Source organism: Aquarana catesbeiana, linkage group LG12 (genome assembly GCF_042186555.1).
Source record: "Aquarana catesbeiana isolate 2022-GZ linkage group LG12, ASM4218655v1, whole genome shotgun sequence".
Lineage (NCBI taxonomy): Eukaryota > Metazoa > Chordata > Amphibia > Anura > Ranidae > Aquarana > Aquarana catesbeiana.
This window is the reverse complement of record NC_133335.1, coordinates 141586731-141730909: the sequence shown is the minus strand read 5'-3', so window position 1 is coordinate 141730909 and position 144179 is coordinate 141586731.

The following is a 144179-nucleotide window of genomic DNA, read 5'->3' as shown; positions in this document are numbered from 1 at the left end:
AAGGCGCCGCTGTGTTAACTGCTCAAGCCCCTCACTCCTCCTGTCAGAAAAGGAGAACAGCCAGCTGGCCCAGAGATGAGAATGGAGGCAGAGCGGCTGGTCTCTGTGTGGAGAGAGACCAGCCGCGCAGTGATGTCGCGCGGGGGGGCGGTCCGTGCCTGACACATTCTCCTCCTCTCTGTGTCTCTCACTCCTGCCTGCTGTGAACTGCTCTGTTCTCCACCCGGGCGGCATGGCTGCACACTGTCCTCTCCTCTCCTGCTGCCGCCCGGGTGTTTTTAAGTACCATACCCTAATAGAGGGGGGGTCTGTACTAATGGAGGAGGGGGGTCTGTCCTGGGGGGTCTGCACTAATGGAGGGGGGTCTGTCTTGGGGGGTCTGTACTAATGGAGGGGGGTCTGTCCTGGGGGTCTGTACTAATGGAGGGGGGTCTGTCTTGGGGGGTCATTACTAATGGAGGGAGGGTCTGTCCTGGGGGGTCTGTACTAATGGAGGGGGGTCTGTCCTGGGGGTCTACACTAATGGAGGGGGGTCTGTGCTAATGGAGGAGGGGGGTCTGTCCTGGGGGGTCTGTACTAATGGAGGGGGGTCTTTCTTGGGGGGTCTGTACTAATGGAGGGGGGTCTGTCCTGGGGTCTGTACTAATGGAGGGGGGTCTGTCTTGGGGGTCTGTACTAATGGAGGGGGGTCTGTACTAATGAAAGGGGGTCTGTCCTGGGGGTCTGTACTAATGGAGGGGGGTCTGTCCTGGGGGGGTCTGTACTAATGGAGGGGGATCTGTCCTGGGGGGTCTGTACTAATGGAGGGGGGTCTGTCCTGGGGGGTCGTTACTAATGGAGGGGGGTCTGTCCTGGGGGGGTCTGTTCTAATGGAGGGGGGGTCTGTCCTGGAGGGTCTATACTAATGGAAGGGGGTCTGTCCTAGGGCGGTCTGTACTAATGGAGGGGGGTCTGTCCTGGGGGGTCTGTACTAATGGGGGGTCTTTCCTGGGGGGTCTGTACTAATGGAGGGGGGTCTGTCCTGGGGGGTCGTTACTATTGGAGGGGGGTCTGTCCTGGGGGTCTATACTAATGGAGGGGGGGTCTGTCCTGGGGTGATCTGTACTAATGGAAGGGGGGTCTGTCCTGGGGGGTCTAGTACTAATGTACTAATGGAGGGGGGTCTGTACTAATGGAGGGGGGACGTTTTTTCCTGGGGGGGTCTGTACTAATGGAGGGGGGGTCTGTCCTGGGGGGTCTGTACTAATGGAGGGGGGTCTGTACTAATGGAGGGGGGTCTGTACAAATGGAGGGGGGGTCTGTACTAATGGGGGGGTCTGTACTAATGGAGGGGGGTCTGTACTAATGGGGGGGGTTTGTCCTAATGGGGGGGTCTGTCCTGGGGGTCTGTACTAATGGGGGGTCTGTACTAATGGAGGGTGGTTTTCCTGGGGGGGTCTTATCTGAGTAAGGTCTGTACTGAGGGGGGGTCTATACTTAGTGGAGGGGCTTCTGTACTGAGGGGGGACTATAGTTGGTGGAAGGGGGGTGACCCCAACCCTAGTGACGCCAATGCAGCTGCGGGCTCTTCTTTCCCCCCTCCCTCACCCCCCTCCCTCTCCCTCTCCCCCCTCTCTCTCCCTCTCGCGCGCGCTGCTGTACTAGTGAGCGATGCTTGCCAGCACAGCTGCCCACTATGTATCTTCCCCCGCCTTCATATGCCCAGGGAAGAAACAGAATAGAAAAAGGAGCAGAGAAGAGGATTGTGGGACATATAGTCCCGAGGACTGGCAGCCCCACTGTAACACGGAAACTGCAGCCCACACAGCATGCTCAGCTGAATGGGAGAGAGAGCCAGGAGCCCGAGAAAGCTTTCAGGGAAGTACACCCAGGACTCCAGAGGGAGAGGACAGAGCTGAGAGAACACCATCAGAGAGAGAACCCCGCTGCCCTGCGCCACCAGAGGGAAAGCCACACAGCCTAGCGCCATCCCTGGCGGAGAAAGGAATGGAGTCATTGCAGGAATACAGATCTGGGTGCTACCCAGCGGAGTCACCATGGGCAATTCAGAGTGAGCTGACTCCTGATCAGAGGAACCGTTGCTGTATCGCTGGGTCAGGTGAGAGGGCCGATCGGCCATTATCTACTAACATCCATAGGAACTGCAGTCTCTGACCATCTCCTGTACTATGTCTGCAGTCTCTGACCATCTCCTGTATTATATCTGCAGTCTCTGACCATCTACTGTACTATGTCTGCAGTCTCTGATCATCTTCTGTACTATGTCTGCAATCTCTGGCCATCTCCTCTACTATGTCTGCAGTCTCTGACCATCTCCTGTACTATGTCTGCAGTCTCTGGGCATCTCCTGTACTATGATTGCAGTCTCTGACCATCTACTGTACTATGTCTGCAGTCTCCGACCATCTCCTGTACTATGTCGGCAGTCTCTGATCATCTCCTGTACTATGTCCGCAGTCTCTGATCATCTCTTATATCCTGTCTGCAGTCTCTGATCATCTCTTATATCCTGTCTGCAGTCTCTGATCATCTCCTGTACTATGTCTGCAGTCTCTGACCATCTCCTGTACCATGATTGCAGTCTCTGACCATCTCCTGTAATAGGTCTGGGGGCTCTTTCTAACAGACTCTCTAACAGAAGCCATCTCTGTGTGCATCAGAAAGACTCCCTCCAGGTCTCATTAGTGTACTCTCTTCCTGTATTTTTTTTATTGTTAAAAGATCATGGGAGGATCCCAGGGTAACAAAGACTTCTTAGGGGAGCATCTCTGTGTTTGAGTCGTTGCCATAGAAACATTTGGAAAGGGGAGGAGTTGGTAAGATGACCACGCCCATGTGGGGGCGCCAGAAATATTTCTGCACCTAGGCGCCGGTGACCCTAGGATCGGCCCTGGTGTTGTGTCTTGCAGAGAAAATGGATCTAGTGAATGATCAGGACTTTATCCTCATATTCATTGATAAGTACAGGGAGCTGCCCTGTCTGTGGCAGGTAAACCACCTCTTTTATACCAATAAAAGAAAGAGGCAGGCAGCGCTGGATTAATTGCTGGAATTTGTGAAGCCGCAGATCCCCACGGCAACCATCAACTATTTGCAGGCCACAATTGGTGGCATGAGGAGCACTTATAATATGGAGCGCAAGAAGGTCCAGGATTCCATATGATCAGGAGCTGCAGCAGATGACATTTATGTACCCAGGTTGTGGTACTATGACAGACTGCATTTTCTGACAGACCAGAAGGAACCAAGGCCAGCACTCTCCAGTCTTCCTTCAACAATTCCTTCCACCCCAGCTGAGGCTTCCGAAGTCCAACCTGGGCCTTCCACCCAAGAAGATGTGGAGGATCCCAGCTTGAGCCAGATATAGCATTGTTTAACATATTTATTGTCAAAAAATTAATGATAACTAGATGTTAGTATTGATCACTAATTTCTGATTTAACAAAGTGTTTTACATATCAATATACAGTAGTGAAAAATGAAAAATGCTGGGGTCAGAATGATAGTCATTTCTATTTATTAATATTCAATTTGCAACAGTCATGAGCTGAAAATTGTGTGTGATTGATGAACCAAAAACTAAAACTATGTCCCTTTTTCATACACAGGAAAACCTCAGCAAGGAGGAAGCTGTGGTAAGTGGCAGCCAGGAGGTGGTGGGGGTAAGTGGCAGCCAGGAGGTGGCCGGGCCCAGTAAACTGACCAAATCCCAGGTCCCTCCCCTCCACCTTAAAAAAAAAAGGCCCAGGAATGGGAGTAACCTGGAGGAGGCAGTACTTGGGCTATTTCGGCAGGCTACTGCGGCCCTCAGAACCCCCCCAGTCTTCAAGAGGACTATGCCTGCATGCCAGCCTGCAAAATGCAGAAAATGGAGGAGGGACAATGCCTCTTCTGTGAGGAAGTTATCTTACAAGCCATAAATAGGGGGTTGAGGGGTGAATTCACAAGCCAAAGCCAGGTTTGTGAGTTAGACCATCGTCCCCCTCCTCCTCCTCCTCCACTTCCTGCCACACCAGAGCCACAGCCTGGAAGCAAGCCTGGAAGCAAGCGTGGAAGGAAGACAAGAGAGTGATGGCCTGGGTTTGGTCTGGTCTGACAAAAGACGCAGCCTGGGAACATATATGTCATCTGCTGCTGTTCATGATCTCTCAGAGTCCTGGACCAGATTGTGCTCACTATTATATGGACTCCTCATGCTACCAATTTTGGCTGTAAAATAGTTGATGTGTACCCTGGGGTACAAAGGCTTTGCCAATTTCACCAGTTTAGCCAGCATTGCCTTCCTCTTTATTTGGTTATTATCCATAATAAATGGCAATTTTTTTTTCACAAATACTTGCCTATGTGTTTTACTTCAAAAAGGACAGTTTTGTTTGTGAGTAGGCAGGTACATTTTAAAAATACAATGTCAAATTAACAAGGGACACCAACACCAAACAACCTCTTTGAGGTTAAAAAATACAAGTTAATAAAGGTGTTGTGGTAACTTGACACACAAAATAAAAAAAAAATATTATGGAGATCAGTAGGAAAAAAATGTAAAAAAAACAGAAGATCTTAATGTTGCTGGAACATGTATTAGCAGATAATTTAGGCCTAATGGATTTGGGGATATGTTCGGCTCTACAGAGCGCTAGGGCCAAGAAGGTGTCAGGTTTGTTCGCCTTTATATAGAAGGTGTGCCTAGATTTTCGTAGGGTTTTTTCTACCTCCTCTGTCAAAAAAGTTTTAGTTCTAGGCACCCTTTTTCGAGAAAGCTCTGATAGACAGAACTGCAAAGTTGCTGAAGCTTTAAAGAAGGTATCTTCCAAATGTTTGTGATAGAGGTGTTTCTCTTTGCCTAGGTGGGAAGCTTGACTGATACAAACCCCTCTAGTGACTGGTTTATGGGCTTCCCATAGGGTTAGCGGAGATACATCAGTGGATGTGTTATTTGCTATGTAATCTTTGATTGCTGTTTCAATGCCCATCCTGTGGGCAGAGTTAGCCAGAGTAGTATGAGACAATGGTAACTTTGTTATCGAGTAGGTGACTGGTCAGGATAAGGTAGCGTCCTTCCAGGTCCCCGATCGCCTCCAGGAGAGGGAAAGGGGTAGTGCAATGGAATGCAATGAGCACCCCTCTCTTTTTAGAGGAAGCTGAAGCTGTAAATGCTTGAGGGTATTGGTGGCCGAAAAATATAGGTGTGGCTTGGGTAGTAAAGTGCGTCTCCTGTAAACAAACCATGCGTGCCTTTGTGGAGGCAAATGTACAAAAAGCATTGGTGAATTTGTTGGGGGTGTTGAGACCCTAGACATTGAGTGTGAGTATATTCAGTGGGGCCATGCCCCTATTAGAGAGGGTCTAAAGACCAGGTAATGTAGGAAGCCTAAAGGTCTGACAACACGCCCCTAGAAGGGAGGGATAGGGAGGAGGTGCAGGGTTAGGAGAAGGGTGGGAGTGAAAAGGGGGGAGAGGAGAGTACTAGATAAGGAGAAAAAAAAGACCTGAGTGTCACATTACGGGAAGGGAAAGATGTCCTCCGGTTAGTCGGGAAAAGTGACTACCAAGGACAAAAATGGGTCCGTAAGAAAACCAAGCAGGGTACTTGTGGACTTAGTGTGGGCAGCAGTGAATAGTCTCCGAGGTATCTACAACCCTTATAATGGATGATGGCATGTTGTAGGAGACCCAGAAAATTGTAGTGGGTCCCCTAGAACATAGCTGAAAATGGGTCAACAGCAAAGAAGTGAGATGCCGTATATGGCATCCTGCCATATTCCGTGAAACAAATTAGCAGCCTCAAAGGGCAGGGTAATTCTTACTGTTCAGGCCAGGGATAAATAACCCTCAACCCAGCCCAGGCAGTAAACATGGTAGGAGGTAAAAGAAACTGTAAAAGAGGCCAAAAACAATGATTAACTAGCAGAAACCATATAAACTAAGTGGTGCAAGGACTGGGAGTGAGGCACCTTGCTCACAATTGAACACGGTGACTCAATTGAGCAATGTGATATTAAGAACAATAAACGTGTAACTGAGTAAGGTGGTGAGTCCTGTGGTTTCAGGGTGTAGTTATGTTAGGGTGGAAGTCCCATGTGGATTCTCCAGGAGAGCGAAGTGGGAAGTGGCATCTGTTTGCGGATAGGTGGTCAGTCCATGGAGTCTTCATGGTCAGGAACAGGCGAGGCAAATAGTCCACGTTTGAGGATGCATTCGGGCCAGAGGAGGCTTGGGGTTTCTTGGGGGAGTGGGAGACAGATCTGTGATGGGATCCCATAACAACGGGGTCTTGAGGTATCAGGTGAAGTTCTTGGAGTGTTGATTTGAGATCTTCAGCCGACTTGCACTGATAGGATGAATTCTTGTATGAGAAGCAAATGGAGAATGGAAAAACCCCAACGGTAGTGTTAAGTTGAACCTTGAAATAAAGGACATCAACGCCAATAGAGCTGCATTCGTCTCATACATGTTTACTTCAGAATATACACTGAACAGCGGTCCAGTCCTCCAAGTCAGGAGTGATCCCGATTACAAGTGATTTCAGACTTTTATGTAAACTTCTAGCATTACATTCTATGGCGGGCAAAAGCCCAAAGTTACACATCACAAGTACGCATTTCACTAAGTATTTCAACACAGTTCTTGGCCCAGTGTTCTGAGTTTTCTGGGTTACTTTGACCTGGCTAATTTTATCTGTCAAGTTATTTTGACAGAAAGAAAGAATAATTATTTGGAAGAAGTTAATTTGGCTTTTAAACAGGGACTTTCTATGTCAACATCTTTCCTATCACATCTTTTCTGAGAATTGTGTCATATCATTGGCAGAACATTTTAATGTCAACTGGTCAGCCACATGTGTTGCAATACCAAAAGAATTCAGAAACATTTCTACAGAAAAACAAGTATGATATGAACTATCAAAAATACAAAAGAAAGTTGAAGAGGAACTCTGGATACATAGAAAGATATGGTTCCTATATCTCATATCTTCACAGCCCCTCCTGTGTTTAGAATTCTTTCGGTATCCCTTTTAAGCTTCTTCTGTGTCTTTAGGTTGATCTCCAGGTATACGGACCACCATCTCATGAGCAGTTCTGACTCGAGACCTTAAGGGCTCTGAAGAACCAATATTAGTACCAGCACGTGTGATTATCTTCAAACAACATTTGTATAACATAGGTGCGCATTTAACGATTAGGATTATGAGGACTATAATTCCTACAATATATAGTATACCATGTAAAATTCCAGAAAACCATCCTGCAATACCAGAAAACCAGTTGAGAGGATTGAGCCAGGAAAGCCAGCTTTCCCAGTTACCTTCAACCCAAGTAGTTTCGGTATGTTCTTTGCGAAATTTAACCTTCATTTGTTGTACCTTTTCTACATGCGAAATGATGGCATCTTCAGTCTTCGTATCATTTCCAATGTAGTTACAAGTAGTTCCCACTATGGTGCATATTCCTCTTTGACTGGCCGTGAGATAATCCAGCACCAGCCGGGGCTGCAAAACCTCTTTTTTGATCATCTTTAATTCTATAGCAAGGGCTATAAAGTTTCTATCATACAAGGCAGTAATGTTATCCATCAGGGCTGCCAAATCAATGATGAAACTGAAAGCCTTTTTAATACAACATCTATTTACCCAAGGAATAGAAAACAATGGTTTAATCTCTCTGTCATGTGATTCAACATTTATGAAGTTATCATCTGACTTAGGATAAAATGTAGGCCTAACAGGAGAATCATCATCTTTCTCGTTAATCTCGGAGTCTTCTTCTTCCTCTTTTCCTCCTGGGATTTCATCTTCTCCTGGAGCTGACTGGTCAGTGAGATCCTATTTAATAAGGTGCACTAAGTCTTTTTTAAGAAAGTGTATAGGTATTTTGTGGAGCTGTGTTTCTTGAAAGTCATTGTCCTCCATATACCAAGTAGCAGGTATGACTCTACCAAAGTAACAAACCCCATTAGAATTCAAAGGAACCCAAGTATATGCTTTCTTTCCACATATGAAGTAATAACCTAGTGGGGCAGCACAAGCTTTATTGAAATTATATCCTTGTAGGCACATCAATAGCTTCATATTATTCTGCCGGGAATGTTGACGATGTGTTCAATCATGTAACTCCTGATATCTGTCAGTACTCCATGCAACATCCTTACCATCAAACCAATACTTGATATCGGCATTATCCATGCAGTTGGAGTTCCCAATCAGTCGGGTAGTACTCTGGTAACCCTGGGAAAGTAACTCAGGTGTATAGGTTCGAGTAAAGTTAATGCAGACTTTTCTCAATGGAGGATTTTCTCAATGGAGCATTTGTGAACAGTAAAAGTGAAATAGCTCTGTCAATCATTGTTCTACTGACATCAACAAAATGTGCACTGTCCTCTATTTCAGCTAAAGTGCTAGGTATTCCTAACAAAGGTATAGTCTTATGAGGAATAGGTGCATGTGTGCATATCCAGCAATTAGTGATATTCAGTTTTGTGGCAGCTTGCATCTGAAACCGGTTCAAGTTGTGACATTTCTTCCATTCCAGTAGCATTAAGAAGAAAAGTGTCTTGTATCTTACCCTTTTCTTTCTTGTATGTCCATTCATATGCCATGACTGTAATCCATACTACCACTCCACCGCAGAGTATAACACTCCAGAGCTTCACATTCATCTTAGGCCCTAGGAGATTCATTCTGCAGTCTTCTTGCTCGCACACGAGTCATTGGAGGAGACCTGGAAGGTAAAGGTACAGAACAATTCTTGCCAGCAGCAGACCGGCTTATATTCTCTTTTGGAATCACAGACTTCTTACAGTGTGAACCATGCACCCAATACTCATAGTCTTACATCTTCACTGCAGTAGGAGACACAAGAATGACCTGAAATGGTCCTTTCCACTTAGGGGACAAAGTAGCCCGGGGTGTGTGATTCTTGATATACACCCAATCTCCTGACTTTAGTCCATGAGTTCCTTCACTTGTGTCCACAGGTTGTCCTGCTTTGGCTCTGGAAAAAGTATCAGAAAACACATTTGCCAATTTGCAATGTCCATTCATTAAAGTCACTGACTCTGGCTGCACAAGAGATGAATGTAGTCTCCTGGGCGGTCGCCCAAACAATATGTCAAAAGGTGACAGTCCATGTTTCTCTTTAGGGGTAGTGCTAATGGTTGCCAAGGCTATAGGTAACGCTTCTACCCATGTGCTTTGTCCATTAGCAGTTATTTTGGCCAAATACCTCTTCAGGGTTTGATTGCTGCATTCCACCAGGCCACTAGCCTGAGGTCTGTAAGGAGTATGCAATTGCTGTTTCATACCCAAAATATTCACTACTTCTGCCATAAGTTTATTATCAAAATGTGTACCTCTATCTGAGGAAATTATTGACCCTATACCAAACCTTGGGATCAATTCCCTCGACATTTTACCACAGTTCTGGCATCATTTTTGGACGTGGGCCAAGCCTCTGGCCAGTTCAAAAATTGATCAATGCAAACCAAAAGATACTTAAAACGACCACAAGGGGGCATATCCGAGAAGTCAATTTGCACAATTTGAAATGGCTCCTCAGTATGTGGAATATGCTTCATGGGAGTGGGCACTGACTTTCCAATGTTATGCATTTGACATATAGAACATTCAGTAACTTTTTTAGCAGCATATGCAGAAAAACCTGGAGCCCACCAATCTCTGGCTACCACCCGACTCATCCCTCCTGTTGAGACATGGCAAGGCCATGGCTCAAAACAAACAAAGAAGGAAACAAAGTCGGAGGAGCAACCAGTCTGTTTTTTAATCTCCATATATCATCTGTCCCACAAACAGCTCCCTTTGTGGTCCAAAAGGACGTATGAGGCGAGCTTGCCTGCAGGGCTGATAAAATATCCAGATCCACTTGAAGATCCGTGAGCAGGAATGTTGGAAGCGCTGTAGTTGGCTCATAAGAATGTATAACATCTTTAGCATACCTATCAGCCAAAGCATTCCCAAGTGATATACTATCATCTGCTCTGGTATGTGCTTTACATTTAATTACTGCAACTTTAAGAGGCAGTTGGATCGCTGCCAATAATCTAACAATTAACTCTTTATGTTGTATAGGAGTTCCTGCTGCTGTCAGATAACCCCTCTCTTGCTAGAGTTGTGCAAAACTATGCATTATGCCTACAGCAAAGGCTGAGTCACTATAAATATTTACAATAGCCCCTTTTGCTTGGGGTTAATAAATTGCTGGCATAAGGAGCAAATCCAAAGTCTCCCTTTACTTCAAGTATGTTTTACGCCCATTCCTTCAGTAGTTAAAATTATAGTTACTCCTATATTTATTACTATACCTCTGTCTAGCAGACTGTCAGGGGAGTATGGCGATAAAACAAAAGAACATTTATGACACTGACATCCCATTCTTACTTATAGAGGTTCAGTAACTTTGGCAGTAATTACATCATCACTTACCCCGACCAAAATTACCTGCTGATTCGAAGTGGAAAAATTGGCATCACATATATTTAACAAAATCTTTGAATTGCCTTTATCTATTAAACACAGGATAGATAAACCATTAACTGACACATCAATCATTGGTTCTATATTTTGTCCCAAATTCAAGACAGCAAGTTCAGGGAAGGAATGAAATTTTCATTAATCAAATCACCACACTCCACTATCTGCTGAACCAGAGCCCCCATTCTTGGGGCATTTCTAACATACATCTTAGTTCTGCTAGACTTAGCTCATCTTTCCCTTCTAATTTTAACAGCTAAAACCTATAATTGTAAAATATTGAGGTAAAAACTGCCTACAATATCCCACTAATCCAAGGAATGCTCTCAACTGTTTTAGAGTTGTGGGCATTCGTTGCTTTGCAATTACCTTTTTTCCTTTTATCTGTCAAATATTTGATACCTTGGGAGACATAGTGGCCCAGGTATTGTACTTTTAATTTAACCCATTGCACTTTTGCAGCATCTACTCTTTGTCCTATACTGGCCAGAAAATTCATTAAAGAGATAGAATCCTCAGTACAAGCCTGTTCATCAGAGGATGCTAGCAAGAGATCATCCACATATTGCACTAATATTGATCCCATGAGTGGCTGCCACTCATCTAATTTATCCTTGAGCACCTGAGAAAAGCAACTGGGGGAATCATGATACCCCATTGGCAATCTGGTCCAGGTAAGTTGCTTTTTCTCAAACGTGAAGGCTAGCAACCATTGATCATCTGGATGAACAGGAACACTAAAGAAGGCTGAGGCAAGGTCAATTACAGTAAAGTGAGTTGCTGAAGGAGGTATTGTTGCCAGTATAGTAGAGGGGTTGGGTACCACAGGTACTGATGGTATAATTACCATGTTGACTGCACGCAAATTATGCACCAATCTCTATCGACGGTTATCCTCTCCTGCTTTTATAGGTTTGGGAACTGGATAAATAGGAGTGTTAGCTGAACTCCTACAAGGAGTAAGAACACCCTCCTGTAGTAACTCCTCTATTACTGGTTTAATACCTTCAACTGATTCAGGAGATAAGGGGTATTGAGGTAGTCTAGGTACTGGCAATGTAGGGTCTCTATTTAACCAGACAGGAGCAACTTTCTTAAGGCCAGGAGTGTTTGCTCCTGTTACCCATATGGAGGGGTTAATTTTTTGTTTGGCTTCTTCTGAAATTGCTCCCTCCATATCAGTTGCTTCTTCTTTTAACCTATGCGGTATGTCAATGACAGTTTTACCCGGAGATAAAGCAATGGTTACCCCCATATTAGAAAGTAAATCTCTTCCTAATAAATTTCAGGGGGTATGCGGAGACAATACAAATTAGTGTTCTGTTGAATGCTCTCCCAATGTCACCGGTATAGATTGTGTAACCCTTGCAGAAATTATATTATTACTTACTGCAACCAAAGAAAGTCTTTCATTGGAAAGTGGTAAGTTAGGGTCAAAGACATTCAAAAGGAACCGTGAAGCCCTGTGTCTATGAGACCACACAAATCAATACCGTTTACATTTATTTCAACCATTGGTTCATCAACAGAATCAACTTCAATCACAGCTAAAGCTTAATAAAATGGGTCATCTATATTGTCACCACATCCCACCTTATCCTAGCGCCCCCTACAGTCCCTTGCTATATGTCCACTCAATCCACCCTTGAAGAAAGTGGAGAGGGCACGAGGCTGCAGGGTTGGGAGCCTTACTCTATTTGGGATGATTTGTTGATATTGAGACTGAATTCTAGGGTTTATATGTTGTCCCTGCTTTTGTCTCCAATTGCCACGCTTTTGCCGTGGCGCCCCATAATTAGAGATATTTACTACTCCCGAAGGTGGGTAAGGGGGGGCCGCTACTGGTACACCCTGAGGTGTTACCTGCACTGTAGATACTGGTACCCCCTTGGGCTCTGGGACTTTTTATTTAACCTCTGTTAGTTGTATATTCATTATTTTTGTTTTTTCCTTCTTTTCTACCTTGTCTTTCCTTTTCTATAACACTTCGTAAGCTATTTGAGCAATCTCAACTAACTCAGGGGCAGGTTTCTTTCTCCATCCCACTGTACGAAGCTCTATTTCTTCCCTAATCTCAGGCAACATTCCATCCACCAATACATTCACCAACTCTGGTCGCTTCATATCACTTTCATCATCTGGAATCCAATCAGTATGCTTCTGAATAGCATCTTTGAATCTATTCCAGTAATCTAACACATCCTCACCTTTCTTTTGAACAACATCCATCAATGCTCGCATATTTTGCAAATACATTCCATACATCCACATACTTCTCTGACACAGCACAATCAATCAAAATCCACATATCCATATATGTAGCTTGTTACGTTTTCTCTATCCACATCACATAACTTTTTATACCATTTTACATGATTTTTCAGGGCATCTGGGTCTCCACTCACCATCATTCTGATGATAGGAGCACTTGGTTGTAATTTAGCAATACTTAGCCCTGTTGCTTTTGCTATTTTCAATAACTGTTTTTTTCTTTTGTTAACCCAAATGTATTCATGACAGGCAAATCATTTTTTTTTTCATGCAAATTTCCCATATTTATCACAATTTCTCATTAATCTCTTCAGAAATGACAATAATTTGGAACTCCGGGATCGAGAGCTCCACCGCTTATCTTTATGGCTGTGTACCAGCAGCCCAGTACATAAGTTGAGATATCTCACTCGTTCTACTCTCAGAAGGACGTCTCCTTCTGAGTGGCAATAGACTAGTCCCTATCTAGACTCCCTATTCCGGAGAACATACAGCAGGTCATTCACCCATTTGTGGATATCCGCTGAAGGCAATACCTATCCGCCTTAGGACCACAAACGTTCAAAAAACACCATTCACCCATTTGTGGATATCCGCTGAAGGCAATACCTATCTGCCTTAGGACCACAAACGTTTATACAAAAAAAAATTCAACACCACCACCAACTTCTATTCACTACTCGGAAATTGTGGTACCTGCACTTATACATCCCTTCACAAAATATATATATACATTGTCATTTCTGGAGACAAGGAGAAAAAGGCAAGCGCTTAAAATGATCATTCTTTAGCATGCTTTAAATTATAGTAGGTACCTTCAACATGCTCAGTAATCATATAGAGACAAAAATGCAGGCAAAATCAAAAAGGAAACATGTTACCTTCTGTGGTTGCACTCCCCCAACCGATGCATTCGTCTCATACATGTTTACTTCAGAATATACACTGAACAGCGGTCCACTCCTCTAAGTCAGGAGTGATCCCGATTACAAGTGATTTCAGACTTTTATGTAAACTTCTAGCATTACATTCTATGGCGGGCAAAAGCCCAAAGTTACACGTCACAAGTACGCATTTCACTAAGTATTTCAACACAGTTCTTGGCCAGTGTTCTGAGTTTTCTGGGTTACTTTGACCTGGCTAATTTTATCTGTCAAGTTATTTTGACAGAAAGAAAGAATAATTATTTGGAAGAAGTTAATTTGGCTTTTAAACAGGGACTTTCTATGTCAACATCTTTCCTATCACATCTTTTCCGAGAATTGTGTCATATCATTGGCAGAACATTTTAATGTCAACTGATCAGCCACATGTGTTGCAATACCAAAAGAATTCAGAAACATTTCTACAGAAAAACAAGTATGATATGAACTATCAAAAATACAAAAGAAAGTTGAAGAGGAACTCTGGATACATAGAAAGATATGGTTCCTATATCTCATATCTTCACAGTAGGCAATGAGTTGCTGATGGAGAATCTGAAGGAGAGGTTTCATGGCTTTCCATTTCGCCAGCGTTACCTGGGAAAGGACATGGAAGATCTGGTAATGATGGCCCTGGAACTCCAGTGATTCTCTGTGATGTGATGGTGTCAGCAATTGATCCTTGGTACAGAAAAAATGGAGCTTCACCACTATGTTGCGAGGGGGGCTGTTTTCAGGACGCGGTGCCAGAGTGCGATGGATCGCTCTATAGGAATCGGGGGGAACCAGTTCCTGGAATAATGTAGTAATAGTGGACTGTAAATCTGTGACTGTCTCAGGGATGCCACGTATGCGCAAGTTGGAATGCCTGGCCCTATTTTCAAAATCTTCCAGATAGGACTGTAGGGAGAGGTTTTCCTCATGCAGGGTTTCCAATTCCTTGGAGTGGTTGTGTGTGATGATTTCTAGTTCTTCTGCTTTATGTTCTAGCCCTGTGGTGTGGCACCCTAGATCTCTGATCTCAAGTGTCAGCCGTTCTGTAATAGTGTTAGAAGTGTGTTGCAGGGTTTTTGTGAGCATCCTTTCAAACTGCTTAATAAGATTAGGTTGCGGGCTGTCAAACTGTAGTGCTAAGGGGGTAGACCTTAATTCATTATCCCACTTACCCTCATGTGGAGTCCCAGGCCAGGATTGCAGAGAGGTGTGCGGCGCCTGTGGTGTCTCTGAACAGGAGGCGGAACGTCCCCGATAGATTTAGCTTTCGTTTTCTGATTGGTACACCATCACGGTCACTTCCGGGTGTTCACAGGAGCTTACCACGCTAGTTTTTGACCCAGCAGTGGGATGGGTAGCTTCTCTAATAGGGATGAGCCGATAACCCCCCCCCGGTTTGGTTCGTGGCAGAACATGCAGAACGGCAGAAAATTCATGCAAATACGCGAACCCTGTTAAAGTCTATGGGACTTGAACGTGTAAAATCAAAAGTGCTCATTTTAAAGGCTAATATGCAAGTTATGCCACGTACACACGAGCGGACTTTTCGGCAACAAAAGTCCGACTGCCATTCCGGAATTTTGATGGACTTCCGACGGACTTTAGAATGAATGGACTTGCACACACATGGTCACACAAACGTCCGACCGTCTAGTACGCGGTGACGTACACCAGGTCCGACGAGACTATAAAACGGAAGTTCAATATCTCGTGCGCCACCGTTGGGCCCCTTCTGCTACTCTCGTGTTTATCTCGTGTTAGTAGAAGTTTGGTGAGAGACAATTCGCGCTTGTGAGACTCATATTTTTCAGATCGTTTAACTGTTGTTCAGTTTGTGCTTGTGAGGTTTGTATCTGCTTTTCAGTGCGTGTAGTCAGTTCGCATTGATTTATTCAGTGTGTTATTGTCCGCTCGTTGCTGATTTTCAGCTCGCTATTCACAGGCCTTGAGAAAACAGAAAAAAGGCAGCGCTGCTCTAAGGGTAGTAGATTAGTAAAAACAAGACTTTAATAATGTAAATTATGCACTCACATTTGAATAATAAAAACAGGCATGAGTAAGTTCTCCTAGGCATCGCAGAGTCTCATCTGGTTCCAGCTGGGCTGTGGTGGGGCCGGCCTCGGCCGCTTCTGGTGGTGTCCGTAGCTCTGAGGCATGGGATTCCCTCAGGCAGCGCATCAGCAGGTACATAGGATGATGACATCAAGTGAAGGAGAGCGGGGGGTGTTGCCGTAGCGCTCGCGTTCGAGGCATACATGCTCCTTCGTCAGGCATGCTCCTTCACCACGCCTGACAAAGGAGCACGCATGCTCCGAACGCCTAGCAGAACTTACTCATGCCTGGTTTTTATTATTCAAATGTGAGTGCATAATTTACATTATTAAAGTTTTGTTTTTACTAATCTACTACCCTTAGAGCGGCGTTGCCTTTTTTCTGTTTTCTCATACCACAGAGTCCCTTCTACTCTGAGAAGCTGGCTGCCGCTCAATATATATGCCTAGATTTTTAAACTGTTTTTAACTGTTTGTTACCCCCTGGATATACCTGATTTCCCACACCACTGCCCCATACCTGTCTGACAGCAGCACCTGTCAGCGCTCCATTCCCCCTCTGTTTCTTCACAGGCCTTGCTGTTCTTCAGTGCGTTCTGTTAAGTTCGTTCTGACCAGCCGACCGTTTTGAAGCCATGTTGTGTGTACGTACTCGTCGTAGAGCTCATGCATTGTATGTGCTTGGTGCTGTAGTTCATTCTTCAGCCCAAGCCCAGTCCATGAACAGGGCAAGGAGGAGTTCATGGACGAAGAATTGGTTGCTCCAGCGTGACCAATTCTCTCACATGCCTTTGCTCCGTGAGATCCATGAGAATAACCCTGAGGATTTCAGGAATTTTCTCTGGATGACGGACCCCATTTTTGACTGTTTGTTGGCTTTGCTGACCCCTTATATCAGCAGGCAGGATACCTGCATGAGGCGAGCAGAGGCTAGTCACCACGTTGCGGTACTTGGTGACGGGGAAAAGCCTGCAGGACCTTAAGTTCTCGACAGGCATCTCCCCCCAGGCTCTGGGGATCATTATCCCAGAGTCCTCTTCTGCCATCATCCAGGTCCTGCAGAAGGACTATATTAAGGTAAGAATTTTATCCTTTAACATCACATTTTATTGTATTTAATGTTTGCTAATGTAATGTATTTCTTTACTCAAACACTAATTACCATGATTGCAATATAGTGTGAATGTCCCCTTTGTCCTCATGCATGCTGTAATTTTTTAATGCTATTTTTTGTACTGCATGCATATTAGCATTTACTAACCTCCCCAGCATGCTATGCTGGGCCCATATCCACCTAGTCTAGTCACCTAACAATGTATTTTGTCAGCTCCATTGTATTGCTTTACCCTAAAATGTCTCCAAATGGTCTGTGTGTCCTTAAATTGCTTTAGAATCCCCCCCTAAAATGTCTCCAAATGGTCTGTGTGTCCTTAAATTGATTTAAAAATCCCCCCTCCCCCTAAAATGTCTGCAAATGGTCTGTGTGTCCTTAAATTGCTTTAGAATCCCCCCAAAATGTCTGCAAATGGTCTGTGTGTCCTTAAATTGCTTTAGAACCCCCCTAAAATGTCTCCAAATGGTCTGTGCGTCCTTAAATTGATTTAGAATCCCCCTCCCCCCCTAAAATGTCTGCAAATGGTCTGTGTGTCCTTAAATTGATTTAGAATCCCCCCTAAAATTTATCAATGGGCCATCAGAGGGGGTGATGAATCTGATAAGTGGGCCTTATATTTTCGTCTTTAAATAATACTTATTACAATTAATGTTATACTGATGCTGGGCAATAATGCTTTTTGTGTAATGTGCTTGCAATGTTATGTTCAAAAGTATTTTTTTTTTCTTGTTTGACTCCCCAGTTTCCTTCAACTCCACAGGAATGGCAGACTGTGGCATCCCATTTTACAACCCATTGGGACTTTCCCAACTGTGGAGGGGCTATAGATGGGAAACACGTCCATATCATGCCACCACCCCATTCAGGGTCATGCTATTTTAATTATAAGGGGTTTCATAGTATTGTCTTAATGGCGGTGGTGTTGGCACAATATGAATTTCTGTATGTGGACATGGGGAAAAATGGCCGGATGTTAGATGGAGGTGCCTTCGGGATCATGGCCAGCTGGTTCCGCCTGTTTCAGACAGCTATCCACATGGTGGAATACAAACTAAATCACCTTGTCCTAGCGTGCTGCATCCTGCACAATTATTTAAACAAACATTCAAGCAATTATATTGCATTACTTGGGCCCGAGGCCGGACTTATAGAGAATCCTCTGATGGCCTGGATACTGGCCACACTGGCTTGGCCCCCCCAAAGCGCCTGTCAAGTTCGGCATCAATATGTTGATTTCTTTACAGGTAGGGGGGCCATTGCAATGCCAGATAATCTATAATTTGTTTTAATAAAAAATAATGATCAGATAAAATCTCGAATTGTATTTATTGCTTGCCTTTCTTTTTGGCTGTCTCCTAGGTTATCCTAGTACACTTGTAGCGCCAAGTGTATTTTCCTTTAGTAAATAAGCCCCATTGTCACTGTAAACACCAAATAACTTCCAAAACTGGTATTGAGCATTGAAAGAAGAAGCCACACATCTTGTTGTTTAATAACAGATTTTTTAATCTGTGCACATTCACATGTGCGTTTGTTAAAATTTTAGGATTTAAAATACATATAATTTTTTGTTCAAACAATAGAATTTTTTTTATTTAAAAAATTATTTTTTATTTTTTAATTTTTTTTTTTTACAAACAGGCCTCTATTTTTTTTCTTTAAATAAACAGGCCTCTATTTTTTTTTTAAACAAACAGGCCTCTATTTTTTTTTTTTTAACAAACAGGCCTCTATTTTTTTTATATATATTTTTTTAAACAAAGAGGCCTCTATTTTTTTTCTTTAAATAAACAGGCCTCTATTTTTTTTTTAAACAAACAGGCCTCTATTTTTTTTTTTTAACAAACAGGCCTCTATTTTTTTTATATATATTTTTTTAAACAAAGAGGCCTCTATTTTTTTTTATTTTTTTTTTATTTTTTTTAAACAAACAGGCCTCTATATATTTTTTTTCCCTTTTTTTTAAACAAACAGGCCTCTATTTTTTTTTTGTTTTGTTTTTTATAAATTTTTTTACAAACAGGCGTAAAATGTTTAAAAGTCAAAGCCCAGAATGGGGTCAGCAAAAAAGGAAATGAAGAACATGATCAATGTTTTTTTTGTGAAAAAGGGATTTAGATTCCCCCAAAACATCGATCATGTTCTTCATTTCCTGCTGCATATTGTCCAGCCAATTATGCATTAGGTCAAGGCTAGTTCGCATGCCATCAATATCCCCATTCCAGGCCATGATCTGCCCAATTAATCGTTGTGCACTGTCGGTGGTAAATGGTTCCCCTTCCACATCACCTAAAATTAATGAAAAAAAGATGTATTTAGAAATATGCAGGCATACATAGAATACCATAGGCTAGGGTGTCAGACACTCACCTGGTGGGGTGCACATGTCGCCCACTTCCTCCACCTCTCCTTCGTCCACATCCTTGGGGGGGGGGGGGCGCTGGCACTTGGACATGCTTCCACCACTTCTTCCCCTTTCACAACCAGATCACCTAAAATTAATGAAAAAAAGATGTATTTATAAATATGCAGGCATACATAGATTACCATAAGCTGGGGTGTCAGACACTCACCTGGTGGGGTGCACATGTCGTCCACCTCTCCCTCCTCCACATCCTCCGTGGGGCTTGAGCTGATTTGCCAAACGGGCTGATGAGGTTGGGGGTCCCTGGGTTCAGGTTGTCTGAGTCTTTTCTCCCCTATGAGAATGAAACAAAAGGTATACTTAGCACACAGATATTTGAGTACATGAATAGGAATATGAAACATTGCATTGAAGTGGTGTACAATTGTCTGTTTGGGCAGAGATCCACATTGAAGACATAATTCCCTTGGAAACAAGCTGGAATACTTACCTTTTTTGGCCACGTTTCACAGATAGAGACACCCCAACGAGTATTCACAGGTTAACCAAAAAAATGTATTCTGGTGTCCCACACTCATTGCTCCTGAGTCCAGATGTGTAAACAGCTGCTGTGTGTCCTCTCCTTACATTCCACTGAATGAAGTTTGCTATTCATTCTAGTTTCAAAAGACATCTAGACAACAATGTCCTAAACTTCTTTTAATAAGACAAACTACCAAGACCAAAATGTTGTTTAAACCCTGTATCAACTAAATACATTGTATATATTTTTTAAATGATGTTTACTACGAACAATGTTTCCTATGAACATTTAACGAGTTAAACTTGTACAGTAAAGAAAAGCACATGGAGCAGCATGCAAGGTAATAATCAGAATATGAACACACGACAAGTACTTACTTTTTTTCAGCACTTTCTGGATTAGTCTGTACTGATCCGGCTCCCTGAATTTGAGGTCGGACCATCGTTTCCTCAGCTGATCTTTAGAGCGCCGTACCCCAAAATGAGATGAGATGAGGAATCTATGGGAAGTCAAACACCCTGCATATTATATTAAAACAATAAGGAAGTCAACGCTGGAGAAACTTGCACTTGTGCAGACTTTCATCCCAGAAGCAACCTTTAAGTTTGTGGAAAATAAAATTGGGATCTTGCAAAATATGTATATGAGGGAGCATAACAAGTTCCAGATTTCCCTGAGATCAGGAGCATCAGCAGATGATGTATACAGTATGTACCCAGGCTGTGGTACTAAGATAAACTATGTTTTCTTGATGACCAGATTGAAGCCAGGGCATCACTTTCAACCCTTCCCTCCACCCTTCCCTCCACCCTCCCCTCCACCCCAGCAGAGGCTGTTGAGGACCAAGCTAGGCCTTCCATCCTGGAATAACAGGATGTGACCATCTGGAGCCAGGTGTATTATTTTTAGACATATTTAGTAGACATGTGCATTCGTTTTCGTCCGAATGCATTTTCGTCCGAATTTCAGGTAGTTTCATTATCGTTTTAACAAACAATAACGAAAGCGCAGATTCCGAAAAACGAAAGATCTGACATAAACAAATGCTTTATTTTCGTTTCCGTTGCGACAACAGTTCGATATAGATAGGAGATTCGACATGATGCTAACAATAACAATTTGTGTCTATCGAACCTGTGGTCGAATGTGCCTAACCTTAACTCTATAGTCTATCCACCATAGTAGTCCAAGATTATTCGAAAAGATTCAACATAGAGATAAAAGATTCGACATAGAGAGAGAAGATTCAACATAGAGAGAAAAGATTTGACATAGAGAGAAAAATTAAGTAAAATAAAAATAATGATGATGATGGTTATTGGCCAATTGTAACCAAAGAGGAGGGGCAGTAAAATAGCTAGAACCGCATGTACAGCCAACTTAGTTTCACTTACTTGCACTACACTACACTAATTTGCTAGCAGAGAGAGACAGACACGCTGATTCATTTCAGAACAGTCAATCTTAGCTGGTCTGTTTGAATTCATTGTCACTTTGTCAGAGAACCTGAACTATTTCATTTGAGCATAAGCTAAGCACAGCAGCAGAACAGTAGTGAAGCAAGCTACATCTGTGTTGTGAACTTGATAGATAGACTAGTTATACTAGTGTTGCTGCTAGTGTTGTGATAGCCTCAGAGGCTGCCTGTGTTGTGGTGGGGGGTGATTTATAGATTGAGATTCTATATACCCTATCTCCACTCCAGTCCATTTTCTGACTTGCAGTTGCTGTAAAGTTCAGAAATGTACCGTTCTAATGTAAAAGTGAAGGCTGGTAGAGGTAGTGGTCGTGGTCGCGGTGGACGCCTTGCTAAAAAAAGTGGCAAGGTCTCTGCTACTAGTGCCTCTGACACTTCTGCCGCCACCAACATGCCATCCACAGCAGTGGGTGTCACCGCCAGTGCCACCAGCAAAGCTAGTTCCACCACCCCCAGTTCTTCTAATATTACTTTTGCTGCCAGACCACCAACATCTGCTGCCACTTCCACTGCCAGTGCAGTGCCTCCTTCCACTTCTACAGGTGTCATGGCTGCATATTTTTATGGAATAGGCAAGAAACCTAGTAAAGTGGAGTTGCCTTTACAGTCACCACCACCAATCACACTACCAGTGCCACTGCCCAGCTCCCCAAAGAAGCAATTGAGGGAGACAGCAGCAGAGACAGAGTGTGAGACTTTTTCTTCATTGGCCCAAGAAGATGATTTAGAATGTGATGCTCCTCTTTCCCCAAACACTGTGGATGTTTTATACAATCTTAGCCCACAGGACTTACAGCTTGACCTGGAGAAAGTGCAAGAGGGATATTCTGAGAGGAGTAGGACAGGTAGCAGTCCACTTTTTTCATCTGCTGCTAACTCCCCTTCTCCCTCTGTTATTATGGAAGAATCCTGTGATGATGATATCACTGACCTCCCAGTCCCCAGTACCTCTGCCATTAGCAGCACTAGTTCTAGTTCACCAAGTGTAAGTGTAGTGGCAACAGCTTCCACCACTGGTGTGCTACCTGCTGCAGCTATATCAGCCCTAAATAGATATCAACAGGGTCAAGGGGCTGCATCCCGCCGCAGCAACGTTTGGAAATACTTTCAAACATTGGAAGGCGGGTTCTTTGCCAAGTGTAAATTGTGTGGGAAGCAAGTAAGTAGGGGTAAAAAGTTAGGTCATTTAACCAATTCTGGTATGATCCTACACCTTAAAAATTACTACCACTCTACTTTACTGCGGGCAGAGGCCGAAAAAGAAGATGGTAGCTCAGGAAGCAGCATAACGGACTCTGACTGTACTGGTGGTACCTCCTCAAGCACACCACTTACTCAGAGCACAGGAGGCAATAGAGAGGGTTCAATTAATACAACCCGTCCACGTGCAGTAGTTCCACTGCAGAGTCAGACCCAATCAGGCTCCTCATCCTCCCAAGGACATCATCAGCCTACCCTCGATAGTTTTGTTGGCTTTAGTTCCAAGGGCATGTCAAAACAGTAGGCCAACAAGATCACCCGCCTCATTGGCCAATTCATTGCTGTTGGAGGAGCCTCCTTTCGCATGATTGAAGGGGAGCCGTTTAAACAGCTCATGCATGCCCTTGCTCCACGATACGTTGTTCCTGCACAAACAACTTTCAGCAGAAATATTATTCCAGCACTATACCACTCGTGCGTTGGATTATTGAAGGAAAAAATGGCCAAAGCCGAGGGTCAGACAATTCTTTTGACAACTGATTTGTGGACAGCTCCCAGCAGTCAACACGCTTTCCTGTCTTTGACTGCACACTGGTGGCAGGCCACTGTGCCTGTTGGTGGTGGCACTGGTGTAATGCCCCGTACACACGGTCGGATTTTCCGATGGAAAATGTCCGATCGGAGCGTGTTGTCGGAAATTCCGACCGTGTGTGGGCTCCATCGGACATTTTCCATCGGATTTTCTGACACACAAAGTTGGACAGCAGGAGATAAAATTTTCCGACAACAAAATCCGATCGCGTCAATTCCGACCGTGTGTGGCCTGTTCCGACGCACAAAGTGCCACGCATGCTCAGAAGAAATTCCGAGACGGGACAGCTCATTCTGGTAAACTTAGCGTTCGCAATGGATACAGCACTTTCGTCACGCTGCAATGTTAAAAATGGTTTAATACAGCGCACTCTCTTCTTCTTTATAATGTGACAAGAATTAAGTAGTTTTGCTGCTCATATTCACACACACTTCTCACAAAGTTTTATTTGTGTTTTTTTAGTGGGATTCCCTGAATATATTGTTATTAGTTGTCACATCTGACAGTTTTATATTATTTTATTTTTATTTTTTTTTGGATTTTCAGCCTTTTTTTTTCTTTAATGTTAGTATTTTTTCCAAGGCTGATCTTTGTTCAATGTTATTTTTATTTTTACTCCAGAATATTTTTGTGTGTGTTTTGTGTGTCAAGTTACCCCAACACCATTGATATCTTGTATTATTTAATCTCCAAAAGAATCCTATAGCAGCCTCCTCTAGGGCACTCCTCCTACTGCCACTTTCTCTTTTCGGGGGGGTGGAGGGACCTGCAGATCAGCCAGCCGGCTTGGCCTGGCCACCTCCTGGCTGAGACTTCCCTGTGTATGAAAAAGGGACATGGTTGTAATGTTTTGCATCATCAATCCCAATCCTAAATTAGTACTCCCAACTAACATCTAGTTAACATCATTGATTGGACAAGCAGAAATATTTAGAGAAATGCTATACCTGGCTCAATCTGGGCTCCTCCACATGTGGCCTGGAAGGCCCAGGTTGGGCCTCAGAAGCCTCAGCCGGGGGGGGAAGGAAGCATGGAAGGAAGACTGGAGAGGGATGACCTGGGTTCAGTCTGGCCTGCCAGAAAATGTAGCCTGTCGTAGTACAACATCCTGGGGACATAGATGTCATCTGCTGCTCCGGATCTCTGTGAATCCTGGACCTTCTTGCGCTCCCTTAGATATGTGCTCCTCAGGCAACCAATTAATATCTTTAAATAGGTGATGTCTGCCATGGGGATCACCTGCTTCACAATTTCACACAATTGCTCCAGTGCTGCCTTCCTCTTTGCTTGGTTCTTGAAATGGGGGTGTTTAATCTCCCACAGACAGGGCAGCTCCCTTAGTATCTCTAGGAATACTGACATGAAGTCATTATCTTTGAGTAGCATATCCATGTTCACTGCAAGACACAACACAAGACAACACAACACAAGACAAAGCCTAATGTCAGACAAAACTCTCCTAATCTTGTTACAATATAGGCCTCAATCTAGAAGCAGTATAGGCACAAGTTTGTCTCTTACCTTCATTCTTACGATCGGCGCGTCCAATGCTCCTTCCTCCGCTCACAGATCGTACGTAATACGCACGCGTGTTACGCTTTATACACACTGCGCATGCGTGTAACTCCGCCCGCCCCTGACGTTCTTTCTAGTCTATTCCCCGCCCCTTTTCGTTCGGCGCAGTGGGTGAAGAGCACATGGCGGAGTTACAGCAGGTGCATGCTAATTCTAGCAACGAGGAGGAGGAAAGCCCGGATCCGGACACGTCCTGATCCAGAAGGAGACGTTTTAAGGCCACAAATATGTCCTTTGGGGAGATGTTGGAGATGGTCGACATCATAAAGAAGTCCGACTATGACGGAAAGTATGGGCCTTACCCCAACCCCAACATCAGAAAGGCAAAGATCATGGCGAAAGTGGTCAAAAGCCTTCACAGGAATTTCGGGGTACGAAGATCGAAAGATCAGCTCAGGAAGCGGTGGTCAGACCTGAAGTTAAGAGAGCCAGAGCAGTACCGAAAGATCCGGAGAGTGCTGCAAAAAAGTAAGTAGTTGTGCTGTGTTCCTATTCTTTCTGTCTTTATTACATTCGTGCTGCTCCATGTGCTTTTATTAATTGTAACGTTTAAAAGGGCAACTTTAATGTTCATGGGCCCATTATTCGTTCGTATCAAACATTTTTCTTTCGGCCTCTAAAACACCATTGTTCAGGCCATATGCATTTTCCCACTTTTTTTGGGGGCCTACTTGGATGCCAAATATTTGTTTGTGTAGATGGGTTTGTTACTAGAATGAAATGCCAACTAGATTGTGTGTAAGGAGAAGACACTGAGCAGTTGTTTTCACATCTGGACACTGGAGCACTAGTGTGGGACCCCAGAACACCATTTTTATTAGGGGGCCACACAGGTGCTCCAGTGTATACTATAGGGGGGTCTCCCTCTGTGAAGCTTGTACTAAACAGGTAAAGTATTGCAGCTTGACAAAGGGCAATAAAAAAAAGACATCTTTGAACTCGGCTAAAATAGACAATTGTACCCCACTTCCAAGCAATGTTTCCTATTTCTAGTTCGGCCATCAAATATCTGTGTGCTAATTATACCATTTTTGTTTTACATAGGGGAGAAAAGACTCGGAGGACACCCCTCATCTGAGGAGACCAGAGACCCTCCACCTCTGGAAGAAGGTGAAATACCCCAAACCCAAGCTGAGCAGGAGGAAGAAGAAGATGTGGTGGAGATTGGCACCACAACAGGTGAGTGTCTGCGACCACAGGCTCAGGTAAAAGAGATGGATGGTGGCAGATTTTTGAGACCTGTTTTTTTTTTCTTTCTCTCTTTTTAGGTGATCATGATGTGAGGGATAGAGAATGCTTTACTTCAGAAAGTGCCCAGATCCTGATCGGGGAGATCATGGGGTGTAATGCCGAACTGCAAAACATCCAGCAAAAAATCAATGATGTTATTAAAAAAAATAATAACATCATTGATGTTTTGGGGTGAATTTAAAACCCCACAAAATCACTTTTTGGATTGTGGTCCAATCTTTTAAATTTTTTTGCAATGTTTTGAAAAGCCAAATTTGGAGGATGCACACAGTGTGCCAACATGTGCTATCTGCCATCACGGGAGATCAATGGACGCGTTTTGGGGGTGCAACCCCTTCCTCAATTATAAAGTCACGTTGAGGAAGGGCTTGCTCCCCCAAAACACGTCCCTTGATCCCCCCTGATGGCAGATAGGACATGTTGACATTCGTAAATTGGTGTGCATCTTCCAAATTTGGCTTTTCCAGGGGTGATTTCCCCCCATCTGAACGCTATATCAAACCCAGTTCCTAAATACTGTTGTCTGATATAGCCTTCAGGTTTTACCTAATGTGAACTTTGTAAGTTCAAGTTTTTTGTCTTTCTTGTTGGTTTTACACAGGCCTGTTTTATCTGAAATGGACATTTCGAATTTTGCTAATGCTACTGCAAAAATTGTTATACAACAAACATGTTGGTTTGTTTTAAAAACCTTTGGTAAATGCACATGTGATTGTGCAGGTATAAAAAAGTGGCTTACTCAAGAATGCGTGGATTATTGTCTCAACACTACAACACTTTTGGGGTGATGTAATAGCTGTTTTATGCAAAAATGGGGGTTATTTCCTAAGGGCAAATCCTCTTTGCACTACAAGTGCAGTTTCAGTGCAGTTGCAAGTGCACTTGTAGTGAAATGTGTTTTTGCATTTAGGAAATACCAGCCAACAGTGCTTTGTATAAGGTTACCCAATCACAACATTTTCTGCACTCAAAACATTTATGTCAGGGTCAGCTAAAACAAACACAAGCAGTAAATGTCCACAAAGAATTTCTTTTTTTTTTATTATAAAAAGGCTTCACATATTGTCTGGCATATTGATAGCCCCCCTACCCGCAAAGAACTCCAGGTAGCGTAACCGGACATCACGGGCACTCAGGGAGGGCTAGCCAGGACGGCCACTTTCAAGCGCCGTCAGTGTGGTTTGATGTAGGATTCCGGCCTCAGGCCCAACTGAGCCAGCATAGTTGGCCGAATGTTTCCGTAAAAAGTTATGGAGAACACAGCACGCAAGTATTATATGGTTCAGTTTATACTCCGCCATATAGATAGGTGTCAGAAATAGGCGGAACCGGCTGGCCAGGATTCCAAATGTGTTCTCCACCACTCTTTGGGCTCTGGCCAGCCGGTAATTAAAAACCCTCTGTTCCGTGGTGAGGGTCCTCATTGGGAATGGCCGCATCAGGTGGTCCCCCAGCGCAAATGCTTCATCAGCAACGAACACAAATGGGAGTCCTTCCACATTGTCCTCTGGAGCTGGCAAGTCCAAGCTGCCATTCTGGAGACGCCTGTATAACTCCGTCTGGGCGATGACTCCACCATCGGACATCCGGCCATTCTTCCCCACGTCCACATACAAGAAGTCGTAATTAGCCGACACCACCGCCAACATCACTATACTATTAAACCCCTTGTAATTATAATAGTACGACCCCGAGTTGGGTGGTGGGATGATGTGGACGTGTTTCCCATCAATTGCCCCTCCGCAGTTAGGAAAGTGCCACCGCTCGGCAAAGTGGGAGGCCACAGTCTGCCATTCCTGTGGCGTGGAAGGAAACTGTTGAGGAAAAAACAATAAACATTACTATTTTTACTCTGAAACATGGCAAGCAGATTAGACACAAACATTATGGGGCAACCTCCAGATAGCATTTATTAAGGGGAATTTAACAACACTAAAGTATAAGGTACACCTATCATATCCCCCCCCTCTCATGGGCCATTTCTAACATTATACGGGGTGTGTGTAAATCTTGGACAGGTAACCCTCTTCACTTCATTGAGAGATGAATGCCTAAATAATGGGAATTACTTGGAACAGCCCCTCCTTAGTTACACTATTGGCAGACCACTGGACAGGTAAGAAGTGTCTGAATACAAAGATATAAATACACACTGTACACATTTGAGGACATTTGGACATTCTGCTATTACCTATCAAGATAATAATAGGATACAAAACTTTAAACAGTACCATTGGAAAGTATACAGGCAGGTCCTTGCACTACATGCTTTGGGGAATTCTTCCATAAATCTGACCAGTAAAGAGGTGGGTATAGTGTGTATGGGTTTGGCAAAGTCAGCAGATAGATGATTGAGGATAGATAGAGAATTGGGATCAGCTGACTTAGCAGTTGGGGGAGGGAGGGTTACTAAAAATTATTTGGGGACACCACAAAAAAAAAGCCTCTGGCACTCTGCCTGAATTTAAAGAAAAAATAACATTTCCAAACATTTTAGGGGGTGTTTGGGGTAAAGCACTACTATGGAGCTGATAAAATACATTGTTAAGTGACTAATAGATAAAATAGTGTAGCGCTGGACTAAAAATACGCATATAATGATATATGCGAGTGGACGGGGCCCATAAATGTGTAAATAAAGTGACTAGTAGATAAAGACCATATAACATTTAGTCTAAAATAATCAAGTGCATGTATAGTGACACTAGAAATTAATCAAGTGCACCTGCATATATTTAAAAAACAAAAAGTGATATGAGAGTGGGTGTAAAAATGGCAAACTTCAGGTGAATGAAAATGAACCAATGTGACAGCAAAATGAATAAAAATATATATTATGTCAACACAAAACATCTAATCACTAATAGTGCTGATTAATCCTAATGCTTAGTGATCGCAAATGAAAAGGAAATTAAAATAAATAAATAAACAGTCCCAAAAAAAATTTAAAGAACAGGTCCCAAAGCGTAGTGACACTCCAACACAGAATCTGGTTCAGTGTTCCACCGCAGCTGTTGCCCACCACCAAGGGATAAAAGTTGGAGGCTTACCGGACAGCCTGCGACCACCCTTATTCAGGGGGGTCAAAACAGGCTCAGTAGAAATATGTGAGTCCAGATGATATCCTCACCAATATTCTCCAGGTGTTCTCCAGGTATCTTTTATGGCAAGCCAAGAGGGGCTTCCAAACGGGGTGCAGCTAGGACTTGACCACAGAATGCAGCAAAGAATTGGCCACAAATAACCCCAGAAAAAGAAAAAGATACTCCAATAGTGCAGAACGATCTGGCCAGTTTATTAAAAGTTTATACAAACAACTAGATTTAAAAGGCAAAGTTCTGACGGGGAGAAATAAAAGACAACGGCGGTGGAGCTTGTCTTTTATTTCTCCCCGTCAGAACTTTGCCTTTTAAATCTAGTTGTTTGTATAAACTTTTAATAAACTGGCCAGATCGTTCTGCACTATTGGAGTATCTTTTTCTTTTTCTGGGGTTATTTGTGGCCAATTCTTTGCTGCATTCTGTGGTCAAGTCCTAGCTGCACCCCGTTTGGAAGCCCCTCTTGGCTTGCCATAAAAGATACCTGGAGAACACCTGGAGAATATTGGTGAGGATATCATCTGGACTCACATATTTCTACTGAGCCTGTTTTGACCCCCCTGAATAAGGGTGGTCGCAGGCTGTCCGGTAAGCCTCCAACTTTTATTATATTATAATATTAAAGGATAAAAATCTTACCTTCATATACTCCTTCTGCAGGACCTGTATGATGGCAGAACAGGTCTCTGGGATGATGATACCCAGAGCCTGGGGGGAGATGCCTGTCGAGAACTTTAAGTCCTGCAGGCTTCTCCCTGTGGCCAAATACCGCAAGGTAGCGACCAACCTCTGCTCCGGAGTGATGGCTTGCCTCATGCAGGTATCCTGCCTGCTGATATAGGGGGTCAGCGAAGCCAACAAACGGTGAAACACGGGGTCCGTCATCCTGAGAAAGTTCCTGAAATCATCAGGATTATTCTCACGGATCTCACGGAGCAAAGGCATATGAGAGAACTGGTCACGCTGAAGCAACCAATTCTTGGTCCATGAACTCCTCCCCACCCTGTTCATGGACTGGACTTGTGTCAAGGTCAAGACCCCAACACCAAGCCCCCACACAGCACGAACTCTACGAGGAGTACGCATACGAAACATGGCTAGAAAATGGTCGGCTGCTCAGAACGAAGTAACAGAACGCACTGAAGAACAGCAAGACCTGTGAAGAGCGACCTGAAAACAGTAACGAACGAACAAGAATACAATGACTACCTAAAGTCATGCGGAACTTGCTGCACGCACTGAAGAGCAGATACAAACCCACAAGCACAAACTGAACGGCAGAAAACGATCTAAAAGCCACGAGTCTGAAAAAGCGCGAATCGTCTCTCACCAAACTTTTACTAACACGAGATTAGCAAAAGGAGCCCAAAGGGTGCCGCGCTTGGTTCTGAACCGGCCTTTTCTAGTCTCTTCGTACGTGGTGTACGTGACCGCGTGGTTGGCGATCGGAAATTCCGACAACTTTGTGCGACCGTGTGTAGGCAAAACAAGTTTGAGCCAACATCCGTCGGAAAAAATCCTAGGATTTTGTTGTCGGAATGTCCGAGCAAAGTCCGACCATGTGTACGCCCTATAAGAGTTCAAACTCCATCAGGAAGCAGGTCTGCAGCGCAAGACCAGCAGGGTTATCAAGCTTTCCTGCTCCACACAGAAGTCCGTGATGACCAACACAGCTCTGCCAACATATTGCGGGCAATTAGATCAATGTTGGCCAATTGGTTTGGAGAGCGGGCAGTCACCAATGTCTCTGTTGGGTTCATTGTGACAGACGGAAGTTCAAACATGGTTAAAGCTCTCCAAGATGGATCTTTTGTCGTGTGTGCTGTTCTGCACACATACTGCATTTAGTGGTCAAGAGTGCAATCCCAGTGGAGAAAAACAATAAGATTGCTCAAATCTTGGACCTTTGCAGAAAGATTGCAGGGCATTTCCACCGCAGTGTAGGGGCTAGTCAACTGTTGAGGGAGGAGCAAGAACAATCAGGGCTCCCCATACATCACCTGAAACAAGATGTCAGCACCCGGTGGAACTATACCCTGGAAATGCTGGAATGCATTTTGGAGCAAAAGACAGCCATCCACAATCTATCATCCCGCCACAGCATCGGGATTGATTCCACACTGGGACGTGATGACTGATGTATAATTGGGCAGCTTGTTTATGTCTTAAAACCCTTTCAGAATGTGACGGAAAACTTGAGTCAGAGCAATGCCAGCCTAGGACAGGTCATACCCTTGTTTACCTCATAGATAAGATGGGATCGTTCCTAGAAAACAGTGAGCCTGTTTGTGGCAGCCCACTTCATGCCGATGTAAATGACCATGTCCGCAAAAGCCCTGAACTCATGCTGGCTTCTCTGTGTGATCCCAGGATCAAAGGTAAACTGGCACTCAGAGACAACAGCCTCTCCTACTGGAAACAAAAATTGATTGAAAGGGTCCGGAATTTGCAGCAACAGAGATGTACGACGGATGAGGCCGGTTTGGAAGATTCACCTGCCATGTCTGCTATTCCAAGGCCTGGCACCATCACTCAAAAACAACAGAGTGGAGCATGTGCATGTTGGGTAGAGGCACTTGACAATCTGGTGGATGCAGGTCAAGCAGCAGGTAATCGAGAGGAGAGCAGTGCCTCTGAAATGGTCAGGGCCTACCTATATGAAGCACCTTTGCTTCCTACAGAGGACCCTTTGACCTATTGGGATGGTAAGAAAAGTTTGTGGCCTGGTCTTTGCCTGGTTGCCCAGCAACTACTATCCTGTCCTCCAACCACTGTGCAAAGTGAGAGAGTTTTCTCTATTACTGGGAATATCCTTAATCCACACCGTTCACAACTAACACCCCATTTGATGGAACAAATAACTTTCCTCAATTTAACCTCCCCAAGCTGGGTTACCCTACCCTTAACTTGTGAGACCTGAATCATTGTTACCATGTGAAGATAGATGGGACTAGAGTGACTTGAGTGTGCGTGATTGCATGAATGAATGTTGTGTGAATGGACAGTAGCAAGGGTTGAAGCCTTGACGTGGCGCTACTGCTCATGTGTTGCTGTCTTTGTAAATACAAATAGCAACATGTGCTAATTTAACCATTTTTGTTTGATGGTCTGGAAATAAGAGAGCCCTCCCATTTACCATCTCTGACCCTGGGGACACCAGGGCCCTCTCTGATCCTCCGCCTGTTTCATGACCATCTGCAATTGTCCAAAGTCACCAGTGTGAGTGAGTAATCTACCCTGCTGCCATGTTACTCAAGCCCTGGAAATGATGAGGGTGTAAATTTTTGATTTCACTCTTCACTGCCTATCACAGTTTCGGAGGCCATGGAATGCCCAGGTGTCACAAACCCCCCCCCCCCAAATGACCCCATTTTGGAAAGTAGACACCCCAAGCTATTTGCTGAGAGGCATGGTGAGTATTTTGCTGCTCTCATTTGTTTTTGAAAATGAAGAAAGACAAGAAAAAACATTTTTTTTTTCTTTTTTCAATTTTCAAAACTTTGTGACAAAAAGTGAGGTCTGCAAAATACTCACTATACCTCTCAGCAAATAGCTTGGGGTGTCTACTTTCCAAAATGGGGTCATTTGGGGGGGGGAGGTTTGTGCCACCTGGCCATTCCATGGCCTCCGAAACTGTGATAGGCAGTAAAGAGTGAAATCAAAAATTTACGCCCTTAGAAAGCCTGAAGGCGGTGCTTGGTTTTCGGGGTCCCGTACGCGGCTAGGCTCCCAAAAAGGCTCACACATGTGGTATACCCGTACTCATTCTCACACATGTGGTATCCCCGTACTCAGGAGAAGCAACAGAATTTATTTTGGGGTGTAATTTCACATATTCCCATGGCATGTTTGAGCAATATATCATTTAGTGACAACTTTGTGCAAAAAAAAAAAAAAAAAAATGTGTCTCTTTCACGCAACTTATGTTACAATATAAAATATTCCATGGACTCGACATGCCTCTCAGCAAATAGCTTGGGGTGTCTACTTTCCAAAATGGGGTCATTTGGGGGGGGGGGGTTTGAACTGTCCTGGCATTTTATGCACAACATTTAGAAGCTTATGTCACACATCACCCACTCTTCTAACCACTTGAAGACAAAGCCCTTTCTGACACTTTTTGTTTACATGAAAAAATTATTTTTTTTTGCAAGAAAATTACTTTGAACCCCCAAACATTATATCTTTTTTTAAAGCAAATGCCCTACAGATTAAAATGGTGGGTGTTTCATTTTTTTTTTTCACACAGTATTTGCGCAGCGATTTTTCAAAGGTATTTTTTGGGGAAAAAACAAACTTTTTTAAATTTTAATGCACTAAAACACACTATATTGCCCAAATGTTTGATGAAATAAAAAAGATGATCTTAGGCCGAGTACATGGATACCAAACATGACATGCTTTAAAATTGCGCACAAACGTGCAGTGGCAACAAAATAAATACATTTTTGAAAGCCTTTAAAAGCCTTTACAGGTTACCACTTTAGATTTACAGAGGAGGTCAACTGCTAAAATTACTGCCCTCGATCTGACCTTCTCGGTGATACCTCACATGCATGGTGCAATTGCTGTTTACATTTGATGCCAGACCGACGCGTGAGTTCGCCTTAGCGCGAGAGCAGGGGGGGACAGAGGTGCTTTTTTTTTTCTTTTTTTTTCTTTATTATTTTTTTGCTTTTTTTATCTTATTTTTAAACTGTTCCTTTCATTTTTTTTTTTTTAAATCATTTTTATTGTTATCTCAGGGAATGTAAATATCCCCTATGATAGCAATAGGTAGTGACAGGTACTCTTTTTTGAAAAAATTGGGGTCTATTAGACCCTAGATTTCTCCTATGCCCTCAAAGCATCTGACCACACCAAGATCGGTGTGATAAAATGCTTTCCCAATTTCCCAATGGCGCTGTTTACATCTGGCGAAATCTAAGTCATAAAATGCTCGTAGATCCGGTTTCTTAGGCCATAGAGATGTTTGGAGCCACTCTGGTCTCTGATCAGCTCTATGGTCAGCTGGCTGAATCACCGGCTGCATTCTCAGGTTCCCTGTTGAGACAGGAGAGCCAGAGAAAAACACGGAAGACGGTGGGGGGGCATTCCCTCCCACTGCTTGTAAAAGCCTAGTCTAGAGGCTAGAGGCTAATTAGCCACTAGAATTGCTTTTACATGAAAGCCGACCGCTCGCTGAAAAGAATGATACCAAGATGATACCTAAACCTGCAGGCATCATTCTGGTATAACCATTCAAAGTCGTGAATGGCATACCTGAAGACAAAAAAAATGGTTAACAATAAAGCACAGTAAACAGTAAAGTATAAAAAATTGCATACCTGAAAAGCAAACACGATAAAACATAATAACAATAAAACATTGCAGAATAGACTACAGTAAATTAGAGCAGAACAATAGAGAGAGAATAGAGAGAGAGAGAGAGAACAATAAAACGACAACTATTTTTTCTTATTTCATATATTTTTTTGTTTTTGTTTTTTTTTTTACACTTTTTTTGTAACTATTTTTTATAACTGTAACCGGTTCCAGGTTCGGGTCTCTCAAAATGCGATGGCATCTTGGGAGACCCTGTGAAAGTGTGCCTAGTCTGTGCAATGCTGTACCCTACGCTAATACTCAACTAGTGCATGGTAGCGTTCAAAACATTCACCAATGCAAAGACCAGGATTGTCAGGACAGGGGGGAAAATAATAGCGGGTGTCACGCCTATATCCACGCTTGCTGCAGACACAACATCTTTTTTGGGGGGTTTCTTCGGGTAGGGGTACTTGGGAGGACATAAAGAAAATGCCTCTCATGCAGCCGACTGCATTTGGTTGGGGATGTGAATGGGGGAAATACGGGTGCTGCAGAAGTGGGGGGGTTCCCAATTAGGATTGGCAAATGCAGCAGGAAGGGCACTATGGGCACGACGGGCCTGTGTTTGTCTTCTTCTTGGTGGCAGCGGGACACTGATAGATCGATACTGCACTTGGTGGGCTGGGCTGGGCTGGGCCGGGCGGAGGGGCAAAACGCAGGTGCTAGCAGGTATCTGGGCTGATCCCGCTAACACTGAGTTTTTGGGAACCCTAAACTGCTGGGGACGCTAGTATAGATCTGATCGGATCAGATATTGATCCGTTCAGATACTATACCACTAAGGGAGGTGTACGGTGCGTGCGTGGGTGTTAGCGGTACTGGCGCTAACCTGACGCTGCTTGGGGCTAGTGTTTGCCAGTTCACCAAAATGCTACCAAAAAAACTGTTAGCGATCACAGGGATCAGGCCTGGCTCTGCGAACGCTGCAGTTATGCATTTAGTGTTTGGTAAGTGACAGTGATCGATCGATACTGCACTTGGGTGGGCTGGGCCGGGCGGAGGGGCAAAATGCAGGTGCTAGCAGGTATCTGGGCTGATCCCGCTAACACTGCGTTTTTGGGAACCCTAAACTGCTGGGGACGCTAGTATAGATCTGATCAGATCAGATATTGATCCGTTTAGATACTATACCACTAAGGGAGGCGTATGCTGCGGGCGTGGGTGTTAGCGGTACTGGCGCTAATCTGACGCTGCCTGGGGCGACCCATATCACCGCCGGGCGATCAGGGGGCTAAACCTTTATGAGGTAATAAACAGCGGGTGCCCTGACACTGTAAAAAATAAACGAACTAACCCGTGTCACCTGTAACGGTTATACGGTGATCAGTGGTGAAAGGGTTAACTAGGGGGCAATCAAGGGGTTAAAACATTTATTAGATAGTATATGGGGGTCCCTGTCGCTATAAAACACTGACGGCGAACCTAAATATTTAGGTCCCTAACTAGCGTCACCAGCGACACTAATACAGCGATCAGAAAAACAATCGCTTAGTGACACTGGCGACGGGGGGTGATCAAGGGGTTAAAACTTTATTAGGGGGGGTTAGGGGGGGTACCCTAGACCTAAAGGGGGCTAATACTAATTGCACTACCATACTAACTGTCACAAACTGACACCATGCAGTAATCAGAAAAAAAAACAGCTTGGTGTCAGTGTGACGGGGGGAGGGGTGATCAGGGGTGATCGGGGGGTAAAGGGGCGGTGTAAAGTGTGCCTGGCATGTTCTACTGTGATGTGTGTGTGTTGTGCACTCACATTACAGTCTTCTCTCCTCGGCGCTGGAACGGAAACTGCTGAGCCGAGGAGAGATAACATCATTTCCTCTGCCTCTGTGTACTACACAGAGGCAGGGGAAGATTCCGATTGGCTGGGAGCGATCGCGAGGGGGGGCCACGAATGGATGGCCTCCCCCTCATCTCTGATCACTGCCAGACCAAAGCTGACTGACTCGGGCTCCGGGTGGGGGTCCGATCGGACCCCCCTCCCGCGGGAAGGCAATCACGTACCAGGTACGTGATTTTGCCTGCCCGTGCCATTCTGCCGACATATATCGTCGTTAGGCGGTCGGCAAGTGGTTAAAATGTAAAAAAAAAAAAAATAATCAGACACGTTACTTACCGTTTTATGTCGCTGAATTTTTTGCGACAGGCAGTCGGGTCATGCCGATGGCGATAGGTCTCCTCGACCTTCCGTGAGATCTCCTCCCACTTCTCCCGCTTCCACTCCGCAGTGGTTTCCCTGGAGCGGGGGCCACACAGCTGCATCCAGCAAGGAAGCGTTTCCCTTACAAGGACCTGGGACTCAATGTGAGTCCACATAAGCTTACGCTTCCTGCTGGTTGCAGCTTGTGTCCCCCTCCTGTGCCCATTTTTGGATGCTGCCTTAGAAGGCCCAGGAACGTCCTCCTCCATGCTTTCATGGGTTGCTGGTGCTGCCATTGCCATTATCTCTAAGCCAGACACAGCGTCGGATTTTGCGGCCGCACTTCCGCACTTCCGATTGGGAAACGAATGGGAAAGTTTGGTTGGCTGACTGCTGGGGCAGAGTAGTCCAATGAGCATGAATGATGAAGATTCGACACAGAAACGAAAACATGCAAACGTAAATCTTTGGCTTATGGTGTCTGTCGAAAGTTAGAAGATTCGACGGAGCAGCTAAACAAGCTGTACGATGCTGCTATCGTACATTTCTGGTCAAATGCATCCGGAACCGGAATGTACGATTGCGACATCGTACAGTTTAGCTGCTCCGTCGAATCTACTTTGAACATGCGACAGACACCATAAGCCTTTAATGACAGATTCGACCTTAATTCATTTCGATTTTCGGACGAATGCAAGTTTTTAACGAAAAGCGAAATAAAGAAAAACGAATTTCGGGAGTAACTAAATAATATTTTTCGGGCGAAAACGAAATTCCGAAACAAAATATTTCAGTGTGCACATGTCTAATATTTAGTGTCCTAATATTAATGATGTTAACTAGATGTTATAATTGATTACCTATTAAAGGATTTTTTCCAAAAAATGATGTATACATATCAATTGACAGTAGTGGCCAAAAATGTTTGTCACCAGCTTTAAAAAATGCTGGTGTCAGATTTATACTCTTTTATATATATTAACATTAAATTTGCAAGTCATGAGCTGAAAATTGTGTGTGATTGATGAACCAAAAACTAAAACCAAGTGCCTTTTTTATACACAGGATGACGTCAGCCAGGAGGAAGGTGTGGAAAGTGGCAGGCAGGAGGAGGCCAGGCCCAGTGTCATCCAGGAGGAGGCCGGGCCCAGTGTCATCCAGGAGGAGGCTGGGCCCAGTGTCATCCAGGAGGAGGCAGGGGTTAGTGGCAGCCAGGAGGTGGCCGGGCCCAGTAGGAGCCTCACACAATCGCAGGTTCCTCCCCTCCGCCTTCATACAAAAAGACCCAGAAAGGGGACGATGACAGAGGAGGCATCACTGCGCCTCATGAGAGAAGTTACAAATTTCCTCAAGAGCCCCCCCGAAGCTGAAGAGGCCTATGGCTCCTATATAGCCAGCAGGTTGCTCGAAATAGAGAAGGGCCAATGCCTCTTGTGTGAAAAACTTTTTTCTGATGTCCTTCACAAGGGGCTGAAGGGCGAGTTAACTGTCAACACCCAAATAAATGAGCAAGCCCCTCCTCCTCCTCCTGCAACAAGTCAACCACCAGAGCCACAGCCTACAAAGAAGGCTGCAGGGAAGGCTGCAGGGCAGCATGGAGGGAAGGCTGGAATGAAGAGAAGAAAGTGATGACATGGGTTCAGTCTGGTCTGACAGAAGACGCAGGCTGGTGTAGTACCACAACCTGGGGACATATATGTCATCTGCTGCTGCTCTTGATCTCTGGGATTCCTGGACCAGATTGTGCTCCCTATTATATGGACTCCCCAAGATCCCAATTTTCTTTTCCACAGACTTGATGTGTGCCCTGGGGCCAAAAGTCTTCACAAATTCGAAAAGTTTCTCCAGCATTGACTTCATCTTTATTTTGTTAACCATAATAAATGGATATTTTATTTTATGAAAATACTTGCCTATGTGTTTTTATTAACATCAATTTTTTAGAGACAATGGGGCTGATTTCTGAAGCATTTGCGACATGAGTTGCAGCGCACACAGATGCGCAAATGACATTTTCGTATTTATAAAAACATATGCGCCGGTAACGCAGCGCAATCTCCCATTTACTATTCTTTTCCCGGCGCACGGGAGGAGGTGATCGGTACGCCACTATAGACATGGCGCACGGCATCTTTAACTTAAAATTTAAACAAGCTGGAAGTGCCAATATTATGGGGGTGATGTGGGGTGATGTGAGGAAGTATAGTACTAACTGCCCAAGTCACAAACATACCCAAAATAGAATGAGAAAGTAACTTTCTCCGAACAAGCCTGCAGCTCCGACAAATACATTTAGAACTGCGGGAGGTCAATTTATGCACTACGTATGCTCAAACGTCATTTGCGCTTGTTCAAATACATTGGTTCAGTGCACAAAATCTTAGTAAATGTCAAGCAACGTAAATGCATTTGCATAGGTTTTTTTTTTTTAACGCTGGTTCACTTCGCGGCTATAATGAAATGTCAGTGCGGCAATACACATAAAAGTTCATTCATAAAAACAGCATTAAGAAAAAAAACAAAATTAAGAAAAAAAGATGCGTGGGGTCCCCCTGAAATTCCATACCAGGCCCTTCAGGTCTGGTATGAATTTTAAGGGGAACCCTGCGCCAAAATAAAAAAAAATGGTGTGGGTCCCCCTAAAAATCCATACCAGACCCTTATCCAAACACGCAACCTGGCAGGCCACAGAAAAAGAGGGGGGACGAGAGAGCGCCCCCCCTCCTGAACCATACCAGGCCACATGCCCTCAATATTGGGAGGGTGCTTTGGGGTCCACTCCAAAGCACCTTGTCCCCATGTTGATGAGGACAACGGCCTCATCCCCACAACCCTTGCCCGGTGGTTGTGGGGGTCTGTGGGCGGGGGGCTTATCAGAATCTGGAAGCCCCTTTTAACAAGGGGACCCCCAGACCCAGGCCCCCCTTCTGTTTGAAATGGTAACGGTTATATTGTTTACGTAAACGGGTGGCCCCACCCCCCTCTGACACCCTGGGAAAGCCATGGGGAAGTCCCCATGCGTCAGAGGGGGCCTCCCCTGTGTGAAATGGTAATGGGGTACAAAAGTACCCCTACCATTTCACAAAAAAGTGTCAAAGATGTGAAAAATGACAAGAGACAGTTTTTGACAATTCCTTTATTTAAATGCTTCTTCTTTCCATCTTCTTCAGGTCTTCTTCCTTCTTCCTTCGGTTTCTTCCTCCATCTTCTTCTTCCTCTGGTTCTTCCTCCGATCCTCTGCTTCTTGCTCCGGTGTTCTAGTCCGGTATCTTCTTCCACGGCGTCTTCTTCCCCGCTTTGTTCTCGGGCCGCTCCGCATCCATAATAGAAGGCTCCCGCTGTGTGACGCTTCTCTTCTTCTGACACTTCTTATATAATGGAGGGTGGGGCCACCCGGTGACCCCACCCCCTCTGAAGCATGGTTCCGTTATATAAGTGTCAGAAGAAGAGAACCAGAGGAAGAAGAAGATGGAGGAAGAAACTGAAGGATGAAGGAAAAAAGAAGGAAGAAGACCCGAAGAAGATGGAAAGAAGAAGCATTTAAATAAGTTGTCAAATACTTCCTTTTGTCATTTTTAACATTTTTGACACTTTTTTTGTGAAACGGTATGGGTACTTATGTACCCCATTACCATTTCACACAGTGGGGGGGCGGGATCTGTGGATCCCCTTGTTAAAGGGGGCTTCCAGATTCCGATAAGCTCCCCACCCACAGACCCCCACAACCACCGGGCAAGGGTTGTGGGGATGAGGCCCTTGTCCTCATCAACATAGACCTCAAAGCACCCTCCCAATGTTGATGTGGCCTGGTACGTTCAGGAGGGGGGGCACTCTCTCGTCCCCCCCTCTTTTCCTGCGGCCTGCCAGGTTGCGTGCTCGGATAAGGGTCTGGTATGGATTTTGAGGGGGACCCCCACGCCATTTTTTTTTAAATTTTGGCGTGGGGTTCCCCTTAAAATCCATACCAGACCTGAAGGGCCTAGTATGGATTTTGAGGGGGACCCCCACGCCATTTTTTTTTTATTTTGGCGCGGGGTTCCCCTTAATATCCATACCAGACCTGAAGGGCCTGGTATGGAATTTCGGGGGAACCCCTCACATTTTTTGTTATTAATTTTGTTTTTTTTCTTAATGCTGTTTTTTATCAATGAACTTTTATGTGTATTGCCGGACCGACATTTAATTATAGCCGCAAGTAATTTTAACCACCTCAACACTGGGCACTTTCACCCCCTTCCTTCCCAGACCAATTTTCAGCTTTCAGTGCTCTCTCAATTTGAATGACAATTACTCAGTCATGCTACACTGTACCCAAATGAAATTTTTATCATTTTGTTCACACAAATAGAGCTTTCTTTTGGTGGTATTTATTCACCACTTCATTTTTTATTTTTTGTGATATAAGCAAAAAAAGAGCAAATATTTTGAAAAAGAAACACATTTTCTACTTTCTCTTTTAAAAGAAACCAAAAAAATTAAATTTTGGCGAAAATTTAGGCAAAAATGTATTCTACCACATGTCTTTGGTAAAAAAAATCCTGATAATTGTATGATCATTGGTTTGTGTGAAAGTTATAGAGTCTACAAGCCATGCTACGCATTATTGAAAATGTATCAATCCTAATGCACTGATGGCCTAATGCACTGATCTCATTTCTTGAGGCCCTAAAATGTCAGGACAGTACAATAACCCCCCAAATGACCCCTTTTTGGAAAGAAGACAGTCTGAGGTATTTAGTAAGAGGCATAGTGAATTTTTTGAAGTTGAAATTTTTTCCCTACAATGCTTTGGAAAATTAAGAAATATAGATTTTTTTTTCTTCACTAAATTGTCATATTTACAAGTTATTTCTCACACACGGTGCAGGAATAATTGCAGTTACACGCCAAAATACATTCTGCTATTCGTCCTGAGTATGGCGATACCCCATGTGTGAGACTTTTCCACAGTCTGGCCACATACAGAGGCCCAACATCCATATAGCACCATCAGGCGTTCTAAAGGCATGTTACACATTTCATTTCCTGAGTACCTATCACATTTTTGAAGGCCCTGGAGCACCAGGACAATGGAATTACCCACAAAATGACCCCATTTTGGAAATAAAACAACCCAATGTATATTCTATGAGGCATACTGAGTCTTTTGAACATGTCATTTCTTTCCACAAGTTTTTGGAAAATGTGGAAAGAAAATGAAAACCTATTTTTTTCTCACAAAGTTGTCAATTTAGAAGATCTTTCTAACACATAGCATGTACATAGCCAAAATGACACCCCAAAATACATTCTGCTATTCGTCCTGAGTATGGCGATACCCCATGTGTGAGACTTTTCCACAGCCTGGCCACATACAGAGGCCCAACATCCATATAGCACCATCAGGCGTTCTAAAGGCATAAATTACACATTTCATTTCCTGAGTACCTATCACATTTTTGAAGGCCCTGGAGCACCAGGACAATGGAATTACCCACAAAATGACCCCATTTTGGAAAGAAAACAACCCAATGTATATTCTATGAGGCATAATGAGTCTTTTGAACATGTCATTTCTTTCCACAAGTTTTTGGAAAATGTGGAAAGAAAATGAAAACCTATTTTTTCTCACAAAGTTGTCAATTTAGAAGATCTTTCTAACATATAGCATGTACATAGCCAAAATGACACCCCAAAATACATTCTGCTATTCGTCCTGAGTATGGAGATACCCCATGTGTGAGACTTTTCCACAGTCTGGCCACATACAGAGGCCCAACATCCATATAGCACCATCAGGCGTTCTAAAGGCATAAATTACACATTTCATTTCCTGAGTACCTATCACATTTTTGAAGGCCCTGGAGCACCAGGACAATGGAATTACCCACAAAATTACCCCATTTTGGAAACAAAACAACCCAATGTATATTCTATGAGGCATAATGAGTCTTTTGAACATGTCATTTCTTTCCACAAGTTTTTGGAAAATGTGGAAAGAAAATGAAAACCTATTTTTTCTCACAAAGTTGTCAATTTAGAAGATCTTTCTAACACATAGCATGTACATAGCCAAAATGACACCCCAAAATACATTCTGCTATTTGTCCTGAGTATGGCGATACCCCATGTGTGAGACTTTTCCACAGTCTGGCCACATACAGAGGCCCAACATCCATATAGCACCATCAGGCGTTCTAAAGGCATAAATTACACATTTCATTTCCTGAGTACCTATCACATTTTTGAAGGCCCTGGAGCACCAGGACAATGGAATTACCCACAAAATGACCCCATTTTGGAAAGAAAACAACCCAATGTATATTCTGCTACTCATCCTGAGTATGGTGATACCCCATGTGTGAGACTTTTCCATTACCTGGCCACATACAGAGGCCCAACATGCAAGTAGCACCTCCAGGCTTCTAACACATAGCATGTACACACCAAGAATTATACCCCAAAATACATTCTGCTGAGCAAAAGGTAAAAAAAAAGCTCACCTGTGGTTTTAGCAGGTAGGAATACCGTTCCAGAGCAGCCAAAGCATTTGTCCAGACAGCCAAAGGAAATGTCCAGGAATTGTCCAGGCAGCAGACAGATATGGAAAAGTATGAACATGGTTCAGTACAGTCCAAGGTTTAGCAGGCAGTTCAGGTAATAGGCATAGGCATGGCCAGTCCAGGTGGCAGGCAAAGGCATGGCAAGGTCATGTGGCAGGCAAAGGCATGGCAAGGTCATGTGGCAGGCAAAGGCATGGCCAGTTCAGGTGGCAGGCAGAGGCATGACCAGTTCAGGTGGCAGCAGGCAGCACTTTGTACATTGGGCCTTGGTCAGGTAAGACCTGAGGACAGGGGTAGAGGCTTCTTCCCACCCAAATCTCTACGAAGCCTCCGAGTCTCCAGACCCTAATCCGAGAAAACTAAAAACCCGGAGAAAAATGTTTTCTCCACTCGGAAAATCTTTTCTGGAGCCCCTCACATATGTGAGACCCCTGTGTTGTACAGTGGCAGGGCAAATGATCAGTTCAGGAGGTAGGCAAAAAGCATGGTCATTTAACAGTCCGGGTCAATTCACGTTGAAGGCAGAAAGATGTTTGGCAGAGGCATAGTCGTTAACAGTCCGGGTCATTCACAGAAATGGCAGATAATGGAAAAAAATCATCTTCACTGTACTAATAGTGCAGTGAAGTATGATAGCTCTGATAGCACGTTCCAATACAGAGGCCTGGTTGGGAGTGACATTGGGAACAGTAGTATCAGGTGTCACGGCGAATTCCTCTACTTGCACACACACTACATTTTTGGGGGGGTTGCGACCTGTTTGGGTAAGAGGGAGGATTTTGGGAAAGTGCCTTTCATGGAGTCTGGCTAATGAATCGGAGCAAATTAGTTGAGGGGCTTGGCCTTGGGGATAGAGAAGGGCTGTGACAACATCTTCTTGGAATTTTAGATAGGTTAGGGAACTTTGGGTGCACTTAGAAAAAAATATATATGAATTAAATAGTGCAAGTTGCATCAAATAAATGGCGACTTTCTTGTACCAAAATAGTGATCTCCTGGTGGCCAAGTAGGGCTGCATCATCTGGTCATTCATATCTACCCCCCCCCATGTATAGGTTCTACTCATGCACACATTTTGGCTTCTGTATGGGGCCTCCTCTTCTCTGAAGTTCCACCAAGGTGTCCTCATGTATTGTTGAAAGGATGTAGACATGTCTTTTTTTATCTCTCCACTTCACTGCTAGTACTTCTTCAGTCCGCATACTGGCCATTTCACCCTGCTTCAATTTCTTGGCGACCAATCTTTGTGGGAAGCCTTTGCGGTTGGTCCATGCTGTCCCACAGGCCACAGTGTTCTTTAGGTACAAATGGTGGAAAACTAGTGTAGAAATTGTCTACATATAGGTGGTAACCTTTCCCAAGTAATGGTTGGATCAGCTGCCAGACAATTTTGCCACTTGTTCCCATGTAGGTAGGGCATCCAGGGGGGTTTAGCTGTCTGTCTTTTTCCTCATAAATTATAAAGTCATATGTGTAACCCGTGGCCCTGTCACACGCCTTAAAAAATTTTACCCCACGTCTGGCTCTTTTACTGGGGAGGTATTGTTTTATTCCGGTGGAGTGTACCAGGGATTCATCCACACATATATTTCTATCAGGGGTAAACATCTCCTTGAAGCTGGCGCAAAAAAAATTGATTAGGGGCCGAATTTTGAATAATTTATCGTAACTGTGATGATTTCGAGGGAGGCATTGAGCATTGTTATTGAAGTGTAAAAATCTCATGATTATCTCATAACGGGTTCTGGGCATCAATGACGAATAGATTGGCATGTGGTGGATAGGTTGGGTAGACCAGTAGGAATGGAGTTCATTTTTTTTGTCAGCCCCATGTTGAGGGTTAGGCCAAGGAAAAATTTAAATTCTTCCATGGTGAGGGGTTTCCAAACAAAAGGACGGGCATATGTGGAACTTGGTTTGTTGGCTATGTGTTGGCTGGCGTATAGATTACATTGCTCCACAATGTAGGTTAGGAGATCATTGATAAAAAATTAAATGAAAATAATAAAGTGGGGTTACATTTTCCGTCTGCATCTGAGGGCCTGGCTGGGCTGTAAAAAGGGGTATTACAGGTTCCACTGATGTATCGGGCAGCCATGTTGGATGCAGTAGAACATCTGGGAGGCTAGTATGGGCACTGCCTCGTTGATGGGATCCGTTGCTAGCATCTGGCCTATCTTCTAGGAAGGTTGCAGAACTGCTGGTGGATGCCTGCCTATCCCGGAGTGCTGCACTGCTGGTGGATGCCTGCTGGTGGATGCCCTGGAGTGCTGCGCTACTGGTGGATGCCTGCATATCATCCTGGAGTGCTGGGCTGCTGATGGATGCCTGCATATCATCCTGAAGTGCTGCGCTGCTGGTGGATGCCTCCTCCTGCTCATTTCTCCTGATTCTCCTTGTTAGGATTCTATCTTCCTCTGTTTCCAACTCGGAGCCACTGCTTTCCACTGGCTCATAGTCGCTATCTGAGTCTGACGGAGAGAATTTCCCGCTACTCTCGTCCGACATACTCTGGAGTATTTGGAGAGCCTCCTCTGCGCTGTAAGATCTTTTCGTCATGTTGGCAGGCAGATGTGTCAGATGGCAGGCGGCAGATGTGTCAGATGGCAGGCGGCTGTGCCAGATGGTGGGTGGCTAGATGTGCCTGATGTTGGCGGGCAGATGTGCCTGATCGTGGGCAGATGGCGGGTGGCAGATGTGCCTGATGGTGGGCGGCAGATATGCCTGATGTTGGCGGGCAGATGTGCCTGATGATTGACGGGCGGATGTGCCTGATGATGGCAGGCAGATGTGCCTGATGATGGTGGGCGGCTGATGTGTCAGCTAATGACGGGCTGATGTGTCAGCTGATGATGGGCTGATGTGTTAGCTGTTGATGGGGTGATGTGCCAGCTGTTGACAGGCTGATGTGCCTGATCGTGGGCAGATGGCGGATGGCAGATGTGACAGATGGCGGGCGGCAGATGTGCCAGATGGCGGGCGGCAGATGTGCCAGATATTGGCGGGCGGCAGATGTGTCAGATGGCAGGCGGCAGATGTGCCTGAGGGCGGGCGGCAGATGTGCCTGATGTTTGGCGGGCAGATGTGCCTGATGACTGGCGGGCAGATGTGCCTGATGACTGGCGGGCAGATGTGCCTGATGACTGGTGGGCAGATGTGCCTGATGACTGGCGGGCAGATGTGCCTGATGGCGGGCGGCAGATGTGCCTGATGGTGGGCGGCAGATGTGCCTGATGATTGGCGGGCAGATGTGCCTGATGATTGGCGGGCAGATGTGCCTGATGACTGGCGGGCAGATGTGCCTGATGACTGGTGGGCAGATGTGCCTGATGATGACGGGCTGATGTGCCCACTGTTGGCGGACAGATGTGCCAGTTGTTGATGGGCAGATGTTCACTGACAGGTGTTTTCACTGTTTTGGGGACACTGTGTTTTGGGGACACTAGCTGGGTGATCAGTGGGTAAACAGCAGACAAACAGCTATAAAACTCACTGATCTCCTGGCTGCAGCACAGATCCCTCTTCCTCTCCTCACTGACAGGCTCTGTGTGAGGAGAGGAAGAGATGAAAGCAGTTACAACGCTCTCTATTAACATTAGATGACGACTGTGATTGGACACAGTCATGTGATCAGGAGGGCCAATCACAGGGCCCTCCTGTGTTGTACTGCTCCACTGTCTCTGGGGGGCACAGGCAGATCGGGATCACGCCACTGCGTGGGCACGTGGCGGCGCGATCTCCTGTCAACTGCCACCCCTCCCCCATGTTTACCATACGATGGCTGTGATTACACACAGCCATCGTGCGGATCAGGAGGGCAAATCACATTGCCCTCCTGCCACTCCGAGATGCGGCGTGTCCGAGTGATCCCGCTCCTTCTGAAGGACATTCGGGAATGTCCAGTCAGAAGGAGGGAGCTCCCACCCGGCCGTTTATGTGCAGTGGCCGGGTGGGAAGTGGTTAAATAACTTTTATTCCTTAAGGGCCAGTTCACACCACATACAGTCCAATGTGTTTTTTTTCTGCATCAAAAATGCATGCAAAGTAGGTTATATGGTTTTCAATAGCATGGTTCACACCAGTGCTTGCAGTTCCAGTGCGTTTCCAGTTCCTGAAAAAAAAGTACAACATGCTGCATTTTTTATGCATTGGACTGTACTGGAACGCTGTAAAATGCATCAAAAACGCACTGGACTGCACCTAAATGCACCAAAAACGCACTGCAACACACTTGTCCTTATTTAAGGTTAAGAAAAAAGAGGGGGGAAAAAAAGCACTGGACTGCATCAAAAACGCACCAAAAACGCACTGGAACGCATCAAAAACGTGCATGCAGAAAAGCACCTGGAACGCATCCAGACTGCGTTTCTATGGTGTGATCTGGCCCTTAAGCCTCTTAGGGCCAGTTCACACCATAGAAACGCAGTTCCAGGTGCTTTTCTGCATACACATTTTTGATGCGTTCCAGTGCATTTTTGGTGCATTTTTGATGCAGTCCAGTGCTTTCCCCCCCTTCTTTTTTTTAACCTCAAATAAGGACAAGTGTGTTGAAGTGCATTTTTTGGTGCATGTAGGTGCGTTTTAATGCATTCCAGTGCATTTTTGATGCGTTTTTGGTGCATTTTTGATGCAGTCCCGTGCTTCCCCCCTCTTTTTTCTTAACCCTAAATAAGGACATGTCTGTTCCAGTGCATTTTTTATGCGTTTTTGGAGCATTTTTGATGCAGTCCAGTGCTTTTTTTCCCCCCTCTTTTTTCTTAATCTTAAATAAGGACAAGTGCATTCCAGTGCATTTTTGATGTGTTTTACAACTTTCCAGTACAGTCCAGTGCAGAAAAAATGCAGCATGTACTACTTTTTTTTCTGGAACTGGAACACACTGGAACTGCAAGCACTGGTGTGAACTATGCCATTGAAAACCATATAACCGACTTTCCATGCATTTTTGATGCATAAAATTTGCACTGGACTGGACTTGGTGTGAACTGGCCCTTAAGCAATTTGGCATATTTAAAGGCATTTCTCCTTGTTTCGTTTTTGGGGTTGTCCAATTGGTGACATTGATATATGTCCCTTAGGATGGGACCTGGGCCCCATACACATTTTAAGGCCAATAACTAGAAGATAAGCCAGCCAAGTGGGGACTAGTAAAATTGCCAAGTCAGTTCCCTTAGACTGCAATGGTATTTGTTGTATAACTTTTGCACGTTAGGCTCTTTAGTTGCCCCCCCTGGACTGGGGGGTGTTTTGTCCCATCTGTAATTTTGGTGCATGCTGGATGATGTTCTTCATTTTGGACAGGGGGTGGCTTATTTTGTGCTAGCTGCATTTGGGTTGTTCTGGGCAGGCTCAGGGACTTTGTTTTTTTCCTGTGCCTTTTGGTGTGTGAAATGCATTTGGGTTGGTCTGGGCATGCTCAGGGACTTAGGTTTTGTTTGGTGGTGCTTTTTGTGTGTGAACAGCACTTGAATGTTTCTGGGCATGTTCAGAGTGTGTTTTTTTGGGTTAGTAATTTAAGGACATCCTTAACAGGTTTACCCACTTTGAAGTTCTCTATACATTTGGTGAACTTGCATTTTGTGTGTTTCATGGACTGTCCATGTGTTTGCAATTGCCTCATTAGCACACAAACCTATGTTATATAAAGCTTGCAGATAGCATTCTTTACTTTGCCCTGAAAAGAGCCAAGATTGTGGGGGGGGGGGGGGGGGGGCAGCAAGAGAGTACATTTGGGTGTCCTTATTGAGTTTCTAACACATGTATTTTCTATTTGTATTTTGTTTGTTATGTTGTTGCAAAACAGATGTGTTTTTATGCTATTTATTTGTTACTTTGGTTTGTTGTATTTTTTTGGGTGGTGGTTATTTTACCATGAAATTTTTTTTTATGTTGGCAATTGTTGTTGTTTTTATGTTGTTCACTTTGATTTAACTGTCTGTGCTGCATTATTTTTAAAATTCTTTCTCAAGATGTTGTGCCTAATGTTGTTTTAATCCTTAATAGATGTCCATTTGTGGGTGCGCTCCTTTTAACTCCTGTTAATTTACACTACAAAAGGGTCAAACCTCAAACATTCTGTTAGTGCCTCAAATTAACATACATGTGTGTATTTTGCTTTCCTTGCTTCTTTTCCAAGTCCTGTTTTTTTTTTTTTTTCTTGGACCAATAAAATTGTTTCAAATTTTTTATGTTTTATGTGTGTTCTTTTCATGCAACGGATTTCCCAGCTGCAACTTAACTAGGCTGATTGGCATGTCTTAGACAAATCCCTTTTCCTGACGCCACCATGGCAGCATACTAGTGATAGGCTCCGCCTTTCTCTCCTCCCTCAGGACCAATGAAATAACATAAATTAAAGGCCAGTAAGGCCCCGCCCCATTCTTCTTTTCGTCCTCATACTTCCACGCACCAGTGAAGAGTAAGCAGTACTATGTTCCCCCCTCTGCCTCCAGGCAGCTGCCAGCTGGGTTAAGCCTCTCCCAGTATGAAGTCCCAGTATCAGGCTGCTAGAAGCGCCAGAGTAGCTTGGGAGCTCCTTCTGTGGGTCTTGATGGAGCTGAGCAGTTTTTCCTCTTTAGGAATGAAATCTGTCTTTAAAGCAGGGGTCCACTTATCTATCGTTTTTTTTTTTTGGAGTTCATTCACAAACTTTTCTTCTCATGATTATCTACTCACATGTTCTGTGTAATAAGTCCGCCTGTGTCCGATTTCGTTGTAAAGAATAACTTATAAAATTCACTGAAGGCGGTTTCCATCTTCATTGTGGGCATTTGAAGCCCACAAGCATGTATTTCCTGGATGCAGTGAATGCTGTGCTCCCAGCATTCACCGAGATGTTGTGATGATGCCGTTGCACAATGCATGCTGGGAAGCCTGAGACTAGCTCCCAGGGGACTGTGGGAGGTCTGGGAGAGGCTAGAAACACGCCTACTCCCATGGGAGGAAAACCAGGAAGTGCAAAGAAGATTAGAAAAAAAAGGTAATTACGACGATTTAAATTTTTTTACACAGCATGTCAGCATCTAGGCAAGGAAGAGAATGCATAGAGATAATGTTCAAAATTTGGGTGGAACCCCGCTTTAAGGTTGGTGTCTGCAATGCTTGTTGGGTTTGGGGAGGCCAGCTTTGCATCCTTCTTACCTTTGCCTTTGTTTGTCTCCTGTCATTTTCTCATATTCTGCACCTCCTGTTCTTTTCCTCCTGCAGTGGCACTGGTCTGGGTACATTACTCCCCCTAGACAAGTTCTCTGTCCTGTGCTGTGCTAGGCCGGCTGTAGGTATAGCTTATGTTTGCAGGTTGTGTATATATAGGTTTGGGGCAGGTGGGTATGTGTGTGTGTGTGTATGTATATGTATATATATATATATATATATATATATATATATATGTGTATGTGTATATATATATGTGTGTGTGTGGGATCAGAGGGGTGGACAGCTGACAGAGACAGTCCATTAAAACAAAAGTGGCTTTATTCAGCAAAGTAAACATAAGATAAGACAGACTTGTCTTGTCACATGGTTGTGCACACAGGTACAGCTCACGGTGCAGCAGCACACAGGCTTATAGGTAATAGTTCATGGCTCCAATCAGAGCTATAGTCTTTATGTGGTTAAGCTCACCCAGCACACCATCCAGCAATGGACATTTTCACACAGCGTGCTGCTGTGTCTCTCTCTCTCCTACTCAAACAGCTCCTCTCTGAGACTTTCAGGCCAGATGACAATAAGCAGGTCTGAAAGGGAAATACCTGCCCTCTTCGATTAACCTCTTCTTAACCCTGCCCCAGGCTGACCCTCTGCAGTATGTATATATGTTCATGTATATGTTTGTGCATACATGTGTGTGTTCTTATGTTGGTTGGTATGTATGTGGGGGGGGGGGTGTTATATGGAGCGGTATGTGCATGTATTTATATATGCATGCATATTGTTTTTTTTCTTTTTTTTTTTTTTTAAAAGGGGAAAGGAGAGAGTGTGTAGATGTATATATTTAGATATACATTATTAGAGGGAGAAGCGAAGTTGCTGTTGCCTTATCTATTTTTCCTCTTTTCGGTATTTCTGTGGCTGTCCGTCTCTCAGCTGGTCGTCCCATTTCTCCACGGTTCGAGTATCAGTCACCACCCATACAAAAGACCATCAACACTTAGGGTGGGGACCACCGTGTCGGTAAGTTTTCAGGAAAAGAGTGCCCTCTCATGCGGATTGCTTTGATATGCTTCAGCACCGCGTGCCCACGCTCTCAAAGGCCAGAGCCAGAGGCCATAGAAAGGCGGACGTTCTTCAGAAAAGCATAGCTCGGATGCCGCTCCCACTCAGGAGAGAGGTTCCAAGGAAACGTCTTAGCTCTTCTTTCCCAGACCCAGCACCCCAACAAGAGTCCTGCAGGACCTGTGGCGCAGTGCCTATGCCCAGGAGGCTGGTGAGTGAAGTCAGCCTGGTTGAAGTTTGCAGCTGACAGGTAATACCGAATGTCTTTATTACATATAAGGTGGCACAAAACTTCTGTTTTAAACTCACTGTAATTACTCTAGCTAGTCAGCCCCCTAGTTGCGGGTCTAGCCACTAGCAGAACAACCTGCCTCATGGATCGCTCATCCTCTCAGTACTCCTGATGAGGGGGCGCAGCCTGCAAATGATTTTAGCTCCCTTGCACCAGAGGAAGATCTGGAGCTACTTGGTGTCAGTTTTTCTTTGGAGAACTGTGTATCCAAGCAGTCATGCAGACCATTACATGGGTTAAAAGACAAAGTAATATTTACCCTTTCAATGAGCAATCACTTTTCCATTAGGAAACTGGTTTAATTCAAGGAGGATATAGCATCGCTGAAATTCATGCCTACAGTGGGACCGGCTGTTGTCCAATAGGGTGGCGGCTGGGATGGGCCTGCCACTCAACAGAGGCCCTTACTTTGGTGACGGGTACTTTGGGTTTCTGCTCCCAGGATATGGTTTGGGAGGAAATCCTTAGGGCTGATATCTTGGGACCTGGCCAAGATGTATCGGCAAATTTCACTGCAGAAGCAGCAATAGTCTCAACCTGGTGCCTGGCCAAGGCAATGCTATACTCAGTTATGGCTAGGGGGACCCTATGGTTGAGACCCATGGCTGTGTTTGAATTCCTAGAAACAAAATTGGAATAGTGACTTTATAGTGCAAGATCTCTGTTTGATATGAAACCAGAGACATCCATGTCGGAAGTAACAGGAGGAGGGTCCGTTCTTCTCCCATAACAGAAAGCAGGAAAGTAAAAAAAATATATATAACTAAAAATAAATAATAATAAATAAAGTGAGAAATATGTTTCTCCCGCTAGGGTCCACTCCTCTAGGGGCAACCTTTCATAAGGTCCATAAATGAAAATCTTTGGGTGTACCGAGCGCATCCTCAGACTTTTAAGGTTAGTCCCAGTGGGCAAGTATCATGGGTTACTGGACAGTGGATTGTGCAGATCCTTGGAGGATAGGCACTCATGGTCACTTCGGTGGATTCCTCACTGTTGCTTCTCTGGACCTTTTCCCCCCCCTCAAAGTTGCCAGATCCACTGCAACCATGGTGGTTACAATACTTAGACACTTCAGATTCAGAAGGGAGCTGTCCTGATCCCATCTCACAGGAGAGATTGTAGGTTTCCTACCCACCCCTGTTTGTAGGTCGCGGGGGTTGGAGAGAAGCATTCGCTTGCAGCAGATGGCTGGAGGCTTTCGTGAGATCGTCAGGATTCTTTGCCTTACATCCCAAAATTTTTTCTCTTCTTTTTTTTTTCAAAAGTAAGTAAATTTGGTGATTGGTTGGATACATCTCCGCTTTATCAGCCTACCTTTTAGCCTATGAATATCTCTGAATATTCACAGAGGTTTCAGTGCCGTGTCAGTTCCTCTTGGAGAACGGGGTTTCCAGATTCGCCACTAGCTGGGTGTCATTCCTTTCTACATAAAAAAAAAAAAAGGCCAACTTTTGCTTTCCAACAGTTAAGGTGCCTGTGGGGGCTGTACTGGTTCTTCTGTTTTGCTTCCATCAGAAAAGGACAGTGACGGTTATAAGGAGAATTCTGAGATCAGATGCCTCTACTTCCTGGAAGACTTCTAGGTGTCTCAGCCTCCTGGCTGTAATATTGTCATTCATACCGATGATTCCTTGGGTGCATGGGCACGGGTGCTAGTTTCAACTACAATGGAGGAAACAGGATCCGGCACAGCTATGGTCAGTGTCACGCAGTAAGTATAGCGGTCCGCGGTGATGGAAAGACCTTGAGGATGTCAAGAACCATCTGACTGGATCAATGTGAATCATATCCGCAAGACAGCTTGGAAGGCGCACTTCTAGGGTTGGTCAAGGCAAGCGGAGATTGCTAGCCAAGGAAGGTAGTCTCGAAAGCGCTGGAAGGTCAGGCAGCCTTTTTTATCAGAATCAAGGGTGACCAGTCATCTTGCGGTTGAGCAACAGGACAGCAATTGCGTATTTGCAGTCCAGGGAGGATCTCGCGGCAATATGCTATTGAGAGATGTAGAACCCAGAATGTCTGTGTAGGAAGATCAACAGCAAATTCCGGAAGCAATTTACCTCCTAGGGGACTGGAGTACACGGACATACTGTCCATCATGCAAGCTTGCCAGAGCATGAGGGGGAGGCTTGTCCACAGGTGGCCTACCACAGACAGGCTTCTTTACTTCTCACAGCAAATGTCAATTTAAGAAGAGGTCTGACTCGGTTTCCGCTCCCCAAAGCAGAGATCAGAAGCTGACTTTCTCCATGAAATTGCAATCAAGCCTACTGTATATGTTTTTCCCCAACTTCGCTCGTAATGAAATTACTCTGGAAGCTGTCAAGAATGAGCATGGTAGTTACGACCACACCTCCATTCTGACCATAGGAGTCTTGGTGCTTCCTGGCTATCTACTTCAGAATACAGAAGTCGATTCCCCTTCACACATGCACAGACCAGGGATGCAAGCATAACGGCGGGAAGGGGAAGCCGCAGAACCTAGATTGCTCCAAGAGTGAGCTCTACTTTGGGGGGGTGCGAAAGGCACTCTACTAACAGCCTCTATGCCAAGATCTGGAACAAACTTGTCTTTTTTTCTATTTTGCATGGCAAGATATTATTCTTACTGCACCTCTGGTGGCAGCTGTTCTGGTCTTCTTGTAGGTCAGATTGGACATGAACCTTACCCTATACTCTTTTGAGGTTGCAGGTGTCAGCAAGAACAAGGCTTAATTTGGCCAAAGGCTCTTTAGTTTGCAAAATTTTGAAGACAGTCAGGAGGTTTCGTCAACTGCGAGAGAGAATCTTTCACAATTAAAATCTTTCGATGCTGTTGGGGTTTATTTCAACTGTTTACTCCAACGGGGCAGTGTTCGGTTTAAGACATCGCTTACTAACCAGTATTTTGCGCACATCGTCAAACAGAAGTCGGTTTGAGTTTCAAGCCCTTAGAGCTTCAGAAAAGCATATTGCTTTTGTTACAGGAGTAGAGCTGCATCCTGTAGTTTAGCTTATATCAGAGGTAGAGACAGCCCTCCATCTATCAATCATCTGTCCATTGCCTAACTTTCCAGACGTTCAAGCAAGAAAACCACACAAATTGGTCATTCCCAGAGCTTGAAAGAAGTTTCTGTCCACAATTGCTCTTTTCAGTTCATTTGATAAGTCTTTCACTGTTCCAGATGGAATTCATCAGGCAAGAGAGGTTGCCTCCTGGACTTTAGCAAGATTGGTTGTGCTGATGGGAAATGGGTCATGAGCTTCCTTAAGTGGCAGGATCCATCCTCTTCCAGAGGGTTTGAGGCCTCATAGGTGGCCCAGTTGAAAGCAACTATGGATTCATTCTACAGGACAGTGGCATGCTTTTTCCAGCATACCTTTTCAACCTTTACAGAATAGATCTGGGTGCCTTGTCATCAGTGGGCTTCGGAGGAATGACTGTTCAGTCTTCTGTCCCATTTAAAAATATATATAATATATATAAAATAATTATTTTGGTTTAAGTAGAACCCACCCTGTTAGCTAGGATATGTATCACTAGTATGCTGCCATTGTGGCGTCAGGAAAACGGAAAATTGTATCATACTTACCGTAATTTTACTTTCCTGATGCCAATCCATGGCAGCATACGGACCCACCCTTGTGCGTTTCGGTATCTAGCTATTTACGAAGAATGGGGCGGGGCCTTACTGGTCTTTAATTTATGCAATTTCATTGGTCCTGAGGGAGGGGAGAAAGGCGGAGCCTATCACTAGTATGCTGCCATAGATTGGCATCAGGAAAGGAAAATTACGGTAAGTATGATACAATTTTCCATTTTTTTTTTTTTTGTTTTTTTTTAAGTTACTTTCCTGGTGCCTTCATGGTAGCACATGCATGGATTTCCGTTTTTTTTTTTTTTGTTTGTTTTAAGCTACTTTCCTGGTACCTTCATGGTAGCACATGCATGGATTGTGCATATGCTGCCATGGATAGTGACCAGGAAAGTAACATTTCAGAGTGGTAAGCATTCAATTTTCTTTTTGAGCAGTGGTTTTCAGCCTCAGTCCTCAAGTACCCCCCAGACAGGACATGTTTAGGAAATGTATCTTATCTAAAATAGCTGTCCAAAATACAAAGCCATTGACTTTGATTTCAAGCACCTGTGCAAGATGAAGGAAAACCTGCAAACATGGCCTGTTGGGGGGTACTTGAGGACAGGGTTGAGAAGCCCTGATTTAGAGCACTGAACTAAAATAAAGCTGAAGACAATCCTATTCTAATTGTGGACATTTTGAGGGAAGTCAATAATTTTATTTGTTTTATTTTTTGGTTGGGCTTTGTGTCCCTTTTCTTAAAATTGGCTTTGCTTCCTGTCATATAGCCAAACAGGAAGTGAGAGTAAAACCCTAACAATATTTTTCATTGGGGACACACAGGTCAATCTAACTAGTGTCCCCATCATGCAAATTGCACTCTAGCACTTTGTTGTGTACACTCCAAATTATTAGGTATTTTGGGGTTTATTAAAGGCAAATCCTTTCTGCAATACAAGGGGAAGCACTGGTGATTTTATCATCCAATCATGTAGAGGCAAAGATGCTGTTTTTTTTTTTCTTTTCCTTGCATGTTCCCCTCGGATCTCCAGCAACTGCACTTTTAAGTGCACTTGTAGTGCAAAGTGGATTTACCTTTTTAGTAAAAAAAAAACAAGATACATAATAATTTGGGATGTACATGGCAAAATGCTAGAGTGCAATTTCCCGAATGGGGAAACTATTTAGATTGAGTGTCCCCAAAGACATACATTGGTGGGGTTTTACCCTCACTTCCTGTTTGGCTATGTGACAGGAAGTGAATAATTTTGAATGAGAAATTGGCAAAATTTGAGAGTTGTCTTCACCCTATCAGGGGTGTAGACATCTGACAAAACTTCTAATCCCTCTGTAGTCTATCCCCAAGCAAAAATAAGAAAGGGTTTTAATTAGTTTAATTTTGCAAAGACACATTCCTAAGTTCAATTGTGATGCATGTTAATGGCCCATTTAAACCTTTAATAGAAAGTCATCAGTTGCCTTTGACTCTAAACATTATTTTTGGCCAGTCCTAGAAATCTGCATCTGTTTTTCTATTAACCACTTGGTGTCTGTGCTATAGCCAAACGACGGCCACAGTGTGGACCTGAATTTCTGGGAGGCTGTCATACGACGGGCTCCCCGTGTGCTCCCTGCAGAGCGCGCACTGAGTCACTGAGACTTGGGTGATCACAGATCGAAGTAAGGGCCGATCCCGGCCCCTTACCACAGGATTAGCTGTCAGCCAATGACAGCTGATCACATGATGTAAACTAAAGAACTAAAGCTCGGTAATTGTTTATTTTTTCTCCTCAAGCTGACAGCATGAGGATAAAAATAAAAGCTGATCACCGGCTTAGGTGCAAGGGATATTGGTCCCGAAGAGGCAATTCTGCCTCATCTGTGCCCACCAGTACCACCTGCCAGTGCCACCTATCAATACCCACCAGTGGTCCCAAGCATTGCTGCCTATCAGTGTAACCAGTCAGTGCCCATCAGTGCCGCCTCATCAGCGTACATCAATGAAGGAGAAAAATTACCTGTTTGCAAAATTTAATATCAAAATATCCAAAAATCTACAAAATTATTTATAAAAATCTGTCTTTTCTTTTTTTTTTTTAACAAAAGAAAAAAAAACACAGAGGTGATTAAATACCACCAAAAGAATGTTCTATTTGTGTGAACAAAAAAACAAAAAACATTTGGCTAAGTATGACCGCGCAATTGTCATCAGCGCTGAAAATTGGTCTGCACAGCAGGGGGGTTTAAGTGCCCAGTAAGCAAGTGGTTAATTTCCATGCCAAATATGGATTTCCATAATAGAGATGTGTGCCCGCTGTGTATACGGCATGGGCATAAGCAAGTCGCACACATATGAACGGTACTCATTGTAAATCATGGGGTAGAACTTGTCATGCAACTTTTCAGTCCCAAGTGGCCTTGGGTTCTCTTTCCACTACTGCGAGTTCTTGTGCAACTTGCACTGCGGCCCCCCCACCCCAAAGCACCTTGTCCCAATGTTGATGAGGACAAGGGCCTCTTCCCGATAACCCTGGCTGTTGGTTGTCGGGGTCTGCGGGCGGGGGGCTTATCAGAATCCGGGAGCTCCCTTTAATAAGGAGGCCCCCAGATCCAGGCCCCCCCGCCCTATGTGAATGAGTATGAGGTACATGGTACCCCTACCCATTCACCTGGGGGAGAAAAGTGTCAAGAAAAAAACACACTCCTGTCCCCCAAGCACACCAGCTCAAGCACCGCATGACATCTATGGGCCTGCTTACTTGCGTAGCCCTTTGAATGCCTACGGAGCACCGCTGGTTCCAAGGACAAAGCACAGGAAGAGGCCATGGAGGAAGAAGAAGAGGAGGGGGTGGAAAAGAGAGGTGTGTCAGAATCACCAGTAGTAGCATTTTGGAGGCGTGGTGGCGGAACAACCTCCAACACTACTGCACCTTGTCCTGCATCCTTCCCAGCTGCCAGAAGAGTCACCTAATGCGCCGTGAAAGATAGGTAATGTCCCTGTCCATGCCTGCTGAACCATGAGTCAGCAGTAATATGCACCTTACCGCTGACCGCCCTGTCCAGCGAGGCCAAGACATTGCCTTCCACATGCCGGTAGAGGGCCGGAATCACCTTCCATGAGAAAAAGTGGTGTTTGGGAACCTGCCACTGAGGAACCGCACATTCCACAAACTCACGGAAGGGGGCAGAGTCTACCAACTGAAAAGGCATCAGTTGAAGTGCTAGCAATTTAGCCAAGCTAGCATTCAACCGCTGGGCATGTGGATGGCTGGGAGCGAACTTCTTTCGGCGGTGCAGCAGCTGGAGCAGGGAAATTTGCCTGGTACAACCTGACGTTGGTGTACCGATAGCAGATTGCCCGCAAGTACTTGTCTGTGACACACCTAATTCTACACCTTCATTCCTCTCAGTGCAGGTCTCAGAGAGGACTGAAGGTATAGTAGGGTTGGAGATCCCAGCTAATGAGGAACAAGGAGAAGTCCTCTTTGTTATTTGGTGTGGGTCTTTTAGGTACGCTTGCCAACGAACTGCATGGCAGGTCAACATATTTCTGGTCAAGCATGTGGTGCCCAAGCGGGTGATGTTTTGGCCATGCGAGATACGCTTGAGACATATGTTGCAAATAGCAGCGATGGGATCTGATGCACTGATGCAATGCTGGGCATCCTCCTGGAGCATGTACCCCACACTGTGGTCAAACAGTTCTGGGGAATCCTCAGGAGGACATGGCGGGGCTAGGGAAGGAGTGACTGATGCCATTGAACTGAGGGAAGAGGCCGCTGCTTTGCCAGACATCGTACCCTGAGCCTGGGTGAGAGAGGATGAGGAGGATGAGGACGGCTTGGTCATCCACTCTACCAAGTCTTCCGCATGTTGTGGCTCAATACGGCCAGCTGCCGAAAAAAAGGACAAGCGTGTCCCGCAGCCATGTGCTGATGAGGATGCACCGTCTCCACGACCAGCACTGTTGCCTCTAGACACAGAGCATGCTTGCCCTCTTTTATTGGCTTGTGACCATCTGCCAACCCATGTCAAGCTCGCTGGGCCCTCTTTTTCGCCCGCTTGTATTTTTAACATTACTTTTCGTCCAGGTGCCAAAAACCTTCGAGCTGATGCCTTGTCCAGTTTAATGTCAATGATTCTGAGAATCACTTAGATCCTGGTCCCATCATCCCTACACATCGTAGTCTAGCCACTACTCAGCTCCAGTCTACGCAGCCTCCTCCAGGTAAAACTTTTGTAGTTCCTGCACTTCGTCCCAAATTCCTTGCTTGGGCACATGAATCCAAGTTCTCTGGACATCCTGGCATACCTCGTACTTGTGATCTCCTTCAGCGTCATTATTGGTGGCCTTCTCTTCATAAGGATGTCAAGGAATACGTTCAAGCTTGTACGGTTTGTGTACTATCCAAATCTTCCACGTCTGCCCCTGCTGGGTTGCTGTTTCCCTTACCAGTGCCCGATATACCTTGGCGTTGTATTTACATGGATTTTATCTCAGATATGCCTCCCTCAACAGGTTCTACAGTCATCTGAGAAGTGGTGGATCGGTTCTCCAAAATGTGTCACTTGATTCCTCTCCCAGGTCTATCTTCTGCTCCCAGTCTTGCCACAACTTTCATTACGGATATTTTTCATCTTCATGGAATGCCTTCTCATATCGTCTCCGACAGAGGAGTTCAATTTACTGCTCGGTTTTGGAGAGCCTTGGCCAGCTCCTTTGGGATTAAATTGGATTTTTCATCTGCCTTTCATCCCCAGTCCAATGGGCAAACGGAACGTGTCAATCAAAATGTAGAACGTTTTCTCCGTGGCTTCATCTCATCCCACCAAGATGACTGGGTTGACCTTTTGCCCTGGGCAGAGTTTGCCTTAAACCATCACTCCAATGCCAGTTCTGGAAAATCTCCCTTCTTCACTGTTTACGGGCAGCATCCATCTGTTCCCTTTCCTGTTCCCATTTCTCCTCTTGTACCAGCAGCAGCTGAGACCCAAAGGTCCTTCAACTCAATCTGGAAAGAAGTCTCTGGGAATCTTCGTCTAGCTGCTTCCAGGCATAAAATGGCAGAAGATCGTTATCGCCATCCGGCTCCTAAGTTCCTGCCTGGCGATAGATTTTGGCTCTATCCGACTCCGGGTGCCCTTAATGAAATTTGCCCCTCACTTCATTGGTCCATTTCCCATTCTCTGTCAGATCAATCCAGTTGCTTTCAAGCTCCGTCTGCCTTCTCATCTCAGGATACCCAACACCTTCCATGTCTCCCTGCTCAGGCCACTGGTCCTCAATCACTTATCTCGCCCTTCTTCTCATCCCGCTCCTGTGGCTGATACCTCGGATCAGTATGAGATTAAAGAAATATTGGACTCCAAGTACTTCCAGGTGAGGCTACTCTATCTCATTGATTGGAAGGGCTATGGTCCGGAGGAGAGGTCTTGGGTTCCTGCCACCGATGTCTCAGCCCCACGTTTGGTGACCAGATTCCATCGGAAATTTTCTTCCAAGCCAGCCCCCAGACGTGTAGGGGGACCTCGTAAGAGGGGGGGTACTGTCACAGATCAGCTGCGGAGCTGATCTGTGTCTCACCTTTACTGCTGTAGGCCGGCTGGCACCTGTTGTTCCACTAGCTTGTGTTCTGCTCTGTGCACTCTGCAGCTATGGGTGTCGCCGGCCACACCTGTTGCCTAATATATGATTCCTTCCTGCTACTTCCTGTCCAGCCCTTAATGTGCTTCCCTATTTAAATCCCTTTCAAACCAGCTACTGGTTGCTTGAGCAACATTTGTTTCGGAGCTCCCTTCATGTAACCTGCCTTAAACCTGACCTCTCGTGAACTGATCTCTGGTGTACCGACTCGGCTTGTTCTGATAACGTTGTCTGCAACCCGCCCTGACCTTGGCTCACTATCCGGCTCTCCTTTTGCTTCATCCATCCATCCTTGTCTGACAGTGTCTCCTGGTACTTCCCTAGCGAGTAGGGTGAACCCAGGGGTCGTGACTTGGGGTCAGCATGCAGCTAAGCCCAAACCCTCATGAGGGGGTACCCGGCAGAATACCGGCTGGCCCTTAGACTCCATGCCCTGGGGGATCCCGTGTCACCTGCTCGCCTGTGGGCTCACTGTAAGTAGTACTGTGACACAAACATGATAAAACATAATAACAATAAAACATTGCAGAATAGAATACAGTAAAAAAGGCAGAACAATAGAGAGAGAATAGAGAGAGAGAGAACAATAAAATGACAACTATTTTTGTTTTTTTATTTTATATATTTTTTTTGTGTTTTTTTTTTTTTTACTTTTATTTTTTTGTAACTGTAATGCCCTGTACACACGGTCGGACATTGATCGGATATTCCGACAACAAAATCCATGGATTTTTTCCGACGGATTTTGAGCCAAACTTGTCTTGCATACACACGGCTGCACAAAATTGTTGGAAAATCTGATCGTTCTGAACGCAGTGACGTAAAACACTTACGTCGGGACTATAAACGGGGCAGTAGCCAATAGCTTTCATCTCTTAATTTATTCTGAGCATGCGTGGCACTTTGTGTGCCGGATTTGTGTACCCACGATCGGAATTTAACCGATCGGATTTTGTTGTCAGAAAATTTTATAGCCTGCTCTCAAACTTTGTGTGTCGGAAATTCCGACGGAAAAAGTCCGATGGAGCCCACACACGATTGGAATTTCCGATAACACAATCCGATCGCACTTTTTCCGTCGGAAAATCGTAGGTTCCAGGTTCGGGTCTCTCAAAATGCGATGACATCTTGGGAGACCCTGTGAAAGTGTGTCCTAGTCTGTGCAGTGCTGTACCCTACGCTAATAATCAACTAGTGTATGGTAGCGTTCAAAACATTCACCAATGCAAAGACCAGGGTTGTCAGGACAGGAGGGACAATAATAGCGGGTGTCACGCCTATATCCGCGCTTGCTGCAGACACGACATCTTCTTTGGGGGGCTCGTTGGGTAGGGGTACTCTGGAGGACATAAGGAAAATGCCTCTCATGCAGCCGGCTTACTGCATTTGGATTGGGAAGGTGAGGTGCAGCACCGTCTGGAAACAGAAGGGCTCTGACGATCTCTTCCTTGAATTTAAGGAAGGATCCAGTCCGTCCTGAAGCTCTATATAGCACATGAGCATTCATCAAAGCCAATTGAAATAAATAAACAGACAGTTTCTTGTACCAGGTTTTGGCCTTACGGGCAACTAGGTACGGCGCCAACAACTGGTCGTTGAGGTCCACCTCTCCCATATTGAGGTTATATTCATGGAGACAGAGGGGTTTCTCCACAACACCAGTCGCCGTAGTAATTTGGGCCGTCGTGTCTGCGTGAAGGTAGGTAAGAATGAAAACATTCTTATTATCCCTCCATATCCTCCAATCTGATGATCAAACAAGTGACTAAAAAGTGGCACGCTCATGTAATAATTGTCCACATACAAGTGGTACCCCTTTCCAAATAAGGGTGACACCAAGTCCCACACAATCTTGCCAGTGCTCCCAATGTAATCTGGGCAGTTTGGCGGCTCTACGTGGCTATCTTTTCCCTCGTAAACCATAAAACTACATGTATAGCCTGTGGCCCTGTCACAGAGCTTACACATCTTGACCCCGTATCTGGCACGCTTGCTGGGAAGATACTGTTTGAAAGACAAGCGGCCAGAAAACGTAATCAGGGACTCATCAACACAGACAACTTGATGGGGAGTAAACAAGTCTGCAAAACGTTGGTCGAAGTGGTTTACAAGGGGCCGAATTTTGTAGAGCCGATCATATCCAGGGTCTCCACGAGGATGACAGAGTTCATTGTTGTTGAAATGCATGAACCGCAAGATCTGCTCGTATCATGCCCTGGTCATGGAGGCAGAGAACACGGGCATATGGTGAATTGGGTCAGTGGACCAATATGACGTACTCATTTTAACTATGCCCATGTCAAGGAATAGGCCCAGAAAGATCTTAAATTCGGAAACCGTAATTGGTTTCCAATCTCTTGACCAGCATACAAATTGCTTTGGTCCACAATAGATCTATAGAGATCTTCAGTGAAAAACAGCGAATAAAAATCAAGTGACATAAAATCAACTGTTTCCACCTGAATGCCAGGTTGGCCAGTGAATGGGGGAAGTACGGGTGCTGCAGAAGTGGCGTGTTCCCAATTAGGATTGGCGAATGCAGCAGGAAGGGCACTATGGGCTCGACGGACCTGTCTTTGTCTTCTTGATGGCAGCAGGACGCTACTTGTGCTTGCCACCTCACCAGCTTGAACCGCCACATCACCAAGTGTTACTGCAGTGCTGGTTTGACTACGACCAGGGTGTACTAGGCCACTGGTGCTTGTCAGTTCACCAGAAGGAATAGCGGCGCTAGTACTTCTCTGCTCCATACGAGAGCCCTGCGGTTCTTGCACCTCAACAGCAGAAGAAGATTGGGGTCTAGTACGCCTGACCTTGGTAGGGACCACAACTCCATCGTCAGAGCTATCTGACATGGAGCCGCTGTCTGAGCCTGAATCTGACAGATGAGTGACTTCCTCTTCACTATCTGTCATGCTCAGAAACGTGTAGGCATCTTCAGTACTGTACCTTCGATTTGCCATTTTGGGCTCCAAATTTACTGGTACAGTAGTGAGACTCACAGGTAAAAAAGCTTCTAGACTGTCAGCACATGTAACAAATGCTACCAGAAAAACTTTTAGCGATCACAAAGATGTTTCATTCTCTGCTCCCTCTGCGAAGGTTGGATAAGTTCTGAAACCTTACCCTTGTAACGTGGATCAAGAAGGGTTGCCAGCCTGTAATGATCCCTCTCCTTGATACCACGAATCCTAGTGTCCTTTTGCAGACTTTGCAGGATCAGGGAGGACATGCAGCGTAGGTTTGCAGAGCCATTCAATCCTGAGTCCTCTGGGTCACTAAGGATCATATGATCCTCAACCACCTCCTCCCAGCCATGTACAACTCCATGGGTTTCTGGGGACTGCAAACGATCCCTTGAAGACTGCTGCTGATGCTGAATGTTATCCTCTACCTCCACGCTGACACAATCTTCCTCCTCCTCTTCTGCTTCCTGTGTGATCGGCGGGCCTGCAGGAATACTAGTATCTGGATAAAGGGGGCCTTGAGAGGTAAGGAAGTCCTCCTCTTCCTTCCGCTGTTATGCCTCAAGTGCCCTGTGCATTATTCCACGAAGCGTGTGCTCCAACAGGAAGACAAGAGGTACATTATCACTGATGCATGCACTGTCACTGCTCACCATCCTCGTGGCCTCCTCAAATGGTGACAGGACAGTGTATGCATTCTTGATCAGTAGTCACTGACGTGGCGAAAAAAAGCCAAGCTCCCCTGACCCTGTCCTTGTGCCATACTCACACAGGCACTCATTGATGGCCCTCTGCTGCCAACGCTGAGTTCCAGCTGGTGGGCATGTCACAAATGAGGCGGTTCTTGGGCAGGTTGCATTCTCTTTGAATGTCAGCCAGCCAAGCACTGGCATTATATGGCCAGTGGAAATGACCACAGACTTTCCTGGCCTGCCTCAGGAGATCCTGTAAGCCCGAGTTCCTGCTCAAGAACTGCTGCACCACCAAATTTCAGGACGTGAGTCAAACAGGGAACATGGGTCAAGTGTCATTGTCGGAGGGTGGAGAGGAGGTTGGTGCCATTGTCGCATACAACCATTCCTGGCTGAAGCTGGCATGGCATCAACCACCTCTGAGCCTGCCCCTGCAGAGCTGCCAAAATCTCTGCCCCAGTGTTGCTCCTGTCCCCTAAGCAGACCAACTCAATCACCACATGGCATATTTTTGCTGAGTGCTTGCGTAGCCCCTTGAACGCCTACGGAGCACTGCTGGTTCAGAGGAGAAATCTGCAGAGGAAGAGGCCATAGAGGAAGAAGAAGAGGAGGGGGTGGAGGAGAGAGCTGTGGCAGAATCACCACTAGCATTTTGGAGGCGTGGTGGCGGAACAAGCTCCAACAATACTGAACCCTGTCGTGCATCCTTCTCAGCTGCCAGCAGAGTTACCCATTGCGCCATGAAAGAAAGGTAACGTCCCTGTCCATGCCTGCTGTACCATGAGTCAGCAGTAATATGCACCTTACTGCTGACCGCCCTGTCCAATGAGGCCAAGACATTGCCTTCCACATGCTGGTAGAGAGCCGGAATGGCCTTCCATGAAAATAAATGGCGTTTGGGAACCTGCCACTGTGGTAGCACACATTCCACAAATTCACAAAAGGGGGCAGAGTCTACCAGCTGAAAAGGCAGCAGTTGCAGTGCTAGCAATTTGGCCAAGCTAGCATTCAGACGCTGAGCATGTGGATGGCTGGGACCAAATTTCTTTTGACGGTTTAGCAACTGGGGTAGGGAAATTTGCCTACTAAAATCCAATGTTGGTGTACCGCTAGCAGATTGGCCGAAAGTACTTCAGTCTCCTATTTCTATACCTTCATTCCTATCAGTGCATGTTTCTGAGAGGACTGGAGGTATAGTGGGGTTGGAGATCCCAGCTGATGAGGAACAAGGAGAGGTCCGCCTTGTTCTTTGATGTGGGTCTTTTAAGTGCTGTTGCCAATGGACTGCATGGGAGGTCGTCATATGTCTGGTCAAGCATGTGGTGCCCAAGCAAAGAAAATCTATTTCAGGGGTAATGGCGCTGTTCAAGAGTGATAATTTAAACGTGAACCCTCTGTGTTATTAATTCTAAACAATTCTCAATAAAGTGCAAAGTGCTAAAAAGTAAATATGAACTAAGTAAAATTTTTTAAAAATTCATGGACAATAAATAACAGTAATAATCCCCACATCAGATAATAGTATCAAGTGACGTGCTAAATAACTAAAGGGGGTAATTTAATAAGTACAAAGTACAAAGTACAAAGAGAACCCTTCAAGCAAGTGAGTATCAAAAATTAATGTGTAAAAAATAAAATAAATAAAAATAAAAAATGACAATGAATAGTATCCAAAAAAATAGTGATAAAATAAGAAAAAAATTTGTGATCAAAAAAGTCCAACTAGATGTACATGTGTGTATGACTATACACTGCAAATAATAGTCTGTGTATAATATCCATATATAAAAAAAATACTAATAATAATAGTAATGACTCTTCAGTGTTCCCCACTTTCCTCCGCAACTCCCACTTGTGCCCGCACTCACCGGAGCGCCTAACCCCTGCAGGGGTAACAGGCGTGTTAGCTGAGATCCAGTAGCGGTGTCCCCTTATGGTGGATAGCCCTTCGGGTGAGTGCCGTAATCTTCCCCCTCTCCACGGAAGTCTTTCTAGGAAACCCCAGCGACAGACATAGATACAGGAGAGATTAGCCTCATAGCGTGAATCCGTAGGTAAAAAGATTTTATTGCATAAATCATTAAAAACAAAGGAGCTCCAATGCTCCGCTACACAACTGTAACCAACTTCCGTATCATCGGCATGGTAACGGCGTGCGTTCCACAGCCGGCCTAGCAAAAACCGGAAGATCGGAAAAAACGGAAGTTACGTACCACGTATGCCCCGCCTTACGCGTTTCATCACACGGATGTCATCTGAGGCGTGGCCATATTGGTACACCATATGTCTATAAATAGTGCATGGAGGCACCACAATACCCGATAGAAAAAAGAAAGCTGGGTACAACACAAGATGGAAAGAACTTTAACCCAAGCGCCATCTAGGGGAATAATAGGATAATGCCAGAAACGGCGTCTCCATGTATACGACATAATAAATAGGCAATCTAAATAAAGAAAATAAAACAAGAGGTTCCAATGCATAGTGTTGTTAACACCATAAAAATAAGTTGTTAAGAAATTGATTAAAAAGTTAATACATAAGTGCGTGTATAAAAAAGATATTTGAATATAAATGCGTATATAAAATAGAAGAACGTCACCTATTTACGCAAAACATGATGAGTATATCTTATATGGTGCATATATATTTTCTACCAAGTATGTAAATAAAAAATATATATATAAAAAATGTGTAAAAACAATTCCAAAAAGGGGGGATGTATAAAGAGGCAGTGGCCAGGGGATAAGGCAAAATGGTAAAAACGTACGAAGTGTAAAAAGGAGAAAAAAAGAGAAAAAATGACATATTAAAAATTGGATAGAAAACATTTTAAATCAATCTCCACATTTAGCCCTCTGGGCACTAAAGAATCTAAACTGTGTATCCACCAGGAAAGTAGTAGCAACTGCACTAGGGGTGCACGTTACTGTGTACACCAACAGAAGTTTAATAACAACTATGGGTGCACTATATGTATTGTGTACACCAACAGGAAAGTAGTAGCAACTGCACCAGGGGTGCACGTTACTGTGTACACCAACAGAAGTTTAATAACAACTATGGGTGCACTATATGTATTATGTACACCACCAGGAAAGTAGTAGCAACTGCACTAGGGGTGCACGGTACTGTGTACACCAACAGAAGTGTAATAACAACTATGCGGGCACTGTATGTATTGTGTACACCACCAGGAAAGTAGTAGCATCTCCACTAGGGGTGCACGGTACTGTGTACAACAACAGAAGTTTAATAAGAACTATGGGAGAACTGTATGTATTGTGTACACCACCAGGAAAGTAGTAGCAACTCCACTAGGGGTGCACGGTACTGTGTACACCAACAGAAGTTTAATAACAACTATGGGAGAACTGTATGTATTGTGTACACCACCAGGAAAGTAGTAGCAACTGCACTAGGGGTGCACGTTGCTGTGTACACCAACAGAAGTTTAATAACAACTATGGGTGCACTGTATGTATTTTGTACACCACCAGGAAAGTAGTAGCAACTGCACTAGGGGTGCACGGTACTGTGTACACCAACAGAAGTTTAATACCAACTATGGGTGCACTGTATGTATTGTGTACACCACCAGGAAAGTAGTAGCAACTGCACTAGGGGTGCACGGTACTGTGTACACCAACAGAAGTGTAATAACAACTATGGGTGCACTGTATGTATTGTGTACACCACCAGGAAAGTAGTAGCAACTGCACTAGGGGTGCACGGTACTGTGTACACCAACAGAAGTTTAATAACAACTTCGGGTGCACTGTATGTATTGTGTACACCACCAGGAAAGTAGTAGCAACTGCACTAGGGGTGCACAGTACTGTGTACAGCAACAGAAGTGTAATAACACATATGGGTGCACTGTATGTATTGTGTACACCACCAGGAAAGTAGTAGCAACTGCACTAGGGGTGCACGGTACTGTGTACACCAACAGAAGTTTAATAACAACTATGGGTGTACTGTGTTGACCAGCAGAAAAGTATGAGCAACTGCACTATGGGTGCACAACACTGTATACACCGCCTGAAGTATATTAGAAACAGTACAGTACAGTGAGATCTTAGCCTATGGATACATGTACACTCAGGCGTTCAAAGCAGTTCAGAAGCAGTTGAGGTTAGAAGCAGTTGAGGTTAGAAGCATTTTTTTAACGTAAAAATTTGCGTTCAGGACGGTAGTTCAGGGGCATTTACACACTCATACAGTTAGTAAGGTGGAATAAAGACACCAATCCATCCAGCTCAACCTGAGAGAGCATGGGTGCGCATCCACAACTATCCCTATTTTTATTTAAGGTACCCATATAGTGCCGTCAACCTACACAGCCCTCCACACACACATCGCACACCCACATAGGTCCCAACCCTCAAGGAGCCCACAATCCAAGGCTCCCAACTCACATCAATCTACCAGGGCCAACCCTGGACAGAAACTAATTAACCTACCAGCATGTCTTTGGAGTGTGGGAGGAAACCGGAGTACCCGGAGGAAACCCACGCAAGCACAGGGAGAACATGCAAACTCCAGGCAGGTAGTGTCGTGGTTGGGATTCGAACCAGTGACCCTTTTTACTGCTAGGCGAGAGTGCTAACCACTACACCACTGTGCTGCCCAATAAACTTTATTTACAACAAACAACAATAAACATCCATCATTCCAGAAGATTTGTGTCTTTCAGAATTCTCATGTTGCCGTTTTCTTGTGCACAGAATGTGTGGACATTGGTGGGGTACACGGTGTCTGATGTCGGGTATTGGGGGTACCATGTGACCACACCCCCCCAATCTTCTCCACCTCCGCTCACAGTCTCTGCTGGTGGAAAGTCCGGCCCAGGCTCTGCAGCTCTTCTTGGTACTGCTGATGCTCCGAATCTAATAGGTGTTGTAGCGCTGCCCTGCGGGTCAGGAGGAGCTCCGCCCCAGCCATCCTCAGCTCCTGACTCTTCTGTGCCAGGAGGTTCCTCTGCATGTGACCCGCACCGACCCCCCCGAGCGTCCTCCTTCCACTCCGACATATACCGCTTCCCGCGTTCCCGGTGAAGTTTGGTCTCGGCGATGCGGAGAAGATTGTTCCTCTGGGTGGTGCTCCGGGTCTCTCGGAGGATTCTTGTAGTGACCATTATCTCTACACCCGGATCTATTATATAATAAATAGAGAGGATCCCAACCCTCCAATCCCAGGGGAGACTTCTCCCAGATACTTTGTATCTGATGTACAACTTCCTCCCACCGTTCTGTCACCATGGAAACAGTAAACAAAACCTCAGATTTCCCCAAACACTTCCCTTCTCTTTTTTTTTTTTATTTGAAACTCCAAATCCTTGTAATAGCATCAAAACATGGTAAATTGCGTTTATAAGCGTTTTGTTTGTATGTGTTTTCAATGGGGAATCATTTCTGACCATTAGCAATGTTAAAAAACAGACTTTCCAGAAGCCTTGTATATTGTGGGCTGCAAGGGAGGGGGGAGACTGAGGGGTTGATTTACTAAAGGCAAATAGACAGTTGCAGTCTGTAAGAGCAGTTGCTCCCGAGCTTGGTAAATGAGCAAGGAGCTCAGCTGTTTTCCATCATCCAATCATGTGCAAGCAAGAAAGCATTTTTTTTTCATTTTCCTTGCACTTGATTGGGTATTCTTTGCAAAGTGAAGTTCTACCTCATTTAGCAAGCTTTAGAACAACTGCCCTTGCAGAGTGCAACTGCACTTTACAAAGTGCACAGTCTATTTGTCTTTAGTAAATCAACCCCACAGACTGTTTTTTTCCCGCAAACGCGCATAAACGCCGCTGGATGCAAATGAATGCGGCATGTAAGTGAGGCAAAAAAGTTCCTTCCTTTATTTGTGAAACCCTTGCACTGAAGCATGAAGTTTAAGACTGTGATTTTTGCTTACCAATGTCTTCTTCACCACACTGTGCCTTGCTAGAAATGAAGGAACCATGAGAAAGACCAAACTGTCTCTCAAAGAGTATCTGTTTCTAGTTAGTTTAAATGTAAGTTTCAGCAGAGTTTAGCATCATCCTTAAACATTAATAGTGTTATATCCTTAGCAAGCCAAAAGAAGCTTAGATAGAAATAGTTTTGTTAAAAAAAGTTAAAGAAACAGTGAAGAATGGTTATATATTTCACTGGTTAAAAAACTGCTTCAAGCCCAACTTCAAAATAAAATAAACAAAAAAGGCTAAATAGATCCATGAAAGAGACTAATATGATGAGAAGAATAAGAAACTAAGATTTGCTCGTCTCCCTTGGGAATTTCAGCCTGTAGAAACGTATTTACCCATTCACTAAAGTAATTATCATAAGCATTATGTATTAATCCAGTATGGGATCTAGTGTACTTTTAAATTTTTCCACTGTTAAAATACAAGTTGATGGGCATTGTAGACATTAAATTATAAATTACCTCTGAGGGGGAACTTTAAAAATTAAAAAAAAAGTTAATATGCAAAATGCAATTAAAATGTGTAGAAATTATTTAACAAAAATTATGTTTGGAGAATAAGGATATAAAAGGAGTAGAAATGATATTGTTATGAAATGAAAGAAAGAAAAAATTGGTTGGCAAGGTGTGAATTAAGTGGGGTTCCTGCACCATCCATCTTTTAACACTTGGTCCAAAGCCTTTAACATTACATGAAATAATTTGTAAATAATTATTTTCTACCTACATGTGAAAGCACCTTTCAGTATAGAGACATACCAATACTCACAACCCCAGTTCTAAAGAGATAAACGGAACAGAGGAAAAAAAACATAAATAAAAAAATATTTTAAAAAGGACAAAACAAGTCCTTTGCTTTGTTCAGGACATTATATGCTGTCTTCATAAAAGCAAAACAGTACAATAAACAATTATTACTGTAGCGCTACCTCTGCAGGAGCCACTAGTGAATGAAGGTATCTCCCACCCTGCACAGCCAGGCACACAGATATTTCCACCACACGCTGGAGTCAAGAATCGGTCCTTGCAGTTTTGTTTTTGTATTTTATTAGGGGAATTGAACTTGGATAGGGTTTAGGGTATTATGAGATGCCCACTTGATCAGCAAAGAATTCTTCAGGGACAAAACTATATACAATTTGTATATACACTTCTCCTTCTACCTCCAACTCAATCTTGCTTGTAGAACTACATCTCCCAGGAACAGCTGGTACTGAATGGGTGGTCTGACAAGAGCAATCAGACCAGTAGCAAATGTCCTTTGCAGGCAGGGACGCGGGCCCCTTTGGTAGTCTAACACAAAAGAAATTCCTAGTGCCCAGCTGTCCTCCACCTGTGGCTACTGATTCCAGCACCACCTCATCAGGCACTGCCAGCCCGCCTCTGGTTAGGATACTTCTGTGTGTCATGAAGAAGGTAAGGTCCGATCCGCACCCGAGCCCAGGCCTGAGGTCAACCCCCCCAGACTAGGGGGCACCCTCAAGGGCCACCGACAGCCTAACACTCCATCTCCAGCTTCCACCTGAACTCCACTGCCCCCAGCTGGGCTGACACTGAGTATTTGAGGTGGCCTGCCCCCTGCCAATCCATCTGTTAGGGATTGGTCATGGCCCTCAGAATACTCCAGGCAGCTCCTCCTCCCCTTCACTCCCATTCTTCTAGAATCTTCCAACAGTTTCTAGATGTAGGGGGAGGTCTCAGAGATGCTGAGAAAAGATGGTCTGCAACTCCTTGCTTGCTTTTTAAAATCTTCAAAATGTATTGATTCTCCATAAAAGACACAGGAACAGACAGTAGATGTAGTCATTCATGCCCGTGAGTCATACAGCCCAACCTAAGTCACTCACCCAACCCAGATAAATTAAACAAGACAGGCTTGGCTGCAATTTACCTACACTTACATAGTTACATAGTTACATAGTTAGTCAGGTTGAAAAAAGACACAAGTCCATCCAGTTCAACCTTAAAAACAATAAATAAATAAAATAAAAAATATTGTACAATCCAATATACCCAATTGTATACCCTCAGTTGATCCAGAGGAAGGCAAAAAACCCCAGCAGAGCATGCTCCAATTTGCTACAGCAGGGGAAAAAATTCCTTCCAGATCCCCCAAGAGGCAATCGGATTTTCCCTGGATCAACTTTACCTATAAATGTTAGTACCCAGTTATATTATGTACATTTAGGAAAGTATCCAGGCCTTTCTTAAAGCAATCTACTGAGCTGGCCAGAACCACCTCTCTCGGGAGTCTATTCCACATTTTCACAGCTCTTACTGTGAAGAAACCTTTGCGTATTTGGAGATAAAATCTCTTTTCCTCTAGACGTAAAGAGTGCCCCCGTGTCCTTTGGGTTGACCGTAAAGAGAATAACTCAACACCAAGATCACTATATGGACCCCTTATATATTTGAACATGTTGATCATATCCCCCCTTATTCTCGTCTTCTCAAGAGTGAATAAATTCAGTTCCTCTAATCTTTCCTCATAGCTGAGCTCCTCCATGCCTCTTATCAGTTTGGTTGCCCTTCTCTGCACTTTCTCCAGTTCCCCGATATACTTTTTGAGAACTGGTGCCCAAAACTGAACTGCATATTCCAGATGAGGTCTTACTAATGATTTGTAGAGGGGAAAAATTATATCTCTCTCTCTAGAGTCCATACCTCTCTTAATACAAGAAAGGACTTTGCTCGCTTTGGAAACCGCAGCTTGGCATTGCATGCTATTATTGAGCTTATGATCTACCGAAACCCCCAGATCCTTCTCCACCACAGATTCCCCCAGTTGTACTCCCCCCTAGCATGTATGATGCATGCATATTCTTAGCCCCCAAGTGCATAACTTTACATTTATCAACATTAAACCTCATCTGCCACATAGTCGCCCAATCAGACAGTGCATTGAGGTCGGCTTGTAAATTGGGGACATCCTGTAAGGACGTTATTCCACTGCATAGCTTGGTGTCATCTGCAAAGACAGAAATGTTACTTTTGATCCCAGTCCCTATATCATTTATAAAGATATTAAAAAGTAAGGGTCCCAGCACTGAACCTTGAGGTACACCACTGATAACCTTAGACCATTAAGACTAAGAATCATTAACCACTACTCTCTGAATTCTGTCTTTTAGCCAGTTTTCTATCCATTTACAAACTGATATTTCCAAGCCTGTAGACTTTACCTTACACATGAGCAGTGTGTGGGGAACTGTGTCGAACGCTTTTGCAAAAATCCAAGTATAGCACATCCACAGCCACCCCTCTGTCCAAGGTTTTACTTACCTCTTCATAAAAAGAAATCAGGTTTGTCTGACAACTTCTGTCTTTCATGAATCCATGCTGTCTGTTGCTTAAAAATTTTTCCAGCAAGAACTCATCTATGTGGTCTTTTATTAAACGCTCCAGTATCCTCCCGACTATAGAAGTTAAACTAACAGGTCTATAGTTACTTCGTAACGACTTTGATCCCTTTTTAAATATAGGCACCACATTCGCCTTGCGCCAATCCAGTGGCACTGTTCCCATCATTAATGAGTCCCTAAAAATTAGATACAAAATTAGACACAAAATTAGACACTTAAAGCGGACCTTCAGTAATTTTTTCAACTTTCCATCTATTAAATCTTCTGCCCTTGTTGTTTTAACTTTGGATAGTAAAACATTTTTTTTCTGCCAGTAAATACCTGTTACAGCCTACTTCCTGTTTCTTGTCTGGTCATTAGCCTAGGCTGGCCATGCACAACTCTCTCGCTCATTCTAGTGAGAGTTTGCCAGGAAGGGAGGAGGGATGAATCATAAGAGAGCCAATGAGAGCTGCAGGCGTGCCTCTGTGTGTCTGTGTAAATCCAGAGAGTGAAGCAGTCAGCAGCTTCAGCTGCCCACAGTTAAAATGGTTGCAACCAGACTTAGTGGAGGGAGATTTCTGCAGCATATTTGGCAAGTACAAAATCACAGTATATATAAAATAATATGCAAATATTATGCATGTGGTTGGAAGGAAGCTTTAGAATGGCAAAGATGTTTTATTACAAATTATATGAGCAGACTGCAGTTCCTCTTTAACAAAACCTATTCTACTTCGAACACTTTAGAGGATGCTACATTACTTTATACAACATTTTTTTGTGGGGATCCAACATGAGTTACAAAACATTTGAGTCAAGTAATTGTTTTCTTTTAACAGATATGTACATTTTACAGCCTAGTTCCTATGTACTACTCTTTGCTCTCTTATTTTAAAGCACACTTGTTTTTGATACATTGTACTTGCATGAAAGCCATACTAATAATGCCATTGTTCTACTTTTATATATACAGTGGGGACGGAAAGTATTCAGACCCCCTAAAATTTTTCACTCTTTGTTATATTGCAGCCATTTGCTAAAATCATTTAAGTTCATTTTTTTTCTTATTAATGTACACACAGCACCCCATATTGACAGAAAAACTCAGAATTGTTGACATTTTTGCAGATTTATTAAAAAAGAAAAACTGAAATATCACATGGTCCTAAGTATTCAGACCCTTTGCAGTGACACTCATATATTTAACTCAGGTGCTGTCCATTTCTTCTGATCATCCTTGAGATGGTTCTACACCTTCATTTGAGTCCAGCTGTGTTTGATTATACTGATTGGACTTGATTAGGAAACCCACACACCTGTCTATATAAGACCTTACAGCTCACGGTGCATGTCAGAGCAAATGAGAATCATGAGGTCAAAGGAACTGTCTGAAGAGCTCAGAGACAGAATTGTGGCAAGGCACAGATCTGGCCAAGGTTACAAAAAAATTCTGCTGCACTTAAGGTTCCTAAGAGCACAGTGGCCTCCATAATCCTTAAATGGAAGACATTTGGGACGACCAGAACCCTTCCTAGAGCTGGCTGCCCGGCCAAACTGAGCTATCGGGGGAGAAGACCCTTGGTGAGAGAGGTAAAGAAGAACCCAAAGATCACTGTGGCTGAGCTCCAGAGATGCAGTCGGGAGAAAGTTGTAGAAAGTCAACCATCACTGCAGCCTTCCACCAGTCAGGGCTTTATGGCAGAGTGGCCAGACGGAAGCCTCTCCTCAGTGCAAGACACATGAAAGCCTGCATGGAGTTTGCTAAAAAACACCTGAAGGACTCCAAGATGGTGAGAAATAAAATTCTCTGGTCTGATGAGACCAAGATAGAACTTTCTGGCCTTAATTCTAAGCGGTATGTGTGGAGAAAACCAGGCACTGCTCATCACCTGTCCAATACTGTACCAACAGTGAAGCATGGTGGTGGCAGCATCATGCTGTGGGGGTGTTTTTCAGCTGCAGGGACAGGATGACTGGTTGCAATCGAGGGAAAGATGAATGCGGCCAAGTACAGGGATATCCTGGACAAAAACCTTCTCCAGAGTGCTCAGGACCTCAGACTGGGCCAAACCTTCCAACAAGACAATGACCCTAAGTACACAGCTAAAATAATGAAGGAGTGGCTTCACAACAACTCTGTGACTGTTCTTGAATGGTCCAGCCAGAGCCCTGACTTAAACCCAATTGAGCATCTCTGGAGAGACCTAAAAATGGCTGTCCACCAACGTTTACCATCCAACCTGACAGAACTGGAGAAGATCTGCAAGGAGGAATGGCAGAGGATCCCCAAATCCAGGTCTGAAAAACTTGGTGCATTTTTCCCAAAAAGACTCATGGTTGTATTAGATCAAAAGGGTGTTTCTACTAAATATTGAGCAAAGGGTCTGAATACTTAAAACCATGTGATATTTCAGTTTTTCTTTTTTAATAAATCTGCAAAAATGTCAACAATTCTGTTTTTCTGTCAATATGGGGTGCTGTGTGTACATAATGAGGAAAAAAAAATGATTTTAGCAAATGGCTGCAATATAACAAACAGTGAAAAATTTAAGGGGGTCTGAATACTTTCCATCCCCACTGTATAATTCCTAAAATTGCATTTCACTATTTATTAGCACAGGGCAATCACAGTATAGAAGAATAGTTAGACCCCTCTTTTAAATGTTATAATTTTTCCTCAGAACAAATACAGCTCCTTCTTATTTGAAAAAAAGCCTACCTTGGTAGTTATAGTGGCTGGGTACTTCAATTAGTTTAATTAGAATGGTAACATCCATTTCCACCACATGGGTGAAGATGGTGGGAGAGAGACCTTGAAGACATCAGCTTCTTATCCTCCAGCAGTGACACCACTTGAATGCCAACACACTGGCACATCTGCACTATGGGTCATCTGTCTCTTTGGTTGGAAATAATATATTATATATAATTTATATTCTTAATATTCTCTTAAAGTGGAGTTCCACCCATATATATGGTGCCATATATATCTGGTGCCATATTTTGCACCTTTTCGGGGGGGAGCAGATACCTGTCTTTGACAGGTACCCTATCCCTACTTTCGGGAGACCGAGCAACGGCACATTACGCCAGCAGCTCAGCTCCCTCCTCATCCCTCCACCTTCCCCCACTGCCGGGCCAGTAGGAGAGTGCAGCAGGTGCCTCGCACATGCGCAGTAGAGACCTGGCATGAAGCAATGGCGGCGGCAGCACCCAACAGCTGATGTAAAAGCATCAGCTGCGGTGCCAACATCGCTGGACTCCAGGACAGGTAAGTGTCCTATTATTAAAAGTCAGCAGCTGCAGTATGTGTATCTGCTGGCTTTTCATTTTTGCAGGGGTGGGCAGAATTCTGCTTTAATAATCTTAAAAATGTATGAGAAAATTTGCCAAACAAACGGAATAAAATAATCTTTATACCCCAGTAGAATGTTTTTTACCACACTGAATTGATGCCAAAAGTACTGAGCTTATGGTACATAACCTCATAAAAATAAATTAAAGTGAAATATTAAAATTTCTAGTTTTAATACTGATATGATTAGTTAAAACAATTATTGATAATAAATCAAAAATAATCTGAAACAAACGGATTGCATTTTATTGCATTGTGTTAGTTGACTGTCTTATTGCAAATTACATTCAATTCTATATAATTTTTAGCACTTAAAGTGTAAGGACCAACTGCATATAGTCCACCATTCATGCAGAGGACCTTCTTATTGGCAGGAGGTCAAACCTATATTAATCTGAATTAAAATGAGTATAAACTCCAGACCTAAATGTAGAAATGACTCCAGACTCCATAAATGTAATGATACCAGATACATGTACTCTAATGGGTCTAATTATAAAAAAAAAATCACTGGAAGAATGTCACAAGCATTCACCCAGTCACCCTGAATTATCTAGTAATGTGTCTAGTATCCAAAAAATGGCCACTAAATAGAACTGATGATCATAGGAAATAAAATAATTATGCAGATTACAGTGATTATTTGTGACAGCTGGATGGCATGTAACATTCGTCCAGCATTTTTTTCTTTTTTTATTAGACCTATGAAACTAGTTTAAAACTGTTTTGAACAATGTGTTGAACAGTCTGATACATATAGAGCAGCTATTCAAGATGTGAAGGACCTAATGTTAAAATCTAATATCTAATTTTGCATCCATTTTATATTACTCCCTTTTATTAATTTTTTTTTTTAATTTGTCATGTTCATTTTACAAGTCCTAATGAACCTTTGTCATGTAATGTATGGATTCTAACTATTAGGTTAGATAAATTATCATGGACCTATAGTTTTCATATGAATTGATGGACATTAGGAATTTTATGTTTTGCTTCTTTTGCCTCAATTGCCATCAACTGATGTATGATGAATTTTAATATTAATAAAAGTTGTTTTGACACTATAAACTTTATATATATATTTTTATTTTCCTTTTGTATTTATTTTATAGTCCTGAAGAAGGGGGGAGTGTTTTTTATCTCCTGAAATACATTGGTTGTTTTATGTGATCATATGATAAATCATTAAAGCAGTATTAAACCTAAAACCAAAAATATAATACAGTATATCACAGCTCACCAATCATTAGATGTGGTGGCTGTATTGATTTCCTTTTTTTAGTATTTTTTCCCTCTGTTTTCACCTCGTGATCTGGCCAGTAACACGCCTCCTGTAATTAATACAACTTTAAAGCCACTTGAACTGTTTCACTATTTGATGACTTCTGTTGCGTTTTTTACTTTTTGAAAATAGAAATGGCAGCTACTTGAACCCTTTATAATAATGCATAGAATGAGGGGCATTCACCAACATTACAAAAAATATTCCCCAATACTAATGCAGCCAATCACCAAAGAGTATTTGTCTAATCTTTTCCTAGTTTAACCATTTGCCTATCGAGCACTTTTACCCCCTTCCTGCCATTTTCATCTTTCAGGGCTGTCATACTTTGAATGTCAATTGTGCAGTCATGCTACACTGTACACATGAAATTTGTATCATTTTTTCCACATAAAAATAACTTTATTTTGGTGGTACTTAATCACCACTGGGTTTTTTATTTTTTGCAAAATAAACAAAAGAAGACAGAAAATTTTGAAAAAAAAATAAGTTTTTCATAATTTTGCAAACAGGTGATTTTTCTCCTTCACTGATGTGTGCTGATGAGGCTGAACCAATGGGCACTGATAGACTGCACCGATGGAAACTGATGGGCACTGATGAGGCGGCACTGACGGACACTGATAGGCTGATGAGGAGGCTCTGATGAGGAGGCACTGATAGGTGGCACTGATGGAAACTCTGATGGGCAGCACTGATACTTGGCACTGATGAGGAGGCACTGATGGCCACTGGTTGGCAGCACTGATGAGTACTGATTGGCAGCACTGGTGGACACTGTTCGGACTGCACGGATAATCAGCATAGAAAGCCCTGATTATTAGTGTAGAAATCCCTTTCACACGAGCCAGTTTTCGAATGCCGATAACTTGTGTTTACATCGTGATCAGCTGTGATTGGACACAGTTGATCATGTGGTAAAGGGCCACTGTGATTGGCCCTTTACCCCGATCTGTAATCAACTGTGTCTGCCCACGCGCTGCAGCAGAGAAGTGTGGGATTTCAAAATACCAAACATGATGCTGCATCTCGCATCTCGCATCTACACTGAGAACTGAACAAAGACTGCTGATTGCTCAGATCTTGGTCTTTGGGTGGGCAGAGAGCCGGTGACTGTCAGTCACCAGCTCTGTGCCCTGCCTCTAAGCACTCACTGGAATGCCAGGCTGTGGCCGGAGCAGTGCAATGTGAGGCTCATCTAGGTAGATCCCAACATTAAAGTTAGGATCCCTCCAGAGTCTGGACCAGCTGAGTGATGTCAGCCGCCAGTGGACTTTAGCCTGCTGTTCTAAAGTCAGTCAAATCCTGTGAGGAGGGAGCGGGGGGCGAGGCCGAGCGGCACTCCATGTTTCAATAGCTGCACACAGCCCAGTCTGCCCTCCTAGCAAACGTCTTGCTAGGAGGGCAGGTGGAGAAGAGGAGGAACAGACAGCTCCGGCTGGGGATCCAAGATGAGGAGGTTCATGGCTGCTCTGTGCAATACCATTGCACAGAGCAGGTAAGTATAACATGTTATTTTAGTATTAAAATAGAAATAGAGAAGGCGCATGCACGGCTCTCGGACATGGTGGACGTGTAGAGGCTGAGCTCCGGATCCTGCCTGCTCTTCAGACCCTCTCACAGCGAGCATAACAGAACGATTGCCACGGGGGTAAGCATATATACCTCCCTGCATGTCCCTAGCACTCCATGGGAAAAATTGCCCAGCAGAAAGAAACACTGCTACACACCGCTGTTAGATCTGCGCTCCCAGACAGCGATGGATAAATTCCTCACCAGGCCGCAATCCCCGGCCTTGCCTGCATACACAGACCCATTCGCAACTATGGACACCTCGTTGGGAAAGGAGTATTTGGACAGTGACCCATCTCAAACACAAGATCCCCAGAACACTCCTGGATTATCTCCCCAAGTTACACAGGCTGTGTTAACCCCGGAATTGCTGGATGTAAAGCTCCAGGCCCTCCTCCAGCAGATGACACGCACTTTTGCTGCAGAGGTGGGTAAATTATCCCAGGAACTGTGAGTGGGAAATAACACAAATAGGAGAAAGAACTGATGCTATAGAGACTGAGTTCGATGAGCTTATTCATTATGTACAGGAACTAGAAGAGGAAACATCCTCATTAAAGCACACGGTATCCCTACTCCAATTGCAACAGGAGGACCTGGAAAACAGGGAGAGACTTCAGAATTTACGTTTCCGTGGCATACCAGAGAATGTGGGAGACAACGCATTGCCACAATATTTGCTGGGCCTCTTCAACACGTTGGCCCCGAAAATCGCAGACATAGATTGGAGACTTGACCGGGTGCATAGATCTGGGCCCCAAACCACCTTCTGGAGCTAGACCCAGGGATGTCATAGTACGCTTCCATTACTATTACAGCAAGGAAGCCTTGACCCTTGTCACACGCAATAAATCCTCTATCGACTACAAGAGAGTAAAAATCCAGTTATATAATGATCTGTCTCCAATCACCCTGGCGAAATGCAGAAATCTGCGCCCAATTACCTCCCACTTGCAAAATCTACGCATCCCATATTTCTGGGGTTTCCCATTTCATCTGATTGTCCCTCGCTTGGCACCCAACATTGCCTTCGTGACATACATGAAGGGGAAGCATTTATAAAAAACCTAGGCCTTCCTCCACTGCCTGAAGATGCTACGATACCGCTTGCAGTCCTACCAGGCCGCATTCCTGCTACAACACCTAACAGGATCTGGACCCCGGTCCAAAAAAAACAGAAAAAATCTTTCTCCACTCCTCAACATACCTCTCAATGATCATCCAGATGTCCTCCTTGAATAAACTCAGCTGTACTCAGTCCCAATTTCTACAGGCAGGAATGCCTTTAATCTGGTGATGGAATACATTTGTTTTCTTTTTCTTATTTTCTTTGGCAGTTAAACTTACTAAGTCGTATTTGATTTTTCTGGTCTGGACACTAGAAGAAACAATTCTCCAACATACGGAGATAATACCACGCATACCCATGGGGTAAAGTATTTCTATAATATTTTCATTTTCATGTTCCTTATGTTTCCTTATGTACATTGTTCATGTTTGCATAAAGATGCAAGGAAGAATGGAATCTTTTTGTTTTCCTTTTTATGACAATTCCTAATAACGCTACATACCTACTGGAGAGCAGGGGGATCCCTTCTCCTTACGTTCCCATCTCATGGGAGTCTCCAAGTGGCCCCGTTTTGTCCGTGACCTAGGTCTTGGACTCCTGAGCAGCACCCGCTTCTCAGGTGAATTGACTTTTTTTGTTTTTTTTTCTTTTTCCATTTGTTTTTTAGACCCCTTTTGGGTCTTACCAAAGTTTTCTATTCTTTAATTTTGTCACTGTGTTTATTATGTCATCATAAATTGTTCACAATTGGTACACTCACATATTGTTATAGGGCAATCTCTCACCCAAGGGAGTTACAGATATCTCGGTTCATAGAGGTTGATAGCAAGTTCACTGTGAATATACTATGGCTTTAAAAATAATCTCTCATAACGGTAAGGGTCTGAACTCTATCCAGAAGTGATGGCTAGCCCTTAAAGAATTTAGAACATCTGGTGCAGATACTGTATAATACTAGTACAGGAGACTCACTTTCGTGCTGGGGGCTTGATGAAATTTGCATCTAAACATTTCCCCTCTTCATATATAGCTTCAGACCCTTCTGGTAAAGCTGGAGTAGCCATCCTTATAAAAAAAAACATGCCCTATTAGGGTTAAAGACAAATGCATCGACCCACAGGGGAGGTTTGTTATCCTGATCTGTGAATACATGACGACTATATTCACGTTGGTAAATGTGTATGCACCCAACTCTGGTTAGACTGTCTTTTTGGAGGAATTGTTTGGTAAGCTACAGAGATATTCCCAACCTTCTATGATACTAGGTGGAGATTTTAATCTGATAATGTCCCATAGAAGAGACAGACATACACTTTTCGGAGACGTAACACCTCAACGTGTGATTTCCTGGGCCGCATCCTTTAGAAAACGAATTAGATCCCATCGTCTTCTGGACGCATGGAGAATAAAACACCCAACACAAAGACAATATACCTTTTACTCTATGGCCCATAATCTAGACTATCTAGAGTATTCTAGACTAGATCATTTTTTCATAACAACACCATTGCTCCCCCACACAATAGACTCTGATATATCACCTATCACGTGGTCAGACCACGCCCCCATTTCAGTAGATCTTTAGATACACAATCCTGCTCCTAAAACTTGTCATTGGAGACTCAATGAGCACCTTCTTAACTCTACTCCTGTTAGGGAGAGACTGACCAGGGACTTGGGTGAGTATTTCAAGATAAACATGGCTCGGTGCAAAACGTCTCGACCCTTTGGGAGGCTCACAAGGCCTGTTTTCGTGGCTTCTGCATTGCCGAGGGCTCTCACCTGAAGAGAGATAGCGAGGGCCGTTGAGTTTCTTTATTAGCTGATTTGCAGCATGCGGAGCGGAGACTTGTGGGCTCCCCAACGGTTGAGGCCCTTCGTAAGGTAGTTGCACTACGTAATCAGTTGAAATCACTAGCATACAGCAAGACAGCAAAATCCCTTATGTGGGCAAAACAAAAATGTTATGAATTCTCTAACAAGCCACATAGTACGTTGGTTAATAAGTTACGACCACGCCTCTTTCATTCCTTCCCCGAATTACTAATCCAGAAAGACGGCTCACCTACCCATTGTCCTCAAACCATGACTAAAACTTTTGGAAACTTCTATAGAGAGCTCTATAATTGTCTTACCCCCGAGAAACATTTTCATTATACACAAAATAATTTTGACCAATTTGTTAAAGACCTATCACTTCCTAAGCTAACATCCTCAGATCTTAAGATGCTTAAAGCGGGGTTCCACCCAAATTTTGAACAATATCTGTATGTATTCTCTTCCTTGCCTAGATGCTGACATGCCGTTTAAAAAAATTTAAATCGCCGTAATTACCTTTTATTTTTCTATTCTTCTTTGCACTTCCTGGTTCTCCTCCCGTGGGAGTAGGCGTGTTTCTAGCCTCTCCCAGACTCCTGGGAGCTAGTCTCAGGCTTCCCAGGATGCCACTGAGCATGTGCGGGAACGAGCGGTGACTGCTGGGAGCACAGCATTCACCACATCCAGGAAATAAATGCTTGTGGGCTTCAAATGCCCACAATGAAGATGGAAACCGCCTGCAGTGAATAATATAAGTTATTCTTTCCGACAAAATCTGACACAGGCGGACATATTACACACAATATGTGAGTATGTAATGCTAAGAAGAAAAGTTTGTGAATGAACTAAAAAAAAAAAAAAAACGATAGATAGGTGGACCCCCGCTTTAATGCTCCTGTTTCCCCTGAAGAGCTAACTAGAATAATCAAGGATCTTCCTCTCCATAAATCCCCAGGTCCAGATGGCCTCACATATCTTTATTATAAAACATTTTTGCCCATCTTAATGCCACATATGTTACATCTATTTGGCTCATTGTTAAAAGGTGACACACCTCACTCTCAGTTTACTCATTAGTATATATCGGTGATACCAAAACCGGGAAAGAACCCCTCTATACCCGATAACTATAGGCCTATAGCCTTACTAAATTCTGATTATAAGATTTTTACAAAGATTCTGTCATTGCGGTTATCCCAAATCATACCCAAATTGGTCAATAGAGACCAGGTGGGATTTGTGCCATCTAGACATGCAGGGGATAACACAAGGCGTACTAAAGATTTGATTGATCTACTAAACAAATTTCCTCGCCCTGCTCTTATATTAAGTCTGGATGCACAAAAAGCGTTTGATCGCTTAAGCTGGCCCTATATGTTTTCCACACTTTTGCAATTTGGGTTTGAGGGACTTTTTTTAGGGCTATACAGGCACTGTATAATCACACATCTGCACAGGTACAGATGGCATCATTCCTATCACCCTGTTTCCCCATGTCAAACGGCACCAGGCAGGGATGCCCCTTGTCTCCTCTTCTTTTTATTCTGTGCTTGGAGCCTCTGGCAGAGGCAATAAGGTTTCATCCAGATATTAAGGGGGTACTAATGAGACAGAGGGAGTACAAATTATCCCTATTCGCGGATGATATTCTTCTCACGCTAACTAATCCCATCATTACACTACCCTCCTTACATGCTCTTCTTCAGAAATTTGGATCCATTTCTGGCTACAAAATAAATAGTGCTAAAACTGAAGCACTTCCCATACACATACCTTCAGATATCTTAACACAACTTAAAGGTCTATACCCCTATAATGGTGCTCTGAAGCTTTAACATATTTGGGCATTAAGCTTACTTCCTCATACTCTAGCCTATACTCCACTAATTTCCCCCTGCTGTTTCAGGATATATACCAATGTCTTCACTAATGGGCTACATATCCTATTACTATGCTTGGTAGAATTAACGTTTTAAAGATGTCTATATTGCCAAGGTTACTATACCTCTTTGAAACTTTACCGGTAGCGATACCTATTAGTCAGCTTAAAGCCCTTCACAGGGGTTTTTTAAAATTTATATGGAACAACGGGTCCCATCGGATAGCTAGTTCAGTGGTATTCTCTCTAAAAACGCAAGGGGGTTTGGGTGCACCTGATATCATAAAGTACTATTATGCATCTCACCTTTGGACGGTAGTTTCCTGGTCCTCTCAGGTGGCTCCAAACCGGTGGTCAAAGATAGAAAGAGGTGCCATATACCCAGTACATCCCTGCTCGTTGATATGGTCTCGTTCCCTGTCAAATGATCCCATATTGAAGAATATGTGCCTAGCACCAATACTGTTCACCAAGTCATTATGGGGTAAATGTGTGCTGAAATTTTCACTCTCATCATCATGTCCCCCTATATCTAACATATTGTTAAACCCAGTACTACCTGAAAGTATGGCCTATGGACGCTTGCTGCCCTGGATGCAAACCCCCCTTTTTCAATTACGTAACCTAGTACATCCGGTTACTCGCAAATGACATTCCTTTGCGACTTTACAAGAAAAATGTTCTCTTCCTCAAAGCCTATTTTTTTTTACCTTCAAGTCAGACATTTCTTTCATTCTCTATCCCCGACTCTCACTCTGGACCGACCCACTCCCTTCGAACACTTGTGTGCTGAGGGTCCACATCAATCACATTTAATATCATCCATATATCATATCCTGCATGAATCCACAAAAGTGCTAGTTGACTCCCACCTATATATGCGCAAATGGAACATGATTTTGGGATGCATTGTTCCTATGCAAATATGGAATTTGGTTGTCAACCTTTAAATCCTCTAAATGTGTAGCCCAGAGGGAGACGGAGTTGAAGGTCTTAATGTTTTGGTATAAAACTCAAGAACGCATCCATCACATTAATCCTACCCTCTCACCTCGTTGTTGGAGATGTGGAAAGGAGACAGGTTCACAGTTTCATATTTTCCGGTCCTGCCCACTTATACAGACATTTTGGTTAGAGGTTATGCAAACTATTCAAAGTGTAACAGATATCACACTCCCCCTGGATCCTATTCACTATCTACTTGGGTTCCCCTTCCCGGGTATCTCTAAACCAATTAGACGACTGACCTCATATGTACTCCTAGCTGCTAAAAGGGCCATACCGCTCTGTTGGTTATCCACTACCCCGCCCTCCCATCTACAATTTTTACTACTTGTAGCGGAAGTTAGAAGGATGGAATATCTTACAGCTACAGGGCATGATACGGTCTCTCAATTTAATTAAATTTGGGAGCTCTGGGATCAATCCAAATATGGAGATCATGTCAACTGAATATTCTTTTTTGTGAATTGAATATGTTATTCTTAGTAGGCCCTTCTCTGTTCCTTTTCTATTGTTATTCAATAGATCCCTTCGTTGTGAGATGATATGTATCTATATACACTCTGTAACCTATGCTATTGCCCTTGAATATCTGTCAATGTTAATGTTATACACGTGTACTATGTAAACAGAGAAATTTTACGGATATATGTTTCTAAGCTGTGGACAGTCGTGTACCTCTCTAATGCTACTTGTCTCATGTTCTGTGATGTACCAAGTGGAGTTTTGTTGTTTAATCCAATATTTAAAAATATAAAAAACTACAATTATAAAAAAATAAATAAAATAGAAATAGGTAAAAAAAGGCTTTTAGAACCACTTTAATCTGAATTCCACAGAAATCAATCAGGGGCAAATCTTGAAAATCCTTTTTGACCATTTTTATAGCCAATAGGCAAAATATTGTCAATCAAAGGGCATAGGGAGATGGGCTTTGCTCTGGCGGTTATATGCCAATGGAAAAAAAAGTGCTAAGTAGAGAGAGGGCCCTTCTTCTTATGTGACTTTTAGGGTGACTTTGGAAAAACCCCAATATTTTAATTACATGCATGGGAGAGGCCTTTGAACTGTATATGGTTTTACTAAATAGTACGATTCTTGACAACATCAGCAACACCACATGTTTGCATCCCATAATTTACAATTTTATTACTTTTTTTTTTTCTTGACTCTAATATAGCTGTAGCACCCTCTAATGTGCTACCAGTGTTAGAGTAGGCATAGTTTGGCTCAGGGCTTAGTCTGAATCATTAAATCTGAATCCGAGTTTACTTGAGTTTAGGGCTGGATGACTCATGCAGGCAGGTCTCTGGTGCCTCCCCCTGGTTCTGGAAAGTTGGAGAACATTCTGAAAACTGAAGGCCGGAGACTAGGAGGGTTGATCTGCATACTGAAGAAGCCCATTAGGAGGGTGTAATGCGTATGAGTGGGAGGTGCCATAGCCCGTGATATCACAGCTAGCCAATTGTATCAGTGTGGTGAGCTTGTTTTTCATATAACCTTGTGAGTGCTTTTAATCCCTTGTCCAGGTTTAATAAATATTTGGTAGCAGAGAGCACTATGGTTTCTCTATTTTATTCTTTGACATGTCTATAGATGATCGAGAATTAACAAGTCAAGTAGCGTGATTCAGGGATGAGAGCAGGAGGAGTGTTCCAGTACTTTCTAGAGTGGAGTTCACTAGGGCCATGGTGACATGGCCTTTTTTTTTGGGGGGGGGGGGGGTTAATATTATGTGGGGATAGGAATATGCAATAGTTTTCCTAAACAAACCTGAGTTTCAGTCTGTAGGTTTGGCTAGGTAAAACTTAGTTAAAGCGGAGGGCCAGCTGAAAAAAAAAATGTAAAAGTCAGCAGCTACAAACACTGTAGCTGCTGACTTTTAATAAGCACACTTACCTGTCCAGGGTGCCCGCAATGTCAGCCGCCCGAGGCCAACCCATCCCTCGGTCTCGGGTCCCGGCGCCACCATTCAAACTAAGGGAAACAGGCAGTGGAGCCTTGCAGCTTCACTGCTCGTTTCCTACTGTGCATGCGCAAGTCGCGCAGCACTTTGTGAATGGCCAGCTGTGTTCTGGGACACACACAGTTCCCAGAACACAGTGCGCCCCATTAATTATGACAGGTTTAGGTGGGCCGGTCCTATGGCCAGTAAAGGGATTCGGAATAGCAGGCTTTAATAGAGACACATGAAATACCGGGTGTATTTTTAGAGAATCAGGCAGATTAAGCTCATATGCAACATCATTTATCTTCCTCTTTACAGAGAAGGGACCCATAAATTTGGGGCCCAATTTCCTTGAGGGACAGGCCATTTTTAGGTTAATGGTGAACAACCACACTTGGTTGCCGGTTTCCAGGATCAGTTCTCCACGCCTTTTCCTATCATACATCTTTTTGCTGTACTCCTGAGACTTGGCCATAGTTTCCTGCAAAAGTTTGTTGTTAGAGGAGAAAAAATTCATGGTTTCAGCAACTGCAGGAACGGTACACACGGGTAATGAGCTAGGCAAGAAGGAAGGATGAAAACCGTAGTTAGCAAAGAATGGTGTTTGGTTGATAGCAGAATGCAATGAGTTGTAGCTAAACTCTGCAACAGGTAGTAGAGAGACCCAGTCGTTTTGAGAGAATGCAGAGAAGCAGTGGAGGTATTGCTCTAGGGTTTGATTGGTTCTCTCTGTTTGCCCATTTGTCTGGGGATGGTAGGCTGATGAGAATGCCAACTCTATTTCCAGGGAACCACAGAGAGCCTTCCAGAACCTCGAGGTAAATTGGACACCGCGATCGGACACAATACTTGCCGGGATTCCATGCAGCCTTACCACTTCTTTAACAAAAATCTTTGCAGTGTCCATAGCCGTGGGTGTACCCTCCATGGGCAGAAAATGTGCCATCTTGGATAGCCTATCTATGACAATGAAAATGGTGGAAAATCCCTCCGACGGAGGGAGTTCTACGATAAAGTCCATCAATATCATTTTCCATGGTCTCTCTGGAACGGGTAAAGGTTTTATTAGGCCCCAAGCCTTTGTCCGGCTGTTTTTGCTTCGGGCACAAGTGTTGCATGAATCCACATAACTTTTGCAATCGTTAGACAGTTGGGGCCACCAGAAGGTGCGCTGCATCAACTCCGTAGTTTTCAACACACCAAAATGTTCGGCTAATTTATGATCGTGGCAAAGTTCCATCACCACCACCCGTAAAGGTGCAGGGACTACGATTTTATCTTCATGCCAAAACAGACCCTCACTCAGATTGGTTTCAGGGTATGGGGACATTCCCACAGAGGTCTGTTTTATCTGGGTGAAAAGGTCCACTTGAAGGAGCAAAAAGTTCCCAGAGGGAAGGATCGTGTCAGGAGGCAGAGTCTTTTCGGAATCAAGAAACATGCGCGAAAGCGCGTCTGGCTTAATGTTCTTAGAACCAGGTCTATAGGTGATATGGAATTGGAATCGGGAAAAGAAAAGTGCCCATCTGGCCTGTCGTGGTCTCAATCATTTGGCTGTCCTCAAATATTCCAGATTCTTGTGATCTGTATACACCAAGATGGGATGAGCAGCACCCTCCAGAAGGTAACGCCACTCCTCCAGAGCCGATTTGATAGCAAGAAGTTCTCGATCTCCCACATCATAGTTCCTTTCCGATATTGAGAGCTTGCGTGAGAAGAATGCCACTGGGTACAAAAGAGCTTTGTAAATGAATAAAATGTGTTTGAAGCGCTTCACAATGTGGTAAATTCATGAAAAATTGGCTCTTAAACACTGGTAACTATATAATCAAAATAATCCAGCAGTGTTAAAAAGATGCAATCTAAAAAATATATATATGTGACACCATGTGCATAATTGTATAAATAAATAAATACTAATGTGTTGAAAATAAAGTCACTTCTAGTGATAGTCCACAAAGCGTGAATAAATACATCAGACAACCAAAAAACACATGAAAATTAGCTTTTAGTCCCAAGCAGCAAAGTTTTTAAATAGCACACAATTGCTTAATTGGAGTGCTTTTTTGGCAATTTTAAACGATAATGTTCCTTTGCTTTAGTCACATCAGATGTAACGATCCCCGTCAGACATCATATGTAAAGCAAATAAAAGAAAAAAATCTCATTGCGCAATGCTCTTAATAACAAGGTACACAGGCAAACATGTGTTAGATCCACTCACGTGCGCCCAATAGTGAAAGGCATATGCAGGTGTATAGAGCAGTCAGCTGCCTTGGACACAGGCAGAATCGCTGCAGCACACAGCTAGATACTGACGATCTGCATAGAGCGTCCTTGGCTCCTCCCACGCATTGCGTCACAGTCACGTGACTTTTTCAAGGATATACTCAAGCTATCACGGTCTCTTATTTATAGCACAGTGGCATAGCGGTTACCATAGCTACAGCGTGATTCGGTCATCATCCTGCTTACTGCATATCCTTCATTACTCATTAAAATACACTTTTATTAAACATACAATAAACATAGAGATAACAAATTATTAATTAAAAAACCGCTGCATATATAAAAAGATTGCAACTAAACATCCATAATATGATTACATGTACAGGCTCCCTCCAGTGGTGTTAAACTGGTATGACATTCCTAACTATAAAACCCCACATAACAATCTCTCACAGGGCATTAACAATTATGATCAATATGTCAGATTAGGTCCCTTGGAGATACTATATCATTAAGATATGGTGGTTATAGATAAATATAGTGGGAGGAAAAAGTAATAAGTAATAAATAAAAAAATATAGAAAAAAATAAACATATTATTATTAATAAAAAATAAAAATAAAAAATAAAAATATCAAAACTATAAAAAATATCAAAACTATTATTTGAACAATGAGTTGTTGGTAAAATCATTGGTAGAATTCTTATCATATTCCCTGAGGTACAGAACTAAAGTAACTAGTACTCATATAATAAGCAGTCAATATGCACAGGATAAAAAAGTTGCCAAAAAAAATTTAAAAATATATAAAATTACACTAAAAATCAGATATAAAACAATTAAGATCGAATTCAATATTCAAGCTATTTGGTTCTAGCGTACACATCTGGAATATCCATTTGGATTCATTCTTACTGAGTTCCCTAATTTTATTGCAACCCCACCAATGAGGTTTATACTTTTGGATTGCCCAGAACTTTAGACCCCTGGGGTCCCTATTATGACATATGTCGAAATGTTTTGAAACACTGTGCTTTGGGTAACCTTTTTTAATATTCTGAATATGTTCTCTTATTCGCTTCCACATTGGCCGTTTCGTTCTGCCAATGTATTGGAGAGAACAGGAGCATTGTAGGACATATACCACCCCTTCCGTCCTGCATGACACAAAGTCCCTTATTTCAAATTCTTTTCCAGTGCTTGTTGAAGAAAATTTCTGACATTTGTACCCATTTTGGTTGGTATTCTTACAGGCATAACACCTCTTACAGGGGAAGAACCCCTTACCCTGAAAGAAAGAAAGAAAGATCAGTTGTTCTTCTGGGGGGGGGGGGTCCGGGACATTTTTAGCTATGATGTCCCTTAAAGTTGGGACTCGTCTACATATAAATCTCGGTTTCTCTGGGAGGATTTTTGTCAAAGTAGTGTCAGTTTTTAAAATAGACCAATGTTTTTTGATAATTCTCTCCATCCTTTTATGTTGTACACTGAAGTCCATAATCAAGGGTACATCATCTATAGCATCATTTGCCTTACATTTATCTTGGATCAGCACATCTCTTGAGGTTTGGTTCACTTCTGTGATTTTATCTTTTATAAAATCTTTGCTATATCCTTTTTCTTCAAACCTCTTCAGGTGTATAGAGCAGTCAGCTGCCTTGGACACAGGCAGAATCACTGCAGCACACAGCTAGATACTGACGATCTGCATAGAGCATCCTTGGCTCCTCCCACGCGTTGCGTCACGGTCACGTGACTTTTTCAAGGATATACTCAAGCTATCACGGTCTCTTATTTATAGCACAGTGGCATAGCGGTTGCCATAGCTACAGCGTGATTCGGTCATCATCCTGCTTACTGCATATCCTTCATTACTCATTAAAATACACTTTTATTAAACATACAATAAACATAGAGATAACAAATTATTAATTAAAAAACCGCTGCATATATAAAAAGATTGCAACTAAACATCCATAATATGATTACATGTACAGGCTCCCTCCAGTGGTGTTAAACTGGTATGACATTCCTAACTATAAAACCCCACATAACAATCTCTCACAGGGCATTAACAATTATGATCAATATGTCAGATTAGGTCCCTTGGAGATACTATATCATTAAGATATGGTGGTTATAGATAAATATAGTGGGAGGAAAAAGTAATAAGTAATAAATAAAAAAATATAGAATAAAATAAACATAAACATACCAAGGCGGCTGACTGCTCTATACACCTGCATATGCCTTTCACTATTGGGCGCACGTGAGTGGATCTAACACATGTTTGCCTGTGTACCTTGTTATTAAGAGCATTGCGCAATGAGATTTTTTTCTTTTATTTGCTTTACATATGATGTCTGACGGGGATCGTTACATCTGATGTGACTAAAGCAAAGGAACATTATCGTTTAAAATTGCCAAAAAGCACTCCAATTAAGCAATTGTGTGCTATTTAAAAACTTTGCTGCTTGGTACTAAAAGCTAATTTTCATGTGTTTTTTGGTTGTCTGATGTATTTATTCACGCTTTGTGGACTATCACTAGAAGTGACTTTATTTTCAACACATTAGTATTTATTTATTTATTTATTTATTTATACAATTATGCACATGGTGTCACATATATATATTTTTTAGATTGCATCTTTTTAACACTGCTGGATTATTTTGATTATATAGTTACCAGTGTTTAAGAGCCAATTTTTCATGAATTTACCACATTGTGAAGCCCTTCAAACACATTTTATTCATTTACCTTTTATAGTGATTCTGAACACATTTTTTTGATAGCAGCCTCACTTTTTTGATGTGTATATTTATTAGTTATTAACCATCACAGCGCTTTGTGTTTTTTATTTATTTTTACAAAAGAGCTTTGGCACCTTGCCACTGAGAAAGAACAGCTCCAACTGCTATTTCTGAGGCATTGACTTCCAGGACAAATGGTAAAGCAGGATTAGGGTGTTTCACAATGGTAGCCGATGAGAAGAGCTCTTTAAATTTCTCAAAAGCTGCCTGGGCCTGAGGAGTCCAAGAGAATCTGCCTGGTTAGTTCGGTTGTTGGGGCGAATATTGCTGAAAAATCCCTTTATGAACTTCCGATAAAAATTAGAAAAGCCGATGAAGCGCTGCACACCTTTTTTATCCACAGGCGCAGGCCAATCCAGGATGGTGGACACCTTTTCAGGGTCCATCTTGATGCCATCCACCGAGATGATTAGACCTAGGAATTGGATGCACTGGAGTTTGAACTCACACTTCTCTAGTTTTGCTTAGAGACCGTGTAGTCTGAGCCTGGTTAGGACATTCCGGACATGTTTGCGGTGATCGGCCAGTGAGGAGGAGAAGATCAGAATATCATCAAGATACACTATTACGTACAAATCCAGGTAGTCATGAAAAATGTAATTGACAAAGTGCTGGAATGTTGCAGGGGCGTTGCAGAGGCCAAAGGGCATGACAAGGTACTCGGAGTGCCCAAATCGAGTGCGGAATGCCGTTTTCCACTCGCCCCCTTCCCGGATTTGAATTAAATTATAAGCTCCACGAAGATCAAGCTTCTTGAACACGACTGCGGTTCCCAACCTTTGAAAAAGTTCTGGTACTAAGGGCAGGGGATAACGGTTCTTGATAGTTATCCTATTCGGATTGGTTTTTATCCCGGTTTAGACGTCGCTGCAGCCACCTTATTATTCATTTTCATCTGTAACTAATACGTGCCTTAACTCCCAGCACTGGTTATAGTGCTATATTTGTGAGTACCTGTCTTTTAATAAAAGGATTCATTTTTTTAGCTATGCAGAGAGCACTATGTATTTTCTTTATTTTATTTCATGCATATTTGGATGAAAATTGTTGAGCCCCAATAAGGAAGAGGTTTCCGGTTTTTCCAGTCAAGACACCACCCTGACCACTAATTAGTGGTAAACGCTTATGAGACCTTCCTGTTAGTTCAGGGGTCCCTGCAATAAGGTGAGCGGTTTGACTGGCAAGAGGGGGAGCACAGATTTTAAGAGCACTTTGGACTTGCATGAAGCACCCTGCATCACCGCTGACACTCTCTGTGTATCTCCATTTATGGACATTTATGTTTATTGATTAGTATTTTCAGCGCTGCACTATTCATTTTTTATTGTGTCCTATTCAATTCCCAATAATCTATGCAAGGACATAGGGAATGGTCCTTCTTTTCGATGAAAAAGATGCCCGCACCGGCTGGAGAGGTGGAAGGGCGGATAAATCCTTTTTCCAGATTTTCGTTGATGTAGGTTTTTAGTGTGCTTAACTCCTGCTCAGTTAGCGGAAAGATTCTTCCGAAGGGAACCTCAGTTCCCAGTAGGAGTTCTATAGGACAGTCATAAGGCCTGTGCACAGGCAATGTTTCTGCTCCTTTCTTGCTGAATACGTCCACAAAGTCTCGGTAGGGTTCAGGGATGGACTGTCGTAGTTCCAGATCTGAGTCCATACAAAGGAGTGGAGAGGTTTCAGTAGAGGACCTGTACAGGCAATGCTGTTGGCAGTACTCGGAAGGAAAAGTAACTTCCCCTGTGGTCCAGTTAATGCTGGGATTATGGGTTTGCAGCCAAGGTATTCCCAAGATGATGGGGAAGAGGGGAGAGGAGATGGCATCCAGACGAAGAAGTTCCTGGTGATGGGTGCCAATGATGGCCAGTAAAGGGACGGTCTCTTGGGTGACCGGGCCAGAACGAAGGGTGGAGCCATCTGCCAGGTGTATTGTAAGTCCTTGGGTCTTAGGTTGAAGCGGGATGCGGTGATTATCAGCGAAAGTCAGGTGGACGAAGCAACTACAGGCACCGGAATCAATGATGGCCGTCACTGGGGTAGTCCCTCCTGGAAGCTGCAAAGTGATGGAGAGAGCAAGGTGAGAACCGGTCTTAGGTACAATAGATGCACAAAATGAAGAAACAGGAAGGCACTTGCTCATCTTGTTGCGGCAGGCCCTCACATAGTGCCCGGGTTCACCGCAATACAGACAAAGGTTGCGGGCTCATCTACGCAGCTTTTCCTCAGGAGTCAGTGTGGGGCGGAGCAAGCCAAGCTGCATAGGCTCTGGGGCATCTAGAGCAGGTGCGGTAGAGATGGGAGGAAGTTGACTGACCGAACTGGGAACCTTAGGTAGCATCCAAGTAGGGCGGAACTGGTGGGAAGACCTCTCTGACCGGCGTTCCCTCAAACGACGGTCAATCTGGATGGACAGGTTGATGAGTTCATCCAAGGAGGGGGGTATTCCAACACGTGCCAGCTCATCTTTTAGGGGATCCGAAAGTCCCATTCTAAACTGGTGACGCAAGGCGGCGTCGTTCCAATTGGTGTCAGAGCTCCAGCGTCTGAACTCCACCGCATAATCTTCCGCTGCCCTGTGACCCTGCTGTAGAGAGTGCAGAGCGGCTTCCGCAGTCGCAGTCAACTGCGGATCCTCATACAGTTGGGACATGGCCAGGAAGAAGGCCTCTAAACTATCCAAGGATACTGATTTTTGTTCCAGCAGGTGGTAGGCCCAGGTTTGGGGTTCACCGGACAGCAATGAAATGACACAAAGCCCACTTTTGTTGCTTCTAAAGAAAAGGTGCGTGGTTGCAGAGCAAAATAGAGCTTGCAGGCGTTGTGAAATGCACGGTACTTGCTGCGCTCTCCGGCAAACCTTTCAGGAGTGGGTACTCTGGGCTCAGGAGGAAGCATTACCACTGAGGGTGCAGATGAAAGTCCAGCAGAAGACGCTCCCTGGGGATTGGAGGGAGAGGATAGAACCGAAACTCGCTCCTCCAATCTTGCATAGCCTTCCTGAAGGCTCTTCATGGCTTGGGTAAGACCCGCCAGATGTCTGCAAAGTTCATCCATGGGGGAGGCCCCCTGCCCTGATTCGGTCATGGCTGCCTGATACTGTCATACTTTACTTACCAGACCGGTGAGTCCGCTTGGGCAGAGGGTGGTCTCCCGTACGTATCCCACTCGTGGCCCCTGGTAGAATGGACAGGAGGCACGGGAGTAAGGAATGGTAAGAGAGCCTGAAGAGGGATCCAGGTGCTGGGTGGAAGGGGATCTTCAAGCAGCAGATGAAGAACTGGAACACAGGCAAACAGGCGCTGAGCAGGAGCAAGCAGGCAGGTCAGGACACAGGCAGAGTTCAGCAACAGACAGGCAGCACGGTACAAGGGAGCAGGCAGAAGAAGGGTCAAACAAGCCAAGGTCGGGTACGGGCAGCAATCAGCGGAAAGTCAGAGGCAAGCCGGGTCGTCAGGAGATCTGGAACACAGGAACACTGTATAAGGTAGTGGGAACTAAGGAACCGGAAGCTGCTGATCAGGCAGCATCGAGCAGAGTGCATGGCAAACCTAAATAGGCCGATTGGCACCAAACACCGCGTGCATGTGCGCTCACAAGTGCACGCACACCCGCGCGCGCACACGCACGCATGCGCCCGCACGCCAGTACACAGACCAGCGTCTGCAGGGACATGCACAACAGCCAACGTGCACCGGCGCGCACCAGCACCGCGACCAGCAAGGTGAGCTCTCTGACATTACTCCTACTTTTCTTGTCGTTCGGTAATCCCTGAAAAAAAAATCTCTATAGGGAAGCCTATCCCCTCTTTACCTAACAACTGAAATTTTAAGCTCTCAGACTACTCCTTCCCACACATTTATTATCTTTTGTTATACTTGGCCTTCCATTATAGATTGTAAACTCTCATGAGCAGAGCCCTCCTGATCATTTTTCTTGAATTGTAATGTAATTGGACTGTCTTTATTTTCTTAAATAAGTTGTGCAAACACAAAAACATCAACTAAGTCTTTCGTGTGCATCCAAGAGGATGTGATTCAGCCCAACATGGTTCAATATTTGCTCACCCAACCCTTGTACAATGGCTAGGGTTTTCAACATTCAATCTTTCCCCCACAAACCCTGTACACATTTCTCTTCTTTACCTACAGCTCCAAACCCTCCTTCTCTTCCTTGGTCTTCTGCTGCCTCCGATTCCCAGGAGTAGAACCACTAGACAGATAGTAGCACAAGCTCTATTGTTCCTCAATACATCTTCTGTAGCTTGTTCTTATCGTTGCATTGTCCAGTGGTGGGAAGCTGTTGGTGGTGGTGCCTCCTGTGCCTGGTTTAGGAGACTTCTTAGCATGCATTCAAGCAGTAAGATTAAGGGTATAGTGTCACCTATCCCTGCATGCTCAATTGGAAAGATATCCTGGAAAAGTAACCTCTGCCTGGGATTCCAGGATACCTTTCCAATTGAGCATGTGGGAATAAGTGATGCTACAGGACTTCAGCTTCCCAAAGCCAGTTCTCATCTTGTAGTCACACAAGTAGTCATTTGCTCTCCCTTTCCTTGCACCCAAGTGTAGTCTGCCACATAATCATCCTATTCCTCACCTGTTGTGGGCACTTCAGTTGCTTCTGTCCGCCCGCTGAAGTCTGGCTTTCTCAAGAGTACCAGCACAGATCCAATCTCTTTCTGCCCAACCTACAATTACTGTGTGTTGCTGTGATGTTTTGCCATTCATTCAAAATGGCACCGTAACACACCTTGCTAACCGACGTGTGTTGTGGGGTACTACCATGCAAAACTGTGTATTGTAGTGCATTGTTTAACAATAGTATATGCAGTTTTTTTGGTGTAAAAGCATCTTAGACCATGGCATAAGGTATATGCGCTAGCATAGCACAACAGTGTGAATTGGCCCAAAATATCTCCCAGGGTTTAGGCTCAAACTTGTCTTGCATACACATGGTCACACAAACGTTGGCCAACAATTGCGAACGTAGTGACATACTAGACATACTACGTGGTTTTTCAGCTCTTTAGCGCCACACTTTGGGCTCCTTCTGCTAATTTCATGTCAGTAGAAGTTTGGTGAGTGTTGATTTGTGCTTTTCAGTTCATTTCTGAATGGCCGTTCGTCAACCAGACATGTTGCAGAATTGGAGGAGATAACGTGTTATTTATTATTGGCCTTGTAGTTATTCCTTTGACATTGTTTTTTTGGTTAAATAATGATTAGATTTGGTATATTTTCTATATTTTTGGATGCATAGAATGCACTTTTTGGTTAAGCTCTATTGGCAGATAGCGTGTCTAATTTTATTTGTTTTATTTTTTTAATGCACAATAAAAAAATTGTGGAGAATAATACGTGGCTATGTGTTTTACTTCAAATTACAATTTGGGAGTTGGCAGTTACATTTTAAAAAATACAATGTAAAATTGACAAGGGACACCAATCTTTGTTCTTAAAAACTAGGGAATAATGGTGTTGTGGTAACTTGCACAAATAAATTAAAAAAAAAAAAAAAAAACATAATAATATTATTCTTGATATCAATAGAAAAAAAAGCCTTTGAAAATTAGTTTGCAATAACTCCATCAGTATCACCGGCAAAGCACGAGACACAAGAAAGAAAGGGCACACCAGCCATGTGCATTATCCTTAGGTAAAATTTATTATAATATTGATAAAAAGGAACTACTTACAAACAGTAGTATAAGATCTCAGAAGTGTAAAATAATCTTCAAATCACAGCATGTGGTGAAAGAGCAGCAGAGCCCACCAGAGGTGCCAGAAGAGCTCACAAGAATCACTGCTGGCTGATGCGTTTCGAGGGGAACACCCCCTCTTCCTCAGAGCACTGCAGTGAATCCTCCTTCAGCATTCCCCTCTTTTATATAAATGAGTACATAGGCCCACATGCACCTTCAGTCAATCGGGCCCAATCATGAAAACCCCTCCTATCCACGCCCCTAAGGTAGGTGGACCAGCAAAAAAGTAAAAAGCTGTTACACGCCCCTGTCGATTGCAAGATGCCGCGCCGCTGCATGCATGCTGTTCTCCATATTAGAAACGAGCGATCAGTGTTGTTAAGGCTTGGAGCGCACGCCAACAGTGTCTGCGCTCCAAGCTAAGGAAGGGGCGGGCCTGGTGAGACCTCCTCTGCTACGCGCGTCGCTCGTGAATGACGTAAGCGACGGAAACGAAGACAGCACCATGTTGCTGGAGGCAGCATAAACGAGAAGGAGAAAAATCGCTAATGGGCTAATGAGCAGCAACAATTCCATGTACGACGCCCAGCAGGAATACACATTTGCTACTTAGGCAGTAACAAAAACTATCAAAATAAAAATAAAATAAAAATAGAATTAAAATTAAAAATGGATACTAATAATACAAAAGTGTATTAGTATGCCACCAAGCCTTATATAATAGCTGGTCACATTTGGGCGATTGGGTCCAACTGAGGAGAAGCATGTGGGGGGGGGGGGTCAATAAACCTGCGCATAAAAATAAAATTATTAATATAAAAATTAATAATGGAATCAAAAATAATACTAATAACAAATTATTATATTTTTCGCATTGGAATGACAGAACAGGGGAAAATGCTGAAGGGGTAAACATATGCTGCACTAAGAAATAACATCATACAGTACCATTAGTTAATATAGAAAGCACATACATACATTGTGTTTAAAAATAAGTACATCATGTATACATAAAAATAAAAGTAAAAATAAAAATAAGAGAGGTGTGCAATAAATTCATTAGTTAGTAGAAAAATACACTACACTCATATATAGAAAATACCTACATAGGCGTGTCACTCTCTATAGTTATTGCAGGCAGCATATTATTGTAAACTAACGGATATCAAATGATAATCAAATAAATTTCATGAAATAGATAAACTTCACTAAAAGAATGGCAACAGCAACAATAGTAATAATAATACTACCAAAGGTCATAGAGACCTAGTAAAATGGTTCAGCTTACCCGCATCATAAGGGGACTAAACGCCTATTGTACATACATATAGACATCAGCACAATACCTGGAGCCAGGGGTGAAAAATCAACACTGGGGGAGGGGGGGGGGAAGAAGGGGAGAAAAGGGGGGTGGGAGGAGACCGCAAAGGTGTTCTATGTAGTTAGATGATTTTATGGACCTCTGGATCCTCATTAAGCCCCTTGGGGGTCAAGCTGCCGAGGGTGAAGATCCAGTAGGCCTCGCATTTGCAAAGCCTCTGGTGCCTTCTACCTCTATCTAGAGCTCCCCCAATGGACTCAATCCCAAACACTCGCATACCAAATGGATCTCCATGGTGGGCTTCCTGAAAGTGTCGAGGAACAGGGTATTTCACTCTAGTGTTGATGATATCACATTTATGCTTACCGATACGCACTCTCATGGGATGAGAGGTGCGCCCCACATATAAACGCCCGCATGGACAAATAATGCCATAGACCACGTGATCTGTACCACAGTTGATGAACTGCTTCAAGTGATGGACCCTGCCGTCACTACCATTTACTGTCTTTTTTCTGTGCCACATGTACTGGCATGTACCACAATTCCTGACACTGCATTTGTAGCTACCTTTCTGGTCAAAGATAGTAGACCACACATTAGTGGGCTTATTGGAATCTCTCTTGACCATGCTAGGAGCTACCAAGCTTCTTAAGTCTCGGGGTTTTCTATACACTATGTTAGGACCATCCGAAAGGTGCTTACTCAGCACTGGATCGTGCTTGAGGATGCCCCAGTTCTTCTTTAAAATGCTCTGTATAACAAACGCTTTATTAGTGTATTGTGTGGAAAACCGAGTTTGTATAGTGTCAGGGTTGGTAGTGGAAATAGGTCGTGAATCATGTACGAAAGGCTCGTCGTACAGATTGGCATATTTGTTAAAGGCAGACTCTTTTAAGGCAGGATCATATCCCTTGTCCAGGAATTGATGACATTCTCATCATTTGGGATGGGACAGATCAGGAATTACAACTATTCCTTGAGTATTGTAGTGACAACCCCTTTGGTATCAAGTTCACCCATGTTATCAATAAAGATTGCTTGGTATTTCTGGACCTTGAACTTAGGAGTGATCCAGCTGGTAATATCCTCTCCAAGGCACATTTTAAACCCGGTGGCGGCAACTCCTTTTTACATGCTGACAGCAATCACCACCCTAGATGGATTTGGAACGTCCCCTATGGACAGTTCTGCCGTCTAAAGCGCACATGCACTAAGAAGAGTGACTATCTGGAGCAGAGTAATATCCTCAGGAATAAATTCCTGGACAAGGGATATGATCCTGCTTTAATAGAGTCTGCCTTTAACAAATATGTATCTGTACGACGAGCCTTTCATACATGATTCACGACCTATTTCCACTACCAACCCTGACACTATACAAACTCGGTTTTCCACACAATACACTAATAAAGCGTTTGTTATACAGAGCATTTTAAAGAAGAACTGGGGCATCCTCAAGCACGATCCGGTGCTGAGTCAGCACCTCTTGGATGGTCCTAGCATAGTGTATAGGAAACCCCGAGACTTAAGAAGCTTGGTAGCTCCTAGCATGGTCAAGAGAGATTCCAATAAGCCCACTAATGTGTGGTCTACTATCTTCAACCAGAAAGGCAGCTACAAATGCAGTGTCAGGAATTGTGGTACATGCCAGTACATGTGGCACAGAAAAAAGACAGTAACTGGTAGTGACGGAAGGGTCCATCACTTGAAGCAGTTCATCAACTGTGGTACAGATCACGTGGTGGCATGGTATGGCATTATTTGTCCATGCGGGCGTTTATATGTGGGGCACACCTCTCGTCCCATGAGAGTGCGTATCGGTGAGCATAAATGTGATATCACCAACACTAGAGTGAAATACCCTGTTCCTCGACACTTTCAGGAAGCCCACCATAGAGATCCATCTGGTATTCGAGTGTTTGGGATTGAGTCCATTGGGGGAGCTCTAGATAGAGGTAGAGGATCCAGAGGTCCATAAAATCGTCTAACTACATAGAACACCTTTGCGGTCTCCTCCCACCCCCCTTTTCTCCCCCCCACCCCCCCTTTCCCCAGGGTTGATTTTTCACCCCTGGCTCCGGGTATTGTGCTGATGTCTATATGTATGTACGTACAATAGGCGTTTAGTCCCCTTATGATGCGGGTAAGCTGAACCATTTTACTAGGTCTCTATGACCTTTGGTAGTATTATTATTACTATTGTTGCTGTTGCCATTCTATTAGTGAAGTTTTTCTATTTCATGAAATTTATTTGATTGTCATTTGATATCCGTTAGTTTACAATAATATGCTGCCTCCAATAACTATAGAGAGTGACACGCCTATGTAGGTATTTTCTATATATGATTGTAGTGTATTTTTCTACTAACTAATGAATTTATTGCACACCTCTCTTATTTTTATTTTTACTTTTATTTTTATGTATACATGATGTACTTATTTTTAAACACAATGTATTTATCTGCTTTCTATATTAACTAATGGTACTGTATGATGTTATTGCTTAGTGCAGCATATGTTTACCCCCTTCAGCATTTTCCCCTGTTCTGCCATTCCAATGCGAAAAATATAATAATGTTTTATTATTATTATTTTTATTTCTATTATTAATTTTTATATTAATTCATTTTATTTTTATGCGCAGTTTTATTAAACCCCCCCCCCCCCCCACATGCTTCTCCTCAGTTGGACCCAATCGCCCAAATGTGACCAGCTATTATATAAGACTTGGTGGCATACTAATACACTTTTGTATTATTAGTATCCGTTTTTAATTTTAATTCTATTTTTATTTTATTTTTATTTTGATAGTTTTTGTTACTGCCTGAGTAGCAAATGTGTATTCCTACTGGGCGTCGTACATGGAATTGTTGCTGCTCATTAGCCCATTAGCGATTTTTCTCCTTCTCGTTTATGCTGCCTCCAGCAACATGGCGCCGTCTTTGTTTCCGTTGCTTACGTCATTCACGAGCGACGCACATCGCAGAGGAGGTCTCGCCAGGCCCGCCCCTTCCTTAGCTTGGAGCGCAGACACTGTTGGCCTGCGCTCCAAGACTTAACAACACTGAGATCGCTCGTTTCTAATATGGAGAGCGGCGTGCGCGCGGCGGCACGGCATCTTGCGATCAACAGGGGTGTGTAACAGCTTCCATTGAGACCAGCATCTATCTTGATTTAATGTAGGTCCCTTTGCCCTCCACTTCTGCCTATTAATACGGCATACATGGTAACGGTCATAGGTCTGGCTATGCACCTCTAGTGGCATTCTTATTAATATATATTTTTTTATTATTGTTTTCATTATCTTTTATTATTATTATCATCATCGAGTATCATTACCATTAATATTATCGGTATCTTTCAGAGCTTACCACTATCAACATTATTTTGTAGCGCATATCACTTATTTGTTTATTTACTTTTTTGCTGTCCACCTACCTTAGGGGCATGAATAGGAGGGGCTTACATGATTGGACCTGATTGACTGAAGGTGCATGTGGGCCTATGTACTCATTTATATAAAAGAGGGGAATGCTGAAGGAGGATTCACTGCAGTGCTCTGAGGAAGAGGGGGTGTTCCCCTCAAAACGCGTCAGCCAGCAGTGATTCTTGTGAGCTCTTCCGGCACCTCTGGTGGGCTCTGCTGCTCTTTCACCACATGCTGTGATTTGAAGATTATTTTACACTTCTGAGATCTTCTACTACTGTTTGTAAGTAGTTCCTTTTTATCAATATTATAATAAATTTTACCTAAGGATAATGCACATGGCTGGTGCGCCCTTTCTTTCTAGTTTCTCGTTGTCAGCTAGGATTCCCCATCCTCGAGGGCAGCAAGGCCTGTGTTCCAATACCGCTTGGTCAGCTACCCACTTGTGCGCAGGAGCTTTTTCCTTCGTTATAACGGGCAAAGCAGCTTCATTATTATCCCATTAAAGAACAAGAGAATTGTGCGCTGCATTTGAAGATTTCATAATTTCCCACGTCACGAATGTTAATTCTCCATTACAAACGCTAGTTTACAAGACCGACTACTTCTGCTTCTGCTTCCGAGCATGCGTGTTTGTACTTTGGACTTTTGTCCGACGGACTTGTGTACACACGATCGGAAAATCCGAAAACACACATTTGTTGGCGGAAAATTTTGAGAGCATGCTAGCCAACATTTGTTGGCGGAAAGTCTGACAACAAATGTCCGATGGAGCATACACACGGTCGGACTTACAGCCAACAAGCTCACATCCAACATTTCCCGTTGGAAAATCCGATCGTGTGTACACGGCTTTAGAGTGAAACAATAAAAATGAAAAATTCCTTTAAATATAGTGCCTGGGGGGTCTCCTTATTTTGCATGTAAAGTGGCACATCTGTACCGTGTATAGAACCTGCTGCAGCAAAACTGACATTTATTAAAAAAAAAAATGGCATTTAAATTGATTTTCCCTGTAAGCTCTCTTTAGTTGAACAAGCTGGAACTTAGACACTGGGCATGTGAGTGGCACGGAGTGTATTTTCTTTCGATGCAGCAGCTGGGGCAGAGAAATTTACCTGCTATATTCTACAGCTGATGGTGTACTGCTGGCAGACGTGTTGCAAGGACCTGTAACACCCTTTTCTATACCATCATCCCTGTCAGTGGAGGGTGCTGAGAGGTCATGAGATATAGCAGGGGTAGACATGAAAGGTGAGGAGCGAGGAGGAGAAGAATTGTGTCCTTTGTGTGTGGCTTTCAGGTGCTCTTGCCCTTGTCCTTACGGACTGAGTGGTGGGAGGTTAAATGTCTAGTCAAGTACGTGGTACACAAATGGCTGGTGTTTTTGCCACGCTTGACCTGCTTGTGGCAGAGATTGCAAATTGCAACAGTGCAATCAGCTGCACATGTGCTAAAAAAAGCCCAGGCAGCTGAGCTGTGGGAAGTGGGCCAGGAGATAACAGATCCACAATCTGATGGAATAGGGTGGCTGCTCTCTACTCTTCAATGATGGCTGCCTCTGATGGACATCCAGCCTAGTTGAGGTTGTGCCTCCCTCTCCCTTTCCTTGGGTCCTGCGATTCAGGACCCAAGTTGTGTCAGTGACCACATCATCATCATCCCCTCCATCCTCATCATAACTGTAGCCAACTTGGCAATACGCTGCGGCTGAGGGAATATGACTGCCAATCTGTTGTTTATCAGTGTTCTCCCCTCGCTGTATACTCATTTTACTCCCTTCCTCTACCTCAGAACCAACATCAGAATCAAATTATGTCTGTGCATCCTCAAGAAGCAAATGGCTGGTGCTGTGTTCAAATAATTGAGCGGACTCCTCTGTGCATGATGCTGTGGCTATGGCAGGAGTAGCTGCGAACAGAAAAAAGATAAACTCTCAGAAGTTGGTGTGAAAAGTTGCCACCATCCCTAAATAGTGCAAAAAAGAGCTCATGCTAATGGAATTTTAAGGGCACAATCACTTATGTTAAAAAAACTACACAAAAAATTATGTTAAAAAAACTACAAATTTTATTTTACAAAAAGGATTAAAAACAATTTATACAGAAATCAAATATAAAGACAACACAATTGTAGTGTATTACAGTAATGACAAAAAATCCAATCCAACGCATTTCGAAATGGTTAATTATGCAATCTTCCTCAGGGATAATTTTTGCCATTTCTGAAAGGTACAAAATATCATATAAGTATACATATATATCATAACATGCATATGGAGCCTGTACTGAAATATATAAGGAACTTACAAAAATAATGATTGACATGAAAGTTTCCAATAGTCCATCGGATATCCACCCAATCTGCGTACACCTTTAATCATGCAAGAGAACCCCCGGATATTGAAATCCAGAAGAGGCGCCAAATTGAAGAGGTGGAAAACTGCTTAATCAAAAATTGCAGATGGCAGTAATGTGGAAAATCTATGAGGGGAACACAAAGCAAATGGTAAAGCATAAAAAAAAAAAAAAAAAAAAACATATCTTACAATGGACGCAAGGGAGGTGGAGTGGGATTCCTCCTATCCCCCCAGAGCACCTTCCAGGTTATTCACCCTCCTCCCTCTTTTTCACTCTCATCATTCGAAGCCCACTGTATACGTCTATTCTCTCCTACTTCCCTAAGAATTGCTGTGATCTACCGGCCCCCTGGACCATTATCGACTTTCCTTGATGAGTTTTCTGCCTGGCTACCCTACTTTCTCTCTTCGGATATTCCCACAATCCTTCTCAGTGATTTCAACATCCCTGCTAATACAAACACTCCTGCTACTTCTAAACTTCTTAGTCTAACCTCTTCATTTGACCTGAAGCAATGGGTACAGGCTTCTACTCACTCTGATGGCAACACCCTTGACCTTGTATTCTCTTACCTATGCACTCCATGCAACTTCTCAAAAAATCCTTTTCCTCTCTTCGACCACCACCTTATTAGTTTCTCTCTCCCCCTGTCTTCCACCACCTTTCCCTCCAATCGCCTAACCATCACCCGTAGAAACTTTCGCAACTTCAACTCCTCTCTCCTCTATTCTGCTACCGACCACCTCTATGACAAAATCTCTCCCCTGTCCTGCCCCAACCAAGCCATTTCCATCTACAATAAATCTCTGTCCTCCACCCTGGACAAGCTCGCTCCCCTCACTACATGCAGAATCAGGCCTCGACCCCTACAACCCTGGCAAACAGATGACACTAAAATTCTCAAAAAATGTAGTCGCGCTCTTGAGCGTCTGTGGCACAAGACTGTCTCTCAAAGACTTCAACCAATACAAATCTGCCCTCCAAAAGTACTATTCTTTCCTCCACACTGCCAAGCAAACCTATTTTACAACTCTTATTAACACCTTCTCATCCAATCCCCGTAAACTCTTCTCTACCTTCAACTCTCTACTTTGTCCTCCACCGCCTCCCCCCACTGACTTACTCACTGCCCAGGAAATCGCTAATCACTTCAAAAACAAGATTGATACAATCCGTGATGAAATCTCCACTCTACAGGTATCTCCCCCAGCTAAGACCCCATGTCAACAGATACAACTGACACTCCTCCTATTCAAATCTGCTACTCCAGACGAAGTTGCTAAACTCCTTTCTATCGCCCACCTAACCACCTGTCCCCTGGACCCTATTCCCTCTGAAATGCTACGGTCACCCTCTGACCCCATCCTACACTCTCTAATCCACATCTTCAATCTCTCCCTCACCTCTGGCGTCTTCCCCGATGCTCTAAAACATGCATTGGTCACTCCCATACTCAAAAAGCCGTCCTTGGACCCTACCAATCTTAACAACCTATGCCCTATCTCCTTGCTCCCCTTTTCCTCTAAACTCCTTGAACGCCTGGTTTACAACCAACTGAGTGATCACCTCATTAACAAACAACCTTCTTGATCCCCTTCAATATGGATTTCGCCCTCAACACTCCACAGAAACTGCTCTTTTAAAACTCACAAATGACCTACTAACTGCAAAAACCAACGGACACTATTCTGTACTCCTACTTCTGGATCTTTCAGCTGCCTTTGACACGGTTGACCACCCCCTCCTCCTCGAAAAACTTTACTCCCTCGGTCTCCGTGACTGTGCTCTTCAGTGGCTCTCATCCTACCTATCCCAACGCACCTTCAGTGTCACTTACAATTCTACTTCCTCCACTCCTCTTCCCTTCTCTGTCGGGGTCCCCCAAGGTTCTGTTCTTTGACCTCTTTTATTTTCAATCTACACCTCTTCCCTGGGTCAGCTGATAGCCTCTCACGGCTTTCAATATCATTTCTATGCTGATGACACACAAATCTATCTCTCCACCCCTCAACTCACTCCATCAGTCTCCTCACGCATTACTAACTTACTAACCGACATATCTGTATGGATGTCACACCACTTCCTCAAACTCAACTTGTCCAAAACCGAGCTTATAATATTTCCTCCCCCCACGTGCCTCTTACCCTGACTTCTCTGTGAAGAGCAATGGCAAAACCATCCACCCGTCCCCACATGTCAGGGTGCTAGGTGTTATCCTAGATTCTGAACTCTCCTTTCAGCCCCACATCCAATCACTTTCCAAAGCTTGCCGCCTCAACCTCCGCAACATCTCTAAACTACGTCCTTTTCTAACCAGTGAAACCACAAAGCTCCTGATTCACTCCCTGGTCATCTCTCGCCTTGACTACTGCAACTCACTCCTCATTGGCTTACCTTTAAATAGACTATCCCCCCTTCAGTCCATCATGAATGCTGCTGCCAGACTCATCCACCTTACAAACCGCTCAGTGTCTGCTACCCCTCTCTGCCAATCCCTCCATTGGCTACCACTCGCCCAACAAATTAAATTCAAAATACTAACAATAAGTCACAAAGCCATCCACAACTGTGCCCCCAGCTACATCACTAACCTAGTCTCAAAATACCAACCTAAACGCCATCTCCGTTCCTCCCAAGATCTCCTGCTCTCTACCTCCCTCATCACCTCCTCCCATATCCGCCTCCAGGACTTCTCCCGAGCCTCGCCCATCCTCTGGAATTCCCTACCCCAATCTGTCAGACTGTCTCCAAATTTATCCACTTTTAGGCGATCCCTGAAAACTTTCCTCTTTAGAGAAGCCTATCCTGCCTCCATCTAACAACTGCACTATTTTCTCCACTAGCTCATCCCCCACAGCTATTACCCTTTTGTATAACTTGACCCTCCCTCCTAGATTGTAAGCTCTAACGAGCAGGGCCCTCTGATTCCTCCTGTATTAAATTGTATTGTACTTGTACTGTCTGCCCTAATGTTATAAAGCGCTGCGTAAACTGTCGGCGCTATATAAATCCTGTATAATAATAATAATACAAGGAACTTTGAAAATTGCGTCCCAACCGTGAAGTATGTGGTAGAAATTGCTTCAAAGAAGGGGCAAAATTCAAACCACTTGGGTATGGCAAGAAATCCTAATCCTGAAGGATGATGGAGAAAGCGAGTATAGGGATTATCTGAAAAATAAAGAATGTATAAGGAAAACCAGAGGGGGAAGATTCCCCAAGGTGTAAAAGCCATATTTACCAATTAGGAAAAAGAGGAATCAAGCTTCATAGGGTTCAATAAAAAAATAAAAAAAATAACTGAAGTATTACTCAAACAGGGAGATCTCCCAAAAACAAAGGGGCACCCCTCAACAAGTGGAGACCAGAATCTCCAATGATCAAAAGAAAAAGAAAAATATTGTCCAAATATCCATAAAAATGTCAAAAATAATCCAGCTTACCAAGATGTGCTTTGTGTCTCCCCCACTCATGAACCTAAGACAGTCCAAGATCCACAAAATACAGCCAAAGGAAGAGGGGATTACCCCTCTAACGTTAAGGATAAGAGCAGGATGGTATGTTGCTCCTCAGACAAGGTGTCATCGGATAAGGATGGTGGCTCTGGGGTTCCCGGCGTTCTCCTTATAAGGCCGGTGCTTGTTCACCGCCGGAGCCCCGCAGAGCGTTGAAAGAAGACGCCGCATCACATGACAGCGGTGACGTCATTCTCTGAGCGCCGCTCATACGGAGACGGCGTGTGTCAGAGGCAGAAAGTAGGGGGAGCGCGGCCGGCAAACGCTTGGCCACGCCTACCCCCTTACAATCCATAGCCTGGAAAGGAACATCATTGCTGACAGCACAAAAAAGAGTCGTCCCATACTGAGCCAGGAGGGAGCCATCAACACCAGCCCCATCTCCCTACAGCATGGGACACACATAGAAAAACAACAACCGCTGACAGTGTAAAAAAATACAAAGCAGGAGTCCAAAAGTTGTCTATGAAAAAATACAAAAATAAATAAATAAAAAAGATTTTGGATAAATAGTGTTCTGTAAAATGATAGTATTTAAAGGACTGGGTGGATGAGATGGAAAAATCCTACTCCCCAGTCCAAAGCAGGGGCATAGGAAGAAAAACCCCACAAGGGAATAGTCTTCCATAAGGAGAAACTAAGAACCCCCGACACATGGGATATCCTCACACAGCTGTTGCACGGTGCCAAGGGCATCCAAAGCCACAGCATGGGAGGAGAGAAGGCCCCCAACAAATCTGTGGAGGCCCCACTGTGCTGGATGCATGGAGTAGCTGCGAACAAGGAGGCAGAATAAGCCACTCTGGCAGCTGTGGTGGACTGCACACTAGTGTCAGCTTGGGTCATAGAGGATGAGGAGAATGAGGAGGATTTAGTAAGCCAGTCCACCACCTCCTCTGCATGCTGTGGCTGGATAGCATGGGCAACATCACTAAACAGAGACCAATGTGCCCTGCCTAAGGACAGACCATGTCCACCTTTGCCTGTGGACACAGACGCTGCTGGCCCCCTCATGGCATGGGAACATCCGCCTCTCCTTGTTGACCTCCCAGACATGATGGGGGCAGGCTTATTACCCAAACTTAATAGAAACTAGGAAATGTGTGATTGGATCTAAATACTATAAAAAATAAAATAAAAAAGGGGGGACACCAGCGTCTCAGTCAGAAAAACTGAGGCTGACAATTTTAAAAAAAGGAGGCAGGCAGGGGACAAAAAAAACAAGAAAAAAACAAAAAAAAAACGCAGCAATCAAAAAAAAAAGGATATACAGCACTATATGTTACGTAATGATGTGTTAAACACTGCACTACACTAACACACTACACACTACACTGACACACACTAGAGATGGGCGAACGGTTCGGCCTGAGCAAAAGTTTGGGCCTAACTTTCGCTGTTCGGACGTTCGACGAACAGCAGAACAAACGGGTCATTCGACTGTTTCTTTGGCCCTCCAAACTGACCACAATGCATTGCGGCGCTGAACAGTGCATTGCAAGCCCTGATTGGCTGAAGCAGTGAAAGCTTCAGCCAATCAGGGCACAGAGCACTGTCATGATTGGACACTGTCATCATGACTTTATCCATATCATGGCTCATTCCCGCCCCACAGTATAAAAGTATTCTTTCAATAGCAGACATTTTCAGTGTGATTTTGAAGTGGAGAGAGATAGAACAGGGCTCTGTTCAGTGCTATTAGTTAGTTAGCATGCTATACTGTGCTATTTTGCTTCAATTGTCAGTGTAGAATATTAGTTTAGTGTCAGTCTAGGGATAGTGTGAGTGTAGTGAGGAGGGTCATCATTCAGCTTTGCATAGTGTGCAGCTAGAGTAGGGACAGCTCAGTTAGTTCCACTGTAATGTAGTGAGACCGTGTCAGTAATTTTTACATTAGTGTATAGCTAGAGTAGGGACAGTTCAGATAGCGTCAGTGTAGTGACGGTTGAACACCATCTATTTGATTGCGTTACTGCTAGTTTAACGCTATTTACTTCTCTGTGCGTTACTGCCAGTTTAAGGCCATACAGTTTTGCGTGCGTTACTTCCAGTTTAACGCCATATAATTTTGTGTGCGTTACTGCCAGTATAACACCATATAGTTTTGTGCGTTACCGACAGTTTAACGCCATTTACTTCTGTGTGCGTTACTGACAGTTTACCGCCATATAGTTTTGTGTGCATTACTGCTAGTTTAATGCCATATCGTTTTGTGTGCATTACTGCCAGTTTAACACCATATAGTTCTGTGCATCACTGTACGTTTGGCGCATTATATTGCAGTATATTATAGTGCATCCGTTGAGTGTATGTGTGTAGTGTGAGTACTCAAATTAAAGTGCACCAAACACCTCTTTACATTGATTAAAGTGCATCTAGGTACAGATTTCAACTTCTTCTTTACATTTGCTTATAAGCATTGCCCCCTCACTCTGAATAATGTCTGGGAGGACAACAAGGAGAGGCAGATGTTCCCTTGGCATTGTAAGGGGGCCAGCAACAAATGTGTCCGCAGGCAAAGGTGGACATGGTGGTCAGTCCTCAGGCAGGGCATCATTTCCTCTGTTTAGTGAGTTTGCCCATGCTATCCAGCGTGCTTTCAGAATGGGCATTCGGTGCTGCAGGAGGTTTCGTTACTGATCATAGAACGCTTCTGTCCACAGACTCCGTGGACCGTTTGACTTTTAGAAAAATGAATCAGTCCTGGATCAACGGCTATGAAGCCCCTGATGGCGATGTCACTGATTAAGTCTTTTTGGGATGTGGAATCTCTGCAGGACTTCGTGGCTACCTAGCTTTGAGGGTGTTCAATCATTTCATCTGGAAGAATGTTTTTGGTATAGGTTTCATGGGCACAATAACACCCAAAGACCAATTTTTCTGCACATGTTTGACAGGTGCATATTATTGCAATTTTTTACAGCAAGGCCAATTTATGCTTTCATCAAGATTACCTCTATAGGGTTACGGTGGGAAGGTGCCACCGACACCCAAAGACCAATTTTGACGCACCCGTTACTTCTATCCAAAGTCAAAGTGAAACCAAAATGTATCCAAAAAATCTCTAATCTTGTTCCCAGTGCACTACATTGTGGCCTCATCATACACACTGTCTCCCCAACTGTTGCTGAGCAAAATAAAGGCAGCTTGCAGGGAAAATTTAATTTTTTTGGCTTTATAAATGCAACTATTGCTGCAGCAGATTCTAGACAAGGTACAGATCTGCCACTTTACAGGTAGACTAAGGGGACCCACAGGCACTATATTGGAAGGAATTCTTCATTTTTATGCTTTCACTTTAAAAATAAAAAAATCACTGCTTTGATAAAATGATAAAAATGTATAGTCACTGAGCCCTTCTCTATCTCCAACTTCACTCAGCAAAAGGTTACCTGAGAAGGAGTGTGGGGCTGGGACTATGAGCACTGAGTCATGATTGGGCAAAGTCATCAAAGTCCAATTAGGGCTTTCACAGTGCTCTGTGCCCTGATTGGGAAAAGCTTTGCACCTGACCAGCGGGACATTCTCCTGCCGAGTCCCCTGCAAATTTGGGTGTTCTATGAACACCCGAATGGGCGCTGTTCAGGGCCGAACTGTTGCTCAGCTTGGACAGCTCGCCCAACACAAATTATGATAATAAAGGAATTTAGGAAACTAAAGTGTGGAAGATTAAGGCTGTGGCTCTTTTTTGGGGTTTTAAAAAGAATATGACAGCTTTATTATAAATAGACCTTTACCCTCAAAGAGGTTGTAAACCTCCAAAAAAAACAAAAAACCTGCAAGACAAATGCATAATGAGCTAGTATGCATTGCATACTAGCTCATTATGAAATACTTACCTTAGAACGAAGTCCTGCAGCCGCACCCGCACACCGCTGACACGGCCATCATCTTTCCTGGAGTTACTTCCCAGTTTGTGGGCTCCGGCGCTGTGATTGGCCAGAGCCATGATGACATCACTCCTGTGCATTCACGCGGGAGCTGTCGGTCACAGCACGGGCCCTGAAGAAACAGCACGGGTGGCCGTTTCTTCAGAGAGCATGCACTGATGACGTAATAGGCGCAGTATACACTAAATATCTCCTAAACGGTGCAAGTTTAGGAGATATTTACAGTACCTATAGGTAAACCTTATTATCGACTTACCTATAGGTACAAAAATACCAGGGGAGTTTACTTTCTCTTTAAACACCCATACTAATACAAAATTGTATACAATTATTTACCAAACCACCTGCATCACCAAATATCTATATCATACCACCAAAAACACTGTCCAAACACAGAGATGGACAATGCCGTTTTATAAACTGGCAATCCCCCTCCACAGCCATGGCCAACTCAAACATATTAAAATACCATAATCAAGATCAGACAAATTAACAAAATTAACATAAAATAAACCAGGAATAAAATCCTCAAACCTAGAATGCTAAAAGAAAACAAAACTATCAATGATTGGCAGGAATTTACACATCACACTGTTAATCCCTTTTCAGTTTTTTTTTGGTTATTTACTGAAGTCCAGGAGAGGAATTCCAGAAGAGGGGGAAAAAAAAAAAATCAGAGAACACTAACCTAGTATCGGGCAAATGAGAATGGTGAGCAGTTGCTGTAGATTATTGCATATCCTTTTCAGCAAGTCCAAGGTCTTTTATTCACCAATCTCATTATCACCAGGTTAGAAAAGAATATCCAGCCACACATGTAACAAATTAAACAAACTATCTAATAAGCTTCCCCATCTCATGCCCCTTCTTCCTTTCCATAGGAAGATCAGTTCACTAGTTGAAAAGAGATATTCTCTGTATAAATCTTAACTTTAAAACCCTGCAGTGGGCCCAGTGGGTTTTACCAAATGAGTGGCTTTTAATTCAAATTATTCTTGATGGGCACAAAAGACTAAAAATACTTTGAAAAAGGAAAACTAATTTCAAGATGAATATACAATCAAAAATCTACTAGAAATCCTCTTGATACAGTCTTGACTAAGGCCCAGCCCTGCTTTTTTGGGGGCTGCTCCAATTCTATAGAAATTAAAGGAAAAATGTTTGCCACCAAAGCCAAATGCACCTTTTTTTCTTAGTACACCATTAAAAATTGAACAAATGGGTACCATCAGCATGTGCCAAAAACAAAGGGGCGTTTTACTGCCAACCGCTTAGAGAGTAGAGCAACAGGCCAATAAATACCATCAAAAGGGTGATGAGATAAACATTTACCCTTACCCAATTGATCTATTTTTTATTTGCACAATGTTAATAGTGTTATCCCTTATGTGCACATGGGACCGCAGACGCCAGGCCAAACCTGCAAACATGCATAACTTATCAAGAAAAAACACTCCACACATAATAATTGGAACAAAATAGGCCGCAGCCTGGTTTATTGGTTTAAATCAGGATTATTTATAACACCATACACTTTATTTACTTAAATAATTTTATAAACCAAAATCATCAAGAATTCACTAAAGCGCAACCCAGCCACTAAGACTCGGGCTGACCATCATTTCTTTTAAAACATATTCTCACATATCCCAAAGGACAGGAGGGCTCCTGTCATCATCACCCCACACTGCGGCCGCCTCAATGCATGTTTGCAGGTTAAGATTAAAGATGTTCATTCCTACATCTGATAAGTGTATACCATCGAAAACCCTAGTTAGACTTACCGGTAACGGTATTTCTACGAGTCTTTCAGGACAGCACCTGGAGAGAGCGCAGCTCCACCCACTTTCCCAGGAAACACTGCAGTCAGTTTCTTTAAAGACCGGACACTTCCACCATGGCCTCAGTTGTTCATAGAGTACCTCCAGCCATGCTGAAATTAGATAAGCAGAACATAGCAATAACACATCTTACAACCTCAAAACTTAGGGCGGGTCATCGGCGCTGTTCTGAAAGACTCGTAGAAATACCGTTACCGGTAAGTCTAACTAGGGTTTTCTCCCTTCGTCTTTCAGGACAGCACCTGGAGATGATAAAAGAGTACTTACTCTAGGGTGGGACCACCGCCTGCAGGACCTTCCTGCCAAACGACTGTTCCGCTCAGGGCCAGATTAAGAGCATCATGGGCCTGGTGCTGAGGATTTCGGTGGGCCTTTTTATGGAAACAAAATGAAAATGCAAACAATTTTTCGCTAAAACAAATTAAATATACTCTCACCAGTAATACCAGCTGTGCAGCCTCTGAGCAGCAGCAACACCACCAATACCACCTGCTATGCGGTCTCTCACCAGCAGCAACATAGGGAGACCACATTTCCAAACTGTCATTCAGAGACAACCCCCTCTTCCCAAAAAAAGATGAGTCTCGGGGTTGGCAGGGAAATCGGCGGTGGAGGTGATTTGTCAGGCAAATGGCTGGTGTTAGTACTTAAAATCAATCATCCTGACACCATGCTTGATATGGTGTCAGGATGATCAAATTCCATTATTTCAGTTACTACATTGTAATATATAGTGAAATAGTTCAACTCACCATCGTGCAGAATCAGTGGGAACCTGAGCTTGTCACTTGCCACCAGATGCAGCTTGTCACTTGCCACCCATAGCCTGCCACCAAATGTAGCGTATCACTTTCCACAGTTGCCTGCCGCTAGATGCAGCATGTCACTTGCCACCAGCAGCCTGCCACCAGATACAGTGTGCCACTTGCAACCAGATACAGTGTGCCACTTGCTACCCACAGCCTGCCAAAAGGTACAATGTGCCAATTGCCACCAGCAGCCTGCCACCAGATACAGTGTGCCACTTGCCAACAGCAGCCTTTCACCAGATACAGTGTGCCACTTGCTACTGACAGCCTGTCACCAGATACAGTGTGCCACTTGCCACCAGCAGCCTGCCACTAGATACAGTGTGCCACTTGCTACTGACAGCCTGTCACCAGATACAGTGTGCCACTTGCCACCAGCAGCCTGCCACTAGATACAGTGTGCCACTTGCCACCAGATACAGTGTGCCACTTGCCACCAGATACAGTGTGCCACTTGCCACCAGCAGCCTGCCACCAGATACAGTGTGTCACTTGCCACCAGCAGCCTGCCACCAGATACATTGTGCCACTTGCCACCAGATACAGTGTGCCACTTGCCACCAGCTCCCTGCCACCAGATACAGTGTGCCACTTGCCACCAGCAGCCTTCCATCAGATACAGTGTGCCACTTGCCAACCACAGCCTACCACCAGATACAGTGTGTCACTTACCACCAGCAGCCTTCCACCAGATAGTGTGCCACTTGCCACCAGCAGCCTGCCATCAGATACAGTGTGCCACTTGCCACCAGCAGCCTGCCACCAGATACAGTGTGCCACTTGCCAACCACAGCCTACCACCAGATACAGTGTGCCACTTGCCACCAGCAGCCTGCCACCAGATACAGTGTGCCACTTGCCACTAGCAGCCTGCCACCAGATACAGTGTGCTACATGTCACCTGCAGCCTGTCACCAGATACAGTGTGCCACTTGCCACTAGCAGCCTGTCACCAGATACAGTGTGCCACTTGCCACTAGCAGCCTGCCACCAGATACAGTGTGCCACTTGCCACTGACAGCCTGTCACCAGATACAGCGTGTCACTTGCCACCAGCAGCCTGCCACCAGATACAGTGTGCCACTTGCCACCAGCAGCCTGCCACCAGATACAGTGTGCTACTTGCCACCAGCAGCCTGCCACCAGATACAGTGTGCCACTTGCCACTAGCAGCCTGCCACCAGATACAGTGTGCCACTTGTCACCTGCAGCCTATCACCAGATACAGTGTGCCACTTGCCACTAGCAGCCTGCCACCAGATACAGTGTGTCACTTGCCACCAGCAGCCTGCCACCAGATACAGTGTGCCACTTGCCACTAGCAGCCTGCCACCAGATACAGTGTGCCACATGTCACCTGCAGCCTGTCACCAGATACAGTGTGCCACTTGCCACTAGCAGCCTGCCACCAGATACAGTGTGCCACTTGCCACTGACAGCCTGTCACCAGATACAGCGTGTCACTTGCCACCAGCAGCCTGCCACCAGATACAGTGTGCTACTTGCCACCAGCAGCCTGCCACCAGATACAGTGTGCCACTTGCCACTAGCAGCCTGCCACCAGATACAGTGTGCCACTTGTCACCTGCAGCCTATCACCAGATACAGTGTGCCACTTGCCACTAGCAGCCTGCCACCAGATACAGTGTGTCACTTGCCACCAGCAGCCTGCCACCAGATACAGTGTGCCACTTGCCACTAGCAGCCTGCCACCAGATACAGTGTGCCACATGTCACCTGCAGCCTGTCACCAGATACAGTGTGCCACTTGCCACTAGCAGCCTGCCACCAGATACAGTGTGCCACTTGCCACTGACAGCCTGTCACCAGATACAGCGTGTCACTTGCCACCAGCAGCCTGCCACCAGATACAGTGTGCTACTTGCCACCAGCAGCCTGCCACCAGATACAGTGTGCCACTTGCCACTAGCAGCCTATCACCAGATACAGTGTGCCACTTGTCACCTGCAGCCTATCACCAGATACAGTGTGCCACTTGCCACCAGCAGCCTGCCACCAGATACAGTGTGCTACTTGCCACCAGCAGCCTGCCACCAGATACAGTGTGCTACTTGCCACCAGCAGCCTGCCACCAGATACAGTGTGCCACTTGCCACTAGCAGCTTGCCACCAGATACAGTGTGCCACTTGTCACCTGCAGCCTATCACCAGATACAGTGTGCCACTTGCCACTAGCAGCCTGCCACCAGATACAGCGTGTCACTTGCCACCAGCAGCCTGCCACTCCCTCCAGGTCTCTTCCAGGATGGGTAGAAGGGACAGGGCCAGCATAGTCAATAGAGGGTTGTGTGTACAGCCTTTGGGCTCACACTGTTTTGCTGCAGTTTGGGCGCACTGCTTGTGTATCTGCAGTTTTAGCTTGCAGTCCTATTGATTTTGGTGCGCTTTCAGAAAAAACATGCAACCTAATAGAAATCAATAGGACTGTCGGTAAAACGCAGGAAAACTGCGGATACACCAGCAATGGCCAAAACACAGCAAATGAGTGTGAACCCACCTAAAAGCACAAGGAGCCGAGTCTACATATTGACTGCAGTTATAACAGCCATTGCTGAAGATAAAGGTAAAAGAGGGGGAGAGAAGGGAGATAAGAGTCCAGTCACTGAGCTCACACTTGGATGGTTGGAAGCTCATCACTCACATATCTGTTCAGTTCACCTTCTATCTGCCGGCGGCAGTTGCTCTGTTCATAATTTCCCAGCCCACACGGCTCCTTCACTGCACACAGAGAGAAGAGAGAGGGGAGGGGGAAGGCAGAGCCATTTGTGTAGGGGGGAACTGTGCACTGTGACACTGTAATAAACACAGTGAGCCAACACAGATGCAGCCAGACACCCCTCCATTTACACACAGCTTCTCCTGTCCCAAAGAAGTTTATGGGCAGGAGAAAGTCGGGCTTATATTGCGGGCTGTGAGGGCCGATTTTAAGGCAGGGGCCTGGAGCTGCAGCTCCATCAGCCCCTATGTTAATCCGGCCCTGGTTCCGCTGCTGATAGCAAGTCCAACCTGTAGTGGCGGGTGAAGGTGGAGAAACTTGTCCACGTGGCCGCTTTACAGATCCGACCCGGGGAAGCCCCTGCCCTCTCTGCCCAGGACGTTGCTACTGCCCTTGTTGAATGGGCTACTACCCCCTTAGGGGGCTCTGCTCCTGAAGCTTTATAAGCTTCGCTGATGGCCATTCTGAGCCATCTACCTATGGTGCTTTTGGATGCTCTATACCCCTTCCGTGGACCAGAGAAGAGAACAAAGAGTGAATCTGATCTTCTAAAATCTTTCGTTATCTCCATATAGTGTAATAAACACCTTCTCACGTCCAGGGAATGGAAAGACCTCTCCTTAGCACTGGACGGGTTAGGACAAAAGGTAGGGAGAATTATCTCTTGTTCCCTATGAAATGCTGATGCCACCTTTGGCAAGAAACCCGGGTCAGTTTTTAGCACTACCCGGTCTGGAAAAATATAACAAAAGGGTTCTCTAATGGAAAGAGCTTGTAACTCGCTTACTCTCCTAGCTGAAGTTACTGCTACTAACAGGACTATTTTTAACGACCATAGCCTGATTGATGCTTCCTCTGGAGGTTCAAAAGGCCCTTTGATTAGACCCCGCAGAACCACAGACAGGTCCCATCTAGGAAAAAACTTAAAAGGTATTGGCCTAGCTCTGGCCAATGCCTTGAAAAACCTAATAATAAGCGGCTCCCTTGATAATTGCCTCTCAAGAAAAACCGATAATGCAGCGACCTGCACTTTTAGGGTGCTAGCTGCCAACCCCATCTCCATTCCCTCATGGAGAAACTCTAGCACTGGAGCGATTTCCTGTGGCGAAAGTATCCTAATCGCACACCAGCTATTAAATCGCTTCCACGTTTTGAAGTAGATGGCCCTGGTAACCTCCTTACGACTATTCAGCAGGGTAGAGACCAGTTTATCCGAAAGGCCCTTATTTTTTAACATCTGCTCCTCAGTAACCAACCTGTCAACCTGAGATGCTGGGTATTTGGGTGATGAAGGGGGCCCTGCGTTAGGAGGTCCTTCCGAAGCGGAAGCTCCCAATAAGGTTCCACCGCCATCCCCTGTATTGTTGCGAACCAAGCCCGTTTGGGCCAGAAAGGAGCCACCAGAATCATAGTCGTCTTCTCTTTCTGTAGCTTTCTTAAGACCAAGGGGATCATCTGAAAGGGGGGAAAGGCGTAGCACAACTGGAATTTCCATGGCTGCGCTAATGCATCCAATCCCTCTGCCTGATCCTGCCTGTTCAGTGAGAAGAAGGCCTCTACTTTTGCATTCTTTTGGGATGCGAAAAGATCTATTTGGGGCATTCCCCATCTTTCTGTTAGTTGTTGGAAAGTCTCTACATTCAGACTCCATTCTGCTTCCAGTATTCTTTCTCTGCTCAGAAAGTCTGCCATAAGGTTTAAATCTCCCTTCAGATGTATCGCTGTTATGGAGTTTAGCCTGTTTTCTGCCCAAGCTAGAATCTGGAGTGCCAAGGATAGCAGAGCCCTGCTCCTTGTTCCTCCCTGCCTTGATATATAAGCCACCGCTGTGGCATTGTCCGATAGGACCTGAACATGATGGCCCCGGACTGTTCTTTCGAAGGCCCCTAGACCCAAGAGAATAGCCCTCAGCTCTCTCCAATTGGAGGACTTTCTGGCTTCCCAGTCTGTCCAACTCCCCTGAGCCATCTGCTCGTCCAGGTGGGCGCCCCAACCCCAGGAACTTGCGTCTGTTGTTAATCTTTTCTGCAAAGGAAAACTCCAGAGCAGACCCCTGTTCAGGTTTGAGTGATTTCTCCACCACCAAAGCTTCCTCTGAACCCGCGCAGGTATCCTTATTAATTTTTCTAGGGACTCTCCATAGGACCAACTCGTTAAAATTGTCTGCTGGAGCTCCCTTCCATGTAGACGTGCCCACTGCACCGCTGGAATAGTCGCAGTGAGTAGCCCTAAGACCGACATAGCTGCTCTTATGGAGATTGGCATATTTGTCTGCGTCTTCTTCACTGCCTCCTGAAGCTTCTCCCTCTTCCCTTCGGGGAGAAAAATTTTCTCCTGGATGGAATCTATCGTGTAGCCCAAGAATAGTATGGTCTGAGATGGAATCAAGTTTGATTTCTCCTCGTTGATTATCCATCCTAGACCCACCAGGTGTCTCATTGTCTTTTCCAGATCTCTCACTAACAGGTCCTTTGTTTTGGCAAAAATTAGTAGATCGTCCAGATAGGGCAGGACTGATACCCCCTCTACTCTGAGTGGGGCCAAGGCCTCCGCCAGGATTTTTGTAAAAATCCTCGGAGAGGACGACAGCCCGAAAGGGAGAGCTCTGAACTGGAGATGAAGGGTAGATTCCCCCAGTTTTATCGCAAACCTTAGGTGTTTCTGAGATGTTGACGCTACTGGTACATGTAAGTATGCATCTCTCAGGTCTATGGAAGCCATAAAACATCCCGGGGTCAGGAGATTCTTCACTGAGAATATTGTGTCCATCCTGAACTTCTTGTACCTGATAGTCTTGTTTAGAATCTTCAGGTTCAGGATGAGCCTGAATTTTCCCGACGGTTTTTTCACAAGAAATATGTGTGAATAGCACCCCTGTTCTAATTCCCCAGGGGGCACGTTCACTATCACTTTTTGTAGCATCAAGTCCTTCAGGATAGCTGTCATTGCTAGTGACTTTTCTGAGTCTCGGGGAGCCTGGGTTATGTAAAAACGCACAGGAGGAGGTTGAGAAAATTCCAGCCTGTAACCCTCCAAGATGGTCCTGAGGATAAACTGGCTGCTTGTTATAGTCTTCCACTGTAAAAAGAAGGTCTGTAACCTTGCTCCCACAGTTGGGTGACCGTCACTGGGTTTTTGGGCTTGTGGTTGGGGGGCGAAAAAGTACTCCTGACTTACCCCTCCCTCTTTGAGACTTCCAAGGCCTTTTGTAGCCTGCCTCTTTGGTATCTGGGGTTTTCCGAAAAGCACGAAAATTTTTGTTGCCTTGCGGAAGTACCTTCTTCTTTATAGGGAAAGCCTTCTTTTTGTCAGCTGTTCTGTCAAGAATAGCTTCCAGCCCAGGGCCAAACACTAGGTCACCTTCAAAGGGTAAACCGCATAATTTTGTCTTTGAAGCAGTGTCCCCTGTCCATGTCTTGACCCATAACGCCCTGCGAGCTGAGTTTATCAGAGCTGTGGATCTGGCTGACATCCTGATTGACTCCGCTGAGGCATCTGCTATATACCCTACCGCCTTTGATAACACCGGGAGCGTATCTAGCAGATCCTTACGAGGCGTCCCTGCCTCAATGTGGATTTTCAGCTGCTCCAGCCAGTGTTCCAGATTTCTGGCTACCACAGTTGAGGCCATGGCAGGCTTCAAATTTGCTAAAGAAGAATCCCATGCCTTCCTTAATAGGGAGTCTGCCTTTTTGTCCATGGTATCTTTAAGGATACCCATGTCCTCAAAGGCCAGGTCAGTATTCCTAGATACCTGGGAAAAGGCTGCGTCTAGTCTTGGCTTTTTATTCCAAATATGCGAGCTATCCTCATCAAACGGAAACCTTCGCTTGAGGGATTTAGAAAAGAAGGGGGCTCTCTCTGGATCCTTCCACTCCCTCTTAATGGTCTCTGATAGGAATTTATGTACAGGAAAAACCCTGTGTTTTTCCTCCCCGAGGCCTTGGAACATCTTATCGTGTAGGGATAGCTGAGCCTTATCCTCTGTGATGTTAAGGGTAGTATGAATTGTTCTTAGTAGATCATCTACCTCCTCCAGGGATAACTTGTACCTAGAAGAAGGAGAAGAAGCTTCATTTACTTCTTCTGCTTCCTCATCCGAATTTAGTAAAATGTTACTTTCCTCCTCCTCTGAGTCGCTGCCCCCTCTGGATGCTGAAACAGAGGATTGAGAATGTGGCACCCCACTGCTATGCGCCGTTGGACGCCTATCTAGGTAGGACCTGAAGGACTCAAAAGTGTCTGCCAGTTCCTTCCTGAAAGAGCTTAGCAATTCGCTTTGCTGAGCTGCAGGACTAGCAGGAGCTGTCTCCTCCTTAACTATGTCCGTAATGCAAGATTTGCATAATACTTTGGGCCAGGAATCCCTCAGTAACCCTTTACAAGAGGGACACTTCCTCTTAACAATAGGGGAGACATGCTTGGTCTTTTCTTTAGCCTTCTGCAATATCCCAAGGGAAAAAAGACAATAGCTGAACCATATTTCACAAACAACAGCTTACATGCTGTATAAAAAGAAACACAGAAAAAAACACCACCAAGGAAGTTAACCCTTTAACACCTATGATCTGTTCCACAGCCGGTGAATCACCCCACAGATCCACCTTAAAACATAATTAATCACTTATCCCTCCTTTAGTACTCAGGACCAAGTGATCTGCAGGCTCCCCCTTTTTTTTTTTTTTTTTTTTTAGGGAAGGGATAATATATAAACATTATAAATGCCCATAGAGTAAGGACAGAGATCAGTATCCCTGCTTACCTGAGCCTGGCTGATTGTTGTGGCTCCTGCTCCTGCCACCGCCGTCTGATCGTCCTCCATTATTGACAGGACACACAGCGGCGTTTGTGCTCTTTTATTTGATTTTCCCGGGCCGCTCACCGCTGTGAGGGCCGGAAATGAAATCAGCCGTGGAGACCGCCCCCCCCTCCTGCGTTCCAGCGGCCGGAACCGGAAGCCGCGTCGCGCCGCTCGAGGCCCCGCCCCCGGTCGGAAATGACGCGCTTGCCATCCGAACCCGGAAGGCGTGCGGCCCGTGGAATAGACGCCGCTCTACTCCACAGCCCTGCCACCGGTCTGTAGGAGCGGGACCCTCGCAGCCTGGCTCTCGCCGAGCATGAAGAGGAGGAGGCACCGGAGAATCCCCCACACGTCAGGGAGGATGCTGGGCTGCCTTAGGAAAGGAAAAAAAAACGATCCGGTATGCCCAAACTTTCACCACCTGGAGAAAGCGCAGCACACCCCTGGTTCCCTGCAGCGCTTCCACCATGGCGGAGGAAACACTACAACTGAGGCCATGGTGGAAGTGTCCGGTCTTTAAAGAAACTGACTGCAGTGTTTCCTGGGAAAGTGGGTGGAGCTGCGCTCTCTCCAGGTGCTGTCCTGAAAGACGAAGGGAGAAATAACACATGCCTTGAATTCTACCTTCAAGGTCAATATGACGAAAGGAAATCCCTAAATCTGGAACACGAAACTTCTCCAAGATCTGTTCACCCTCTTACAAACTTTTTCTAGGGGCTTGAATGTAACCGATTCCAACCATCTTAACCTTGGTATTATTTCTGAAAATACCAAAACTGTATTTGGAGAAACTAACTTAAAGTGACACTAAAGGTTCGTTTTTTTTTGTTTTTTTTAAATAACATACATATCATACTTAACTCCACTGTGCAGCTCATTTTGCACAGAGTGGCCCTGAACCTGCTCTTCTGGGGTCCCTCTGCGGCTCTTGTGGCTCCTCTCTAGATCAGATAACCCCCTGGGAGAAGCGCTCTCCCCTGGGGTTACCTTGTGGGCGTGCTCCCTATTCCAGCATTCGGTGTCCATAGAGGTCGAATGCAGGATTCGGCCCCACTCCCCGGTGCCTGCATCATTGGATTTGATTGACAGCAGTGGGAGCCAATGGCTGCCGCTGCTATCAATCCATCCAATCAAGAGCCGAGAACCCCAGCCAGAGAGACAGCGCGTCCCCGTGGGTCAAGTTCTAGGGCTCAGATAAGTAAAATGGGGGGGCCGGTCACTGCCAGGTGTTTTTTCACCTTAATGCATAGGATACATTAGGGTGAAAAAACATGTAGGTTTACAAGCCCTTTAAGGAACCTAAACGTATCCTTCATGTTGGAAATCAGTTCAAACGTCTTCATTTTACCAATATCATTCTCACCCAGGTGAATAAGAATATCTCGAGAAGGAAAAATAGTATAAAGTCTGCCTAACTCTAAAACAAAATCACTCCAAACCATGCTCCTTCGACCATGCCAACTAATAACAAAAGAGTTTAGATCCAGACCCAAATTCTCTGAGTAAACCCTAGCAACCACTCTCTTCTGGGCCCAGAAGATAAATGAATGTCCCAATATCCACACCATATGTTGATTACCTGAAATAGAGTAATGAATTAATATGGGCGAATGCACAATTTATAAGAGTCTGAACTCCATCTTCCTATGCTTTTTATACTTTTAGCTTCTAGACCTATCCGCGCAGCTTCTGTCGCTGCTCCGATTCTAAATGAATGCGTTGTAATATGTAAAAGACTCAAGTTAACCTCTGACAAACATCTCTTCAATACACTTTTAAATTGATAAACCGTTAGAGGCGAACCATCACACAATGAATAAACAACAACTCAGACAACCCAGGCCTGATGTTAATATAAGATTTCAATGTTTTAACAGGACAGATACTTTTGTCCCAGCACCTGTTTAATGAAATCCAAGAGCCAAGACCCAAAGAAGCAGTTTTACTATATTTCAATTATATTCTTAAACTGTCATCAAACAATAACACGTTAGATAACAAAATACCTGACCTCCCAGCCTTTGATGGAGATAATAATTGCAAAATCCTAAAAGCCGCAAAAAAGGCTATTGAAAAAACAGCATTAAACAAAATTACCTCAAACTCGGGTGGGCATACTAAATTTGTGATATTACATAATTTAGACAATCACTCCGGTGTAATGGGGGATATAGTGTCTTTAGTCAAATTCCTCCTTCTATAACCTTTCATGGCCTTTTTTACTGAAAAGAAACTTTGAAAGGCAGGAAGATTATGAAGGTGAAGAAGAAAGGAAATGCCAAATAACGTTTTATTAATGTGAGATTATGAAAAAAAAATTTTTCATTAGTGAATGAAGAAATAACAGCATTACATTTTCAGAATATCCAGAAATATCAGTTTGTAATGAAGATAAAAAAAAGACAGCCACAACAACCATGCAGAAGAATAATTCTTCCAAGTTGAATTGGCCAAAGAATGCTGAATGTTCCCCAAAATTAAATCAGATCCCACAAATGGGGCATGAAGCCCCGACTAGGTCTGCTTTCGGCATCAGGGAGAAAAATCGGTCCATCTGCAGGTGAGAGAGAGCGTTAGCTATTATGTTAACCTTACCTGGGATGTATTTGGCCTTTAACCAAATGTTCCACTTCAAGCAAAGAAAAACCAAATACTGCAAAAAGGAAACCACCTGTGGAGACTTGGAGGAAAGACAATTGACAGCAAAACACACACCTTTGTTATCAGAATATTAATATTCTCCTATTGGCAAACTTAGGACCCCATAATTCTAATAAAACAACCACAGCGAATAATTCTAGCAGAACTATATTTTTACAGAAGCCATTTGCAATCCACCCATTGGGCCAAGTAGACGTGCACCAATGTCTCCTCCAAATCAACCCCAAACCCAACTGAGCCTGCTGCATCTGTGGCTAAGCAGAAATCGCAATCACTAATAAATTCCTGCTGTCACAAAGCTTTCCCATTAAAATGCTCTAGAAACTTTACCCAAACCACATATCCTCTTTAATATCCGATGACAATCTAATATGCGCCGAGGGATTTTTTTAAGCCTAAAATACTACTGTATAACCTTCTAGAAAATACCCTACCCATTGGAAGAACCCTGGATGCAAAAGCCAATTGGCCCAATAGTGTGAAAGATAAAATTAACTGCATGAGCTCATATATCTTATCACTAGGGAGACAAAACTCACCTGCTACTGTGTCCAAGGTAATACCTAAAAATTCTAGTGGTAGTTGGGAAAACAGTTTTCTCTTCCACCAAAGGAATACCAAAATAATTACAGACTGAAAAGAATGCATGTAGTAAATGAAGACACTCATCCGACCCTCCTGAATCCATAAACAAAATATCATCCAAGTAAAGGATTGAAAATTGTGAATCAGCCACCTCATTTACTACCCATTCAATAAAAGATGAAAAAGATTCAAAATAAAAACAAGACCCCGAACCATCCATTGGCAAACATTTGTCAAAATAAAACTTATTTTCAAAACAAATACCTAATGAGTTAAAACATTTCGGATTCAGTGGGAGAAGCCTAAAAGCTGACTTTATGTCTGCCTGTGCCAACAAAGCTCTCTTACCTAATACCTTCAGCTTTTGCAAAGCTGACTCAAATGATGAATATGACACTGAGATTAAGTTTGGATCTATCTGATCATTTAACGAATTGCCAAAGAAAAAGACAGATGGTGAATGATACAAAACTCATTTAGTTCTTTCTCGAGGACTACCCCCAAAAGGTGACACCCGAAAGTTCACAAACGGAGGAAAATCAAGTGGACCTTCCATTCTACTAGCTGCCACTTATTTAAGCAGTTTTTGCCTAACCACATGATAAAATTCATCAACTGATTTTAAATTCCTAAGTATAGTTCAACCTTCTTCTTCAAAGGATGGTAAATCAAAACCTACCATAAAACCTTTTAGGTAACATTAAAGCTGTCTGCTGGTTTAGGTAAAGTTGAAGCCAAGGGAGCATTCTTTGGATAACCACCCAGGAATCCGCTTTTTTGAAAATGGTCCTTTTGACTTGGCTGTAATTTCCAAAAACACTTATGCCGCGTACACACGGTCAGACTTTTCGACCAGACTGGTCCGACGGACGCCGACGGACCAAATCCGCCGGACAATCCGATCGTGTGTGGGCTCCACCGGACCTTTAGCAGACTTTTAAAGTCGCAAATCTGACGGACTTTAGATTTGGAACTTGCTTCAAATCTTTACGTCGTAACTCCGCTGGACCCAGAAATCCACTCGTCTGTATGCTAGTCCGACGACGAAAACCGACACTAGGGCAGCTATTGGCTACTGGCTCTCAACTTCCTTATTTTAGTCCGGTGTACGTCATCATGTATGAATCCGTTGGACTTGTGTGATCGTATGTAGTTAAGTCCGTTCGTTAGAAAGTTCGCTGCAAGTCCGCCAAAAGTCCGTCGAAAGTCTGTCGAAAGTCTGTTGGATGGGCTGTCGGACTTTTGTAGTCGAAAAGTCCGACCGTGTGTACGCGGCATTAGAAACAGGTTGGGCGCCTGAACAGAAGGCACACTTATGCCTATATTTACATGCATTTAACCATTTACAGTGACTGTCATTAAATGCAAACACATTCCCTGATGCATTTCCAGGAGCCGTGGTGTTTGACGGACAAAAGTTTGCTTCTGTGGTAGAAATAAATTCAGCCAGAGACTACCATCTTTCGCACCTCACTGAAGTGAAGGTTGACGAACAGCTTCATCATAGGATAGCCATGAAAAACCACTAAAGCTCCTATATGCCTCAAGGATTATATCAATATGCTGGAATAGGGCTGAACTCTTCTCTGGACATTTCTCACAAATTACACCTGCGTATACGCAGAATGCTTGTGACCAGGTATAAAATGACTTTAACACTGGTTTTCGTGGTTCCTCATCCAACTTATCCTCTTTTTTGTCATATCTCTGAGAAAAATCCCTTGCCTGAGGAAGAACTGTCACTAAATCTATGTAATCACCCTTCAATTTTTTTTTTCATTTAAAGCAGATGAAAGGTGAAAACCAAGCAGAGAAAGGACACATGGCATACATTCCCTACCCCTCCCTTGCAACTGTTTATCAAAAGGAGAGCGAGGGGACTGTACAGCAGGACTCTGAGACAGAGATCTCTCATCAGATAAAACTACTGACTAGACCCCTGCTGCCGCACCGCCACCAGACCTAATTTCAGGTTGAGAACGAATAGCCTGAAGTAATTGTTCTAAAGATGAAGATAGTGAAGAGAGCTTGTCTAATGCCACACACTCACCATTATTTGAAGTCATGCTTGCTTGTGCTAAAGGATTTGTTCCAGGACGCACACAGCACAGGAATGGAACTGCTGGCTTGCTCTGACCCTTCTATTGTGTCTCTAATTTTTGCCCCCAGGGCTGCTGCTTCTTCAGATGCCCGCAGCCCCAGCCGGAACCCCGACGCTCCTCATTGCCATGGAGGTGATCCTCTGCCTGATGACGAGGCAATCTGGCTCTGCCCCCTCTTCTCCTTTCAGAGGCCTTTGCTCCCGAGCGCCTTCTTCCCCCCGCCGAAGTCTACCTCTCACTGACAGCAGGCGTGGCTGGGCTGTAGCTCCTCCGCTGCTGATGCCGCCTCTTGCTGGAACTCCGACCTTCCTCATCCTCTTGCTGGATGACGAATTCCTGCCTCACGACCTCCATAAACTCTTCTGACGGATCTTCTGACTCCATCCTGACTGGACGATGCTGCAACTCAGCTCCTCTGTCCCGCACGGACACCTCCATTCCTTCGCTGCTCCCTCCAGCTGCTTCCTCAGTGTCTTGGCCCGCAGGTATGGTGAGACACCGCCGGATCCATTAATCTCCTCCTGCCGTCTCAGCCCACTCCAGTAGCTGTCTCACCAGAGTCTTCATGCTGCCAGAGGTAGCCTGTTAGAGCTTGTGATATTATAGCCCTTTTTCCTGAAGCTCTTTGTGACGACTTCTCTCTGTCGACTGGCAAAAATTCCTGTCAGGGGGCCCCTTAAATAGACTCCCCACAAACCCTCTAGAAGGTTCTAAGGTCACCTGACCCTTACTAGCCAATCCCCAGTCAACCTCTTAATTTTCTTGAAACTTCTCTATCATGTGACCTTATCTCATCTATTAGAATAAGCCCCATTTAAAACCTTGTTAATACTGATAATTTAGCCGACGCCCCATGAGGTAAGGGGGGCCTAAATAGGCTACCCCTCTTTTACCCCCCATTCTCCTACAACAAACTCCACAATAATACAAAACACCACAATAGGAAAAGCACAGGTTTTTTTTCTGGGAGACCATTGGCTCTCCAAGAATCAGGAGTACACCAGGAACCATTCCAATAAGTACTCCACACCTATGGATCCTGCAGCATCTGCATAAAATTGAAAATTAGCATCCAGGAAAAATTATTCCTCCTGCCAAAACATCCGGCCATCCTGGATGCTCGGAATGACTAGTGAGGTGAAGAAACAGCAGACAGAAACCAAATGTTCTTAGTGACACTACTCCATAACAAAAACACAGGCTCCACCTCTGCACACCATTTTCAACTTTAGTAAGCTAAAAAGCCAATTGCTCTTGCTTCTGAAATATTGGCTTTCCTTAATAAGCAGAAATGTACTTAGATCAAGGCAGTAAATCCTTTGAACTCTCTGCTTAGCAGAACATGTAAAAAAAAAGGGGAAACCTTCAACAAGCAATCATAACACCAGAAACTGCAAAATCCAATCCCACCACAAGCATTACGCTGGATGGAAATGCAATAAACCTGAAAGAGAAACAAATCTCCCCACTGTAGTCTTCCTTTTTGTAGGACTATCTATCACCATTCTGTTACCTGCAAATTGTTTTGCAAGTGTCCTGTTTATATCACAAAGCTGGTGTGAGTGTGGTGCAATGAGGAAAAATGTAGCATGTCTGCATTTTTATGCAGCACACTAAATGTCACTGTATATCACAGCAGTGAGCAGAGCAACACCCTGATGTTGTGCTGTGACATGAATATTAAAATGAATAACATAAAAAATGCACTGAAATGAGTACTGCACTGCTGCTTACTGGGGTCCAACGCTGACATGCATTTTACCATGCAGGCTAGTGTGATCCTACAATTAGACAAAAAAAATCACTGACTAGTCTTTTTTGTTAAATTCAATGTATACCATATCTAAAATGATACCAAAAAAATGTAACTCCCTATATGTTCTATACTCTATAAAAAAAAACATAATAATAACTAGTACCTGAGCAACTGGTCAAAAAATACAGATAATAGATGAAGCATGACACTTGAAATATCACAAGTATTTTAAAATGAACTCCACCCTGAAATTCAAATTTTGGGGACTTAAGGACTTGTTTACATTAGCAGTTGTGGGAGGGGGTGACACCCTGTGGTTGAACAATGTTTTAATACCCCCAGCCCCTACAACCACTCCTGCTTTAGCTGTGGAGGCAGAAGCTGGGGTTGTGCACATGCTACAGTCGCAATGCTTTGCTTTGTGGCTGCAGCCAGAATTATACCCCCTGATTTTTTTTTTTTTAAGAATTTTACATACAGATAAGAATGCTGACAGAGTGTATACCTGAAATAGCAAAGCTAGTGTCTTTGAAAGCCCTTAAAAGCACTAGGCCAGAGAGAGATGTGTGAAACAAACTGAATATCTGCATTTGGTAAAAATGCTCCTAATCCAAAAGATATTAAATGCTTGCTTAAAATAGATGTAAAATTATAATAGCATTTTAATGCAGAAACGAGCCGTAGGAAATGAAATTAATATTCAAGTGTGTGTACTTGCTCTGCTTTTTCTTAAGTACTGCTCACAGTAGGGAAAATTATGGTACCTAAAGTGACAATTCATCCAAAGGCACCAGGATCTGAAAAAGGTGGCAATTAAAAAAAAGTTAATCAGAAATTGGCAAATCTTATGCTTTGAGAAGATGTCTAAACAAGGAGTATTAATTTTAAATTCAGTTTCTCTAACGTCCACAGCTAAGAGCATCTGCATTTTCATTAGTGTATCCCTGAGTGTGAACTTCCAATTAAAGAGCACTCATATCCATTTTGGTATGTTTGGGGAAATCTGCTCTTGTGCCGTGTACACATGATCGCATTTTTCGACACGAAATGTTGGATGTAAGCTTGTTGGCGGTAAGTCCGACCGTGTGTATGCTCCATCAGACATTTGCTGTCTGACTTTCTGCCAACAAATGTTGGCTAGCATGTTCTCCAATTTTCCGCCAACAAATGTTTGTTGTCGGACGTTCTGATCGTGTGTACACAAGTCCGTCGGACAAAAGTCCAAAGTGCAAACACGCATGCTCGGAATCAAGGATGAGCCGGAAGTGCTTGGTCTTGTAAAACTAGCGTTGGTAATGGAGATATAACATTTGTGATGCGGCAAATTATGAAATCTCTCAATGCAGCGCGTTCTCTTCAGCTTTATAATGGTATAGGAAGCTGCTTTGCTGCAGATATTCACAGTGTTCTGACAAACGTATTTCTTTTTTTTTCTAGTAGTCTCCAGAATAATATTTATTTTTTTCTGTTTTTTTCACAACACCATTATCTTGTATTTTTTATCCTCAAAGATGCAACTATGTTGGTGTCCCTTGTTAATTTGACATTGTACTTTTGAAATTTACCTGCCTACTCACAAACAAACTGTCCTTTTTGAAGTAAAACACATAGCCAAGTATTTGTAAAAACAAACATTTTTAATTTAATAGGGAGCACAAGGTCATATCAAAATAAAGAGGAAGGCAACAATGGAGAAACAGTTGGAAATGGTGAATCCTTTGTACATCATTTATTTGACTGTCCAAATTGGTAACCTGAGGAGTTCATTTAATAGGAAGCACAATATGGTCCAGGACTCCGAAAGATCGGGAGCAGCAGCAGATGACATATGTCCTGAGGCAATGGTCTTCCAACAGCCTGTGTTTTTTGCCAGACCACACCGAACCCAGGCCATCACTCTCAACACTTCCTTCCAGACTTCCTTCCATGCTGCTGTGGTGGGTGGGGTGGCTGTGTTGTTGGTGGAGGTGGTGGAGGAGCATGGTCCAACTCACAGAAGTGTGTTCGATGGGCGAGTTCGCCCCTTGTCCCCTTGTTTAGGGCCTGCAGAATTATTTCCTCGCATATAGTGTGCTGGGCCTCCTCCATCTGCTTTAATTTACTGGCTGTGACGCATCCAAGCACCTCCTGGCCATCATGCTAATTGCCGCTGTAGCATGTTTTAGAAAAGCAGCCATGGCCTCCTCCAGGTTCCTTGACTTCCTGGTCCTTTTGGTTGGAGGGCGGAGGGGAGGAACCTGCGATTTGGTCAGGCTGCTTGCTACGGCCTCCTCTTGGCTGATGCTTTCCTGTGTATGAAAATGGTACATAGTTTTAGGTTCTTGGTCATCAATCACACACAATTTTGAGCTTATGACTGTTGAAAATTGAATGTTAACAAATAGAAAAGACTATCATTCTGACCCCAGCATTTTTCATTCTTGTCCCAATCATTTTTGGCTACTACTGTCTATTGATATGTAAACCACTTTGTTAAATCAAAAATTTGTGATCAATAACATCTAGTTAACATCATTCAATTTTTGACAAGAAATATGTTCAACAATGCTATACCTGGGTCAATCTGGGCTCCTCCACATCTTCTTCCTGGGTGGAGGGCCTAGGTTGGACCTCAGGAGCCTCAGCTGATGCTGAAGAAAGTGTTGAGAGCGATGGCCTGGGTTCCGTCTAGTCAGACAAAAAATGTAGGCTGTTGTAGTACCACAGTCTGGGGAGATATACGTCATCTGTTTGAGACAAAAAAAAAAAAAAAAGATGGAGAATATGGGACTTTAAAAGGTACATCATATAGGGAAGAACACAATTTATAGTGTAGAAATATACAAATATTTACTTAGAAAAAACACTTTAAAAAGTAGGGAGTACAGTTTACAGTCATAGGTATACACAAATTGCCTATCACTGACAAATGAGAGTACTGTAGTCACATTCAATTATAGCCATGTCCAAAAGTTTCAACATGTTTCGCCGGAGCGGCTTCATCAGGAAAAGGACAAGGATATTTAATTAATAAATGTACATAATTGGACATAATGTCACACAAAACGCCAAAAATGGGCTGGTCAAAATTCTTGGCATCCTTAACAATATTTGGTTGCACACCCTTTGGAAAAAATAACTGAAATCAGTCGCTTCCTATACCCATCAATAAGCTTCTTACACCTCTCACCCAGAATTTTGGACCACTCTTCCTTTGCAAACTGCTCCAGGTCTTTCTTATTGGAAGAGTGCCTTTTCTCAACAGCAATTTTAAGATCTGTACACAGGTGTTCAATGGGATTTAGATCCACACTCATTGCTGGCCACTTTAGAACTCTCCAGCGCTTTGTTGCCATCCATTTCTGGGTGCTTTTTGACATATGTTTGGGGTCATTGTCCTGCTGAAAGACCCAAGATCTTGGATGCAAACCCAGCTTTCTGACACTGGGCTCTACAGTGCGACCCAAAATCCTTTGGCAACCCTCAGATTTCATGATGCCTTGCACACATTCAAGGCACCCAGTGCCAGAGGCAGCAAAACAACCCCAAAACATCATTGAACCTCCACCATATTTCACTGTAGGTACTGTGTTCTTTTCTTTGTAGGCCTCATTCTGTTTTCGGTAAACAGTAGAATGATGTGCTTTACCAAAAAGCTCTGTCTTGGTCTCATCTGTCCACAAGACGTTTTCCCAGAAGGATTTTGGCTTACTCAAGTACATTTTGGCAAACTGTAGTCTTGCTTTTTTAAGCCTCTGTGTCAGCAGTGGGGTCCTCCTGGGTCTATTGCCATAGCGTTGCTTTTCATTTCATGTAGACGGATAGGTCACGCTGACACTGATGCTCCCTGAGCCTACAGGACAGCTTGTAGGAACTTGTTTGGGGCTGCTTATCCACCATCCGGACTATCCTGAGTTGCAACCTTTCATCAATTTTTCTCTTCAGTCCACGCCCAGAGAGATTAGCTACAGTGCCATGGGTTGCAAACTTCTTGATAATGTTGCGCACTGTGGACAAAGGCAAATCTAGATCTCTGGAGATGGACTTGTAACCTTGAGATTGTTGATATTTTCCCACAATTTTGGTTCTCAAGTCCTCAGACAGTTCTCTTCTCCTCTTTCTGTTGTCCATGCTTAGTGTGGCACACACAGACACACAATGCAAAGACTGAGTGAACTTCTCTCCTTTTTATCTGCTTTCAGGTGTGATTTTTATATTGCCCACACCTGTTACTTGCCCCAGGTGAGTTTAAAGGAGCATCACATGCTTGAAACAATCTTATTTATCCACAATTTTGAAAGGGTGCCAAGAATTTTGACCAGCCCATTTTTGGAATTTTGTGTGACATTATATCCAATTTGCTTTTTTCCTCCCTTTTTTGTTTTGTTCCAATACACACAAAGGGAATAAACATGTGTATAGCAAAACGTGTTACTGCAATACTTTTCTGTGAGAAATACTTGATTTTCTGGGTGCCAACAATTTTGGCCATGACTGTAATATATTTAAATGCATCTGCTGCTGCTCCGGATCTCTGGGAATCCTGGACTTTCTTGCGCTCCCTATTATATGTGCTCCTCAGGCTACCAATTTTGAGCTTCAAATAGTTGATTTCTGCCGTTGGATACACAGGCTTCACTAATTCCAACAGTTTCTTCATTGCTGCCTTCCTCTTTATCTTGGTAGAATAGTCCTTGCATTTTACTTGCCATAGACATGGCAGCTCCCGGTATTTTTCGATAAAGTCAGGCAGGAAATCTGGGGCCGTAAATTTATCAACCATTTTATCTGCAAGACACAACGCAAGACAAACCCTAATGTCAGGCTAAACTCTCATAATCTTGTCCCAATATAGGCCTCAATCTATAAGCAGTACAGGCCACTAACCACCGATGCCCCAATTTACAATTGTACCTTCATTTGAACGATCGGCGATAATGATCCTCCGCCCTCCATTCACAGATCGTACGTACATCTGTTACATCGCCGGCGTGTTATGCTTTATATACACTGCGCATGCGTGAAACTCCTCCCCTGTCCTTCTTTCTAGTATAGTCCCCTCCTTTTCTCTTCCCGGGCAGTGGGAGAGCACATGGTGGAGACACAGCATGTGTGTGCTGTTATCAGCAACGACGAAAGCCTGGAGCAAGGCAGTTCCAGATCCATGAGGATATATAAGGCCTCAAACATGTCCTTTGAAGAGATGGTGGACATCTTAAAGAGGACAGACTATGATGGGACTCATGGGCCGTACAGAAACCCTAATGTGAGAAAGGCCAAGATCATGGCTAAAGTTGTCAGAAGTCTGCACAGGACTTTTGGGGTATGACGATCCAAGGATCAATTGAGGAAACGGTGGTCAGACCTGAAATTGAGGGAGCAAGATCAGTATAGAAAGATCAGGAAAGTGCTGCAAAAAAGTAAGTGTTTGTCTGTGTTCCTATTATTATTAGTACTTTCATGCTGCTCCATGTGTTTTTCTTTACTGTTGTACAGTTAAAAATGTCAAGTTTGAGGTTCGTGAACACAGGAATCATTTGTATTAAACATTGTTCATTCGACCACTAATACAGTACATAGTTTTTGGCAGATGCAGGTTAACTACACTTGTTCAGGCCTATTTTGATTAAAATAAGTTTATTACATTGTTGTCTAGATGTGTTTGAAACTAGAATGAAATGACAACTATTCAGTGTCAGGAGAGGACACTCAGCAGCTGTTTACACATCTGGATGCAGGAGCACTAGTGTGGGACACCACAACACCCTTGTTATGGTGTCCCACGCAGGTGCTCCAGTGGATACTAGGGGTCTCTCTGTGTGTGCAACTTGCACAAAACAGGTAAGTATTCCAGCTTTTGAAAGGGAAAAAATCATGTATTCAGCTCGGAACTCTGCCAAAACAGACAATTGGAAGACGCTTCCAAGCAATGTTTTATATTACTATTTCAAGCCTAACATGTCAGGGGAGAAGAAAATAGGGACATCTGAGGACACCAGTAACCCCACACTGAATGAAGAAAGGCAACTCACCAAACACCCTGAAGATGTGGATGCAGATGTTCAGGAAGTGCTGGGTGAAGTGGTAGAAACGGTATCGACAACAGGTCAGTGTCTGAGACCACAGCTTCAGGTAATAGATGGATGCCTGCATATTTATAATACATGGTGTTTTTTTTTATTTTTAGGTGATGTGGCTGTTGTGGAAGAAGAAACTCACTTCACCAGTGCAAGTGCACACATTCTGATCAGTGAGATCATGGTTGGTAATCGTGGTTTGGAAAAGATAAAACAAAAACATCCATGATGTTCAAAAAAGACTGAGCAACATCATAGATATTTTAGGCAAAATCTAAACAAAAAATACATTTTAAAGTTGTTGTTATGTTGTATGTGTTTTTACAGTTTTAAATGAATTGTAAAGCCAAATTTTGAAGATGCACACAATGTGTCAACGTGTGCTATCTCCCATCATGGGGGATCAATGGATGTGGTGCGGGGGTGCAACTCCTTCCTCTCACCTACTTTAGATTGGAGGAAGGGGTTGCACCCACAAAATGTGTACATTGATATCTCATGATGGGAGATAGCACATGTTGACACACTGGGGGTTAGTTACGAAAGGCTAATCCACTTTGCCCTACAAGTGCACTGCAAGTGCATTTGGAAGCGCAATCGCTGTAAATCTGAGGGGTAGATCTGAAATGAGGGGAAGCTCTGCTGATTTTATCATCCAATCATCGTGTGCAAGCAAAAATGCTGTTTTTTATTCTCCTTGCATGTCCCTCTCGGATTTACAGCGACTGCACTTCCAACTGCACTTGCAGTGTACTTGTAGTGCAAAGTGGATTTGCCTTTTGTAAATAACCCCCACTGTGTGGTTTGTGGCTTTAGCAAAATAGATGTAGGGAAAAGACACACATTTTAGGCATGGGATCATGAGGGAAATCCAAATTTTGAGTCCCGATTTGTGTGCATCTTTAAAATTTGGCTTTTAGAGGGGTGAGATCACCCCATCTGATGAAGGAAAGATCAACACAATTTTGACATACTAATGTCTCATATGGCCTTCACTTTAGCAAAGTCAAACTTTGTAAGTTCCTGAGTTGGGGATGTGTATGTTATGATTTTAAACATGCCTGTTTAGCCCCAAAAAAGGCAAATTTATGTCAAACATACATGTTATACACCAAGATATTGGTTTGTTCCAAAACCGTTTATAACGCACATGTGAATGTGCTTGGAGTAAAATGTTTTATACTCAACAATGTGTGGCTTCTTATTTCAATGCTCAATACCAGTTTATTTGTTAAGTTGGTGTAGTTACAGTGACAATGGGGGGTATTTACTAAAGGCAAATCCACTTTGCACTACAAGTGCACTCTCAAGTGCACTTGCAGTGTGCACTTGTAGTTCAAAGCGGATTTACCTTTAGTAAATAACCCCCACTGTGCTGTAAAATGTGCCAAAATCAGGCCATTTTAGGGACTCCAAGCAATTAATTCATGGAGTTGAAATGGATGAATATTTTGTATCATTAATGCATTACATACATTAACAACAATAACATTGTGTGTGTGTAGCAGACCCACAGCACAACATAATAGTTAACTGAAGAAGAGATTGTCACCTCATGTATCAAATAAGTTACGTTTGTACTGTTTAAGAAAATGGCCAAAATTAAAAGGCCATTTGAGAACCTAGGAGACAGATAAGAAACACAAAAAGTAATTCAAATGAAATATGAGTTTAGTTTTTCCAAAACATTTTATTCCACATCCGACATATTTTGTTGTAAATCAATTGCCCCCTACCCACAAAGTAATCTACATATTTTTGCCTGACTTTGCGAGCATTTTGGGGGGGCAAGCCAGGACAGCCACTTTCAAGCGCCATCATTGCTGCAGGCTCTGATGAAAAGCCGGCCTCAGTCGCAACTGAGGCCAGATAGCTGGCTGCATTCTTTCGAAGGTAGTTGTGCAGAATGCAGCAGCTCAACACAACGTGGTTAAGTTTGTATTTGGCCAGGTTGATGGACGTAAGGAAGAGCCTGAACCGGCTGGTCATTATGCCAAAGGCATTCTCCACCACTCTTCTGGCACGTGCCAGCCAGTAATTAAAAACCCTCTGCTCAGGGGTCATGTTCTTTATGGGGAACGGCCTCATCAGATGTTCCCCCAGAGCAAAGGCCTCATCCGCCACAAACATGAAATTGAGGCCCTCAACATTCGCCTCCCGAGGTGGCAACCCCAAGGTGCCATTTTGTAGACGACGGGAAAAATCCGTCTGGGTGATCACTCTTCCATCAGTTACGGCCGTTCTTCCCAATGTCCAGGTATATGAATTCATAATTGGCCTTCACCACCGCCAACATCACTATACTACTAAACCCCTTGTAATTATAGTAGTATGACCCCAAGTTGGGTGGTGGGACGATCCTGAGATGCTTCCCATCGATAGCACCACCACAATTGGGAAAGTCCCACTGGTGGAGAAACTGGAAAGCCACAGTCTGCCATTCCTGTGGTTTGGAAGGAAACTGTGGAGTCAAACAAGAAAAAAATAATTAGTACTTTTGCACATAACATTGCAAGCAGATTAGACACAAACATTCTTGGCCAACATAAGTATAACATTTATTGAAATGAGTATTTACAAAAAGTATAGGGTCAACTTATCAGATTCTCCACCCCCTTTGGTGGACCATTGGAAAAATGTTATGATGGGGGGGATGGGTAGATGTTTTTAACAGGTAACCCTCTCCAATTCATTGAGAGCTGAATGCATAAATAATGTGTGTTACTTTGGCCAGCCCCTCCTTACTGACACTATTGGCAGCCCATTGGACAGAAGAAGTGTCATAATGCAAAAATATGAATACACACTGTCCAAATTGAAGCACATTTTTACATTCTGCAATTACCTATCAAGATAATAGGAGAACAAAACTTTAAACAGTACCATTTGAAAGTATTTAGGCAGGCACTTGGACATGCTTTGGTGAATTCATCCATAAATATGACCACAAAAGAGGTAGGTATAGTGTGTGTGGGTTTGGCAAAGTCAGTAAATAAAGTATTGGTATCGGTTGACTTAGCAGTTGGGGGGGAGGGAGGGTTCAAAATGAGTTTGGGCCACCCAAAAAAAGCCTCTTGCACTCTGCCTGAATTTAAGGACAACAATAACATTTGGATACATTTTAGGGGGTGTTTAGGGTAAGCACTACAATGGAGCTGACAAAATACATTGTTAAGTTAGTAGACTAGGTGTGTATGAGCCCAGGATAGCATACTGGGGAGGTTAGTGAAAGCAAATATACATGAAGGACAAAAAAGGAGCATTAAAAGCTTACAGCACGCATGAGGACAAAGAGGACATTCACAGCATATTACAATCATGGTAATTAGAGATCCCAGTCGTGAACTTCATGTCCTGGAGACTTCTACCCGTCGCCAAGTACCGCAAGGTGGCGATAAGCCTTTGCTCGGGAGAGATGGCTTGCAGCATGCAGGTCTCCTGCTTCGTAATATAAGGGGACAGCAAAGCCAATAGACAGTGGAAGATGGGGTCTGTCATCCGGAGATAATTCCTGAAATCATCAGGATTATTCTCCTGGAACTCCTGCAGCAAAGGCACATGACAGAATTGGTCACGATTAAGAAACCAATTCTTGGTCCAAGAACTCCTCCTCCCCCTGTTCAAGGACTGGACTTGGGTCAAAGCAATAACTCCAAGCCTAACAACAGAACGATCTCTCCGACGAGAACGCAACATGGCTAGTAAATGAACGGCTGCTCAGAACAAACTGACAGAACGCACTGAAAATCAGAAAGGACCTGACAAGCACGACCTGAAAATCAGAAATGACCGGACAAGCACAAACTGAAAATCAGAAACGAACTATAAATAGAATGCACTGAAAAACAGAAACAACCTGACAAGCACGCACTGAAAAACAGATACGAACCAACAAGCACAACCTGAAAAGCAGAAACGAACTGAAAAGCAGGCGGCTGAAAAGCGGGAATCGTCACTCACCAAACTTCTACTAACACGAGATAAACATGAGATTAGCAGGTGCCCAAAGGGTGGCGCATGACTATTGAACTTCCTTTTTATCGGCTCGTCGTACATCTTGTATATCACTATGTTCGTAATTGTTGGTCAACATTTGTGTGACCGTGTGTATGCAAGACAAATTGGAGCCAACACCCTTCAAACAAAATTCCACAGTTTTGTTGTCGGAAAGTCCGATTGTGTGTACGAGGCTTTAGAATCACTGACATACATCCAATACATCCAGATACCGAATCACATGTTTCAGAAAATTTCATGTGTATACTCTGTAGCCGGTTGCATGCAACCACACATAACTGTTTAGTCTTTTTTTCCTAAATATGTTATACTTTTGCATGTCTATTCTTTTTAAAAGGGTTTTAATACCTCACTATAAGGCTTCTTGTACACTTGAACTACTTTGACCGCCAGCTGTGGGAAAACGCAAAACGTGGTAAAATCTTGGCAAAAGCTTAATTATTGTTGTCTTTTTTTTTTTTTAATGTGTAAGGAATTTAACATGACTATTTTCTCCCTTTACCATGGACCATTTATTAATTTTAAAAGTCTACATAAATGTTATTTTCAACATGTCACATATAAAGCAAAAGTATTTTTTTCCTTGTCAAAAGAAGTTTATTGAGTATACAATGTTATAAAGATACATAAAGTAAGTTTACAAGGATCTATAAAGTAAGCTCATTGTTTTACAGTAGGGTTTATATAGGTAAATATCATGAAATTTCAAATATTAAACATTGGGTTCACGTAAACCTAAATTAAAGATATATATCATTTCCTTAGTTACTTTTGTAGGTATTTAAATGATTTGTACCTACTATACATATTGTTTACAAGTAGAGTGTATATAGGTCAAATAAATTCTGATAATGAACTTTAATCGTAAGGTGGAGAAAAGGAAAGAGAAAGAAGAAAAAGGGTTGAAAGGTAGAGGTATGGTCCACAAGGTTGTCCCGCTCGTCAGTTTATTATTCTTTTTAGTTCTCTTTGAAGCCTTAGAATGGGTGTCTCTGTAAGTCATTTAATCTGTTACCATGGCAACAGGACAGAGTCATTGAAGTTTGACAGGAACTGTTGTTTTATCCAAGGATGCCAAAGTTTTTCAAATTTTGGAATTTGATTTTGATCGATGGCTACCATCTTAGCATGGGACATTGTATTATTCATTCTGTGAATTGTTTCTGCTAGTACCAATGTAGGAGATTTCCATGCCTTGGCCACTGTTTGTTTTGCAGCCGTTATTAGTTGGATCATAAGTTTGAATTGAAAGAGTGTTAACCATTCCGGTTTTAGATTAAGTAAAGTTAAATATGGATCTGGTTGTATTATTTTTTTAAATATTTTAGATGCAATCACGAAGACTTCCTTCCAGAAGGTTTGGATTACTGGGCACGTCCACCATATGTGTAAATATGTGCCTATTTCTGGGCATCCTCGAAAACAAAGAGCTGAGGTATTAGGTGAATATTTTGCCACTCTAGCGGGTACAAGGTACCAGCGAGTTAGGACTTTATAATTTGTCTCCAGTGCTAAGATGTTGGGTGAAGATGACTTAGATGTGAGCCATATGTTAGACCAGTCCGTGTCTTCTAAAGTTCGTCCCAGGTCCTCCTCCCACCTCTGAACGTAAGAGGGTCTATTAAGATTTGGTACTCCATATAATTGATTATAAAGTGATGGAATTGTACCTTTAGCAAATGGATCTTTTGTACAGATTGAATCAAAAATGGATAATTGGGATAATGGTGTATCCCCCTTTAGGAATGGTGTATAGAAATTTTTGATTTGGAGATATCTAAATATCTCAGAGTTTGGTAGATCATATTTTTCTCTAAGCGATGGGAATGAAAGGAATGATTTAGATGCTATGAAGTCATTTAGTGTCTGAATGCCTGATGTTGTCCAAGCTTTAAAAGAATTTGGGTAGATCCATGCCGGATAAAAGGCCGGATTTCTGATAAAAGAAAGGAGAGGATTGTGTGGAGATTGTAACTGATATTTGGTTTTTAGTTTATCCCAGAGAGATAAGAAGTGTTTAGTTATGGGATTATGAATTTTAAAGCGGTCTTTAGGATCAAGCCATAATAAATTTGATATTAATAGAGGGTCATTTTCTGAAGCCTCTATAAATACCCATAATGGGATTTCCTGTTTTGCATGGTATTTGGACAGACTTGCCAAATGTGCCGCTCTGTAGTAGTTAGTAAAATTAGGGTATCCCAGGCCTCCTTTATTTTTGGGAAGATGTAGTGTGTGTATAGGTATACGTGGTTTAGAAGAGCCCCATATAAACGAAGTTGCTCTTTTTTGTACTATTCTCAAAAAATAGGAAGGAATTGGAATAGGGAGGACTCTGAATAGATAAAGCAATTTGGGTAGAATAGTCATTTTGATTGCATTAATCTTCCCCATCCAGGATAAAGGAAGTTGCGACCATTGTTTTATTAGATTTGTGATCTGTCTTAATACAGGAGGATAATTGGTTGAGAATAAGTCAGAATGAGAGGCTGTTAAATGAATTCCAAGATATGGGATTGATTTTTCTGCCCATGTGAATGGGAGTGCAGCCCTAGCCGGGATCAATTCCATGTTTGTGAGTGAAATATTAAGCACTAGGCATTTCTTAGGATTAATCATAAGGCCGGATAGGGCTGCAAATCCATCAAGAGCTGGTATTAAGTTAGGACCAGAGACCTGTGGTGATGATAGAAAAAGTAATATATCGTCTGCAAATATACATAATTTGTGTGTAATACCTCCTACTTCAATGCCAGTTATAGTTTGGTTTGTTCTGATATATTGGGCCATGGGTTCGAGTATAAGGGCAAATAATAAGGGAGATAATGGGCAACCCTGTCGGTTACCTCTTTCGATATTAAAGGCTTCAGATTTGTATCCAGCATATTTTATATAGGCTTTGGGTTTATTATATAATGCTTTGATCCATGTTAAAAAGTGGGGTCCAAAACCCCATTTTTGTAATGAATATTGCATATATTGCCAGGATACTGTGTCAAATGCCCTCTTAATATCGAGAGATAGAAACATAAAGGGATTTTCCGTTTTTTAGCAATATGTGCCAATAACACTGCCCTGCGTATATTATCGCCTGCCTGTCTATTTGGCATGAAGCCTACTTGATCTCTATGTATTAATTTTCCTATAATGCTATTGAGGCGTTTTGCTATTATTTTTGCTAATAATTTAATATCGAGGTTTAACAGAGAGATAGGCCGATAATTCACACAGGAAGTATCATCAGAAAGGGGTTTTGGGATCATACAAACAATTGCCATTAGTGTTTCTTGCCGAAAAGAATGTCCATCTAGAAGTTTGTTAAAAGTTTCAGTGAGAATGGGAGAGAGTATTTCTGAGAATGTTTTATAGTATAAAGCCGAGTAGCCGTCTGGGCCTGGTCTTTTGTTAAGTTTTAGGTCTTTTATGGCGTTAGCAACTTCATCTATAGTTATAGGCTCATCCAAACTGCTTTTTTGATTCTGAGATAACTCAGGTAAGGTTATTTTTGAGAAGAAGGATTCAGCCTCTGTAGGATTAAATTCATTGTTTGTCTTGTATAAAGTTGCGAGATGTGAGTGAAATTTATGAACTATTTTAACTGGATTACAAGTGTAAACATTTTTTGATAATTTCAAACGTATTGGTTTGAAAGATTTGTTAGTTGAATTTAATGCCCGAGCCAAATATGTACCTGGTTTGTTTGTATTCATGTAGAAATTGTGTTTGGAGCGTTTGAGGGATTTATCAACTGACTCAGTGAGAAATAGATCGTATTCCAATCTAGATTTTTCCAGATGAGATTTTGTACTCTGAGATGGATTATCTTGAAATGATATGTAGGCTGCATTAAAATTGAGTTCTAGTTTTTTTGCTAGATTTTTGCGTTCCCGTTTAAATAGTGCCATTTGTCTTTGTATTGTACCACGCAAGACAGGCTTATGAGCTTCCCACAGTGTTATTGGGGAGATGTCTGTTGTATTATTAATTGAT